This window comes from Ambystoma mexicanum, chromosome 2p (genome assembly GCF_040938575.1).
Source record: "Ambystoma mexicanum isolate Mex_15411 chromosome 2p, UKY_AmexF1_1, whole genome shotgun sequence".
In the NCBI taxonomy this organism is placed as follows: domain Eukaryota; kingdom Metazoa; phylum Chordata; class Amphibia; order Caudata; family Ambystomatidae; genus Ambystoma; species Ambystoma mexicanum.
The window spans coordinates 836,168,943-836,313,121 of NC_090923.1; the positions used below are offsets into that span (position 1 = coordinate 836,168,943).

Genomic DNA, 144,179 nt, shown 5'->3' on the forward strand with positions numbered 1-144,179 from the left:
TCAAATAAATCCTCCAGGGGGCTGGGCAGGCTGTAAGGAGGTCTTGATAATTACCATCTATGACCCTCCGGGTGAGCTTAATACAGAAGCCATTGGGGATAAATTGGACACTTTGATGACCGGCTGGTGCACTGGGGAAATAAGATGGCAGTCATACTTGGAGGCGATTTGAATGCAAAATGCTGTGACCTAGAGGGGAGTGGAAACTACCCTCATGTACAAAATATGTGTGATATGCCTCTGTTTAAAATTAATAACAAAGGGAGAATATGGTTAGACATATTGAAAGAGTGGAATTTGACAATCCTAAACGGTCGTGTAAGGGGGGATACACCAGGGAAAGTGTCCTGGTCGGTGTGGAATAAGTGCTCTGTCCTTGACTATATGGCTGTATCAGAATGTTTTCTCCCACATGTTAAGCACCTAAATATCAAGTTAAATGACTTTAGCGACCATGGAACCCTCACATTGTGTGTTGAAGGGGGGGAGATTATTAAGGTGGACTCTAGTAGAGAGCTGGTACCTAATCATGCGGGCAATAAGATCAGATGGACCCAAAGATACATTGAAAAAATGATTACTATCTCCTTTCCTATCCATAAGACCATTAAACAGCAAATGAGGGGAAAGAGCCCTGAAGAAATTGAAAATTGGATTATGCATCTAACACACTCCCTTTTTAAAAAAACTTCTTCCCCGGGGATAAGCTGGAAGAGTGGGGGTACTCTTGCATTTGACGCAAACATTAGAGACCAGAAACGCCTGATGCGACGAGCTTTAAGAGCCGTAAGAGCACATAGAACTACTAATGCTGTGGGAGACATGTGCAATCTTGAGTCTCTACAGATAAAATGTAAATATCGTAGTTGGTTAAAAAGGTATCGCCAGTCTCAAAAAATAACTCAATGGCAAAAGTTTGCGGAAGCCCTCTGTAGTAAAAATAGCCGTAGGATATGGCAAATACTGGCACTGGCGGGGGGAGAACAGAATTTAAAGGTGTTAAACCCTATCTCGGCCGAAAAATGGGTCGAATATATCACTAATAAGTTCCACAGAGAAAACATGTCTAACCCACAAAGTATTAAGGGGGTTACAAGTTGGCCTCTCCCTATGAGCTACAGGTTATTAAACAGACTATACTGAATTTGAAATCTTCAAAAGCACCAGGACCAAATGGTTTGGCCAACGTGGTATTGAAGCAGGATCCACATAACTGGGCGCAGATTTTACTTACTTTATTCTCTAGGATCTGCAGAACCTGCCAAATTCCCTCCTCTTGGATGATGTCCCTACTGATACCAGTATATAAAAAGGGGGAGCGAACACTACCCGCTAATTATCGCCAACTTTCTATGCTGGACGTGAGTAGTAAAATCTTTAACAGCTTGGTCCTCAAAGAGATTGAAAAGTGGGCCATAGAAAGACAGGTGTTACACTTTGCACAAACGGGCTTTAGGCCAGGGGCAGGCACAATCCATAACATCAGGGTCCAAGATCAGCTGATTAATAACACCATTAGCTGTAAGGAGGCTACACTTTATATGGTTTTTGTAGACTTTACCAGTGCCTTTGACTTGGTGGACCGGGATATATTGTGGCTCAAGTTAAAGAAAATGGAGTGCCCAAGTTGGATTGTAAACATACTGATAGCTCTGCACACTAATACTTCAACTAGGTCTGTCTAAATGACAGGGGGGAGGTATCAGAAAAGATCTGTATTAACACAGGAGTCAAGCAGGGATGCGTAACTGCTCCTATGCTCTATAATTTATATATAGCCGACCTGCTGTACCGTATGGCATTAAAATCAAATTGCCCACCTAAACTAAATGAAACTCCTATTACGGGAATGTTATATGCAGACGACCTGATCCTCTTCGTTCGTACACTAACGGGTATTAAGAACTTACTCAATGAATTGCAGGTCTATTCAGCACAATTAGGTCTAGTAGTAAACTTGGAAAAAACCAAAATAATGGCGATCGCAAGAAGAGGGCCGAGACGATCGGAAACTGCTACCAATTTAGGAACAATTGCGGTGGTGGGGCAATACCCATATTTGGGGCTGGATTTTAAAGCCCTATCAGATTACGAGGCCATTATTAGAACTAAAAAGAGGAGAGCTAAATTGCTCACGTATCAGGCCTGTAGATTTGCTAAGGGCACGGCAGGCTTTGGTATGGCTGGTATTATGAAACTGTATCTACAGTGCTTTGTACCTGCCGTGCTATATGGCCTGGAGGCTTTGGCAATGCAGGACCTCACGTGGTTAAACATCTTGGAGGGATTTTATTGGCGGAGTGTCTTGGGCCTGGGACCATCTTGTTCAGTTCAATATTTAAGATTGGAATTGGGCCTTATCTCGCTGAGAGGAATGGCACTGCGGGCACATGGTTCCTTCTATTTGAAAGCCTTAGCAAACCCTTGTTGTAAATTGCTCAGGCTGGCAGGACAAAGCTACCACCTAGAAAAACACCCTATAGGTGGTTCATACAAAGAGCTGAATGAGTTACTGTTTGTGGAGATTGATTGGCCATACGAAAAGTTAAAACATTTGCCTTATATTCACCAGAAAAGAGCGTTCCAAGATAAGTTTAATAAGTGGGCCTGGTGCATGAACACAGAACACTTAACTAAGCTTAAAGGATATGAGGCAGTCTCTCATGTTTCTCACAGATATTTAAGACCCCAGATCTACTTACTGCTATCCCCGGTGCCTGAATTAAGGCGTTTTTTGCTACAATTAAGAACGAACCAGCTCCCGGTCCTTTCTATAACTGGGCCAAGGTTGAAAATCCCTCGTGAGTCCAGGACTTGTAGAATATGTCAGGTGACAGGAATGCTGGAATCTGTGCGGCATGTGCTAACCTTGTGCCCAAAACTTTGCCCAACATATATGAATGCATATGGAAAATGGGTCCATAATTATGATTCGATAAAAGAAGAAGTGTTCTGGTATGGGTGCTTGAATCCAGTTTCCCTAAGTTTACAGCTAGCCCTTTTTAGGGTATGGACTCAAATAAAGCCCTTACTTATTTATCCCAGTGATAACAAACTCTTTATCTCAGAAATAAAATGATCCCTTATGGTATCTTAACATACTGCCGCTCTATGGGACTGTGAAATCCAAAGGCTAATGGTTGAATGAACGATTGAAATGACATCATCATATTGTCGATTGTTTAGCCTGTGCCTATATGGTAAATTATATGTATATGTATATGAAATGTATCTAGTGTGCTCCTGTCCTTATACTCTTCTTATACTGTTGTTATGTGAGATATTTTTATGCTTGACATTTGATGTTATATGCTGTTCATATGTGAGCTATCTTACATGTGATATGAGTTGTGTAAAATCCAATTTCTGGATTGTACCACAATAAAGTATTTATTATTATTATAACAGCTATTTTTCTTTCAGGTGATATCTGTTCATCTATATTATAAGAAGTGTAACATGCCAGATGCACATGTATTTACAATTTAAGTGCAAATGTTTCCTTCCCAATGCATCTTGGTTTATAATTCAAGTGCGAACGTTTTCTTCTTACAAGTAAGACGTTATGTTAAACCACACAGGTGGTGTGTAATGCACATACATTCATATTTTAAATGTAAGCATCCTGTTCCCTGAGAAAGTGAATTAATGAGCTTGGGGGTTGTTATGCGACCACCTATGTCGAGCTGTTCAGAGAGACGTGCTTTAAAGCTGTTCATGCGCTTAATCACAATTGCATCTTATTATGCCATTTACATGCAAATGTTCAATTCCGTTTTTTTTTATGCACGCATTTATTGAGAGTCAAAATGTATTGTAGGAGTGAATTGTAATCAACGTAACTGGCATAGTATGGAATACATTTGCAGAATATTGGCGCACACACTTATGACCTATTTTTAAGTGTAGATGTTTCACAAGGGAGATGTTCAGGTTTGGTTTTTTGTTGGGTGCCAATCGATCATCACTTTCTGTGGTGAAGCCTGCATGGGGTGTATAGAGATTGCATGGAATGCATAGAAATCCATGCACAAGTAAATAAATAATATGTTCAAGCAATACATTTAATGAATGCCCATGCAATAAATTTGTGGAATAAATTAATACATTAAATTACATATTATGTTATTCTAGGCTGCAAAAAAATCCATTTGGTGATATACAGTTGGAGCTGACTTCTCTATGCACCAAATGGGCCGATAAAGGCCTTATTGAGGATAAGTTAGCCAACTTTCTTGTTCCTGACAGCCATACCATCCCTACTATATACTTCCTGCCTAAGACATATAAGTCTCTGACTCATCCGCCAGGCAGGCTGATTGTCACTTTATGTGGTTCCCTTCTTGAACACATGGCCCAGTTCATTGATGAGACTCTGTTCCCGTTTGTTTCAGTGTTACCTTCCTATCTACGGGGTACTAGGGACTTTCTGAGTCACATTACTGATATACCTTGGGAGGAGGGTCTAATGTTGGCAACTCTTGATGTTGTTTCTTTGTATGCCTCCATTGATCACACGACTGGGTTGACAGCTTGCAAATATTTTTTGGACACTCGATCTCTGAATTTTCTAGGGCACAGCTGTATGATTTTGGATATGCTTCTGATTTGTTTAACTAACAATGTTTTTCTGTTTGAGGGCTTCTTTTATCATCAGGTTAGAGGTACTGCGATGGGCAGTACCTTTGCCCCATCATACGCTAATTTGACCATGGGGTGGTGGGAGGCTACTTTTCTGTCTGATTTACTTTCATCTAGTTTCCCTACACAAATTATTGGTTGGTGGCGTTACATTGACAATGTTTTTTTAATTTGGAAGGGAAATGAAAGCGAGTGGGCATCTTTTGTGGCCAGCATTAACAACAATGCTATGAATTTGAAATTCACTGAATGTCACAGTTCCACTGAGATTGCATATTTCGATGTCAATGTGAGGCTTGACAACCTTGGCATTCATACATCCCTTTACAAAAAACCCACTAACACAGGCCTCCCTCTGCATACCACAAGCTGTCATCCACCCTCCTGTAAGAATATCATTCCTTATGGTGAATTTATTCGCTTGCCGCGCAACTGTACAGATATCCTTGAATTTGACCGGTGTTGCCGTTTGGATGCCGTTGGTTTTTTACAACAGGGTTACCGAAAGAAGACTATAGAAATGGCCTTTGTCAAAGCACGTGCACTTTCGAGGGAAAAGCTATTGCATGGTCCTACCAATAAGAAGAAGAAGGACCATGATGATCCCCACCTTATTGTTACATTTAATAATGCTTCTTATGATGTCCGGAAGATTATTATGAGACATTGGCGTATCCTTATGCTTGACAAAGATCTTGGTCCAGTAATGCCGAAATGCCCTATACTTACCTACAAACAAGCACCTTCGCTGAAGGATAGACTGGTTTCTAGTTATTTATCTCCTGTTAAAAAAAACTGTACTATGACCAATTGGCTACCAAGTTTTCCAAAAGGGTTTACCAAGTGCCAAAAATGTAAGGCCTGTCCACACGCTACTGCCTGCAAATCCTTTATACATCCTATTACAGGCACTGAATTTAGGCTAAAACATTTTATCAACTGTGATACCCCTTTTGTAGTGTATGTTCTCGCATGTCCCTGCCGAAAATGGTACGTAGGGTCCACTACATGTATATTGAAGCTCAGAATTTTGCAGCACCTTAGAGCCATTAAGAATTTTGCCCCTACGTACCCCATGGCCAAACATTTCAGACAGGAACATGATAGTGATGTTCACCTTCTTACGTTTTTTGCTGTGGCACATGTCCCGACTCACTTGAGAGGAGGTGACCGAACCCTGAAACTTAGACAATTGGAAACCAGGTTAATTTTAGACTTTGATACTAAATACCCCAACGGTCACAATGTGGATGAGGAGTTGCATACTTTTATGGGAATCTGATACTTTGTTCCTTTCGCTCCAGTTTTTCTTGTTCTTGTCTGTCTGATTTTGGTTACCTAATATTGCTTCTCTTAGGTACTAATAAGACATATTGCTCTGGCCTGGAAATGCCTTGTTCATTTTAATTTTATTATCTGTGTTATTCAACCAGATTTATTTTCTTTTTGGTCTCACGGCTGTCTTGCCATTCTGATACATTAGGGGAACGTAACTTTATGATTATGATATAGGTTTATTTTAAATCTATCTTTTCTACGGATATTGCTTTTTTTCTTTCCATTTTTTGCCTTCTCTCCTTATCTGTTATTGTATAAGGCGAGTACTATGTAGATTTCTTGTTTTCATATATTTGCTTTTGACTGTGTGGGCACTTTATCAACAAACAAACCAACTACTTTTTAAAGAATTTAGGGTACATAGTGCTTTTATTTGAACCCTAGCTTGCAGCCATATGTATTTCGATATGGAATCTTATCGGAATATACTTGTACTTGCACCTCATGATAACCAAAAAGTTTGGTTGTTCGTTTACTGCTGCTGAGTCGGTATGTTTACATAGAAATGCACTTGCACTTTATGAGTATCAAAAAACTTTGGTTGTTTGTGCTAAATTAGTATGTTTACATATAAATGCACTTGCACTTTATGCTGTAGCTGTGGGCTGCCCCGCTCATCAGATCTTTCGCTATTGCACTTGCACTTTATGGCCCATTTTTAGAAACATGTTTTAATTCGATGGTTGCATTTTTCTGATAGTGATGCATTTATTTTTAACAAGCCACCAGTGGCCTCATATCTATATTGTTATTCTATATATGGATTTCTTTGACTCTATACTGCTGCTATGTGAATATGTTTACATAATATTGCACTTGCACTTTATGTGATTGCTATTGGCTGCACGTTTCGGAAAGTGATGTTTTCATTTTCAAAAAAAAGGTATCTTTATGTATGCATCCATATCCATAATCCTTAATTTTAAATTATGGGACTTATATTTCAGTATTATGCTTACCTCCTATTTTGTGACATTTTAAACATGTTTCTCGAATTATTTTACTGTGCAATGTATTATACTGTCATATCTAACTGTTTATATCATTGATATGTATTAGACTTTACTCACAGTCTAATATGGCCGCCCTGGTTTTTACGGCATAGTGGCTGACCTGTGGAGACAGACAAAATGGAAGAGGGACAACTGTACAATATGTATTGTGTTTTTCACATTGCTTCCCTAACGTGACCAAGCGCTCAGGGAAGCGCGAAACGCGTCGCTCAGGACCCATCTTTGGCGTCCTGCTTCGTTTGCTGTGTGTGTTTGCTTTTTTTTCTTACCATCATTAAAACTCGTGTCTTTACATTGATCCGAGTTTGTCATTTTTGAGACCAGCAGTACCTCATGTCTGGAGTGAGTTTTTTTTCCTCTGCCGTGCTTTTCAATATATATATATATATATCCCATGGATAAGGTGCATGGAATATATAAAATGCAACGCATGGGATGTCTTCCATGGACATGGTGTATGGAATAAATGAATAAATCTTTGGAATAAATTGTTATTCCGTTATCAAAATGTTATTTTGCTACCAATATCGGTAGGTGAAGGCCGTTGATATAAATGCTAACTCACGGATTGTGCATTTCGTAAATTGTTATTCCGCTATCAGTATCAGTGAGTATAATTGTTATTTTGCTACCAATATCGGTAAGTGAAGGCTGTTGATATAAATGCTAACTCACGGATAGTGCATTTGGTAAATTGTTATTCCGCTATCAGTATCAGTGAGTATAAATGTTATTTTGCTACCAATATCGGTAGGTGAAGGCCATTGATATAAATGCTAACTTACGGGTAGTGCATTTCGTAAATTATTGTTGTTCCGCTACCAGTATCAGTGAGTATAAATGTTATTTTGCTACCAATATCGGTAGGTGAAGGCCGTTGATATAAATGCTAACTCACGTGTAGTGCATTTCGTAAATTGTTTTTCCGCTACCAGTATCAATGAGTATAAATGTTATTTAGCTACCAATATCGGTAGGTGAAGGCCTTTGATATGAATGCTAACTCACGGGTAGTGCATTACGTTAATTGTTATTCCGCTACCAGTATCAGTGAGTATAAATGTTATTTTTGCTACCACTATCGGTAGGTGAAGGCCATTGATGTAAATGCTAACTCACGGGTAGTACATTTCGTAAATTGTTATCAGTGAATATAAATGTTATTTTGCTACCAATATCGGTAGGCGAAGGGCAGTATATAAGTGCAGATATCATGAATGCAATTCATAAATGCAACAATATAAATGAGGGCCTATAGTATAAATGCCAATGATGCTGTAGAAAATAATTCTGCCAGCAGCAATAAATAATAGAATGTGGGGGCCATTAGCAGCGCTTTCTGTGTCCATTGATGGATGAACATAAAGTACTGTATTCTATTTCCTTCGTTCCACAGGGACAGTCAACGTACAATTTATGGACATTGTCTGAGCAATGAAGTTTAAATCAGCAATGTTTCTTTAGCAATGTAAATGTGGGTTAATGAAATTCAGTTGAAGTAGAAGTATAATATATGTATTCCATTTTATCTCAGTAAGAAATATATCTAGTGAAGTGTTATGATTACATGATGCACACATATTTTGATGTGATGGATTTGTTCTGTTTAAGGTTCATGCATGATGCCACGTATTTCAGTATTGTAAGATATATGCACAATTTTGGCCTGGAAGAGAGAGGACATGTCAAAGGGATGGGTGGGAATTGAACAGGGGGTGACCACGATCCCACTGGGGGCCCTACACAGGTTGCGGGTGCGAGATAGGGAAGCAGAGGGGTGTCTGCTTGAAGCAACCAAGATCACACTCAAAGGCTGGGACCGAGCATTGAAAAAGCGGAACATCATCCCAGGGTTGGGTCCCTATACCCCAATGGCGCACAACCAAAACTTCACACCGGGTAAACGGCCCAGTTTCTGGAAGAACTGGGGACAGGAACAAACACTGTATTTGAAGGACTTCTTTCGGGAGGGAAGCCCATTACGGTTCGAAGAGTGAAAACAGAAATTTGAGGTAGGAGAAACAGACAGATACACCTACATTCAGATCCGGCACTGGATAACGCATAAGGGATTCAAGAAAGCAGCTACAAGGGAACCGGTGGGCCTGGAACTAACGTTACACGAAGGGGACGAAGCAGGAACTGTCTCCAAAATATACAAGTTGCTGGACAAAGTACAAAAGAGTGACACCTTCCCATATATGGACAACTGGGCAAAAGACATAGGCGACCCCATCACTGAGGAGGAGTGGACCCAAATCTGGAAAACAGCACAGAAATCCTCCACATGCACAGCTATTAGAGAAACCACACACAAGATTTGTTTTAGGTGGTACCTGCCCCCCCACAGACTGCACAAAATGAACTCCAATTACCCACCTACATGCTGGAGAAACTGCGGAGGCCATGGAGATCTATACCACATGTGGTGGTCCTGCCCTAAGGCGGCCATGTACTGGAAGGAAATCCTAGGCCAGATAAAGGAAATCACAGGGAAGCAACTGCCAGCAGCACTTAAAGTTATACTCCTGGGCACAACTGTGGAAGACACATATGCAGCAACTGGAAACAATGCAACACTTATCACCCATCTGTTAATGGCAGCAAAGATGACCCTGGCACAAGCGTGGAAAAATCCAAAAGGCCCAATAGCAGCATGTTGGTGGGTAAAACCTTGGAACGTAATGGCCATGGAGAAGTTAAGGGCCCTGAGGGATGGCAAGTTTCTGAAATTCCGAGCAATCTCGGGCCCCTTCTTCGACTACGTCAGAGACAGAGAAGCATACTTCTTCAGGCCAAACCTGTTGAGAGCAATTCACAATTGAGTACTGACAAACTAAGTACAGGAGCCTTGACTCTATGCAGAAGCCAACTAACCAGAGCACAACAATCTCATCCGACAGCAGAAGAAATGGTCCATGCCACTGGGGAACCGGGAGGGGGACATGGGAAGGGTCATTGAACGGGTGCAGTTAAAGTTAAGTTATTGTTCAAAGCTACACCAAAAATTGTAATGCCAAAGGTTGATATGTGGCCTTAACAAATGACATGTGTTAATTTAAATCTTTGGCCTATACAGTATCTGAATATGACGATGTTTGAATAAATAAAGTTGGTTAAAAAAAGAAAAGAAAAAAAAAGATATATGCTGGTTGAGGTACAACCATTATGAAAATGCTATATGTGCCATGGTTTTAATGTGGACATACTTTTTTCCCACACTTACATGGTTATTTTGGAGTTTATGTTTGGTATGTAAACTGAAAGATTTTGTTAATTTCCTAGGGAAAGGGGATGTGTGTAGTATTAGCATTGCATGACTAGGTCATGAGAGTCATAGAATACCACAGCTATCTGGAATAGTGCATTCATGAGAGTTCCAAGGATGTCTTTTAGTTACTTCAGGGTGGGAGATGCAAAGTGAAGGATGCTTGTTTAGTGGCTCTCCCCTTTATCTATAGCAATTCGAAGATGTAATTGTACTGTGCTTTTCCACTGCTACTTTTGTTTCTGTTCTCAAAAGTTATTACATGGTTCTTATCATGTGTTTCTTCAAAATGTTCATCCTTTATTTTGTTGTTATCTGTGTTTCTTTTATTTGTGTAAGGGAAGGGGGATGTGTAGTATTGAGCTGGCATAGGTTATACCAAGGATAGCTATAGAATGCTAGCTGCCAGGAACCCCATGTCATTCCAAGGTTCCAGGAGTGCCGGTTGGTGAACAGACAGGATGGAAGATTAAACACTGAAGGATGTATATGCTATCTCTCCTACCTCCCTTCTTATTCATACCCTCTAACTAAATTAAGATTATTTATATGTATACTTATCGGATCCCAGAATGTTTCCTGTTTACAGTTTATACGTGTGAACCCCAATACTACACAGACCAACCATAAACCTCCCACACAATATTCTGAAATGTCACAGTAAAGCGAAAGCATTATTTTCATAAATCCAATTTTATTGAAAATTATACAAAAGGCATGTACAAAACGTAATCAAAAATGTACACAAAAAATTCAAATATCTCCAGTTCACAACTGTACAACATATACAGGATTCTTCCCTATATCCACCATCTTTTGGACTAAGTAAACAGCTACCATAAGAGTGCAGGACCAGACTGAAATGTAGAATTCTCTTGTTCAAGGGAAACATTTCGCCCGTACAGTAATGCATTTAGGCCCTTGTGAGGCATTCAACATTATGAACCCCAAACTGGGTGTAGCAAGAAGTGGTTTCATCCATCCAAAGGCTGGGTAACGAGAAAACAAATCACGGCTTTGGGGATGGGGGATTTAGGAAGGTTAGGGGTACGAAACAGAAGTTTATGGACCACTTCGGATTAAACACATTGTCCCTCCCATTAAAGGGATTGACAGCACACATTCTCTTTAAAGTACCAATTAAAAGCTTGAGTTTCCAGTGAGGAACTAACTGCTACTTAATGCTACATATCTTGAGAATTATTCCTTTCAACAGGACATGAAACTGTGTTTTTGGTGGAAATAATGTGCTTCTAATATTTTAAGAACACCTACAACAGGGGACCTTGTCACCTACTTAATTAAGACAGTTGTGGAATGAGTATTCCCTTTCTGTACAACGAGATAACCAGTAATTGCCCAGACAAATTCTTTTGAGGAAAGAAATCCAGCAAATAACACCATTCCGAACAGAAGTAAACTTTAATCAAAAGGCATCAGTTTCTTGTGAAGGCTCATTGAGATGTCTCCAGTATAATCCCCAAGGGAACGCTTTGATGAATTTGGAACCCTTTAAAAGTGTATGCAGGTAGATCATATTCAAGGCCGCTTTGCCCTTTCTTCAATCATGGCAGGAAGTTTACTTGTGTAGAGTATGTCCCCAGACATGACTGATTTTAACGTTCTATGGCAAGAAAGAGCAGGCAGTTCTTTGTGACAGTCGGACATTTTCAGTCTAAGAGTCGGGTTTTAAGTCCACAGCTCCTCCCCAAGCCCTACCAATTTAAACCTCTCTGTGCTCGAGAGCTCCTGGCAAACATTTTCACTTTGGTATTAGGACATCACCAGGATGAACATTACACGCCAACCTTCCTTGCTCACTGCTGTTCCACATTTAGAAGGCAAAGATATAACCTGGAGACGGTCTGTCCCTCTGTTTATGAAAGCATTCTTGATGTCTGCTTTCAAAATTAAATCTACCCTTCAACAAAAACAAAGGACTCCAGAGGTAGAGGTTTCTGTCTGCATCTTGTGTGTTTTATTGTTTTTCCAAGGCATGCTTAATTTGGAAGATTTTTTTCTTTTTTTCTTTTTTGGAAATAAATAAATAAATAGCAGTGGAGTACATTAGTATGAATTTTTTTTGTTTTTTTGCTTTCAGTCTGGTATCTGGGAAGTCGCTCTCATTTGCTGTAGTATTAAGACTGGGTATTTGCCACGCAGAAACTTAAGGCACTTTTAGAAGTGACAATACATTGACGTTTCTTGGGGGAACCAGGAAAATGGATATCCCACTATTGCTCAGTTCATTACTGTCACGTGCCTTTATCTCTTAACAGAAAGATTTGTTTTACTTCTGAAATAATTTTGCAGTCTGGCCATAATTTTGTAACTTTACAAAAACAAGTAACCTGATCTATATAGGATGAGAAATGCGCCGAAATATAATGTCTCTGGCAGCAATCATAGGGAGAATATGTGTGCTATCAGATTTTCTGAGGATCAAGCCGTCATTTTTTCCAGATTCCAGATGAACTAATCTAGCTAATATAGGGGTACCCTCAATCATGACCGCAATAGTACAGTACGTTCACTTTTAGGAGGGTAGTAGGAATTTAACACTAAAAATTCTATTTCACAGTAGGAATTTAACCAAAATATCAAATGAAATAATGAATGAGCATTTGTTCCCCTTTAAGAATTATCAAGGCTGCATATGATATTAGATTGTCTACTTACGATTTGGAAAGAATTGATAGTGGGAATACCCAGTGCACTAGTGGAAGTTTTAACAGTACCTACACCATTCGTTTCTTTGTAAAGTAGTGGGTAAACTGTTTGATGCCACTCAATTGTGCTACTACCCAACTGATGGGTAGAATTATGCTACATACAAAATTCTGGACAAGATCAGCATACCATCACAAACCCGTGGGAAGACAGTGTCCTGCCGAAGTGTATTCACATTGTAATAACAATGGCATATGGCCAATGCCTCTAAGAGGAAATGTTCCCGAGCAATGTATTCCACTCTTGAAATGCGAGTGGAATACCAGATTTGTTTGCGAACCCATGGTCCTATTCGGCCAGGATTTCTCGTATAGGCAGGAAGGAGAAAACCTTGGTGGACATCAGACCATTTTAGTGCATTGGGTTCTTTCACAACGATGTGGAGTAAAACCTGTTGTTCAAGACCATCAGTGGACCCAACATTACAACTCCTGTTTGGAATGGGGGTCTAATTGTATTGGATTGGTGTCACATTTTGCATACAGTGAGTGCAGTGGAAAAGTGTGTACATCCTAATGAGTCAAGAGCCCTTTTTAATGATGGTCATTCACTCCAGTTTTACTACACATCTATTAAAATGCCTGGTCTTTGGAGGAATGTGGAGCACAACTTCTGGTCCTTTCCTTGTGTTTGCACACCTTTGTATTTGTAACTTATGGAAACTGTTTACCAGAGACACTGATTAACCGGCTCAGTGGATATGCAGCAACCATGGCTTTACATATACATATCAATCTTCAGTATGCTACATTTCGTCAAAAGAATAAACTCTTCTCTTTCTTTTCTTTCTGTAGTCCCCCGCTTCTGTCCTGCAGAAGTAAAGTGTTCTAAACCCGTTCTGTGATTGAAATTTTTAGCACCGTCCGGGATTCTAGTTTGGCTCTTGCTATGGCACCATGTCGCCCTGAGGGTTGAAGAAGACAGCAAAGACCTCTGTGATGAAGTGGTACAAGTGCCAAATGAGGGGTACCCGATGCACTTCTTGTTCCATTGCCTACAGGAATGAAGACAATGAGAAACAATTAGATCATACAACCACGGCTGGATATGGTTAACATGTATAGCACTTAATATTACAACAAGAGTCATATTAGCTGACACAAAACAAATTAAATTAACCAAATATTATCTGGAGTACTTAATAAGCTGTTCCCTGACAAACATAATCATTAATGAACATCACTAAGAAGATTCTCCTCAAGATTTGTCTTAATTGAACATCAGACCTTAAAAGGGAACGGTCGGAATGTGCACACTAGAAGAAACAAGCTTAGGAATGGTTCCCTTAATTTAGAGCTAAAATCAATTTTCTCTTGATATTTTCCAAGTCCTGGTTGCCGTTTGATTGCTGTATAATTTTAAAACTGCTAACTAAAGGGGCAGTTACTCTATCCAATGTGCTAACAGGAGCTGGTAGGGGGGCATATCTGCTGTAATTTGAGAGAAAAGAGTGCTGATTAGATGAAAAGGTGACATATAACAGAGAGTAAGAGGTGACCGTAAAGACCCAAAATGCTATCGCCCCATTGCCCTCCTAGACGCACCGGGAAAACTTTTTTCGCGGCTGGTGTTGAAGGAATTTAACCAATGGACTGCCCAAACAAATCAGCGCGATCCGGCGTAGACAGGCTTCGTGGCAGGACTGGGCACTTCGGTAAATTTAATAACTCTTCATGCCATTAAACATCAGGCACAGTCTGTTAAACAGCCCATGTATTTTGCGTTTGTTGACCTACACTCGGCATTTGATTCAGTTTCTAGACCCCGACTGATGGATAAATTGTTAGAGGCTGGGTGTCCGTCAACTTTAAGTGACATCATTTTCGCATTACACTCGAACACCTCCATCCGGGTAAGATTGAACTTTGAGGGGCTTCTATCATCGGACGTCCTTACCTACCGGGGGCTGAAGCAGGGGTGCATTCTCGCCTCGGCGTTGTTCAATTTTTTCATTAATGATGTTAGAAGTGCACTTGAAGAAGTACGTGCAGATGCACCAAAATTGAATAACATCGAGGTGAAAGCGTTATGGTACGCAGATGATTTAGTACTAATATCTAAAACTCCCATTGGCCTGCAAAATCTTTTAACAGCATTATGTCAATATTTTCGAGTTAATGAGCTGGTAGTGAATGACAAGAAAACCCAAATCGTAGTTTACACTCCGAAAGGCAAGCGCAGTCATCGCATGACCTGGAAAATAGAGCACATAAGTTTAGAGGTGGTTCCCAATTATACATACTTGGGTATCCTATTTGACGGATCGTCGAACGCTCATTCCCAGTTAATGATAATTGAAGTTAAAATTCTCGCAGCAATCCGCCAGACTCGTCTAATCATGCATAAATTTGGGAAATTCTCTATAAAACCTGCTCTGATCTTCTGGATTCAGAATGTCATCCCTACCATCTTATATGGTCTAGAGAAATACAGTGCAAGTGATCCAGTATTCCTACATGCTTTGGAAGCAAAATTTTGGTGTGCTATTCTAAATCTGCCACAATGCATTCCAGGCCCGATCATTCGATATGAAGTAGGTTTGACCTCACTTTTGGCAATGTATAACTGGCGCTTATGCAGCTTGTTTAGAAAATGTCTATTATCTGTTCTTGATAAATCAACTTTAGCCACAGTTGCCAGTTATCTGATGTCTTCCTCTGATCTGTTTCCGAAAACATGGTCTAAAAACATCCTTACCATACTACTAAATGCAGACATTTCTATTGAAACCCTTGTCACTGATCCTGATAGAGCTAAGAAAAAACTCTACATGATGGATTGGATTGACACTAGAGATCTGTGTTTGAAGTATAAAGATTTTGATCCAGCTGTTTTCTCAGCAAAGTGTTATAGAGACATGGCCTTCTATTTATGCAAATCTCCTTCTCCTGCTGTTAGGAATGCTTTGTTACGCATGCGTTTTAATTTATGTCCTACCCGTGAAATTCAAGCCCGTAGAAAAGAAATCCCGCGGGAATCTTCAGGATGTCGTTTTTGCAATAATGCAAAAACTATTGAAACTTTGGAGCATGTTATTGTGGACTGTCCTGAACTTATGAACTTAAGACAAAGTCACTTTAGTAAACATTTGCCTTACTTTAGCCAGATGAGACATGAGCATAGATGGCTTTCTATTTCCACTACCACCTGCATGAGCATAAGACTGGCCACAATTAACTTTCTGCGAGCCTTAAATCTACTAAAATAGTTTGATTCCTAAAGATATCTGCTATATGGAACAGTGATTGTCATACCTGTTCATTGCTTATCAATCGTTTAATAATGCAAAACCCAAATGTAACTATTAGCATTAGAAGTGATGGTGTGACATTTGGGGTGATTTGTAGGGTTTTATGATTGCATGTTTTATAATTCACTGTGTTTTATATGTAAACCTTTTGATAAATTGCTGTTTTAAATTGAAAAAAGTTGATTAAATTCAACTAAATTCATTAAATAAAATAAAAATGTAAAAAAAAGATAGAGTAAGAGTTATGTAATGGTAGAAATCATATAAAGTACAGACATATCGCAAGTGGATAGTGTTCAGAAACTCCAAGAGCAAACAGGCATGTCTCACTTCCTAAGGGACCCAGGTCATTTCCATGAACATTTCATTTCTTTTACAAGTAAACAGACTTTTGCGAACTTTCTTCAGAGCATTTTTTCTATTTTCTACCCTTGTGTTCTATTGTCTCATATATAGTGAGGGTTAAAACGGAAACATGTTGAGGAGGAGCAGCAAGCACCTTTTTGAATTTTCACAAATTATACCTTGGGCCAGAGTTAATCAGGCTCACTGAACGTACATAGTTTTACAAAAGATCCACATGTCTTCAACTCCTTTTTTAAAAGAAAGTTTTAGAATGGTTCAATGCAGTGTGCCACTCTAACTCCTGAAATGTGCAACAAAACTGAAACATCGCCTACCAATGAAGGCTTTATACTAAACTCGTTGTGACAAATTTAGGCCTCATTTTGAGTTTGGTGGTATATCTTGCAAGAATACCACAACATCTGGTTACTGTTACAGGGCTCGAAAATGGGATTTGCTGACCAGGAACAAAGGTCAGCTCCTGGGTATCCGGCATAAACAGTTTGGCAGGAGCTACCTCTGGGGAACCAGCAACTAGTACAGACTGTGCAGCAATCTAACTTTGCGCAAGATGCAAACTCTAACTTTTTGTCCATTTCATGATCTCCAATATGCTCTAAATGTCCCTTAAGTGTGTTCTTTGTTGTCCTTTATATACATCCGCAAACATACATAGTTAATATCACATAGCTAGGTTTGTATGGCACCACTTGTCCCAGAAGTCAAAAGTAGCTCATGGTAGCTGTTGGTTTCAAGCTAACCAGGCTCCCCTTGGCTATAACCAGGAGCTAAATGGCTCCCAGCTCCTGACAATTTCAAACTTTGCTGTTACTGAGACTCATTCTGGTAGTAAATCTGCCAGACTATAAGTGGGGTTAGCAGTGGAATGAGTCCCCATTTTTTTAGCTTATAGGATGTTCTAGGTATTTTGGAGGAATTACAGTGATCAGTAATTTTTCCAAATATTGACATTAAAGTACAGAATTTACCTCCAGCAGGAAGTAACTTCCCCACTTTAAGGCAAACTCAGAATTTGGCAGTGCGTTAAAACTAGAGGTAATTCTGTAACCAGCAAAAATGTACTGCAATACCGTGAGCAGGTTAATAATGTGGTAATGGTAATATACATCACTTCCAAAAACATGTAGGAAGATGGTAATGATGAAATAACACTCATTTTGGTACCACCAGAGAGTAGTCAATTCTAGTGCCATTTGTTACTCTGGATCGTCATAAAGAAAAGAATCCCGGGGTTACATTAATATATGTGCAGAAAACGGCATTTCAGGCAAAGACAAACATTGAGAATTATTCCATTTGGCATAAGTACATCAATGTTAACCATTGTATTGGTAAATTGTTTTACTCTAGTGGTCCATACCGAACTGTTGCTGTTACAGTAGTGATAAACAAGTTAATCCCCCTGGCATCTCCACTGGTTTCTCTGCAATTGCCCTCACATTCTGGTCAAAGATCTGATTCCTAAAAGCATGCCATAGTGGAGCTCTTAAACAGGATTGTCCACCGATGCATCATCTGAATGCCGAAGGAATGACGGTAATGAAGTATTGGAAGCGCCAGCATTCACCTTCCTGGAAGAAGGTAGGGAGATTTGTAAATTGTGCGCTCAACAGAGGCCTCTGGCCACGAACACTGAATAGGGGTGAGTGGGGTGAACCAGTGAGAGAAACCACAGTCTTCGTGATACAATGGAAGGCAAGGTCATGCTCGCCAAAATCTGGGGACTGTAAACAGATCAAATTTGCTGGAACGAAAACAATATCTGGGTGAGTGTTGTGGCAGCTGTGCGACCAGAAATGAGGATCCTAGGCCATAAAACTAGCTATGGACAATGCACACACATTTTAAAGTTGGTCCTTTGCCTAAAGGGAGCCAATGACAGTTGGTTGAAAGCGGGTTTGACGTAGGAGGCTCCATCAACCCTGTGGCATTTGCCTATCAAAGCCACCAGGACAAACTCCCTGCTCACCCGACTCCAGGGTGGATAGCTCGACTTGTTACTAGGGACTTCTTTCTCATTCATTCAAAAATCAACATTCAATTGATTGAAAGGGCAGTGTTTAAGAAAGTTAAAATGAAACCCAACAAACATGCCATTTACTGACCTATCACTGAACTGCACTTTGCAAGTACATTATTTGTTAAATAAAATATTAAGCAACTACACTACCAGTCCGTGAATTATGTTCACCAGGCTTCATTGCAAAGCCCCCAGACAGTACTACTGGTTGTGTAGCATGATAGCAGGGGCCTAGTGGATGATAGGAATGTGTCTTTGTCAGGCCTTTATGGACCTCTCTGTTACCCCTTATACCATGGACCATCCCATATTAATATATATTTGTAATAGGGAGCCTAGCTCGGGAAAAACGGAACACCGTAGAGGTGGTAGAGCAAATCTTTGGAAGTGATAATTTAACAAGCCATCAAGAAAACATAAAAAATAATTAACACAGTGCAATTAAAGGATGAGGCTGGAGTATAGGTTATCACAAGGTGTTATTGGAAGAGCCAGTTCTTTCCCAAATTGAAGGTGACCTGGAGCAGTCCAAATTGCCACTGCGATAGACTTCCAAAGGACTGGAGAGTACCATGAGAAGGACTGTTTGCTAGTTTTCTTATTGCAAGGCAGTCTAGTTTCCAGTCTGGTGATGGTCTTACTGCTAGTTGACTGTGTGCTACCTGATGTGTTTAGCTTGGCTGTCAGGTACGCTGGCATGTAGGTAAGGCATAAGGCTTTGAAACAGATCCTAGCCAGGATGAGGCGTCAGTGTAATTGATGCATGGTCAGGTGATGTGGGCAAATGTCATAGAGCCGGTAACGAGGGTCACAGTGTGGTTGGCTGCTTCAAGGCAAGCCAGGTGACGAGCCAGGAGCCATGTCCTCACTCCCATCAATAAGCAAGTTCACCTGGGGTCAGAAGAAATGCTTGATCTTATGGAGTATTACTTTGTCTATAGTCAAAGTTTGAAGTCTGGAGGATAGCCTTGAATTGGCTTTGCTCATTTATCATGGAGCGAATCCAGTCTATGAAATGAAGGTTGCATGTGATAATGTTGCAGTGAATAAGTCTCCAAGTAGGCAACGTTTTTTTTCCTCACCCCTACAATTCTTTCCCCAAATATTCCAGGAGGGGTATAATTATATATTATTACCTCCAATACTACAATATTTGGGTAAAGTGTTTGATTGTCTGGAAGGTGCATTTGTAGGGAAATGTCCCACCTTGTGGCCATTTTCACAGAGACATTATCACTGGATACGTGAAATGAATAGTGAACCTCTGAACTCATAGAAAGTGCCCCCAAAAAGCAAAGGTGTTTCCGGTTCTTATCAAGAAATATGTGATCCTACTGATCAGATGGGTTATTATTGTCCACCAAAGATGCCTGCATGCTATCTTCGGGACCACACAATGCAAAGCCCAAAAAAAATGTATGACTAGTGTTCACAATTTGCTGGGCAAGACAAGCGTACAGCTAACTCCGTTCTGGATGCTTTGGCTTTTCATTCATAGTGAAAGTCCTTCCTAGCTGTGCTTGCTGCAACTCTCTTATACATCTTCATTGCTCTTGGCTTTGCTGCCTGCATTAGCTTCTTGCCTATTTGCCCCTAGCTGTGCGGGCTGCATTGCGTTTGTAAATAAACTACCTTCCCGTGGGGTTGAACAGTGAGCTGGGCTCTGAATTGCCAACACTGCACACCTGTTGTACATCCACACACGCCTTGCTGCATACCTGGCAGCTCTCCAGACACCTGGGAACTTGGATGCTATTACACAGTCTCACGGAAGGTGGTTGCCAGAGGAGGTTGCCAGGACCTCAGGGGCAGGGTGAGTAATTTGTGCATAATGACAATACACACTGGAATTATGTGGTCCTTATCTACTAGCAATGCCTCTTTGGCAAGAAGAAATCCACAACCAAGCTGATAATTGGCACAAGTGATCTTACCCAGTTCAGCCAGTCAAGGTAAGGAAGCAAAAGCATGTGTCATTGTACAGTTAATGCATCCCTGGGTCAGACAGGTGGTTGCTACTGTCATCTCCCTTGAGATTGAAACCAGCACACTGCAGCTTTGCAAAGCTCGTCCACAGGTGTACCTTGGGTATGACGCAAGAACCCAACTGCTAACAGAAAACAGAGGTTTTCAGCCGTTTTCTGCCCTCCAGTAGCCTCCACACTAGACTTTTGTAGGCCTACTCTGTTCGCACCACGGACAGCTGTTAAAGAGCAGGCAGGCAATCTTACGTCTGTTTCTGTGTTAAATGAATTAAATATTCGTATATGGAGGCATTAATATCAGTCTAGTTGCATCATGAATTGTGATGAGTAGACTGTGCCAAAGATGACGATTGCAAGTTGCTGTTTGTCTGAAAAGTGCGTAAAGGGCTTAAATTGGGAGTTGTGGATATTGGCCACCTGACTGGTACCGGTCAGGCAGCGTGCTTCAACCATGCCGGAATGGGCCATGACACCTCCATACCCACAAAAGTGACAACACAGTGACTGAACATCAAGTAAAGAGCACAGACTACGAGGTTAGTATTTTCCCACCACGGATGATGCTCAACAGTGTCTGCGGTGATTGAAATAAGTAATATTGCAAGCACCCTTCTGCTCGCTCACAGAAACCACTGACATATGACAAAACAAGTCTGGAGTTTGATACTACTTTTGGTCACTCGGAGGGTGAGCTATGAGGGAGCAAAGGCGAGACAGCTCTTTATACACGGCTCTTTTTCCAGTAAACTGAAAGGGAATGGAAGGGAAGTTTACGAACAGCGGGCTACAGATTGGCCCTACGAATAGGGAATTTAGGTTCAATGCAAAGAAGGTGTAACAAAATGGCACTGCTCTTGGGAACCTTTTCCCCGGCCTTCAACATATTAAAAAAACGAATTACCTCTGACTGAATAGTGGATTCCTGGCCTGCAGTAGAAATCATGATTTCCTTGTGCTGTTTGCAATCAGTAAACATGGGCTTTGGCATGTTTAATGATTCTGCTGTGCTGTTTCCAATCAGCAAAATGGGCTTGTGAAACCTATTACAAAATCTCTACTGCAGATCTGTGCGCCGGAGGGGTGCACAGGTCACTTTTTCTTCTGAAAAACACAGATTCCCTGTTGAATGTGCTAAATAGTTTGTTAGATTTGGCTGATGGACTTCAATGTACTTGTATGCGCTCTGCTGCAGTTAATAATATGCTATATACTTTCTCCCCCAAGGGCGGGAAGAAAGAGGAAAAGATTGGAAATAGCACAATAATTTAAACACCATCTTAACGCACAGGCTAACACATAACCCAAAAAATGAAATGCATAGAGGAAAACAACACCAGTGGAGAAAAAGAGGGGCATATCAAAAATAATCCCTCCCAAGGAAAAAGAGAAGAGAGCACACTAAAGGTCAGGGGTGGGCGGGAGACTAGGGCAGACTGCCAGGGCCTAGCTGGTAGCCAGTGAAACAGATGTCGGAAATGAGCATGTATTTTTATTCCTATTATGGCAGATGGCACCTCTTATCCCTTACCACCTCAGACAGATGGTGCTGTCACTGGCAACCAAATTACTTCAACGAGCCGCATAACATGTATTGCAAAAACATACCAGCTAGTGTGTACAGTATGGCATATATGCTAATGTCGCCTGCAGGAAGCACACTTTCAGATACTGTCGTCCACGAGTCAGCAGACAATTTTACAACCTCCTACTGCAAACGTTACAGTAAACTAGTAGTCTGACTCATGTTCTGTAGGAGGCGCTGTGCTCACGGAAGATTGTAAATTCAGGACACAGTAAATGCGGCACTTCGAGGGTGGCTAGCACCACAGCCACTTGAACTTGTTTTCTACTGCCCACATACACAGTTTTGTAGCCGCTGCACGAACAAGCTGGGCAATCTTACTGCTGTTGTAGACTTAAAAGCGTACATGTTTTCTCAACCACTTTACTTGCTCCAAGCAACGTGCTACAAAAACAATGTAAACCGCGCTTCCTTTACAGTGTGCGCCCCGTCGCGGGCCCGTCCTGAAGAAACCTAGCGCGGACTGTGGGGAAGTGCTGCTGCTGGAGGGGGGGCAGAGGTCGCACACGCCAGAGGTCGCGTCACGGGGAGGCGCCGTGTTGTTTGCGCGCGGAGATTGTGGGCGGGGCCAAAGCCCGAGGCGGCTGGAGGAGACAGCACGCGAGCTGAGTCACCAGATAAAAATAGACGGTGATATATAAGGGCCTCGGTGCTCCCAGGCCAGGCTCATTATTCCCAGCGCAGGACTCTGCGTTCACACGACGGGCACGCTCTGCTCTCAGACCTACACTGCCTGTCCCTTTTACCTTTCCTGTTCAGCGCTGTACTGTCACGTTGGCTCTCCGAGAGGCCGGTGTGCTGCCTTGTGCCGCGTGTCTAATACATGAACATGTTGTCCTACTCAGGAGCAACTGGTAGGTCGCTTTATGATCAGGAATCGAGGCCTCAACTTGTATCCACAGGGGATCTCGTGGCTGGTAGTGGTGTGCCAGAGGCCGAAGGGTGTGCCAATGTTGCTCAAGATGTCTTTGTAGCACCTTCCCCCCTCCTGTGTACTCAGTGAGTCCCTACATGAAGTTAATAGACTACCCCGCGGATGCCTGTGATAGAGAGCGAGAGGAATACGTCCCCAGAATTTTGGTTATGAACGTGATACATCATTTAATGAGGTTGGAATTTATTCACCTGCTCCCTATATTGCCACCCGAATTCCAGTATATTTAGAAACATGTAATCTTTCCAGCAAGGTATACTTTTGCTGAATTGGCATACTTACCCGTCAGTGCGGTAACTTTGCTGAAAACGTTGGCGGGACATATCATTTAAAGGAAAGGGGCCCCTGCCAAATGAGGGGGACAAAGGGTGTGCAACGAAAGTTGGTAGGGCAAACACCATTGTCCCACTAAATGACGCCCATGATTACCATGCTTCCTTTCCATAACAACATAAACTTAGTTTCAATGCTCGCGACACACATAAAAAAATGCGATTTAGAAGTAACAGACATTTCTGGACAGTAATAAGTAATTGTTTTATTTTTGGGACCCTCCACAGTTGTCAAATAAACCCATATACGCGTAAATTACTCATGAAACCAGAATATTTGGAGCTTATGTTTGAATTCCTCGTAAATTATGCAGAGGGAACCTGTTTACACTTTTAAGTAAAGAGGCCCCTTTCTGGGTAAAGTCTCACATTTGCACAGTGTGGTACAATTGTACGACACCCCTTTTCACTACACTGTGCAAAATGAGTAAAAGCAGCCTGCCGTGTGTGCATAGCAGGCACTGTTTGCAATGGATTCCATGGGAATCCAGAGGATTTGGGCCAGCATGGAAATACATGCTGCTGCAAATGCTGGAGTATTTGTATGGCAGAGAGGAAGGGTGACACAGAAACATAACTTAGGATCCATGCCTCCTCTCCGCCATACACATGAATGAATATAAGCTGTGACGTAAATCGAATGCGTAAATGTCCTGCGCAAGACTTTTCTGCATTAAATTCACGTTACCGCTCATTGAAAATGAGCCCCGCTGTCGGCTGACCCCTGTAGCTTCTATTAAGAAGTCAGATATTTTACTCTTCGCTCTACCCATATTCAATGTGTGATCAAGGCAATCCACTAATTTCCGTCACAGCTGAGAAGCTGCCTTCGGCTGTCATGAGTTATTAGGTAAAGATAGCCACACATGGACACTCACTCCCCAGAGGACTTTTATTCGTCTGTTTTTAAAATCAGAATCTACTATGCCCTTACCTCAGTCCTAGCTACACCTACTCCCAAGCAAACAACACATCCGATGTAAATTATACCTTCTGGTACTATAGCAATGCCAACGTTTCAAAATAATCATTTTGTTTCTGATGTTACGTGTACTCGTAAGTGTCAGGCTATTATGTAAGTCTATACAAAAAGGACGAGCAATCTCGTCCTTGGCACTTACGAGGTTAATGTGGTGGCTATGAATCTGCCTCTGGGCCTAAAAAGCACGTAGGTGCAGTCAACAAAGCAGAGGAAACGTAGCTGGGTTACAGATTATTCAGCTAGCAGGAGGCACCGTGGCGACAGCACCCCCCACCTTAGCGGCTGCTGTCTTTACCCTGCTCAGAAAAGCAGCTGAACTGGCACCCTTACTTACACCTGCTGTAGACCTCTCTTGCTCCGTTTCCTCTGCTACAGAAAACCTATCATTTTAGTCATTTTTGCATTTTACACTGACATGGATATATATGTGTGCAATATTATGCCTTGAACTTCTTTAAAATATTTCTTGGAAGAACGATGGGATGGGGGTACATAGCACACACCATGCCCCTACAGGCAGTTGGGCAAAATAAACCCACTGAAATACAACCCATGTATAAGTCTTAAAGGCAGGCAACTAGTTAAATAGGCTCCTCCCGGGGGTTATTGCTTTGCATGCGATGGTGCAGTTTAACATGTATTCTCCAGGTTTACTGGGATATCACGATTCCTTTAATAATACACAGCAACACTAATCACCTGAAAGGCAAATAATGAACCGGTTTCATTGGGAGCTGGGATCTTATTCGGACCAGTGCCAATTCCATGGGGTTCCGCGAGGTTTCAAAACTATAAAATTCGATGCTGACCCAATCCTCGCAAAAATGATAGCATTGTAACTTTCTTTGTGGCTCTGTTTTCTGGAAGCAATTGATTCTTTGTCGCCCCTATTGCTGATCACTGAAATAATGGGGTCCACGCTGCTGCATAGTGGCACCAGAATACTAGGGCAATATTGTCTCCCTGTTTCCTGGTGCTTTTTAGGATTAATCCAGGGCCTTTTTTAGGAATGGGCCAATCCTGCCACCATAATGCCCACCCTCCTATTCCCTCTTGGCTCCACCATACTTTAGACTCCCTACTCAAATAATTGTTGACACATTTTACCACCCCAGAGGCTCTGGCATGCTAGGGCTGTATTGCCTTTTACTAATCTAGGGCCTTTCTTCTCAATGGGGGGCGAGCTGGGCTCCCCTAAAACCCCCACTATCTCTTCCACACACCACCACATCCACCTCTACCCATCCTTAAAACCTTTCCCAGTGGCCAGTCTCGGACTGGCCTATATAGGGCAATAGGACAATGCCCGAATTGTAGATCCAACATGCTTGTGTCTGCCGTTTTTTTGGGGGTCAAAATGGGCCACTTTTTGGCCCAAGTGGGACAGTTCGAGGAGTTGCGTCACTTTGTAGCTATTACATTTGACTTCTGTTACTGAACAAATATTCTTTAAAATCACATTTTTCAACACATTTTCCCGCCAAAAATCTCTCTTGGATACTACTCAAGTAGTCTGTCAGAAAAGGAATGAATTGCCATTTCGCCTGTGGGACACTTTTTTGCCCATCGGTGCAGGGGCCAATTTTATGTCCCAGTCCGACCAGTGGCTATTAACTGGGCATAATACTCCATATAGCATTTTGTGCCCGTACTTCTGTAAATACGGAAGCAGAAACATTGGCTCACAAGAGTCTGTCAGGGGAGGCGAGGCGGGACCCAGCATTGAACGCATTCCTATTCTAGACTGAACCCCGCCCCACTTTAATTCTGTGAACGATGAAACAGTATGATCTTTGTAATTTGCGCGAAGAAACCGGTGACACTTTTGTACGATCAAAGCACGACATTCATTCACTCTACCAACAAGGATCCACGTTAGGGATCTCCATGTGCTTTAACATGGAGATTTCTTAAAGAGAACCACAAATGGCTCATGCCAATGAAAAACGCAAACGCTTTCGGCTGAAAGGGAAAACGATGTGCTAATAATCCTGAATGAGATTACCACGCGCTTTCTGCTCCACTGTTGGTTTCAGATAGGCTTGCGCTGCCTTACCTGCGCCACACACACGCAGCCCAGTCACTCATTGACAGGCGTCAACCTTGAGCCTGAACGCCAACCAGTGAACGCAGCCAGACCGAAAAAAGTTCACCAAGATTGCTCGCCCCTCCCATTGCCTCGGCAGACATAGCTCTCTCCCCGGAGAACTGCCTTGTTTTACAGAAGCCGGGCCACTAATCGCGTATAATTGCAGACTGGGCGAGATTGCGAAATCATTTTAATTAGATAAGCAGCCAAGAAGTCAAGGCACGAGGCTCATGCCACGCCGCTTGAGGGCACTGACCCTGTTTTCCTGCCCAACAACATTGCGGGAGGCCCAGGGGCACAAGACTGATTAATTGGGCAAAGCAAATGGAAAGAACCGCCTTCGAGGTTCAAGGGAAAGTCGAAGTCTTTCAGGAAATTCAGGAGTTTTCTCTATGTTTATGATGAAATGTTTGTCATCTTTATTTGTGTGCTAATACCTCATGCTTTCCTTTGCCGCTCGTTTAGCCTTTTTTCCATAACTATCGCCACTTGTATGTCCCCACTGTTGATAGATAGCCTGTGTGAACCAGACCAGTATGGTCATTTATCACGTGCCCATTCACATGGGCCTGATTCACAGAACATTTCCCTATGGGATTGCACCATTATAAAACACTTCCATGGATCAGGCCATATAGTGTCTCTGCCAAACTCTACATACTCGTTCTTCCAAACCAGGGCTCCCCCCACCCTGATTGGTTTGATTTAATAGACATGCGAGGTCTCCCTGTCATCTAGTTTGTGCTTTTCATTTTGTGTTCTATAATCCTTATGAAATACATTTATTAAAGAAGTTTAAGAAAGCATGTCACGTCCCTGGAGTTTGACCACTACCAAGGTATCCGTATCCTAGACATTTACTGTAAAGTTGGCGCCCCACTCACCTTCGAAAGAGTCACTCACAACACGCCTGAGGGCTGGATCAGTAGCAGAGTTCCAAATTGGTTCCAAGGAGTTCTGCTTTTAATCAGCGACTCAGACTAACTGTGCAAGATTCTCATGGTTTTTTAAAACACATTTTAAGCCTAAGGTGACAGTTTTCGGGTATTCTCTTTGGGTGTTTGGGTATTGATCCAGTCATTCTGTGGAGGAAGGCTTGCTTAAACAGAGAAGGCAAGGCAAAACTACAGTGTGTACTCAGAGACTGAAAATAATACTGACAAAACCCTGTTTTAATATAGTGCTTGCTACCGCAGTCATGCCATTTTTCAGTGCTGGCAATAAGCGCTGTGGTGTTCATATTTCCTATTCCATGACTCATCTAAATTACCTGACAAGGATAAAAAGGTAGGTAGGGTCGGCAGGGCCGAGTGTTCAAACGTGCTGCATACAGGTTGCGCAAAGATCGCGTCAGAAAGCACTGAACTGTCTCGGTTTGAATCAGCCCGCCCAATTTGAGGCGCCTCAGAAGGCATGCAATCGCATTGTCAGAATTCAAGCCAGTTCACCTGCCACACAGGAAGCATGTAAAATGGATGCAGCTGCCCTGTGGCATACAACATCATTGTAAACTGTTAACAATGGATCCTGCATGAACTGTCAGTGCAAAAGGCTAGCTCCTCTAAAAGCAGTCTAACATGCTGCAGCACGTCTTATTACAGGTGCACAGAATTTGACCAAATCACTACTGCCTTAGGCACGCTACATTGGCTTCCTCTCCAGGCCAGGATAACGTTCAAGACGGCATGTATCATCTACAAAGCAGTCACGAGTAGCACACCAGCGTAACTGGCCGCTAAGATCCACATATCTGGTGGCACATGCTCACGCTTCAAATTGACCAACCGGCTTGAATCACAACTCGTCTGCAAAGAGAGGACATGCAAACAATCCTTCTGTTGTCACTTACCCACCCACTGGAACTTGGTCCTAGTATTGGCTTGGAATATGCCCACAATTCTCCATGTTTGCAAATCTCTTAAAACATTGCCACAAGCAACTCTCAGTACTGCGCTACTGTTAAAGATGCCAGCCTAAATGCTGGCTACCCACATCCTATACAGCGCTCCGTTGTTCTCGAACTAGGTCTGTGTTTTAAACAATATATTAAAAAAATGATATATAAAATAAACACTGTAGAGGTTACTACTGTACTGAGAGCACTGCTCTCAACCCTTACCTAGAGGGTGACTCATGCCAACTTTATATTACACTCAGAAGACAGGCGGGCGAACTTCCAAACTCGCTGCAGCTCCCTGTGCTTATTTTGTTAAACTAAAATGGAATACTCCTCGTGTTTGTGGCACTCGTCCATTGCCTTGGCAAAGGAATCTGTTTTCCTTTTATGTACTAAACAACTGGCGGGAATTACCAACAATGAAGCTTTAGAGAGAACACACTGCAACAACAAGCTTGCGTGAAGCACTGGCGGCGATCTTCGACTCCGATAAACCTTTCAGAAAGGTTTTCTGGCCCGTCACACTTAACTACTTCCCAGTGGCCAGACACAATGGGACAAACTTTGGATATGCCAGAGAGTAGGAAAAAAAGGATCACAGCCAAGGGAGATTTCGTAGCAGAGAGCCTTTTGTCTGCAGGGTCAGGGCCTTGGCTATTCTTCCTTGGGACATGATGCACTTCAGTGTCTACCCTGCCAAAAATGGGACAGCGGGACCAAGGCGCACAAAGAGACAATTCCTATTATGCTGTCCGGTTTAGAAAATACTGCATCTGGCGATTGGCCAACTGGAACTATCGTTGGAAAGATTCCAGCTGATGCAGCATTTTTTCCATATGTGATACTTTCTTTGCTCCATTTGCTTTTAAAAGACATCTATGCATACATCTATATCATACAGTTAGGCATAGCTGTGTAACAGTTACTTGGGCATCATGTAATTAAGGTTACGGAAACAAAAAAACATTTGTACGGTCCCCTTTGTTTGAAAATATGCAATTCACAAGATTGACCCAATTACTAGGTGTTAAACTTTACTCAAATATATTTTACACAAGTCATAAAAAAGAACATAGATAACATGTACCGGTACAAAAAAGCTATCTTGCTTCTGGTGACTGCCAGATCACTAGCGTTTTGCCTCGTCTTTCCTTATACTATTACCATAATACCTCAACAGCATTATAACAAATAAGGTGACCCACTACATGTGCAGTGTACACGAAGGGTAAGAAATGAGCATAGCTTTGAACCCTGTTGAACCATGCCTCTTTATGACTATGGAGTCAGTAAGGATGGACAGGCCATGGTGGCACGCGGAATGGAACTTCCTATTAGTGTTATATTGCATGGATTCCCGGTTTCACTCCGGGCCCCACACTGCCTCTTCACTGGTTCCAAACAAGTACCAGTCCCCAAGGGATTTGCTGTTTGCATAAAGCAGTGCTAGGGGCACATTGTTTCCACCACGTGGGCCCCCGCCGGGGGCTGATCCCACCAGAGGCCCACCTATGCTATGCACACCAGCAGTGTGACCACCTCTAGACACAGTACTGAAACCAAAAGGGTGATCAAATTGCCCCTTCCCATTTCACATTAAAATCTCTGCTTTTTGGGCTCTCTTTGTATTTTTCTGCTGCAGTGGGTGCAAGCAGATGCCCGTGGATTCGGCATCGGCGTGCTTTCACAGCAGATACATGCGTCCCATGAATGGCCAACAATTCCAGGGCTAACAGCGCTGGCCTCAGAGTCCAGCACACTACTCCATGGACTTGGCCTAAGGAGAGGGGGTTGGAGGGTCAGAGCGAGGGGCGCTTCTCTGCACTGGTGTATAGGGGTATGTGTAGTACAGTAAAAACAAATCGCTTAGAAGTGCTTTATAATGGCACAATTCCATTGAAAAATCCACAGTGAATCAGGCCCAAAGTGTTGATGCTAGGGAGTGGATGCGATGGGGTGGTGAATGGTGATGTGGATCTGGGGAGGCCAAGGCTTTCTTTCCAAGGAACGTCAGAGCAAGCCCCAGCAGCAGGCTGGGTGGCACGGGTTGGACCAATGGGGGAGGTCTGGGGGATGTGCTGGTGTAGAATTGCATGATGGCGCCATTATAGGGATCTGCCGCTGGGCGCAAGAAGTCCTGGGATCTCGGCGAGGTGGAACGGGTCCCATAAGAGGTGGAGCAAGGTGGTGTTGCGCCTCTTTTGTTTGGTGCCCAAGTTCCCTGCTCATCGTAGGGAATGTTCTGATGCTCGCTGCTTTTCCCAGCCCCCACGCCCCTTAGTTTGGCGTTATTTCCCTGTGGCCGGGCTGTAAGTTGGAGGCCCATTTCATGAAATGATAGACTTGTAAACTCGCCTCAAACAACGAGGTAGTAGAGATTTTCCTTCTAGCAGTGGGCCTAGGATTGGCACAGAACGGTGACATTGTGGGCATCACCGAACCGTGCTGATCCGGTAGGTGCACAGGAGTGAGGGGAACAGTACTGGGAGTCTACTCGGCTCACAGCGGTCACCTTATATCCCCCAAGACCGTTCCAGGAGCCGCAACCACTACCTCACACCCAGGTTAGGAATTTGAGTAACAATATGATGCATTCCGGATTCTATGATTCCTTTTATTAATTAAATGTTGCATTTTGTAAATAAATGCAGGCGAATGCCTTCCAAAAAGAGAACTAGTGTTGTGTTTCTCTACTTGGCACTGCCACTTACGTCGCCCCCTGAGGTTTGGTGTGCTTCAGGCGGTTGTTCAGTTCATTCTACATCACGTGTAACCAACCCCCTCCTACTTTGCTATCCTGGTTTGTTTGCTAACGTTGTGGCTCCACAGTATTTAAAATCACTGCCACATTGTCCAGCTCTTGGTGTTCATCATCCATTCTAAATAAAACGTGAGCTAGCTCAAAAATTCCAAGGGAGGTGTTTTCATCAGACAGAAATAGTCCTTTTCCCGCCCTAGTTTCTGTTCTGACAGTTTGGAAGCTAAGCAGGTTTGCAGTTGCTGCTTGTCCGGTGGTGAGCAGAGGGGATTCCAGCATGGCAGCATTCCATGGGACAGAGCTAATGCTGTAGCCATTTTGCTGTGGCGGAATACTGCAAACATATTTTTGAAAGAAGCATTGGGGAACTTTTTCCCCCAGTCAATGCACATGCATGCGTCACATCAGCAAGAAAGGAAAAAGGGGCTAGCCACGGATGGAGTTTCCAGGTGATGCAATACTGATGACTAATGTGTTATTTATGAGAGGCTGGTAACTAAGAGCATTTGCAAATGGTGGTGTACTTGTGTATTAGAATAGGTTCCAAAAACGAGCACAGAGGCATATGGATGGAGTCTTATCGAAAATGGTGTTGAAAATGTTTTATTACGAAATGGGAAAGAACAGAGGCTCTGAAGAAGCTTGTAGTAGGAAGTGTGAGTGTAACCTGTTTTGTGAAACACATGTTGGACGAATGGTGTTTAAATCATCAAGTTGATCAATGAAATAGAATGAAGCTATTATAGACGCACACCAGAGAATTCTGTTGGTCTTGTTGAAGAAATGATCATATGTGTCAATTGATTTAATTGACCTAATGGGTGTTTCATTGTGTTTCTCGATATTGGAACAATAGAATTGTAAGACTCAGGAAATTGTTTTTTCCTGGGCAGGACTTTAACAGTTGGATTAATATATATACATATACATTTTGATCGTGCTTTTGAGACTGTGAAAGGGTTGATAAATAAGCCCAAAGAGTAATCGGGCAAGTGTACCACGTTCATTTTGTATTTCGGCTACTAGACACAGGCAGATGAAGTATCTTGAAGTATGCATGGTTTACTTTGCAGCCATAACAAAACTGCCGAGTTCAAAATAAGATAGGTAGAAGTCTGCCAGTACTTAGCGCAACTCATTTCTTGCATTTGTCTGCACATGTTTTATATTATACTGATTATTCAGAAGCAAATTCTTACTTTTCGGACCAAGAAGAGAGTACACTGGGTACTCCTCATCCCTGGCACAAGGAGGTTTTCACTGCATTAGCGCCACTGTTGGCCACACCGCCAAACTCATAATGAAGCACACTGAGTTTACAGAGGTGTGGTGAAATTGTGGATTAACGTGTCTCTGCGTTTTGCAGGTGAAATGAGATGAAAATTCGGTTAAAAAAATAAGCGGCTGGAACCAAATTAACTGCTTCATGTGTAAATCCACCAATGCAATCCTTATATTTGGGCAATTTCAATATTGTAATCAGTTGGCAATACCCCTTACAGTTCGTCACCTCTCTACGGTGCCTTTGTTAAGGAATTAGAATTGTATGGAAATATGTTCCATGTAAAGCGCGAAAGCGCTATATCATTATCATTATATTTACCCACTTACACTTGATGCAGAGAATGGAGGGTGGGGATGGAATCTGAGTTCCGGGCCCAAAAGGGCAGTGGGTAACCCTATAACAGTTTGCCTACCGAGCAGTCCAAATCCCAGCAGAGGTTCTGTTCATGGCCCTGCGTGATATTAATTCAAGCATACATCCTTACCCTAAACACCCTCACAAGATGCTATCATGAGAACCATTGTTTTAGCATTCCCTTATTTACCAATGTAAATGGCAGTCGCATAGCCCTGTGGGATAAGCAAGCATATTCGCAATGACATGGCTTTGCGGCCTTCATTGCACATCTCTGTAAAGTCAAACAGAATGAACACTCATGTGGAGCATGAACATTGCTGCTATGTGCAAGACAGCGCTGCAAGAAGCCTGCGAAGGCCCCTGGCAGCATTGCCCAATGCCCTGCATTTAGGCTGTGACAGGGAGCACAGGCGCAGGAATGTACAAGTGCTTCTCTTTGTGAAGCAGGGAGGCCTAGTCCCCTCCCCACACAGCCCCCGTGCAGTTTGCGGGCACACTGCTGCATGTGTGCACGCTGATTGTAAATCAGAAGGCCGGCAAACTTCAGGACTTTTCTCCACTTGCGAGCTCCCTCCGCATACGCAAGTGCAACAAACAGTTAAGGGAATCGACCACAAAATCCCGAACCTAGCAAATGTCGGAACACAGGACTTCCTTCCAAAAACAGAGAATAAGGCACAGACTCCTGAACCCACCGTTGACCTATCTCCGGGCTCCTGCCCTTTCTGATGGGAAGAAAGACAGGCAGGTCGAAGCGCCTGGTAACAGTGAAGCTTAAAAATCAGTTTGCGTAAGAGAAAACCAATAGCCACCTGAGTAGTGTAGACTTGCAGAGGTAGTACTCTGCAGGGATCATCTGCTAACAACAGAGGTCACACAGTTTCTGCAAGATGAGCCATCAGTTTCCAACAAAGGACCCCCCAGCATTCCAGACCAACGCTCATTTGAATTGACATTATGGCAAGCGAGCCCCACTCAAAGCCCCTCATGCTACATGACACTCTTGCGACCTGCTATGTTCACGTCAAGGGGACACATTGTAGGGTAAGAAATACAACTGGGAAACTTACCCTCTGCAGGTAGATAGTGTTCATTTCATCTCCAATCATCCGAAGCCGGGCAGCGATTTGCCGCTCTATGTCCTGCCCCGGCTGCTCTCGATGGGCCACGCCATTTCCCATCATCATATCTTCATCTACTCGCCCACCCAGACCTGCCATGGCCACCTGCTCAGGGCGCGGATGCTCTCCCACTATTGACCGGCGATCTGAGTCAGAAAGAAAACAGAAAGCTTGACATTACACGTCTCGCACTGATGGTTACACAACGCGTTTCCCTTTTGTGGTGGTCACATTTAGAGCGTCATCCGCCTTTAAGTCCCAACAATCCCTTAATTTTCTAATTTTTTGGAATTTACCAGATCATAGCCCAAAAACCAACCCGTTAACATGTCCATATGGTGACTGGTGTCCTCCTGGTGGAGAGAAGGGGGGTGTCCAGATGACCCACTGTGCCGCAGTGGTGGTTCTACCTCTTCTTTAAATGTTTTTTTTTTTACTTACAATTTATAAAATGTACAAAACAGTTGCAGTAAACCACCCATTCCCACCCTCCCAACAATTTCAGGAATTTGTCCGCAGATGTCTGCAAATAACTTATTGTTTCTTCTGATGCCTGTAGATGAGGTGGTTCTGCTTCTTAACACATACTGCATTGCACAACCATGGGGCCTCTACCAGAGCGCGGACCACAGACAGGTGGTTCTAGGCAGCTGACAGTCTGCTATCACAGACTGGGCACTCGGACACGTTCCAGGGTTTCTATTCACTTATGTATTACTTGGTGTTTTGGAGGAAACATGCCCACATCCTTTCTACAGTCAGGCTCAGGACTTTCAATGATGCTGTGAGAAACAGACAGCAAAAACGAACTGACATTGTACACAGGGTATGGAGTGTTGAGTATGACCCGCTGTTGTTGCCTCTCCCCCACCAGCTAATCAGGGTAAATGGGGTTATTCTGAGTATGCCCTGCTCACTGGCATACTGACCACCACGCTAGCACCCATGATTAAGCATTCTTCATGCTGATGCCCGCCCCATTAAAGGCCTCAGCAAACAGATGACACAACTCCCTCTCTTATCAGACTTTACTGGCTTCCCCCAAATAAACGCATCACCCACAAAGCCACCGGCACAATATTCAAGGCTGCCCCCGTGCCCGCCCCTCCTATCTGGCAGAGAGTAGCCATCTATTGGTGGCGAGCACATGCCCAGCAGTCAGAAACTGGACCGGCTGGAGCAGCCGAAAGGCATGGAGGAAAGAGCCAGCAAACACACATTCTCGGCCTACGCCCCCGGGGGCAAGGGGACACCAGAGTGTGCTCCCACCAACATGCAATTTGAAAAGAATTCAAGTCACACCCATGATAAACACTTTGGCGACCTCCTGGGCCACTTCCCTACACCTTTCACGGCCGTCGCATAGCCCCACTACTGTACACGCTATGCCCATAAGAAATGCTACATTCTAACGACTGTTAGCGCCTGCATTGCGCCCCATAACGGTGTGTTTGTTTGTGTCACTGCACATTGGTGATAGACCTGCTGGCGCAGCGGGTAGCTTCTTGGATTACGCGAACAGCCGCCTGAGGATTCGCAGGGATGGCTGACGGGGCGTGTGAGGGTTGGGAGTGTGTCCTCTCTTCCTACCCTTTTCTGCCCTTAGAGGGGGGAGGGGTTTGTTAGGGACGTGTCCTGACCTGCTAGGGGAGGTATTCCCAGATCTATATTGCCCGGCGATATGATGCGTGGAGAGACAAGTCGGGCCCTGTTTCGGGCAGGCGGTCCCTATTCAGAATCCACACGAGGGCTGAGGGCCGAGTGCAGTGTAGTGCTGCTTGATAGAGCAACAGCTCCTGCGGACTCGCTCCTGCACGGACGCGGGATGGGCGTTAAGCTTGCCATCACGGCAGTACGCGTGCTGGGTTCACTCGCGGATTTTTGCACGGTAGGATGCCGGGCTGCCTATACATTTGTTGAACACGTAATCTGTTGCGCCTGACGTTAGTCTGATAGCAACACATGCCGGTGAGATTTGTATGGCAGGCCATACAACATACCACACACTGCAGGGGTCTGCAACCTGTGGCTGTCCCGACGTTTGGACCACAGGTCTCTGTTGATCCCTAGTTATTCTTTATGCTGGTCAGTGCTGATCTGAGTTGTAGTCAGAGACTACATTTTGGTGGGGCGGAGGGCTAACAGGTGAGGGGGGCACTCTATAAACTGGGTGTGGCAAACTTGGAGGCTCTGCCGCCTCTGTTCTACCCCAATGGTTATCTGACATGTAATGGGGCCCAAATATCAAATGGTAGCAGTCCAGCATTATACATAGGCAAACACACAATAACACATTCATTAACTTAAACATCCCATTCAGCTTACATCATACACACTCATTCACACACACTTACTCATTAAGACATATATTACATACACACTCTGTGCACATGCATACATTATGAGATAAAACACAACACCCTTTAACACTGCTAGTTTCAGAAAAGGCTTACCTCACGTCTCTGCCTAACACAAAGCAAGTGTGTAGATAGCCCCTTCCCCTCAGATGTGAAAGAACATATAACCTTGTTATATGTTCGCTCGCACCTGTGGGGAGGGGCTGGTGTGTGGATTTGATTTTTGTTAGCCAGAGAGGTGAGGGCAGCCTTTCTTGAAACTCGCAGCCTTTCTTGAAACTCGCAGCTTTAAAGTGTTGCTGTGTTTGTGCAAAGACGTGTACCTGCAGGGACATAGCAACACTTTAAAGCGGCCGGTTTCAGAAACCGCTTCTTTCCCCTCTCTTACTAACAACACACGATTCCGTGTAACACCATTGAGCTAAGCGGGCTTCAGCCCTTCCCTCGGCTCGGCTCAAATTTCAGAGGGGGCTGAAGCCCTCCAAAACATCTGAGCAGCCAAAGGTTGCAGACCCTTACCCTAGGAACTTAATTCAAATATGTTAATACAGATGCAAACGCTATGGTAGTCTTTTTATTGACCCCAGAAGCTGAAAAAATACTTAACGAGAGCTCTCTCCAAACGTCAAAAAACAAGTGCAGATTCTATGCTGACTTGTTGTGCTGTCTGTGCACGCATGCTCTAGGGCAGGGGTCTGCAACCTTTGGCTCTCCAGATGTTTTGGACTAGAACGCCCATCAGCCCTAGCCAGCATAGCCAATGGTGAGGGATCATGGGAGTGGTATTTCAAAACATCTGGAGTGCCAAAGGTTGCAGCCCCCTGCTCCAGGGAGTGCAAAGGGATTCAAGGAAAAGTGACTCAGTGGAAATCAAGAGAGATATTTCCCAAAAGTCCCTTTACTTGATGATCTCTGATTAGGGTTTAACCCCCTTGTGATAACATCAGTTCCCCCGCTTAGAGAGGAAATAGTAAGTCTTCTTAAGTAGACTCTGTTCAAACGTATACTACCCTGCCTTGCTATAGGGTAGCTGCTGGGAGCCTAGGCTCGTACAAGTAAAATGTAGGCTTAGAGTAGAGAAGAGGTTGGTTTTAGATCAGCTGCTCCAGGGTCGGATCGATTTACCATTGCCTGATGGGGGTGTGCCTGGGCTCTGTGTGTGGTGTTGGGGATTTGCTGGTGTTGGTCTTCAGCAAGCCAGAGCCCATCACCTACATGCCTGATCGCAAGTGGGTGATAAAGTTGCGATACACGATGAATGCTTGATTTGCATGATGAAAGGCAAGTGGAGGGTGCTACTTACAGTAGTATGTTACTTAAGGCAGGAGATTGACAGACCATGAAGAGATTCACACCTTTCACTACATTGCATTGCTCGATGCCATCACACCAATCACAAGCCTCGGGTCAGTGCTTACGCCCAGACCACAAAACCAGTTAATTGCAGCAAAGAGTTGGTTGCATCGTGCCATGGATCAGGCCTGCCATGATGAGGTCTGGCGTAAGGGTCCTTGGGAAATCTGGCACAGCAAGGCGCAGGGTTAGGCAGTGCAGAGTAGCAGACCTACATTCAAATACCTTGCATCACATTATGTTGTGCAGCAGTGGACTCTTATGCCAACGAGACACGGCACAACCGGTGGAGAAAGTCCAGTGTGGGCCATTGTTGCGTGTGGGGTATGGCAGTCTGCAGCACTCTGCTGCCCTCCGAGTGTGAGGTTGTGTGACACATTGCGGCATAATTTGACCATAGCAGGCGCAACACAGGATGAAAAGTAGCTTGAAATTGTGGCTTGATCTGTATTGGGGTGGAGGCATGTTATTAAGTGGGGTGCCAGAGGGTTCATGGCTGATCTTGTCCCATACTAGTGTGGGATGAAGTAGTGAATACAGCAAAAACATTCTGTGCGCCGGCTTCGTCGCATTGTACTACACACTAGCATATATAAACAATTTGTCACAACAACGGTCTGATGCCACATTTGGACGATTCTGTGTGTCTTTATATCGGGGTGAGTTGGATGTTCTACACAAAGGAGAGTTTTGAACAGCATGATTGTACTCCAGTAAACCAATGTGTTGCAGACACTTTAACCTGGTTTTGACAGGTGAGGCTCTGAGGACATTCAGGCTGAATATGTGATAGAAAGGGCTATCTCTGACGCTTACAGTGCAGTTTGACATTGAAGCTGGATGTGTCTGAATAGCTTTCATCATAACGTTTGGCCCTTATTTTGCACAGTGGCTTGTGTTTGGCCCTGTGCCCAGAGCTGGGGTGAAGCCGGGTGGGGTGAAGTAGATCAGAAGGACTTTCATCGCATCATCTTAGTGTTATTTTCCAAAATCACAAGTGGTTCGGAGCGTGACGCACTGAATGTTCAGGTCATGGGGGTGGGGCTGCCGTTTTGCCTGGGGCAGCCCGTGCCTTTATCAGGCTGTTCCACGTGTACGTTCCCCATGCGCTAGCCTTCTGGAAGGAATCATTAGATTTGCCCATGTCTGGAAAGGATGACACCCATTATGACTCCACTCCTGGATGACAAAAAGGCAAAGTGCCTTGATCTGAATAGCGAACCGGTTCTCTTGCAGCACTAGATGTGCAAGGAATAGAGGCTGGTATGCTTGGACCACATACACAATAGGGTCGGAGGGTCCATTGGGTCTGATTTGTGACCAGCATTATGGTTCTTGATGCGCTTCCCACGGGATCTGTAAGATGGTCCAGAGTTCCAACAAGGATGAGTATGGTCTGAGTGTGAGAAACACTGTGGCATGGATCCTTGCTACTGGCACCTCTCAGCAATATGAAGGTGGACGTGCCAACAATCAAAGAACACGTCTAGGGTAAAGGCATGGCGACGTGAGTGGAGTCAGCAGTGCCATGCAAGTGTTCATGGTTCTAATAATGTTCCTTGTAGTCAACCTCTATCTGTACAGTTAAGGTCACACCGAATGCATGTCTCTCTGCCCACTGAGCTTGCTTTATCTGGGCAGTAGAAGATCCGCCCGGGTCGCCCATGAGCAGTAGAAACCTTAGATTGTGAGCTTATTGACAAAGATGGCCTGCTTGCCTTTATCTCACTAAAGAACACTATATGGCACTGAAAGCCGGAGGGGTGCATCTCTACAGCACAAAGCACGGCAAGGAATGGGGCACACCCTGAAGCATGGTAAAGACAGCTGGGTGCCACTGAACAAGTGAGTGTCACCAAAGGACAGCACAAAGCACAGTAAGGAAAGGGGAAAACTTTCAAGCATAGTAAATACCACTGGGCACCGGTGAACAAATGAGGGTCACCAAAGGACAGCACAAAGAGCAGCAAAGAAAGTGCCCTCTGTGAGGCCCAGCAGATACCGCTGGGCTCCACCGAACATATGAGGGTCACCAATAAAGGGCAGTACAAAGCACATCAAAGAAAATCAAAGAAAGGGGCTCACCCAGAAACTTAGGGAAGACCGCTGGCCTCCACTGAACAAATGAGGGTCTCCAATGATGAGATAAATCTAAGATTCCAGGCTTCATAGCAGTCCTTCAGGGTTAGGGCTGCCGTCCCCATCAGGACTGAAAAGGGGGATCTTACTGTTACTGAATTTGGAGACCCAGGTCCAGTTTATTGGTTGGACAGGGCAATCACCGTCTGGGAGTAAAGTGGGACTACACGATGCTCCCTCGTAACCATATCAAGATATAAAGAATGGTTGTATCTAGCGATGAGTGATTTGTTGTCACATAGTAAGTTGTCCCTATTAAACTGTGGCCGAAAGGTTTTTCAAACATACTGGTGTTCCTTAGCTGACCCTTCCCTGGCCTATAGTGGCTTCAAACCTGAGGGCAGCACCAGAGGAGTAACTTTGCTGAAAATGTTGGGGGGACATGACAGCGGCGTCCCCTGCCAAATGAGTGGGACAAAATGGTGTGCCACTAAAGTTGGGGGCCTTGTCCCCCCTAAAATTACGGCCATGGGCAGCACCCTAAGAAGCACAGTGCTGGGCCAAAGAGGAAACACACTTCCCGCTCGGCTGAACATCATTGGGAAGCTTGGCTGGAAGCAGATCTGATCAGGTCAAGGTGCTTCCCCAGGGCGCCTTCAAACTGAGAAACACCCCTGCAATATCCTCTGTTGCGCGTCTCCTCACCTGTGCATCCCCTCCCCATTGACGTTCCTCATTGTTTTTCACCATCCAAACCGACGTTATGGCATGGCCACTCTATACTGTGCCAAAGCACTGCCATAGCAGTCGCGGATCTGCTGGCGTGTCCAGAAAAATGTGGCCTTTAGTGTCCTCACCCAGGGTGTCCAGACCGTGGTCTGTGGAAGGGAAAATATGGAGGGTGAAAAATGAGGGGTAGTTGATGGGGAATGCAGATATGGGAGGAGAGTGGTTGTGAGCGTCAGAATGCCTGTGGATCCTCGGGGTAGACCAGCTATCGGTTGTGATGAAGGAATAATATATATACTTAGGTTTAGGTGAAACTCAATGAGGCAGCAGAATATTTACATAATTTTCTAATGGTGTTTGGTTGTCTGATGGGCTCAAGGAATGCTCAAACCGACCCGCTGGACTGGTAGCGGCCTTTGACCTGGTTTGGTGGTAATGGTTCTAAATGATTACAGAGAATCCATAACAGCGCGTGCCTTTTCAGCGAAAACAATAACAGTGAAAAAATATCTATTTTTCAAAATGTTTCGAAGTTTTTTGCTCTGCTTTTGTTTCTCTGCTATAGCATTCTCTGTAATTGTATTCTCTATTATCACGGATACCGATGGTAATATTTACGATCACCGCTAGTCAGACCTGAAATGGTAATTCCAGGCGACCTTCCAGGCCTGGGCGAGGAGTGGCCCGGGAAAGAAGAGACCCTGTGTAAGTCGGAATGTGGTTGGCAAACACTACCTATGAGAAAAGTTAGATGTGTATGATAAGGATTGTGGGTGTTAGTCTGGGATGGTTGTATTCACGGTGGGAGGAGTGTCAGTAAGAGTGACTGAGTTGGATACAGTGGGGCAAGTCTGTGACAAGTGTATCTGAATGGCGAAGACCCAGGCCCAACCTCCCAGTGGGCGGTGGGATCACCCACACAAGGTCAGAGAAGATCCTCGCCATATTATTGGCTGGATGTAGCCATCCCTGTCTGGGTTGTAACCAGGACCGGCCTTAGGGGCAACAGCGCCCTGGGCGAATTGGTGCGTCCCACTTTCCCCCGCGCGCCCCTGGTCAACAGGAGGCGGGGCCAGGAAGTGCCACTTTTTTCTTTAAACCCCTTCTCTCCGGCCAGGTGGTAATGATATGTATAGGGTGCATCAGCATCCTGTTGCTGATGAATGCGCTCCGGCGCTGCAGGCGCATTTGGTAACAGTGAGGCGCTTGCCACACCTTCTGGCACTATGCCAGCTCGGGGGAGCCTTTGAAAGACTCCCCCCAAGATGGGGTGGTGGGGGGCTTATGACGCCTTTTTCTGTTGAAGGCGCCCACGACGGAGGGGCGCATTTGGTGACAATGGGGTGCTGAGCACCCTATTGTCATTGAATGCGCTCACCGCCGCGGGTGCATTTAATAGCAACAGCCTGCCTCCCGCGCATTCTCCCGCTACGCCAGCTCGGGTGAGTCCCTGAAAGACTCCCCCGAGCTGGCGTGGCGAGGGCTAATGGCGCCCTGGGCAGTCGCCAGGCTGGCCCCCCCTAAGGCCGGGTCTGGTGGTAAGCACAACCAATAAGTGGTTCACACAAGTTGTAAATGTTATTTATGCTGGGTGGGAACTCGGTCAAAAAACGCAAGCTCCCCTTTTGAAATATTATCTGGAGCTGTGCAGTGGTTATGCGCGACAGCGTTCTTTTGCTCACGAGTGGGGACGTACTGTAACACCAGTGGTTGGTAACAGCGACACAGCCGTACTCTTTATATCGACACGGCTACAGTAAACTGGGCTCTGCCAGGAGTCAAGCCTGTAACTTTCAGCTAAATTGCCAGCCTATTCCAGAACTTAATAGTTTTCAGACTGCAGCAAGAAAAGCCTACCCAAAGATTGAAAAACAACCTCCTGCCCACACGCAGCGCTGGTTGAGGGGCAGGAGGCTGGTAGAGTCTGAGTCTGCTGGGTGAAGCTGCCCTGCTAGCGCCGGCCCCGGGTACGGGACAGGATGCGCTGTGTGTCCGCCTGACTGGAAGCAAAACTTGTCAACAGGAAATCAAAGAACAATTCCCACAGATGTGCGGCCACGACAGCTACAGGCGGCCCGAGATGGAGTCGCCTAAAACAGCTAAGTCGGTTGAGTCAGCACGGCAGAGAGCACGTCTTTTTCTTTTCTCACCAAAGTCTCTAAACTCTGTAACCCTTTTGATGTCGCGCCGTGGAAATAAATAACAAGCGTTGGCAGTGAAAGTGAGCAGGGGCTGCGCGCGCGCGCGCGCACACACACACACACACACACACACACACACACACACCCCCCCCCCCTCTGCCCTCCACTTTACAGAGTAGGCATCAGGTAATATTATCAGCACAAATAATGTCGCCATATATATATGGTCACCGGGAAAGGCCATAGGCGACATTATTTGTGGGGATAATTTATAGGTTAAAAAGGAGCGGGGGTTGCAGGGTCCCTTTAAAAAGTATGGGGTTTGCAGGGGTGTCCCATGCAGGTGCCATGGGTTAATATTGCTGCAAAAGAACAAGAATGGCGATATTTTTGCAGGGATATTAACACATGGAACCACAGAGTCCTGCAACGTGCTCGCCTTGGAAATAAGACGACATGAAGCTACACAGGTTCGATCCCCGGGCCCGCGCTTAGAAACCTCTGGTTAATAAGTGCGTTATAAATACGAAAGTAAGACAAAAAACATTCCTGTAACAGCGCCTCGATGCCCCCGGGCTGTGTGAGCGCTTTAAACATGCAAAAAAAAAAAAAAAATGTAGGGCTATAGATTCACTGCGTTGGGATACGCATGCGCCCAGTTGAATCACAAGGTTTGGGTGACTCATTCAACGGCTCTGCTCCCACCTTACATGGCATTATTCAGACGGCCTTACACCACATGTCCCCCTTCACCCAAAACCTCAAATGGCGTGGACGGGACGGCCTTAGATCAGTCGGCTCTGTTTTGACATTGGCATGGATAGTACAGTAGCTGCGCCCCCTCGCCTTGCATGCCATCGTGAAAAGCCTGGGAGCACCTCTACACTGATTTACCCACTATGCACCCTTGAATGCCTGTGCAGAAAGGTAGAGTTTGGCGTGTGAAGATCGAGACTCTTTGCCAGCCTGCCACCCTCCTGAAGAGCCGGCGTCGTTACACACCATCAGGCTTGGTATCTCAGCCTGTCAATTTGCCCACCAACACTACATGACCTGCACAGCTGGGACCAAGAGTAGTATGCAGTCCCTTGACTTCAATTGAGGAATGACACATGGCTCCCAAAGTACAACAATCCGTAATAGACCAAGCACACTGTGCTATGTTGATTTATACCGCGCACCGGTGCCACCCAATGGCATTCTCCAGGGGCACAAGTATTCTGCACAGCACTGCTTGGTAGCTTTACGTCTGGATCTGCTTTAGAATAACTTTAGTACGTCTATGGAATTAATCCATAAATGTACAGCGAGTCGCACAATGAGCTAATGCGGGTCGATTTGCAGTAATGATGCTCATGGGGTGATTAATAGCAATCAACCTTAATGATGTATCAAAATGATAGAGAAAATCCCTCCACCTAAGTATGCTGTCGAACTGATACGTCCCCTATTTCAATCTACCCACCGCAGTTCCCAGACAACCAGGTCTACAGTCACCGAGGTTGGCAAATTACCTACTAGACTGCAGTGCCCCCTTCCATGCAAGAGGAAAAGCTGAGCCTCGTCCTCATTTTTCCCACTGCTTCCTAAATGGTCATTTTTGGTTTTGGCGCTTTCGTGGCATAAGCCACCTAATCGCTAAACCATTGGTACTGTAAATGTAAAAAAAGAGAAATGGGAGTTCAGCAAGTGTATGGTGTTGGCATGGCAACTTGCCCATGCTTGGTTATGTAATGGCCGAAGAACCATCCGGGCCCTCACCCTCTCGCTTACGTCTGTCGGCCGGCTGCTGTTGCCGGGGAGCTGTGCATGCTCTGAAGTAGGAGCAAATTGACTGCACTTAACTAGATGCCCGTTATATTTGGATTTTCTATGCACCAATCCTTTGTGTCAGTAGAACGCCTGTGGACGATTTTTAAAGTCTGGCACAAAGTGATATCTTTTCAAGATGAAGCTGCGGCACCATCGAACCTTGCAGAGTTGAAGTGGTTGGGCCCCGCAGGCCCTGCTTCTCCTTCCCCCATGGCTGCCCCCCCTGCTTTGCCCACAGCCTCAGGGGCCACACTTCACAACCGGGACCTCCTTCGCCCTGTGTGACCTTGCCTCCCCCACTTCACTAGGCTGCCCAACCCCCGCTGCCTCCACCCTCCTGTAGCCAGTTCAGGCCCTTCCATGGCCGTGCCCCGGGTGCCCACGCCACCCCCACCTGGCTGGTGAAGCCTCATCCCTGTGTCCCCCGCTTCTTTGTCCAGCCTTTGGTGCAGTACCTTTTCCATCATCTTAAGGTGTGTGCGCTGCATGCCCCTGCCGGATGTCCGCCGCGGGTGTCACGTCTTGCCCAGGTATTTCGCGCCTCCCCCCCTCCGCCACCATTCTTTGTGCCGGGATTTGCAGCTGGCAACCCCGATTACTAATCCCAATACCTAGCGAAGTAAAGTACAATTCCAATTTTAAGTGCAATTTGGGTAAAGCCAAGGGTAGCACTCCAGTTTGGCCACATCTGCGAAATGTGAAGGCATAACGAGCGGCACATTACGCTATTCATTAATTTATGTGCCGGCTTATTCGTTTTGTGTCTATCTACCTTTTTCAGTAATTTTCTGTGAGTGGGTATTAAGGAAAGATCCACAAAACGGAGAACCTGAAAACAAGATTTTGTGCCGCGCTTGCAGGTGATACTTAAATCAGCTGAGATTACAACCCAGTAGGCTTTACAGTTAATACTTGCTGCATCAAAGTAAATATTTTCTTTACAAGCAGCTGTTTCACTAAGGATATGCGCAGAGAGAGAGGAATCACATGAACCTTTCCCCTAATACGAAGTCCTCCACACTACAATCACACCCTTTGCACCACGCTTTCATAACACTAAATTTCATTAATAAGACGCCTAAGCCCACGCTACTGTTAAAGTGAGTCTTAAAACGGAGCAGTGCGAGTTGCACTTTAGTTTACAATGCGATGGGTTTCACTTGTTTTGGGATGCACTTCACTTGGGCTAAGCTTGCGCACAGAAGGTAGCATTCCCAGCGCTTGCAGAGAGTCCTGTCAAGTGCCCTACCCAGTGCTCCAGATGAGATTTGGAAGTGGGAGTATTTTACTCTCTACTTTTTAAAATTATTTTTTAGACAGTAAAAACGTAAATTCAATTCCCAATGGGAGTATTTTATAAGCAGGTAAAAATATGTTTTAACTGCAAACAGGAAATGTTTTTGTAATCATTATTTCTTTGCACCCAGGCGTTCATACACCTTTAAAGATACATGTTTACTTCTTCCAATCATTTAGTTATAACAGTAGCTTCTTCCTGTGGCACTACGTGCACTAATGGGCCAAACATATCCATGGAGCTGTCTGCAAGAGCAAAAGGTCCTACGTGTCTGTTTCCTATTTTTTACTGGGAGTATTTTTACTCCCCATTTTTTATTTTTGGGCACTATTTGCACATTTTTTGGCAGTAAAAGTGGCTGATACACCCCTTATCTGTAGGGCTGTGCCCTACCTACTCACTGGGGCACGCAATGTTCTCATAAATTGAGGAGCAATGTTTGCCGGTGGTGGTTTAAAGTGCTTGACCCAGGCCTTTTGAGTAATTAGGCATAGAATTGCGCCTGCTGATATGATATGATTGGTTATTTAACACGCTTAATACCCAGTCGTGCAAAATGCTCCAATGGGGGAATTGTTCACATCGGCTATTTCAGTGCAAATGATCAGTGTAAGGGCACAGGAAGAACGCGGATGTCAAATGGATCAGAAATTATATCCAGTGACACAATGGCAGATCAAGGTCATACCCCAGGAATGAGCAGGCAGCGCAAAGGAGGTCTTAGGGGGAGCAGGGACAGGGGAATAAGGCACGGGCCAGGATAATAGCGGTACTTACACAGAGGACAATGTAGGATAAAGTGGGCAAGTGCTAACGACAGAGCAGTACCCTGCCCGATAACAAATTGCATGGCCGAGCTCATCGAGGGCAGTGGAGGGTGTTACGTGGTACATTTCTGATTCTGCACTTTCTTTCGGTTCGAGATACATCACATCTGAAGCAGGAACACTGGCCTAATGATTTGACATAAGGACTGGCCTAAACATCTAACAGCCATGAAAGCAGATGTCGCAGAGAACCACCAGAGCACAACCAGCCCAGCTAGCTGTGGAATGCCGCAGGCCTCGCAGAGACGGGCATGAACAGCCCTCCCTTCGAGAATGTACACAGTTCGGATGCTGCTGGCTCAAGTCCCAAGGTTGATAAGAGCCTGACTTGCAAAGACAATCTGAAGTTACGAAATGTACTTGATTGCCTTTTCTTCGGCGAAATGAACTATTGTTATGAATACGTACGGCTAATGGGAGGAGATTAATATGTAGCTTTGTATTGTACATAAGTATGAGCCAGGCCTGGGAGGGGGCAGAGTCGATGCAGCCCTCCAGAGCCTGGTGTGTGTGTTAACATTACAGCACTTTTACAACCCCACTTCTGGCTTTGTGGGTTATTTGTGTCCGAGTGCCAAGTGCGTGGAATGCCTGAGACGGTGCGAGGGAGCTGGATTTGCACTAGTATCGGGGAGAGCAGGACGAACGTTTGTAACAGAGGGTTCTGGTCAAGCTGGCAGGGGCTGCGCAGGGAGCGCACGCTGAGCTATTATGGTAGGCAAAAAGGTAGAATAACTGTTTACTGTTGAGGCATTACCTGTAAGTTTGAGTTTGTCAGCTAAAAGCACTCAGGGTGCGCTCAGGAATCAGACGTTAAGGCTAGATTTTACACCAGTAATCTGTATAGAAGCTGGCAAACCCTGCGTCCTTCACGCTAGGAGAACTCCCGATTGCAGGCAATGCAGGAGGGATTGAATCATAACCAAGAAGCCCACACTTGGGTTGATTGAGCAGTTCATCCCCCGACCCCCAAAAAAGAGGGATTTCATTGGAATTGGGACTTTCCTTTTGGGTGTCAACTCAACGGATATCATAGCCGTAATCTAGGCTTTCGTAGGGTGTTCTGTTATTGCCTGACTTTGTTGTAAAATAACAGAAGGTGACTTTAGGGGCTGTCCGGGTGCAGCACAGAGGACAAGTGCAGTTATTGCATTTCACCTTATTCATGTAGTAGAGTACTCTTTCAGGCTTTGATGATAAGTGCAGGCACTCAAATGCTCAAGGGGGACTTGTAGGTACTGTGACCTCGGTACGAATCAGCCCAATTAAAGGGGGGGTCCTGAACAGGAGCAGGCAGCGCACGAACCCCCGCCCCCCCCCCCCCATGTGCTTGTAATACAGGTTGGGGAAACCGCTTTGTAACACCTGTGGAGAGGGGAGCTTCTCAGTAGTAGGGTGGGAACACTGTCACTGGTGGGCAATTGTTTCTGGGGCCCTGATCTTCCAGGGCTTCCTCCCTTGCTCTAGTCTCCTTCTCATTCTATTTCACACCTGCACCCTTTATCACATCCTCCTCCTTGCACCCTGGTGCCTATAAATGCAAAAGGCTAATAACCTCAGTAAACAGCAAAACTATTGGCATTGCCAATGCTTGTTTTCATTACCCTCGATCACAATCTGAAAAAGATCCGCTGTGGGAGAGCCAGGAAAGGCAAGGCTGCAGTGATCTGCCATGCTATTAAGATGGCAGGGTATTGTTCACTACTGTAGGGCAATGAACTTACATGTGGAGATCATAGAGATACTTTCGGAGGGCAAATATTTCACAAAACTGGACTTATTTGGGCAGTGCTTGCCTGTGGGTGTTGCGCTCTGTATACAAGTCATAGGCAGATAAATGTGGCTCTTGGGAGGTTCCAATTAAATCATTAGTCATTTAGGGCCTAATTCATTTAGAGAGGAGCAAAGTGACTTTGCACTGCCAAAAAACACGTGCCACCGGGCCTAATTCACAGAGCGGCACAAAGTGCATTTTTGCAAAGCTAAGTCACTTTGCACTGCAAAAGTACTCTTTGCACCGCGCTAAATGGGCCTAATTCACAAAAAAACCCTTTTTAGATGTTACTGTATAAGAAGACAAGCAGCAGACAGTACGCGCTTATCAGGGAAGCTTTTCTGTGGTTAAGATTTCAGAATAGTTTAATTGTGGTTAAGATTTCTGATAGCTTAACTGGTTTTTGTGTCACTGACTGCACGTAATTGTGGAGACAATGCTCAGAGGTAAGCCACAAACGGCCAAATTATGAGCAGATATACAATCATTCGCTGAGATTTGTAGATGACCAACATGACAACTGACGAGAAAGAAAAACAACAGTGGAATTCAGAAAGTGTAGGCCCTTGTAGCACCCATTCTCCTGGGTTGCATCTTTCATAGATTCACATGCTTTGAATGCGTCCTCTTGCTCCCCCTGGAAATCCTCGGTATCAGTAAACTCGATAGCAGTAACCCGCTACAGGTGCAAGGCTGAGTAGGCAACTCCGGCTTCTGATCTCCAGGTAAGACCTTGGCTAACAGGTGCCTACAATCGGATTTGTCATTAAACCCTAATTTCATCTCCTAAAAGTCTTTAACTCTCTAAGTAGAGCTTCACCCAGCGTGAAAACTGAGATTCTTAAACGGTACACTGTGAGCGCAGCCCAGGGATGTCCCACCAGCCCCCGTCATTGACATGTGGCGATGGCGCATGCATGGGTACCTTCATGTGTGTGCTTCATTCTTTGCCCCCCTGCTTCTGCCTTTCAACAGTCCTGCCACATACAGTCTTTCCCGTGGGTGCCGGGAAACCCTTACACCATAGTGTGTGCTGAACCTCTTGAGAGGGTTTGAGTCACGTTCAAAGTTACTCTGCCTTTAAGTTCTAGAATTCTTTTTAACTTTTGCATATAATCATTGATGCCAAAATGTTAGCAAGTGCAAACTCATACCGGTGTTTGGGTAAAATCCCTTGAGAAGAACAGCGGGGTGTGGTCACTGGTAATGACAACATTTGACTGTACATGACAGTGCATGTTTTTCTGAGCAGCTTAATGTTGTTGTTTGGTTAAAGAAGCGTGTTGCAAGAGCCACTTCACATCCCATATGGCAAGCCTGAAAGTTATGACTGATAATGGCCAACAGGGGGCAAGAGTAGCTAATCGTCTTCTTATTATTATTATTATTAGGTATTATTATCATTATCATATCTGAGGCTGCACCTAGCTCCGGGAAGCAACAGAGAGCGTTACAAGTCATAGGAGGAAGCACACTTTGAGGGAAGCAGAGATGCATGGGAGCAGGGAGCTAACACGGGGGAGGGAGTGCGATTTGGCAGCAAGGGATCTACAAGCAACCAGGGAAGGAAACAGGGGGGAGACGATCGCTCATTCTCCGGTTAGGTGAGGAGTGCAAGGTGTGTGGTCGTAGGTGTTAGGGCTAAATATAGAAGTAGCTGTTTCTTTTTCTTGTGTGCTTCTTTGGTTTTCGGTCTTTCAAGGGGCACACACAGTTGTCTTCATGAGGAGTACGCATATTTCAGGGTGAACTTCTTAGAAGGCATGAATAGATGATGTGTGCAACTGTTCAGTATCAGGTGACCTGTTTGTCTGCGCTTATTACCACACCAACCTGCCGTGGCTTTGCAGGCGTGTTGCAATCGATGTGTCTGAAGCATTTGAGAACAAACTGGAAAGGATCAGGTCTGTACATGACTATGAAGCTATTGGCGGAGTGATGAGAGGGAGGCTGTCAGCCAGCGGCGGCGCCCACTGATGGGTAGGTGCATGGGCTACTCGAGGGCACGATGCCAAAGGGCCCTTTTGCTGTCTGTGAGGAGGAAAACCAGCAATCACTACCTGGAGAGACTAACCAGGCATGGGCCGGCACACACATGGCCATACAAATCAAACTATCTTGCTAGTTGTAGGCTCATGTAGTGATTCACAGAGAGCGCACAGATGGGATATATGAATGTGTATATTGTCTTTTATTAAGTTCATTTCTGTCTTAAGTTTATGGCAAGAACAGCCAGCCCATGGTTTATTAGCTGCATATCACCCCAATTCTTCCATAGAAGAAAGAAAGTGCTCCAGAATTGGGAGCAGCGTCATTAGATGGGCAGGAGCACCCCCCGCCCCCTTCCCACTAAAGCTTTGAGCTTCGTGGGGGAATTTTTTTACAGCGCCAGCTCCAATCAGTGATGTTTTTTCTAGGAGTTGGCCAGTGCGGGAAGTAACTTTTCTGAACCTTTGTGCACCCCCTACTTCTAAAAAGAAAAAGCCTATGTGTTTCAGTACACAGTACTGGTGCTCGCCACATCAATTCATCTAACATTTACAATGATCATTTTTAGTTTTGGTTATGAGATGGCGCTAATTCGCCACTTATAAGCCAAAACTATTGCATTAGAGTACAACTAGGGAGAAATGGCATTTGTGAAAGTGCCTAGAAGAGAAGACGATTCGAAAGTAGAATCCATTTGTGGAAGTGCCTGCCAGTGTCTTTACAAAGCAGTTTTCTGAGAGTTAATGACTTAATTGGAGCCTTAAATGCGCTACAAGGGTAATTAAAATGTCAACCAGGTCTGCCTTCTGCCAAGCGGTTAATAAGCACAATGCGTGTCCTTCCGCATTTGCCAGGCACTGCTATTACATGCCCAGGTACCATTCTTGTCCAGTTTAATACCACTACGGCAGTGCCTGGCAAATGCCTTTCCCATGCCTACGCAAATGCCAAAACTATTGGTATTGCCCGTGATGGTTTTCTCTGCTAAAAAAAAAAAATACTCTCTTATCGTTGCCGAAATTTCGAGAATGCTCAGTTTACAATACAGTTAACCAAAGCAGATTTTAAAACGCCTTTAAAGACACAGATGTGTATGGGCTCTGCCCCAGACCAGCCCGCCTGCCACATGCACGGGCCTGTTGGGAAAATGAACACTGTGTCTGTAAGCCAGGCTGCGTGTTGACAGTAGGCCGATGGTTTGCATCACTTCAGAAACGCAAAGCTGCGGAAACGGGAAAACCGTGCCCGTGCCAGCCTGGCCCGCTGCAGGTGTGTCCGCGGGAGTGCAATTCTCCAATTACACGTTGCGCGTTCGCCGTGGTGTGTCGGCGCACCTCGACGCAGCGCGGGCAACGTGTGCCCATGTTTACGCGGGGGCGCAAACACATTCCCCCTTGCACAGCAAGAAACACGCAACGCTGCCAAAGCACTTACTGAGCGGCTGGCGGTAGACACCCGTTATTATTTCGCCTAAAATAGTGCTGACAGAGTGTCAATCGGGAAGCGGGCAGCACGCGTCTCCTGCACTGGAGTCTCTTTGGATTGCAAGTCGTTCTGCAGTGGGGTCCTATTCGTCCGGGTGCAAACACCGCATGAGCATGGACTGGAACCCAACGCCCTGCGATTATGGGAAATTCGGCACAAGGCCAAAGACACTGGAACACCAGACGCGCTCCCCGAAGGCCCATGATGCCCGCCAGTGCCCCATTCCAGATCTCTGCAAGAAAAAGTTCATTAGGCGTTGCTCCTTGTGAGAACTGCTGAAAATAAGCGCTATATGTCACATTGGAGTTGGTCAGCAAGAAAACTTGACTACCATACAGAAAGTAAACAGAATGAGACTGGTCTTAGTATGTGTGGGGTGAGGTCCGGGGTGGGCGAGGAAACTGCACTTTCCATATAAACTGACCGTTGGAGCTAGTACCTAGGAGGTGTGATGGGCGAGCTTGACTTGGGTACAGTGCCCCCTCCATCTGCCAGATATTAATGGGCTCACTTACTGTTGCGGTGATCCAAGCCCAGCCTGACCTTTGCCACACTTGCGATCGTGCCAACCCTGGAAATGCTCATTAGACATTAAATCAACCAGAGGGAGTCCTTGATATAATAAATAGCATAATACCAATTGTCTAGATTTATATAGTGTTCACTGTCACACGCTTATAGTTTTCAAATGGAGAAAATGCTGGGCCTTCGTAACCACAATTCAATGCTACTCATCACCCCCATGAACGGATTCAAATAAAACGAAGGGTCTACATTCTTGGAGTGTGCTCTACCAGCCATAAGGTCGATAGTGCCGGCCAAGCCAAGCTGACAAAAGCGTGAACAGTGAAACCAAAAGTGAGTCATCCCATTTACTGAATAAGTCACAGCAAGCTGCTTCTCCAAACCACTGGGTATGTGACGGCTCTCCAGCGCACTCGCTGCATGTATGCATGAAGGCAGGGTCACTACAACCCCCCCCACCACGCCCCCATCTCACAGTGGTATCCCACATCTGAATGGGAGCTACAGAACGGTTAAAAGGGCCGCCAGGTCCCCAAATGAATGAGAAAGGGAGCAGCAGAAGCCAGGGCATGCTTGGGCATGTTCTGCATTCAGCCACCACAACACAGCAGATTTTGTACAGTGCCAGAAAGCAGGGCCATGCTTTGCAGTCTGTACAAAGCACCTGCCAGGCATACTGTCTCGCGGTGCATCTGCACTCAGTGCTGCGTACCGACAACTATGGCAGGGCACGGGCCAAGACCGAACAGCAGGTCTTGTCTTGGCTCGTGTGGTCTAGAATCCCAATGATAAATGATCAGCCATTAATTGTGAGAAGTTCATTGTGAAGCATGCTGGGTGAAAAGCACTGAAGTGGTCTACTAACACTAGTGTAAAGGGAAGATTTGGATGGTCTATGCAATGGCCCTCATTATAAGTGAGCCGGTCTGGAAATAAAGGTGCCGTTAACAATGTTACCGGCACCTTTTTCGGACCGGCTCATTTCGAGTCTGCCGGTAGGGGCTGTGAACTACCGGCAGGCCAGACCTGATATTTCATTGAAGATCCGGCACCTTCAGAGATCCCGACTCCACGGGAAAAGGAACTTACCATTCCTCTGCCACCTGTGATATCCTGATAGCAAGCGGTGGAAACAGTAAGGCGAGACTGCCGGTCGAGGGGTTACCGGCAGACTCGTAATGAGGGCCAATGTGTTGCTCAACCATGATTCATATCTGAGAGCATTGCTACTACATGCGGTATTTATAGATATGGCAATATCTGACTCTTGTCGCAATAGGATACTAATCCTGATACATGAACAAGGATCCAGGTTATAGTGTCTAAATTATCGGTTAATATTCTTAACTGAAGTGCCACTCTAGGGGCCCCTAACAACAAGGGTACAAGAGAAAAACATTATATCCATTAATCAAACTGGTTTCCCTTAGGGTTGTCCATGTCTGTAAAAACGTTTGTACTACTGCAAGTGGCGCACATAGCATAGCAGGAGTGTGGGGACAGCCACCACTGTTTGTGGTAATTCGGCTATTCTGCTGCTTTCGATATGGTGGATCGTCAGCAACTGTGGTCAAAATTAGAAGTCAGGATCATCAATAGGGACTTTTTGACTAGGATTAGCACCCTGTAGCTTGCGCCTTGCATTAGGGTCAGACTGAATACAAGCGGGAACATCACACTGGCATTACTATCAGTCCAAGGCCTTAAATAAGACGGTGTGTTTGCCCTGCTATGTGACTTATTCATGGTGGATCTCCGTCAATCCCTGGTGCAACAGTGGGTCTTCCCACCCAAATTAGGCAACAATCAGATCAATGATTAGCCAACACAGACCAGCCTGGGTTCTCGCTCAATGCGCCAAGAGGTCTCCAGTGTTTACTTGATGCCACAAATTATCCTTCTAAAACGAATGGTTTAAAACTAAATGTCACAAAATCACAGTCTGCGTTTTTTAGAAAAGGAAACCCTAAAGTAGATCTTGAATGAAGTGCCACTTGATGTAGTGCACCGTGTCAAATATCTAGGTACGATAATGGCGTGAAACTGAAAGGGAACAACTTTGTTCTGTGTACGCCGATTGGCTCCGACTTAAAATATGCAAGATATATAGTACAACCGTACATACCCGTTTACCATGTAGGAATTCTTCCGGGCTCACTGTTTGGTGCGCAGACCTTTGGGTAGACAGGGATCTAAAATGGAAAACTTCTTTAGAAGTGGAACGCTGGAGGAAAGCTCCAAGCTTGCCCCAAGATACTTCCTTATATCTGCTGCTAAACGACCCAGGCCTGGTATCTGCTAGAAGAACAGCACAAATATGTTATTGGTCAATCCCAGTCAGTCGGTTAGCTGAGGGTGGACGCTACTGCTATTCTTACTCAAGGTGTTGTTTTAGCAATATCTCGCTGAGGTCAAATGCATGCATTCAAGTTGGCTAACCACTTGTTGGCTAATGTATAGGTTCAGGTGAATGTTATGGGTAATTTCAGAAGTCTGATGGGGTGTTGCTGAAAAGAGAAAAGTTTATTTTTCAGACGTCAAGCAGGTACGATTTCACTGAGGGGGCTGTGTATTGGTTTTTGAGGAAAGGCATAATTCCCACAATGATTTGATGTGCTCGCTTTCGCTTATTTAAGAAACTTGCTTTAACCACCTCCCCACTAGTGAGCTACTGGGGAGCTGGAATAAAGTCCCTTATTAGCAACACCAATGAAGATCACGTAAAGAGCCAGCAACAACTGAAACAAAGAAACATCTAATGATCAAATGCTCGTGAGTGAGGGTCGAAACTGAATGCAATTACCTGAAAGATACGCTAAATATCACTGGGTCACTTTCTGTTCAATCATCTTAGATTCTTATTTCAGGCATCTTGATTATTTTGCATTTATTGAACATACTGTGACAAACATTTTTTAGTGGTAGCGGGAACTGATAAATATTCCCAACCCTGCAGCATGTCAGAGTATTACGGCAATACTATTTGCTTGGAAGACTCATTTTAACATATGATTGTCAGATTTGTTGTCATTTTGCAGATTTAAGACCGGATTTACAAAAATATTTTCAATGGGACTTTCCATGTTAAAACATGTTTGTAAATCAGGCCCTTAGCATATTGACTTTTTATACAGGGTGTAACAGTGCAGTGTTATCCCTAACTGTGCATCAGGTTAGCTTATGCTGTTTAACATTAATTGTGTTAACTTGATTTGATGTGTGAAACGTTAATTGTAACTGTCAATTGTATATGCAAAACAAAGGGTGCAAATAAAAAAGGAATCAGTTGGCTGAGCGCAACCAGAGCGTGGCAAGCTGACACTGAAATCCAATTGTGCAGTGGTGGGTTGCGCTGGAGTGCTCTGCCCAGCCCAGCAGACATTTGCCACTCATGTCAAGCTCTGAAGCAAGGGTGTTTTGGTGGTCAGATCGCTAGTTAGGCCGAGAAGCAGGGGCTCGGCCACAAGTGGTGACTATTTACAGAACCAGTCCGAGCAGCCGCAGTGTGTGAAGGCCTCCGTCGCCATTATCGACTCTCTGAGTCGGCTGCTGTTAGCGATGCCAGATGTCACTTACAGCTTAGCAGCTACCCAGTGCGCACAGGTGATGCCAAGGCTGTGTTACATTTCTGTGGGTATCACACAGAGCAGCGCGTCCTATTAGGCCTGCCTGTTACAATCACGGTTCTCCCCTTTAAGACCTTGGCAGTCGCTGCTAGTTGCCGTGTCACAGCACTATTGAAAGTAACATGAACAGAACTGTAGGAGCAGCGGCGCCAGCTGTTCAATGCATGCAACTGGAAAAAAATGGGATTTCTGCCAGGCAAGGCTGGCTGGGGTTGTTTGTTCTGATAATGTGTGCCAAACAGTGCCCACATTTCAGGATAATGGTGCAACGTCTGTTATGTTCTGTTATTTTAATTTATAAAGCGCACAGAGATATCTTGGCGATAGAGCTGCGTCTGCCCATAGCTTGCCCAAAACGATGACTATGCTTTAGGCTAGGAAGAATATATTTACTTTTGCAAATGGTGCAGGTTCCCATCTACTTCACTTATCAGATATTATTAGCACATGCATTCCATTATAGACCTCCACTCAGCCAATCAGAATGCACAGAAAACAGTATATAAAGCAACATTGCAAGTTACTTGTGGTCTTATCCTCACCCCCCCACCCCCAAACTAAAAATGCTTTCCTTTTTTAGTTGCCCGACCTCATGTGCTTTAGACCTCGGGAAGAGCCATTCATGTTTGGCATAATACGCTGTTTCCAATGAATAGCCTTCGGCTTTGCCTCAGACAATATCTTGGGGGTGGGTCATTATCCTACGATAATGACCGCTCCCCGTGACCTGTGAGGCCTATGTATGCATTGAGTTGGACAACAAAGGCTTTTCCTACCTATAGCCAGTGGTGTTGCTCAGTCTGGAAAAGATCCGGGGCCACAATAATGTCGGGACTCGGGGCTAGTTATAGCCTTTTGCCTGTAGACCTTGAGCTTCTATCCAGGACTACAACCAAAAGACCCGGGGCTATAGCCCCCGCCCACAAGCTGTGTAAGGCTTTATGGTTTGCAAAAGGGGTGAATTCCAGGGGTACGCCTAACCAGCCACAGGGTTACACGTGCTTTATCGTGGTGCTGGGAGTCAGATAAATCTGTCTTTCAGCACCATGGAGAAGGCCCCAATGCACAGCTTTTTTCAGCTTTCTCAGACTACCATAAAGGAAGAGGGGCCAATAGTCTTGGCCTACCCAACCGGAGCCCCAGAGCACGTTGCTTCGTGTACTTCTCTGGGTCCATCCCGGATGGCAGATGTGGTGGTTTCCTCACAGGAAAAAAATAAAACTGAACCAATGTACAACCTAACTGGACTCACGGTGATGTTACGAAACAGCGAAAAACCTAACACCCGCGTTAATTAGTACACATCCCGTGGGTTTCACTCGGACACCATGGTGTGTCAAAGAGCCCAGCTGCCAAGCAATGGTCCTACTTCCAGTCTGCGGCTGGGAAAGGTGACTATTACCGGTGACATGTTATCGTTTAGATGACACTCAAGTCCCTGGTCCAAAGGTCATTTACAATGATCGCCAAATAAAGCGATGTAAAATGAAAATCTTTAACCATAGCGTACGTTTCCGTCACTCCCTAACGCGCCTGTCCATTGGTTCTTCGGCCAACATTAGCATCAAATCATTTAGAAAACTGCCCCGATCTTTACATAGCTAAGCACCAAAGAATTGGCAAATAACTGTGCTCGGCAGACGAGAGCGTCGTGCCACCCGGACATCCTGCCAATGGTGTGACAGCACGGGCTGCGACCCGCCTGGGCTATAGGGAACTATAGGGAAATTGTCACACATGTGTGCTCTCTGAAAGCCAAGAAGGCTAGTGGCAGGAGCCGTCACACACGCCCTTCCAGCACTCGCTCCTCTTCTACACCCCAATGTAAAGCACAAAGTGTCAGAATGGCCGTGTTTTACATTATTTATTTGTTTAATAGTGATTTGTAATGTGACAACTGTGAACAGGTCACAGTAGCACACCAAATGAAAATGGGGTGACGGCTGGGAAAAAACCTGATCTTCAAACCCTGGAGCATTCAGATCAGGTAAGTGCCAGGAAAGGCCTGGGAATAAGTGCTGACACTACATATCCAATCAGTGTAGAGCCAGTGTTGCGCTTTAGCCTTTGTCGAAATCAATAGGTCCATTTGTTGTGTAGTCTGCCCATTTAACACACACAGGAACCACTACATATACAGACATAGCAGTGCTGATGTGTGCACAGGCAATACACAAAGCGGCATGCATGCTGGTCCCCACCAGGTATGAGCCCAGAGGCAGTGTAGACATGCAAGGTTTACGATAATTACCTCATAAGCATGGTATTGATACACTTCCATTAGTCATTACAGGTAATACTGTCCCAATCAGGCAGCATAAACACTACCAGGATACCTAGTTGGGCAGCATTGTTTAGTCTCATTGGGAAGTTCTGTTAGTTCTGGCTGCTATTCTTAGCCCCCAGGCAGGGAGGCGGAGGAAGGCATCTCTGGTACAGGGGGCGGCAGGAAGCAGCAGCTGGCCCTAGAAGTTTCTACTGTAGCCGCCCATGCCTCAGTATTAATGCAAGTAACATATTTATACAGCAGCAGGGACAGGTGTTTTTTTCTATATTTGATGAGTTGGCACCTACAGCACTGGGATCAGGGCAGTATGGCTTACATGGAGAGTTCCAGGGCATAGCCTGTCTACTGCCGCCACCATCTAACCGTCGGGGGATTATATCGAGAGTACTGCTGCCACCATCTGACAGTCGGGGGCTTTTATCGAGAGTACTGCTGCCACCATCTGTAAATCGGGGATTATATGGAAAGCTCCAGAGCTGAACCCACCTACTGCTGCCACCATCTGACAGTCAGGGCTTCTATGGAGAGTTCCAGAACAGAACCTGTCTACTGCTGCCACTATCTGACAGTAGGGCACAGCAGTGATCTGTACATAATAGCAACAGTTCCCAACAATTAGATGACCACTGCGAGGAAACAGGATAGTTGTACATACCATACCAACGAAAAGAGCATATGTGAAATGTGACTAGTGCAATAGCTAAACTCCACACACCTTCCAAGCGCTAATTACAAAGCTGCAAAATGTCACCCCACAGCCTTATGTCAACAATATCTCAGCCCCCTATGTGGCTGCATAAGAGATCTGAAGAAGATATCCGGCTCGCTACCTGCGATTCAACTACAATATACCTTAATCGCGAGTATTTCCACATACTACCTGTTTCTATTGCCTGTCCGATAGTGGGCCTTGGACCATTTCTGCATACGGTATTCCATAGGAATAACGCGTGCGGTAATTATTGCTGTATTATTATGCCAAATAGCTCTCACCTCCAATTCTACCTTCCCCAAAGAGGTGGCATTAAACATCATAGATGGTCTCCTGGATTAAAGTGTTTTTCCTGTACTGAAGAGAAGGTGTGAGCAAGTGCTTCCCTTCACTGCAGCAAAAGATGTTTTAGCATGGGGTCAACAGAAGGGGATAAAAAGAGGACCCCACCATCTCAACACCCTCCCAATGTAAAGCACAAAAGGTCGAAGTGTCTGAATGGCCGTGTTGCACATTATTTATCTGTTTAATAGTGATTTGTAATGTGACAACTGTGAACAGGTCACAGTAGCACACCAAATAAAAATGGGGCGAGGGGTGGGAAAAAACCTGATCTTCAAACCCTGGAGCATTCAGATCAGGTAAGTGCCAGGAAAGGCCTGGGAATAAGTGCTGGCACTACATATCCAATCAGTAAGGGGATGCTCATGGTTAGACCAAGAAGCCTCGATTCCACAGCAGAAAAAATAACAACACACAAGTGCAAGACTACAAAGTAGTCCAAACCAGTTCTGGAACCAAATGGCAGCAGACCAAATGCCACCAGGGGATACAGGCAAGGAAGCTATTGGTCAATGGTTTTTAGTTTTTTAAAAGGAAGTCCTGGGGGTTTTCTAAAGCGAAGAAGTTCCTCTTTTGCCTGAGGCGGGTAGACTGCGTGTTAAATGGGCTAATCCCCAAGTTGTGCCACTGACCTTACACCTCCAGACAATCAAGGACCTACCTACAGGAAGTAGTTTGTAAGATCCTGGTGGGGAGGTACTTTGACATTTTCTTCAGAAGGTACAATGTGTACTGATGAATGAAGCAAAGTGTTTTGAAGGAGTTCCTGGCTTCAACTGAGAGCCAATTATGGGTTTTCCTGGGTGAGGTGTTTGTTAGGCTTCAGTCCGAGGATACGCCTAGCTGCCTTGCTTTGCAGGATCTGCAACTGGTGAAGAAAATTCTTTGGTGGGGTCGGGGGCAATGACAAGGTAACAGCTTATAGCATTAGTTGATCATCCAAACGACCGGAGGCCTTGTTACCTCAACCTTGTAAGTAACAATCAAAAAAGGGAGGGTTAATTTCAGCAGGTGAAGTTGGAAATAGGCTTTTTTGGTAAGCTTGAGGACCTGTGGGGTGAAGTAGAGAGCAAAGGAAAATTACCACTGGATTCCCTGCCTAAGGGGACAAGAAGTGAGGGTCTCAGCAGGAGGGGCCAGCCTAAAGCAGAGAGAGAGCTTGACAGCTGAGTCCATCTATGTAATTTAGTTTTTCCAGTGTTTTTTCACTGTTCTACAGTTGTGGGCAAATGACAGGCAGGATGCAATTAAACTGGATGCCAGATAGGGGTCCACACCCAACTTGAAGGAATTATTTTTGTCATCCATGTAGGTATAGAAGGTGAAGCAAAAAGGGGCAAACAAATTGATTCACGCTTGCATGCAAGTGTTGAAGAACCGAGGGGAGAGTATGGAGTCTTGGGCATCCCTTGCGTCTATGTGCTGAGAAAAAAGGGCCAGATCTAGTCTGGACCTCTCTATCTAGGAGGATGGGTGCAATACACCAAAGGGTACTGTTGTTATTACCGACAGTGTTCTTCCAGCCATCTAGCAGGGTGGCATGGTAACTGCAGATATAACCAGTGGAATGGGAACACCTGGGCAGTCACTATCTAGTGATCGAAGAGTTACCCCCTTGGGCAGAGGAGGACAGATTTAGTGCCTCTGGTTAGGTTAGATAGAAGACTGATCGATGGTGATAAAGGACATTGTTTGATTTGCAGATGTCCCGGAGTTAAATGATGACCATCTTTTCAAGGATCTTCAGCTTGCTGATGAATTAGGCTGATGGCAATACGCTGGTAGTTTGCTAGGATGGTTGAGTCATTCGGTTTCTTGAGCAGAGTGAGAATACAGGTCTTTTTCCATTCCCGGTGGAAGATGCAAGCTTGGAAAGAGCCGTTGCACAGGGCTGCTAATACAGGAACCAATGTGGTGATGTTGTCTTTAACCCTGACAGCGGGAAAATTGAATGCCCGCTCACATAGGCTCTCATCTGTTTAGTGTTTACAGTGGGGGAGCCCAGATTGAAAGTGAAGATGGTGAATGTAGGTGTGTTTAGAGGGGCAAGAGGAGGACTTGGATAAGACTCAGACTGGCTAGTAATGTTTGAATAAATCTAGTCAAAGAAGAAAGCTGGCAGGTTATCTGCCGGCGCCTGTGATCTGATGAGCCGAGAAGTGCATTAGTGGGCAACTTCATCTCCCAATACACCTTGAATACTTCTGCTGATTTGTTTGCAGCTTGGTTGCCTCTAACAGATCAGTAGAGGTATGACCCTTTACTGTACACAATCCCTTTGTACCCTCAACATAAGGGTCGAAATTGTAAAACAAATGGAAGTTAATGCACCACTACATTCACTACCAGCAACCCAATCAGATGTTCAATAATTATGTGGCTTTCCAAAAAGTCCCCATGCAGTACCATTATTTACCCCCATCGGGTATTTCCATTCAAATATCCACAAAACTTGTAATCATGTTCGACCTGGGTATTCAACAAGAGGCAATTAAAAACTATTCAGGAAAACTGAGTTTAACCACATGTGTCACCTCTTGTGGACCGTTCTCTACTCTGTCACCCTCTCTACTTGTGGTGTCGCCCAGGGATCTAACCTTTCCCCCTGGTTCTTCAATATCTACATGGCCCCCTTGGCCCACAGGATCTCTACCTTTACCTTTCAGTGTTATACGGATGACAAGCAGCTCTCTTTCAGGCTACCCTCAGCCTCCTCCTTGCTCATCCCTGACGGTTTAGCCGCAATTCAGTCCTTGTGTGATGATAACAATCTCTGCCTGAATGCCAGTAAGACAGAGACCATCCTCATTGGGACCCCTGCTCCCGCTTTCCCACTTTGACACGGGCCAGCCTCCCTTGGCCCTGTACCCTCACCTACCAATGAGGCAAAAAATCTTGAGTCATCTTCGACTCTACTCTCTCATCTCAGGCATCTCCAAAAAGTTCCACTACCAACTGCACCTCCTCAGAGGTATTCTACCTTTTCTCATTTTCCCCTCAGAGGCTCACCACCTTGTGAGCCCTGGTTCTCTCTAGGCTGGCCTACTGCAACAGATTCTTTCTCAATCTTCCTACTTCTACTCTCTGTCCTCTCCAACTCACCCAGAACAGTACCGTGATACTTATCCTTGGCTCAAGCCCAGGGACCGCATTTCTCCGGCGCTGAAATCCCTCCACTGGCTCCCTGTGGCTGCAAGGATCAAGTTCAAGACCCTCTGCATAATCCACAAGGCGTTCTGAGGCCGGGGCCTGCATTATCTACAATGCTCTATTCCTAAATACTCTATCTCTAGAGTCCTCCGCTCATCCTCCTCCAACTCTCTGCAGGTGAGCTGCTTTCACAAACAAAGATTTGGGGGTAGATCTTTATACTCTGCAGGTGCCTCCCTCTGGAGCACCTTAAATTCCGGAAATTCCTCAAGACCTTCCTCCTCCTCTCTCCCCTGCTAAACTCTGTTCTTTTTTCTCTTCACCCTCCTTCCTTGTTCTTCTCCCTAACTCTGTTCAGTTTTTCTGACTGGTTGCTTGTTCACCTCAGAGCCTTGCAAATCCCAAACCCCCCCACCAATCTTTGCACTTGCCCTCCGGGCCACTGCACTATGTTCAGCGTTACTGCACTTTCAGTTTACGCTCCACGAGTGAGGCAACCTCTCTGCACTTAACCCAAGGCCTTGTTAGACTGGACGCATTTATCCCCCCCACCCCCTCTTCCTCGAACCTCCGTCAGTATGCGTGCATTACCTAAATGTACTAGGACTAGTAATATTCGTCTGTCCTGTACCCCCCGCCCCCCAACTGTAACACTTTATGCATTTGCACTAGGAGAAATGCCGTCATGCATAGTATGCTCGTTTTCCTGTTTCAATTCATTCAGAAACTTCAAGGCCTAAGAATGATTACTTACTGTATTCCCTTGTTCCCCTCCCGCCTTGAAGCATTCCACCTGTGTATAAGCGCTGTATAAATAAACAATTATAAGATACCCTTCACTTGTACAGTAACAGCTGTTGGAATGAGGACATGTCAACACTGCTTGAGTGTAGAAAAGTGGAAATGCGCTAATTGCTTGTTTTACGAAAGAAGAGCTCAATAGATCTGGAGCAAATTGTTTTGCCAAGTCGGTGGAAAGTCTTACCGTAAACAGTGTGGCCTGAGCAGGCCATGGGGAAGCTGCAGAGAGTTCTGGGAGGGGCTGAGTACCCAGTCTGTGCTGTCTGGCATCCACTACAGTAGAGGTGTGGGTCCTGGGCGTGGAGGTCACAGTCTTCAGGGAAATAAGAGGCTTGTGCAATGGTCTCCGAAGGGCGTGGCCGCGTCCCATCATTCGGAAGGCTCTCTACCTGCTCTGGCGGGCTTCCATCTTGGAACGGTCTAGCCATGCTGCCCTTTGAACTCTGAGGAAAGGCAAAGGAGAGGAAATATATTAAAATGTTTCAGGAACAAAACCAAATCAGAACATGCCCCAGCTAGTTCCTGCACAACAGAGGGAAGTGCTGGTGGGAACCTCTGCACCCTCGCATTAGGGTGCCACTACACACAGACCGTGGCAGAGTACTATCCCAGTGGACGACCTTAACGAGGGTATAGGAGGACCACGTTTATTTGTGTCTGTTTTTTTTTACAAGGCCAGCGTGCCTAGACTGGTTCAATCAAAGATCACTGCCATCTGCTGAGTGGCTGGGAGGAAAGGTCCATTTACCAGTTGGCGGCTGCCACTTCACCAAGTGCACGATTCGTGCCCGCTGGTGCGGAGGCCTGCGTCAACGCTTCTCTTAATGAACCAGCACACTCTCAAATGTACAACTTCAATCCCCACCGCTATCAAAGGTTCAGCTTCATTTCCCACCGCTCTCAGGCAATTCAAGCATGTGCGATCAAACACGGTCTGTCCACCCTCTCTCACTTCAAGTATATCTAGCGCTGGGTGCGGACAGTAGTGGAAGCTGTACGATCGACACACACACACGCCGCACCAAGTGTGTGCCTGCGTTCCTTCTTATGGGGGCACTCGGCATGTGTATGGCCAAATCGTCCTGGAGAAAAGAAACGTGGCCCACAGTCATACGAGAAAGGGCCGCCTTCCTCCCCCGGATCCAAGGCGCACGCAAGGGTGCTGGGCTGGGCCACGCCCTGAAGCATACAGACATTAAACTTCAAGGATTAAGTGGAAATCTGCGACTGGGCATGCGTGCCCTGTGTGGATTCGGCAGGTTGCGCAACGTTTTCCGTAACAGATGCAGGCACGCACCCAAAACGAAAACCACACGGAGGAGAGTGTGCTTTGTGTTCTAAGGCTGGGTTCCAAGTGAAGTGCAGCGCACAATAAACAGCACACTACCCACCCTCTCCGCACTGCACTCCGGCCGCGTGCAGCCGGCGTGCATGCATCCTCTCTGCAAGTCGCTGATTGGACAAGTCACCCAAAGGTGCGCCCTGCTCTACCCTCCTTCCTGCACCGATTGATGAAGCCTGCGGGCGCCAGGGGCGCATCTCTTCGCATTGCACAACTATCTGTGCCCTAATAGCATCGGCTGCCCTGCCAACCACAGTGGCATGTTTAGTCAGAAGAAACACAACAAAGGATATTCGGGAGAATCAGTCACCTGCATTGTTTAGTAAACTACCAAGAGGAAGTGATCCTGGCGCAGGGCACAGCTGGCGTGTGGTTCATGCCCTACACCTTGGGCGCGGAACTCGGTGAATGAGTGGGTGGACAGCAGGCACTGAACTGGCAGCGTGAGGTTTGGGTGCGATGCACCTATTTTAGAGATGAGATTCCAAGGCAGTGAGTTCAAACATCGAGCAACAAAATAACGGTCAAGTGTTAGAATCTAGAAACCACTTTTGCTTCTCCTCAACTTGGATCTCAAGATCCTCGTGAGCATCGTGGAATACACAGTTTATGGAAAAAGAGAAAGCCGAGCAGGAGCCACAAGCCAAGTCCCCTTTCACAAGGCTGACCCGCTCCTTGGGATATGGCCACTGCCAGCGGCCTTACGCACCCTGAGCTCGGCAGAGTCGGAGAAGGCAATTGGGACAATGTACACTGATAGACATGTTTTGCTTTTCACAAGAATGTTCGAACTGAGGACCCCACGTCCTTGGTGGTATGTGGAGTATGAGACAACCAGACTTTATACTTGTTTTTATTTAAGTGGTGATTTTTTTTGAGTAAAGGCACAATGCGGGGGTTGGGGGGGCGGGGGTGTCTGTTTCACCCCTGCCCACGCCTCCCCCCTTGACAATGAAACAGTGATGAACAAAGAACCCAATTTGGCAATTTTAAAAAGATCCCATGAAGACCTTGTAAAAAGTAGCAAAGATCACACACCCCACTTGGAAAGACTAGTTTGCCCCCCTTTGCCTTAAAGATCACTTGGGCCTGCCCAATACAATTGTGGTCAATTGGAACACAGTGATGGCTAACCTCAACAAAACTATGAGTCAGTTCCACTGTGGATTCTTCAGTGATGCTTGGTCTAGCTGCCCAGGCTTGTGGGCGGCACAGGCAGCGTGGCCAGTGAGTGACACCAAACACAGATATTCTTTGGACGGCCTTAGGCCGCATTTAATTACATTACTTACAACACCCAAAAGCGACAAAACCATACATGAAGGATATCATAAGCACTGTTACATCATCAATATCATACTTGACGGGGGGGGGTGGACATGGCCATCGCCCCCACTCTCCGGGAACAGGTCTGAGGGAAACATGTGACCCAGTGAACCAACCAGACCCCTAGTCCTGTTCCCCTCCTTTCGCGGCCAGAGAGGAACGATCAATGAGCGCATGGCACCTCACCATTCCGCACCAAACCTTGGACCATCATGTAACTCATCAATAAATCCCCCTTCCAGTGACACAAATTGCTGAAGCCATAACTCAATTCAATGTGCCCTAACCTATCGGAACATACCCTCTCAACCCCCAGACTACAAGGATTAAAAATCACTTGGGCCTGCCCAATACAGGTGTAGTCAATTGGAACACAGCGATGGCTAACCTCAACTGGGACCGCAAACTATTTGTCAGTTCCACTGTGGATTCTTCAGTGATGCTGCCTCTAGCTGCCCATGCTTGTAACCTTTGCATTGCCAGTCCTCTGAGGAGCTGCAATAGACATGGATACCCAAGCCTGTTTGAACTTGACATGCCTATGCTTGGCTTGGGAGCCACCTCACACAGGATATACTTGGAGAGAAGGCAGCATTAAAAAGACACCTAGGTTGTACTTCTTCAAACCACCTCCCAACCTATAAACGGGGTAAAACGAGATGGAAAAACATACCAGTAGAGAATAATATCTTGGAAAATGTTCATTTTTTTGTGTGAAGCTCAACTGAAATTGAATTGCGCCTCGAGGTGGTGTGGTGATTTGCGGGGGTCATTGGGGCGAGGGGGTGAATTTGGCAAATGGTTTTCAAGAAAGGTGAAGGGTGTGCTGGGAGCACCAGGCTTCAGCTCGCCGTAGATGCAACAGTCTCTCTTACAGTCTGCCTGGACAGACGGTAGTTCAGATTCAGTACCCATTCAACCATTGGCTTCTCTGAAGAGACAGCCAACAAGGTTTCATACTCGATGTCAACTGGGATTTTTGGTATGTATGAAGAACAGGGAAGTAACTGGCAGTGCAGAGAGATACACATGTCCAGGTGGGGCTGCTGCAGGCCATGGGCATGAGATAAAATGAGACCTGCGCACAGGGGAGGGAAGCTCTCACCCTAATACTCTATCCGATCAGTCCTAGAGTATAGCCGTGAATTGCATATCAGGTATACAAGGCTGTAAAATAAGGCATGTAGGATGAAAGTGACCACCTGAACGTTTTTTTTTTAATGTGAGAAAAGGCCTACTCCAGACTCTCACGTGCGTATCTATGTGTTTGTTAGCAACGCTCCCAACATCACAAGTTTAAAATAAAGTTGCACCTCTATATTTTTCCAGACATTGGTCGCCTATTTCAAACTTCACGTGCTTTTAAAGCAATACTGCGTTTAGTCGAACTGTTTTGGAATCACAGGTAAAAAAGCGCGCCTGTGCACTTAGTCTGGTGATCTGTGAAGTGAGATTTGCACAATGGTGACGTGATAACCCATGGCGGCTTGGATTTGGACACGGTACGTGCATATCGAAATATCAATTACACATGAATGTTTCATGCAGCACGAAAACGCTGAGGTGTTTTATTTTCTCCCTTTGGTAGCGAAGGGGGTGGGATGGTATTGGGTGGGTGGAGGAAAACGGCCTGAGCGAACTTTATAAACGAGAAGTTATACTGGAAGTGAGAAATTACACCAAGTTATGGAACGAACGATGTGAACTTATACGGAAGTACAAATCTGGTTAAAACCCGCAGAGAAGTAAAAGAAGAAAACATACTCCACAACGCTGCAGTGGTGCAAGCCCAACAGACGAGTGGACCAAGAGCTGCAGTACCGAGAGCCGCCAACAGGTGGCGGGCCGGAGAGCGCTCAATGTTTGTAAACAAAGGCCGGGCGGCACCTGCTGCGGATGAGACCTGGAGTGACCCCGGACGGGGTCGAAGGGACGGGGCCTGGCAGGGCTCAGCCAAGGGGGCTTTTTCAAGGGGATTTCCCAAGTCAGAGCTGCAAGTGTTAGCACTTCAGGGCAGCTGGAAGGAAGAGCGACGCTGAACGGATAGCTCAGTGCAGTGCAGTGCAGTACACACCAAATACGAAGTAGACGAGATGGACCGGTGTTATTCTGGCGCCCCGAATGTATATATTTCGGGGCTTTCGATGGGGGTGTTGGAAAATAATGGAGGTTTGCGAAAACCCAGGAAACGTGATATTTGCACAACGGACAAAACAATACGAAATGTTCGTGGGTGGGTGGATTTAAACAGTATAACACAAGTGACAAAACGTTTCAGTTTTGACTTCTCCTCAATTCATTTCCCCCCTAGAATCCAGCGCCCACACACTCACACACACACATTTAAGCACCCCAAAAACCATAGTAAATAATACGCATGTCCCTTGGAGGGCAGAGCCTGTCTCTCGGCGACTCACTGGAACGTCACTGCCCTCAACGCGAAGGGAAACATCTGTTTTTTCGTAGTTTGCACGTTGCTGAAATGGATCTCTAGCGCCCTGGGCGTGTGTGGGGGAGGGTGGCATTGTTGTGTCCAGAGGGTGGGTCTCTCTCTCTCTACCCCTTCCTCCTCCCGGCGCAGCTGGGTCTACTAAACCCGGCCATGTGCAGCGGCTGCTGCTGTCAGGCGCTTAGTAAACACTGGCACATGGGCTGATCCCTCCCAGCAACAGGCAACGTGCCGTGCAGTGAATCTTCCATTCACTGCACAGCCTCGGCAGTCTGGCTCGTGCCTCATCAGAGCGCTGCCGGTCTCGCAGCGCCGTCTGGGCATACCCTCCGTGAACCAGGCAGACTTAGTGAGCGCCACGCTGCCACTGCACTTACTGTCACCAGATGTGTACATGAAGCAGCGCGACAAGGCAAGAAACATGTACCCCAACATGTCACCCCGTGTCCAGCATCATCACAGAATTCAGTGACAGCCCCTGCCAACAATCGCAGGATGCGAACTCCCACCCATCATCACCACAGAACACAGTGCAAAACATGACCCGAAATCGCATAATGCAGTGACACCTTCTGCCCACCCCTGCAGAATGTATCACAGAATTCTCCACCACTATCTCCCAACCACCCTCATACAAATAGAAATCCTGACGGGTCATCGCAAAAATGTGTCTGTTTAAAACCATCACTCAATGCAGAGTCAGCCGCTGCCCTGTACCACAGGATGTCTTGCCACTCTATCCCCTCCACCACCAGTCCGACCCCATAACCATCATTGTACGTACTACAAGCCCATATTCAGCACCACCTTAAAATGCAACGACAAGCCACATACCCTGCACCACAGAATACTTTGTAAGCCTCTGATAAGCACGACCATATAATGCAGGGCAAGCCCATGCCGACCACCCCTTAATGCAGCGCCATTCCCTACAAAATGCCACCAGGAAGGGGATTGGAAGTCAACAAACAACGCAATGTCATATTTTGTCTTGCACCCCCAGTGAATGAAGTGGCAGTCGCATGAAATATAATACCAGTACATCAGAAAATAAAGAACACTAAAACAAGATGATACGATACTCCTACAGTACAACAAAACGAATGCAATTCCGTGCAAAAATGCATTACACCCTATCTCACCTGACTTTGGCATGCACTGTCTCCGGCACTGCCTGCGCGCGATGCTTTCACACTTCTCAGACGAAGCCCTAAAAATCACACTTCTGTCCAAAATCCAAGTAATGCTGCGCCTTCAACTCTGGCAGATTGTGTCTCGCCGCTGTCTGGAGCTGGGCACGCGCCGTTGCCTGTGCTGACCGGTGGTGTGCGTGCAGACCATTCCTTCTGTCATCTGAAGAGCCTGCAGTCAGACGCTTGTTTTCCCTCTCTTGCCTGCCACGCGCTTCACGTGACGTCACTACTCGAGCGCGCGCGCGCGCCCTCTTTGACAAGTTCGGGCTTGTAAAAACGAAGTGTAGCCAGACGCTGCCGTTTGTTGTTACAGACGTGCGCGGGGAGAGGGTCGCGACTTATTTAATACCGGGGGAGGATGACATGAATTGACAGCCACTGGGCCGAGGGAGCTCTTATCCCGGCCTGGAGACAACTCGCATCCACACGTACCTTCTTGTCACCTTGAAGGCGGGACGGGGTTGCTAGTTCTGGCGGGAAACTTGTTTCCAACAAGCGTTCTAACCGTGAACCAAATCTGACGGAGTGTATTACTAGCGTCTGTCATAACAGAGTAAGGGGGCGGGTACAGGGAAGGGCTGCCGCCCCCAGGCCTCGTGACACGCCAAGACCTGCCCCTCACACACCACTACTGGCGCAGCCCCCTTCCAAGCAGCCACAGTGCTCAGCAGTGCCTTCATAGTCCAAACTGGTACTGTCCACAGCGCAGGCTCCGTAGAAGAAAAGGCGCCGACTCGGAGGAGATGTGCTTTTATCAGTGAATGTCTTGGGAAGTGGAGACTGTTAAAGACACGGCTCTGAATTGATCACAAAGAATAGTACTCTAGAACGGTTAATTACAGAGACGAGCACAGTACTTTCTCCTGGTTGGTGGTGTTAAAGGCGATATTATTCCAGAATGTATACCTACGGGTCTCCAAAAAGTATACATCATATTCATTGGGATATTTCAAGTCTCTGTTGCGTTCCAATGTGTAACGAGGAAATGAAAAAAGCGAATCATGTGGGGATTTCTCTTGTTTTAATGCGCAGTTTATGAGTCTTTGAAACGGGGAAAAGTTCGTGTGGAGGAGTGTCAGTGAAATGCTCCCGTTCCATGAATACGGCGAACCGATAAAACGACGTGCTCTCACCTTCGGTGCAGGGGGGCAGGGCACAAGGAGGCTGCAGGGAGAAATAGTTATTGCATACATGCCAACAATCTGGTGCACCTGGGAAGGAGAACTTGTCACGAAAAGAGGGAGAAAATGATTGGATTCTCCCACTGGAATACTTTGGGTTTACTTTATTTTAGGAGGAGAAAGTTAAAAATAGCAATATTTTCATTGAAAAAACAGGAGTCTTCCACCTAAATTGGGAGGGTTGGCATGTATGATATTGCAGTCTTCTGAACTTCTTACAGTGCCCGTATGAACTGTAATGGTTCTTTCTGCTGCTTTTATACATTTCAAGGTTTTCATTGATGGCGGTGGCATCTTCATAATTTGCGTAATGGTGTTCATTTACTTTCGTTCACAGGGCTGCCCTTTCCATGTCCCATCTTTCGCTATTATCTAATACTATGCAGTTTTCCTTTTCACTACTTTCTGCGGCTTACTGTATCTTGCTAGTGTATTCTTGTAGGTAATTTTACCTTGACTTCTTCTCTTGGGTGGATCTTGGTTGCTTTAACACCATACAGCTTTTAATTTTAGTTATTTTTTTATTGGCGTTTTCTAAGACATGAATCGCAAGCACATTCATTTTGTATCGCTAATGCTTCATTGCTTTTGCTTAAAGCAGATGTCTCTAATGTTTATGTTTTTGGTATATTTGGTAATAGACACTCAGAGTGTAAATAAATCGAATTTGGCCTATCTGCCGGTAATACGTGACAAAGGTTTTACTCGCACTGTGTCAGGTGGTGTCATCCTGTGAGATGCTTGTGACGAATCAACGTGCAGCGCTGCCAGTGGTCCAAGGATGAATATCAGTTTCTAAACCATCAATCAGCCCCACATCTCTAGTACAACAGAAGGGATCCGAACATATTGGGACACAAGTCATTTATAAACCTCCTTGTCCCATTTTGGTAACGTGGATGGAACGGCCAGCTTATCTCCGCAAGGGCGTGGTCGTTGGTTAGTTGCAACACAGCGAAAATACAATTATTACCCAATGATACAATGGACTGTCGAGTGAAGGTTGTATCAAAATATCTACTTTATTATTATAACAGACAGTTCTAGCACACTACAAAAACCAGCCCACTATGTAAAGCAACACAGAGGATGGTCAGTTTCACAAAGGAAAGGGATGTACTCTGGATACTGACAGGAGGGTAGTCTGTAAAGCAATCAGTGTTAACTGTTGAAGGTTATTCGGTTTCAGCATCAAGGGAGCAAGTCACTAAGAGTCTTCAGAGAAGGACCAGGGGGACACAACCACAATGTATCTGGTGCTTGAGATGTTCTTGATTCTCAACAGCGTTGAGTCAGTTCCAGGATGCTTTGCTGCTTCTGCGACAGAGTTCAAGATGGGAGACAGCTGCGGGTATGAGGCGGAAGGTAGTTCGGCAAGCGAGGCTGGACGGATGGCTGCAGGCTGGCCTACATAGTGGCTCGGGGTCAAGAATCGTCTCTGTGCTGGTTGGCGGATCTGGAACACTGGTCGAGGCATCTCGGTAGCTTTAGTGACTGCAGCGTAACAACAGTCAATGGTGCAGTCAGTAGTGGTTTGAAGCTCAACTACCTCGAAAATGTCCTTAAAAGATGGACACTGGTTGATGCTTGTGTGGCACCCCTCCTAGCTTCTTCGTAGGGCTCGTGGCGTCCTTTCAAGGCAGACGGTCTAAAGCTGAGGAGAGTGTTTGCAGGCAACAGCCTTCTCCTTTATTCAGAAACTCTCTGGCACTTCCCACCTAGGAAGTTTTCTGGCAGAAACTAGCAGGGCAAGCTGTGTGCTGGCTGGGTACCGGTTTTGGAACTGTTGGACGGGTCCTCTGAGTCAAGTATTTCCCTCTGTTTCCTGTGAGATGTTTAGGGGAGGAATCTTGCTTCTCTCTTGGAAATGCTGGCCTTCCTTCACTGGCGGAAGATGTAAGACAGACTGTACCTTCAGCCAGGGTCCGAACGAGTCCTTCTTCTTACTCCTTTCAAATTCGTCTGATGATCTAAGTGAGGGGCTCAGCCCTCTATTATAGCCAAATTGGCCCAGTGATTGGTGCAGGCTAAGCCTACCTTAAGGGACCAATCCGGGGTCCCCACCAACAATCTTCTGTTATGCCTGAGGTCAGGACCAGAATGCTTTGCAACAGGAAAGGTAAGAGGTGACAACATGTACTCCTAGATCCCACCCATCTTCCTGTCTGTTGTAGATCAAAGTGGCTCTCGGGTTAAATGAGCTCCCCTGTGGCTCTCGATCAAAGTGCAGGTCTCCCTTGAGGTTTGTGGTGAAAACAGACTTCTGTCTCCTTCAAATCACAAATTTTGTCCCTCTGAAAGGGGCCCGCTCTGCAGGGGCTGCCTACAGTAGTGGACCCAGACATGCCATTCCCTGTCCTTCATACAGAGGGTGGGAGCTAGCTTCAAGGTGACACATTGCATATCAAACAGGTGTTACTTTTCCTGCCCATTGTTAGGTTCTGTGACCAGGCCTATTCACAGGCTTGCTTCAATTAACTCCCAGCAGTATGCGCCGCCACCACACAGATCATAGACAATAGCACTGGGCATATCCATGGAGCCTTTGATATTTAATTAGGCTGGCCATGGGAGGAGGATGGTGTTGCCCTTCTCCTCTGGGTACTTTCGTGCACCCCTGGCTGTCACCTGTCAAATAAATGTGACAAGTAGGACTGCGCCTGTAGGATGTGTCGGATGTGTCCCCAGAGTACACTGGACTATGTGTTTGTTGTGCGGTGAGCATTAGAAAATGTGTGTGGATTAGCTCCACACAGTTTCGGAGATTGATCTCCCATCATTCAATTTCCTAAAAAATCATCAAAAAAAGGCCAGATGAGCGCACACTCCCTGTGAGGATGGTAGAATCCCTCACATGCCCCCCAGCCTCAACATGTGAACCACCACCCTACTGATGGCCTGGTTCGTCATCAAGGACGAAAGTACTGGCTGAGGCCATCTGCATTTCCATGCTGGGAGTCTGGCTTGTGCTGGATGTCTATATTTAAGCCCTGTAGGGATATGGCCCAACGCAAAAGCTTAGGGTTCTCTCCTTGCATGGCCATTAACCATCGCAGAGGCCTGTGATTTGTCTGGATCGTAAATTGAGACCCAAAGATGTGGGGTTTCAGCTTCTTTATGGCCCACATGTCTGCATACTCCTCTTTTTCTACGACAGTCCAGTTCCTTTCCCTTTTTGTCAACCACCTGCTAATGTAGGCAACAGGTTGTTCTACCCCTTCAGAGATCAGCTGCGCTAACACTGCTCCAATCCCAAAATCACAGGCGTCTGTCTGGATAATGAACTCCTGACCATAGTCTGGCACTTTCAGGACTGGGGCCCTGCAGAATCCATCCTTTAAATCCTGAAAGGAGGTTTGACAGGCAGGTGTCCAAGTTACCTTCTTCGGCATCTTTTTGGAAGTTACATCATTCAGGGGCATGGCAATGGTCCCGTACACTCTGATGAACAACCAGTAGTACCCGGTGAGACCTAGAAAGGCTCTCTTCAACGTCTGTGTGGTGGGGATGTCCCACTCCTTCACAGCCTGTACTTTCACTTTGAGAGGTTGTTTCTTACCTCCACCGACCAGGTCTTGTGGGGGATACATCAGAGAGACCATGCACAAGGTCACCACCAAGAGGTGACCTGGCCATGTCGAAGGCTGAGCCAAAGCCAAAGGGGAAACCTAAGGCTAAGGGAGTCAGAAAATCAAAAAGAGGGAAAGAAAATATTTCCCCAAACTCACCTGCCACTGAGGTGGAGGAAGTTGGTCAAGCATCTGCACCTGACGAGGAAGAGGTTCTGCCTGAAATACTCAACCCACCTGACCATTATGAATTCCAAAGTTTATTGGTTGAAGGTGGTCCTGATAGGGAAGAGTTCTGTGAGGGCCAACTTGAGTGCTCATCTTTGGAAGGCCTGAGGAGACAGGCCTGCTCCCAGCTTGACGGTGAACCTCCTGGGAAGCATAGGATTTATTGGGAAGGTGGGCCCCTGTATAGTGAGCCCACAGAGCCCACTGAAGGAGACCATAGGACAGTGGTCTTCAAACTTTTTTGGCTGGGGCCCCCCTGAGCAAAATTTGGGCAGGATGGGACCCCCCAGAAATGCCAAATGGACAGTATATATTGCGCGCCGTCACCTGCTCCCATCACAGTCGCTGGGCTCCCTCATCCCACTCCTACCCAGTCGCTGGTCTCTCCCCACCCCATCACACACCCTGGGCTCTCCCCACTCTGCTCCCACCACTATCCCATGGTTCCCGCCCATTGTGCTCCCACCATAGTCCCTGGGTTCCCCCCATCCCGTTCCCAACACAGTCTGAGGGCCAGTGGCAGCTGGTGATTTTTTTAAAGTGGAGGGGCATAACTATTTCCCCAAAAATGCCATAGTGACCGAGCATAGTGAGGGAGCCCGAACCAATAAAGGGGTGTTCGTGGGGGTTTTCCCCCTGTGAATTTTTTTAAAATAATGGATTAAAATGTTGCATTGTAGAGCATAATTTTAACAAAAACATGGCTAAATAGCCAAACAGTTTGCAATTGGTGCTGGGGGGCTCAGGGGGCAGGCATTGATATTGATATTTTATTTCTATAGCGCTCGTACACAAGTGTTTCAGAGTGCGACAAGGCAAGGGAGGAGAACAGAGGAGAATAAAACTGCAATCTTACTAGGCCCAGTGACATTGAGAACGCACAAGTGCATGGGAGAGGGGGAGGGTAAAAGTGCATGGAAGGGGGGAGAAGTGGAAAGTGGGAAGCAGAGGAGAAATAGATAAATAACAATAAATAAATAATAAAGGCAACAAACAGTGGTAGTGCAGCCAGCAATTTGCAATTTTTAAGGCAGCAGACAGGGTAGGTCTGATAAGTGCAGGAAGAAAAAGGGGGGGCGTTATGGGTACAGATACAGACCCCAGTGCAAGGGGTGGCCCGGAGGCAGTGCGGGAGGGTGGCGGGCTGAGCAGGTACCTGGGCACAGAGTGTGGCCAGGTGCATGGTGCCAAGAGAGAACAGATCAGCAGGGGAGAGGGGGAGCGAAGGCAGAAGAAAAGAGGAAGGTCTTGAGGTTCTTCCGGAACCGGAGATGGTTCTCCTCAAGTTTTAGAGTGGCAGGACGGCTGTTCCAGAGGGAGGCCCCAGCCGAAGACAGAGATCTACCCCCAGCTCGTTTCTTTGAAAAACGACTGACCCTGAGGGAGTTGGAGTTAGAGGAGCAAAGAGTTTGAGAGGGGAGGTATTTGCGGAGGGATAGCTGAAGGTATTTTGGACCAAGGCCCCAGAAAGCCTTGTGGACAATGCAGAGGGTTTTGAATGATAGATGTCCAGTAAAAATATACCATCCCTGTCCCCTGGGCCCCACTGGTCCTAACACAATCAACATGATTATGTGTGTATGCAAGGCGCTGGACATTAATACAGCAATCACTCTATCATTTACATGAGCATCCATCACCATACACTCACTCATAACATAAGCATACACGCATCCATACACATGTTTGAATAAAAACAATGAACATAAACGTACCTTCTGCATTGGCCTGCATGCAGGTGCTGAAACGTCCTGCTCCAGGCTGCTGTGTCCGTATGTGCGAGGAGGCGCAGGAGCTCCCCCTCAGACATACAGACATGCAGTGCCCCAGCCAGCATTTCCAATGAGCTATGCAATGCTGGCGAAGTAAAATGCCGCAGCACCTGCATGGCTCAGTGAGCATGTGCGGCTGGGGAACTAAACTGAACTGTCAAAGGGAAACAATGTTTCCCTTTGACAGTTCAGCAGCCCAGGATCACTCCATTAGCTGGAAAAAGCAGCTGAGGGAGTGCTCACTGTTTCACTGGGCTGGCTCCTTAGCTCCTCCATAATGGGTGAGGGGCCACTGGGTGGGCGCCCCCTCGCCATTATGGATGAGCCGCCAGGCTCAGACAGGACTATAGGGCAATGCCTGCACCAAAAATGTAAAATGCTGGTGTGGGCCAGTCAAAATGGGCCACCAATTTTGCCAATGTGGACCAGTTTGATGAGTTACTTAACTATGCAGTTAGCAATTTTGACCATTGTTGCTGAATATATCACAATTTACTTACATTTTAATGCAAAGCACCCCCTTTGGTACTATTGAAACAGTGGGCTTCATTACAACTCTGGCAGTAGCTGTGCCGGTAAAACCGGCACGGCTGCCGCCGGAGTTGCATCCGGGTCCGGACCCACGAATGGGCAATTACCAGGTCATACCAAGTTAGGCAGTCCTGATAATTGCCCTTTTGTGGGTGCCGGTACCAGTAGTTCCCAATTCCCATTTGAGCCCAGTAGGGCTCAATGGGAATGGGGAGCTCGGATGCACTGGCACCATTAATAATGATGCCGGTGCATCCGATGAACTGTGCTCGCGGGTGCCGCACGGCCTGCCAGGTCAGACCTGGCAGGCTGTCAGGCACCCGTGAGCACAACTCTTACTATGGCGGTACGGTAGCAACGGTGCCGGTAGCTTACCGGCACCGTTGTTACCATACCGCCATAGTTGTAATGAGGCCCAGTCTGTGACTAAAGGAATGAATATCCATTTACAACTGTGGGCCACTTTTTTATTGTTGCCTGAGACAGTTTCATGCTTCAGCCCGACCATGTGAGCCACCCCTGCCCATTTCTTCCAATCTAAAAAAAAGAAAAAAACTTTCTTTTTTAAAAAATATTTCATGCTGAGCTCTCAGGCCCGCCCCAGGGATGCACCCGCGGACCCCTATGGGGTCATGCCCCACAGTTTGAATACCGCTGCCATAGGAGGTGGGTGGTCCCCCTTCAAGTCAGACCCTTCCGCCTGCAACTAGTGTACAAAGTCCCCCTGCTGGTCACCTTGGGATCAAGAGAACCAAGCAAAGGTTATCCATGCACATCTACTGGTCCAAGATGGGGGTGCAAGTAGAAGGTCATTGCAGGAGTTGTGCAACATGCCAGATCTCTGGAAAATGTGGCTCAATGATCAAGGCTCCATTGGTGCTCCATTGGTGCCACTCCCTGTTGTGGGAGAGCTATTTGAGAGGGAAGGGATTGATATTGTTGGCCCCCTTGACCCTCAGACATCCTCTGGCAATAGGTTTGTCTTGGTGCTGGTCGACCATGCCACCAGATATCCTGAAGCCATCCCATTGAAGACAGTGACTGCTAAGTCAGTTGCTAAAGCTTTACTTGTCATATTTACTTGGATTGGCTTCCCTAAAGAAGTTGCGTCTGACAGAGGCAGCAACTTAATGTCAAAGTGTATGCTAGCCATGCGGAAGGATTGTGGGGTCACTTATACGTTTTCATCAGCTTATCATCCACAAACAAATGGCTTAGTTGAGAGGTTTAATAGAATGCTCAAAAGCATGACTGGTGCTCTGGAAAAACCTCAAACGAGAAAATGGATCTCATGTTGCCATGCTTGCTCTTTGCCTACAGATAGGTACCTCAAAAGGGGTTGGCTTTAGTCCCTTCAAGCTTCTTTTTGGTCACCCTGTGAGCGGACCACTGGCCATAGTCAAGGAAGGGTGTGAGCTCCCCACTCCTCCCGTCACTACCAACGTGGTGGACTATGTGTTGGGTTCAAGGAAAAGGATGGTCCTCCTGATGGCTTAGGCCAGTGACAAGGTGAAGGCTGGTCAGGCATTGGTCAAACATTGGTATGACCAGAAAGCTTAACTTTTTCAGTTTACCCCATGTCAAGAAGTCCTGATTATGAATCCCATAAGGCCTCGAGCCCTATAAGATTAATGGTCAGGCCCTTACACAGTTGTAGAGTAGCCGGGTTAGGTCAACTATTTGGTGGACCTAAGAAGGCCTGGACAGGCCCCAAAAGTGTTTCACATAAATAGACTGACGGCTTTCATCCCTAGGGTTGAAATAGCTGCACTGCTACTGGCATCAGATATGGAAGAGGAGGAATTGGGACCTCTACCTGACTTATTCCAGAATGGTCCTTCAGATGGCTCCATTGAGGACATCCATGTGGCCCCTCACCTGACTTCTGAGAAACAAGAGGAAGTAACTTTGCTGTTTCAGTTCTCCTTGTTCTCACTGACTGTAACGCTCACCTGATTCCCGCAGAGGCGCCGGTCTTGACTGGGTGAATGCCGTATCTTCAAAGGTGATGTGTAACACACGGTTGGCTCTTTGGGCTGGACCTCTGTGCACTGTATGTCTGACTCGAAGAGTAAGATGTCTACAGATAGAAAATATGGGATTAATGAACTGGGGTTATTGGGTGCCTCTCTCCTCTTCCCTTTCTCTTCTCCTGTAGAACCCCAAAGGTTAACACCCTCACCTTAGGTAAGTGAACGCCGAGCTCTCCATCTGCCTCGGGGCAGGGTGCCGTAACCAGTTTCTTCACTGGATAAGGGTGCAGGCCTCTTGACCTCAGAGGACTGCTGTCCGTCGTTAACTGCACGAACGGTAAGTTCTGGTCACTTCAAATGTCTTAAAAGTCTTTTGTAATGATATCTCTTGTTTTACAGGGTTCCGGCGATGGCGGATGGCGGGCTGATGAGAGTTGAGGATCGAACCCGCGTGAGGAATAGAAGCGCCTGGAAGCACGTAAGTAAGCGCTTGTAGCCTGCTTCACGATGCGCACTAACTGTCCCTTTTATCTTGCAGGTACAAGTTAGGAGCTTTAGAGAAGCTGAAGGGTGCTGGAATACCCACTGGATTCGGCGTGGGAAGGAGTAATGGCACGTGAGTAATAAAGTTGCCCAATGTCTTTAAACGCACCTTCTTTTGTCTTTCAGATGCGGGATGCAGCGCCGAAGGCCTCTGGAGCGTGCGAAGAGCTGGTAAGCTTTTGTCTTTCAGATGCCGGAATGCAGTGCGAAGACCTCCGGAGCATGCGAAGAATAGGTAAGCCTTTGTCTTTCAGATGCCGGAATGCAGCGCGAGGCGTTGGTGACAGCCGATGGACCAGGTAAGAGATGCGCTGCCACTGAAGACCGTAGTGCTAACCTGTTCTTTCTTTGTCTTTACAGGTGCTGCTGAAGACTGGATTCCAGGATGGTAAGCCTTTGTTCCCTTAGGCCCAGGATCAGAAGCAGAAGACACGATGAGCGTTCTGCTGCAGAGAATGCAGAATAACGCAAAGCAAGATTCATCCATCGGGTGTGGTTTAAATAGCCTCCTGTAGTGCTTAGGTGTCTCCTTCCACAGCCACGCCTAGGTAAGAAAAGAGTTCCTGCTTTCCAGAAGAGTTCCAGTGTTCTGAACCTAGGGAGTGGCTCCTGCCCCACCCAACAGGAAAAGTAGTCCCAAACAGAAGAGGATCAGGGGTTCAACTGGCAGGTAAGTAAGCAGCATGGTCTGCTGCAGGTAAGTCCACCCAAGCATTATGAGCCCGGCGCTTCCAGCGCTGGGACTGGGCATCTTTATGAGCCTGGTGCCACTGGCGCCAGGACAGGGTCCAAAAGGTCCCAATTGGGGCTGGCTGGCACTCGGAACCGGGGTTATGGGTCTGCTTCCAAGGGAGTCGGGCAAGTCCCGATCTTTTGGAAGCAGAGATCATGACACTGACTCCAGGTTTGACACCTTGGTGCAAACATGAGATTGACACTGGAGATAGTGTACCTACCAAAAGCAGGGGATGCAGAATGTCAGCCAAGTTAAGATCCCACATTAAGGCTGAGGTAAACAAGATGTTAGATCTAGGAGTGATTAATCCTCCAGTCCAGCCCTGTGGTTTTGGTGCCAAAAGCTGGTACCTCTAAACGTATGTTTTGTGTGGATTATAGGGCTCTGAATGCTGTCACCAAGACAGATGATCACCCACTACCTAGAACCGATGAGCTAGTGGAAACCTTGGGTGCCTCCAAGTACCTCAGCACATTTGACACTGCTGGCTAGTGGCAAAAAAGCCTTATCAGAGCATGCCAAGAAGAAGACCGCATTCTCAACTCCAGAAGGCCTTTACCAGTTCAGGGTAATGCCCTTTGGGTTGAAAAAGGCACCTGCCACTTTTCATAGGCTTGTTAACCATGTTCTAAATGGGATGGATGTTTTCTACTTAGCATATCTGGATGATTTATCTGTCTTTAGTGCCACCTGGGAAGAACATGTAGAGCACCTTAGAATTGTGTTACAGGCTCTTCAAAAAGCCCGCGTAACCATAAAGGCCAGCAAGTGCCAGATTGGTCAAGGATCAGTGGTCTACCTTGGACATAAAGTAGGTGGAGGGAGGATTCAGCCTATAACCAGTAAGGTACAAGCAGTCAAGACTGGCCTACCCCCACTACCCAAACCCAAGTAAGAGCCTTCTTAGGACTCACTGAGTACTACCGAAACCTTATGGCAGACTATGGCACCATAGCTTCCCCTCTGACTGCTCTCACCACTCCAAAGATGCCTAAGAAAGTCTCTTGGTCTGAGGAGTGTGAGAAGGCCTTCAATGGCTCAAAAGACTCCCTGTGCCAGGCCCATGTTCTCTGGGCCCCTGACAACAAACATGCTTTTATTGTGCAGACAGATTCCTTTGACAGATTCCTTTGATTCCTTTGAGTGTTGTACTATTACAGATAGATGAGAAAGGCAAGGAACACCCGATTGGATTAATTAGTCGCCAGTTTAAAGACAGAGAGCTCAGGTAGTCTACTGTGGAGAAAGAATGATTCTCTGTTGTGTGAGCCCTAAGGAAGCTGCGGCCCTACCTCTATGGGACCCACTTCAGTGTGCAAATTGACCAAAAGCCCTTAAAGTGGCTAATGAACAAGAACGGAGCGAATCCAAAGTTGCTCAGGTGGTCCATAAGCCTGCAAGGGTTTGACGTCACCATTGAGCTCTGAGGTGCATTTAAAGGCCCTAGGCATGTGGAAATAGAAAATTAATATGAGGCCGGGAAGCCCAGAAAGAAACACACCAACACAGGTTACAAAGAACATACAAGTGCTTTATTTAAAAGCTACAACAGTTACCAAAGTCAATTGACAAACGGATAGCTATTCGGCTCTCAGAGTAACATAACGAACTTCAACGAGGGTTCGATGCGTTAGTGAGAGAGACCGCACATTGGAATACTTGGGTCTTTTATACAGTTTGTCCAGCCCTTGGCCAACCCCCTTGCGGGTTAACTATTCTGTGAGCCGGGCCTATGGGTTCCTTGCCAGGTCAATCCTTTAATATATGCATTTTGATTAGTTTAACTGATATAGTTGTACATTTACATATAGGTCAACGGTAGGACAAGGTCTCAGTTCGCGACCCCGACAAGTGGCCTGCAGGCATATTAATTATTCATGTGTACCGAGGTCACAACGGCCAGAATCTTACTCAGAATGTCATTCGGCCTCCATTTTGATGTTCAGGAAGACTTCCATATAACAAGAGAACCTAAAATGGCGGCTTAATCCAAGATGGCGACTTACATTACTTTCTCTAAGGTCAGGACCTTGCCGTGGAGTTTGTTCACATATGATGTTTAGACAACTTGGCGTAGGCCAATACACATACAATTGTGGCGATAGGAGGCATAATATTGTTTCAATTCCGACAAACCCTCCTTTTGGCCTATGTCAAGTGCTAATATAATTTCTAATATCTCTGTTAATAACTCCAGGCATTGTCGTCCATACATCCTGAATCATTGTCCGTAATATCTATAGCCATTAGGTCGTTCATCAGAACCTCTTGTAACACAAACTATTTAGATGCTGTATCTGGGGCATACATTTTGCGCCCTATTGTGCTCACTGCCTGAGCACAACATCCCCTAGCATTACACATATACTAGGTAGACATTGGAAACAGCAACAAAGGAAGAGCAGAATTCCCAAAATAACCAGTATAACAGAAAGCACCTTCCAACCCCAGGATCGTAGAGAATCCCAGAACCAAGCGCTAATATTCCAACCTCCCACAGGAACATGCACTTCAGAACTAAGGATGTGCAAGTTCTGTATTGCTTTGAAAATTGTCGGTGAGGAATCTGGTACAAAAACACTGCAAGCGGACCCCACTAATTTGCATACTCCACCACGTTCTGCCAGGATGACATCTAATGCCATCCGATTTTGGAGTGCTACCAATCTTATTGATTTTTGTTCTAGTGTCATATTGTAGAGTATATCCGTGGTCCGATTGATGGTTCTCTCCAGTACCCTTGCTAGTCCCCTAATATTTTCAGAATTTGCTATCTGTCCCCAAAATGGCACAACTGATTTTGCTATATCTCCCAATACTTGCCCAGGGGTATCTCCGTTCTCGCCCGCCATGGGCGAGCCTTAGACACTTCCAATGTACTAGCTATAAATACCCCAGGTAACAGGATTCCCAAATAACAGGTTCCCTGCCAATCCTTGGGCAACCAGGGAAATGCTGTACTACCACAAACGAAATAGACAGGCCCCCCCACATATAGAGGCCTGTTCTCCCCGGTCAAATTTACAATGTTCACACAACCTTCAAAGTTTCCCATTGACCGAGTGCCATTTCTTTGTACACAAAAGGGGACTGAATCGGGGCTATGATTAATAGAGTAGGAAGGAGGCACAGCATCCTTATTGCCTATCGGAGCCATTTTAAAGGAAATTAGAGTTTGAAAAGGAAGAGATAGTTTATCAGATGGCCTAATAGAAGCAACATTAGGTTTACTTCTATTTGCAAAAAGCGAGCATCCCAGGGGAGTCAATTCACGTTTCTCAAAATCATTTAAATTAGTTCCATCAAAGTTCCCTGAGATGCTATCATTCCAACGGCCAAAGAATAGTGCTCTAAGAGAGGCATAGCAAGCAGTCGTTAAAGGTAAAGGGTGAATATACCATCCTAGCCCCTTGTTCCCATGTTGCGGTAAATGGGTGCAAATCCAGCAATTACTCTTATTAAAAATGGCATGCGTTGAATTCATTATTATCATTAAAGTGTTATTATGGTATTTTCGTCTATGCTGGGAGTCTCTAGGTGACAAAGTATGAAGGTGTACAGAGGGAGTCAAAGCAGTAGGTACAATCTCAATTGGCAGTAGAGGTTTAGAGGGTAAATTTCTTCGAAGTACCAAAGTCCCACAGCAGTAACTATACAAATTCCAATTATCATTAACACAACACAGCAATATGTTTTCGGGGCCCAGGCACATTGTTCGTTGTCCGAGTTGGTCACCCCCTTATTTACAAGTCCAATGCGAGCAGCAGCGGTGGAGGTGGCAGGCATCGTAGTTTCTCAATCGATGACCCCAATGTTCATTGCTGGCGATGCTACGGTCGCGCGACTTCTTAGTCCTTCCCCAACCCTAGCCAGCAGAATCCATTTTTCCCTTTTTTTAAAAAAAAACTTCCTTTGCAAGAGAAAAACTCTCAAATAACTTTTTCTTTCCAGATTCACAGGCAAGACCCGTGCCATAGTTCTATTTTCTTCGTCGAAGGTCGTACCTGGTGGTACCCAGTACTGTTTGATCCGGAAATAGGGTAACGTCACTTCCTGAGGGAAGCAACGTATCGGAGGCGACAGAAGTCGCAGAACTTGAAACAGTGTTTTTCGGAAGTGACCTTTTCAAAAGAGTGCAGAGACAAAATGGACTGTTCCCCAAGCTCCACGGGCTCAGAGAAATTCTCCGACCACTCACAGTGCTGTTTGCTACTCCAGGATCAGAGATTGTAGCATCAGCGAGGGGTTCTGCTTCTTCTGTAACGTGTGGCGTTGGCTGAGGAAGTTTCTTGACATGCGTCGCGTGGATCCAATGCTTCTTTCCAGCCACCCGCACTGCTGTCTGGGTGACCAACAGCACCTGATAGGGTCTCCGCCAGCGAGGCGCGAGACAGGAAGACCTTTCGTAGGCCTTCACTAGGACCCAACCTCCAGGCTGAATATCGTGTCCTGGGCCCGTATACCGTACAGGTAAAGCTGATTGGACCTGATGATAAATGAGATACAGATTTTTAGTCAACTGGTTACAGTAGTCTACAAGCAATACATTGTCGATCTCCCTCAAGGTTTTGGGCTTCGGAAGGCCCCAAATGTTAGCAGGTCTCCCCATCACTACCTCAAATGGAGAGAGCCCAGTCTTAGTTTGAGGTGTGGTACGCATGGCTAACAATACAATAGGTAAGGCATCCGGCCATTTCAGTTTGGTGCCGACACATGTTTTGGCAAGCTTATTCTTTAGGCTACCGTTATGTCTCTCTACCAACCCAGCACTTTGAGGATGTCTAGCCGAGTGAAATCGCTTTTCAAAGTGTAACGCTGTGCATATCTGCAAAATTACTGCTGCAACGAAATGGGGACCGTTGTCCGACCAAATTACCCTAGGTAGCCCAAATCGTGGAAAGAATTCCTTTACCATAGTCTTTGCAGTGGTCATGGCAGTAGCATCCTTAACGGGGAAAGCCTCAACCCATTTACTAAAGGCACAAATAATCACAACAACATGTTTTAGATTGTTACACCGTTCCATCTCAATAAAATCAAAGTGGATGACCTCGAAGGGAACAGAAGGGGGGCCCAAAGCTACCCCTTGGAGTTACTGTCCCCTTTCCCCACATTGTGCTGTAAGCAAATCATACAATTCTGAACATATCGCTGTGCAATCTTCAAAATTTTACCATTCACCCAGACTTGTTCTAACATTTTCGTGATCTGCTGAGCACACACATGCGTAGGACCGTGTGCCATCGTAACCATTGCCAGCACATATGAATCAGGGAGCAACCATTTCCCTTCAGATATATCCACCCACCACCCATCGTCATCCAGTTTCCCCATCCCTTCGGCCCACCTTTTAGATTCTTCTATTGTGGCATCAGTTTGGATATCTCACACAGACCCAATACCCTCATCCATTCCATAGGCATCTTTTGTTTCCCTTAGAGCATTCATGTCTGCGCTAAGGTCTGTGGTCGTTTGCCTGGCTATCTGGTCAGCAAAAGCGTTCCCTTTTCCCACATCATCTATGACCTTACGATGTGCTGCACATTTCATGATCGCTAACTGCCTAGGGAGTGAGAGTGCCGAGAGCAATTGCATGCTGAATCTTGGTCCCATGTGAGGTTAGGAACACTCTTTCCGACCAGAGCCTCCCAATGTTGTGAGCCACCCCAAAGGCGTACTGGCTATCAGTATATATGTTTACTGTATGCCCTTCGGAGAGTTCACAAGCTCGGGTCAACGCTATAATCTCTGCGGCCTGCGCGGAGTTATGCGGAATTCTCTTAGTTTCAACAACCGTACTCAACGTAGTAACTGCGTAGGCAGCTGTAGATGTACCATCTGGGAGTTTGAAGCAGGAGCCATCACAAAACAGCTCCCCTTCCGCATTGCCCAAAGGAGTATCTATAAGGTCTATACTGCCCTTCGTTTCCTGTTCAGTAGTATACAGGCAGTCATGTAATTCTTCGTCACCGCAAACAGTATTTTGCGGGAAAGGTAGGAGTTCAGCCGGATTAAGAACACAACACCTCTTAATTTGAATGTGAGGGGCAAACAGAATTAATTCATACCTTGTTAGCCGTGCAGAGGTGAGGTGTTGCGTTTGGGTTTTATTCAATAGGACATCTACAGAGTGAGGTACCATCAAAATTAAATCATGGCCTAGGACCATTCCCTCACTCTGTTTTACAGACGCGGCAGCAGCAGCGACAGCTCGCAAACATCTTGGCAAAGCGCATGCGACAGGATCAAGGGCGGAAGAGTAGTAGCCGCACGGCCTATTCTTCCCTCCGTGTTCCTGTGTTAACACAGCCAAAGCACATCCATCACATTCATTCACAAACAACACAAAGGCCTTGTCATAATTTGGAGTACCCAGAACCGGTGCAGAGCATAACGCAGTTTTGAGAAGCTCAAATGATCGTTGATGTTCCGATTTCCATGGCAGCGGCAAAGAAATGCCCTTCTTCGTCAAAGCCAACATCGGTTTTATCACTAGTGAAAGGTTCCGGATCCACAACCTACAGTAAGAAGCCATACCTATTAAGGCTCTGACTTCCTTCTGTGTATTTGGAACAGACATGCCAGAAATGTGTTTTATTCTTTCAGGTGTCAATCTTCTCCCCTCCTTTGACAGGAGGTAGCCTAAATAGGTGACCTCCTGACAACAATATTGAAATTTTTTGAGCAAAGCTTCATGACCGTTTTTAGCCAGATGAACAAGCAACAATACAGTGCCTTCTTTACAAGCACTTTCAGAATCTGCAGCCAAAAGCAAGTCATCGACATACTGAAGCAGTGTACAAGTAGGTGGCAATTCAAGGGTATCAAGCTGCTCTTTCAAAGCTCTACTATAAATGCTTGGACTTTCAGTATACCCTTGAGGTGCACGAGTAAATGTGAACGAACGTCCTCCCAAGGTGAACGCGAACAAATATCTACTCTCCTTGTGTATAGGAATACTAAAGAAAGCATTCTTTAGATCCACAACACTAAAGTGCGTAGCTGTAGCAGGGATCATTGTTAGTATCGTTGTTACATCAGGCACAATTGGAAATTGTGGGGCGACAACTTTGTTAATAGCACGTAGATCAATTATGAAACGGTATGGGATTGCATTGTCACCTTTCTTGTATACAGGCAAAATCGGGCTGTTACATAAACTACCTGCAATCTCTTCAATCACTCCTCGATGCACAAAATCGGAGACAATGCACTTCAAAGCACGCTCGCCCTCAACTGATATTTTATATTTCAGAATGCGTGGTAGTTTAACTCCATGTTTCAAAACTATTTTAACGGGCTCAATCTGTAGCACCCCGACATCATTGTCGTCAACCGCCCACAAACATTCCGGAACAACACTAAACTCAGGAGGCAATGGTCGAGTCAAAAACTGAGAATTGGGAAGTTGCTGTGGTGAAACCGTCAGTCGCACTCCGTCAGAGGAACAATGAATTAATGCATTCAGTTTCTTCAACTAATTTAGCCCCAGCAAATTCTCTCCACAGTTCGAAGTCAGGAGGAAGGGACAATGGTCCGTAAAGGGACCCAAAGAAACAGACACCGGCGAAGAAACCGGGCAAGCAATTGGTATGCCAGAAAACCCTACAGAAACATTTGTTTGCCCTGACAGTGGAATGTTTGGAACCCGGGAATGATCAATGGAGTACTTCTGTGCTCCAGTGTCTATCAAAAACTGATGTTTCCTATTCCCCACTAACAATTCAACGTAGGGACCTTTCTGATTAACGGGAATAGGTGAAGGTTCCAAACCCTGCTTCGGGGAGTCCTAACGAAATAAAATGTCGTCGGAAGGAAGCTCTTCAGAAAGGTAGGCAGCAGAAGGGTGATCAAATATGTTTCTCGTGTCCACACTCGAAGTCTGATTTTCCCGTGAAAAAGGTTGCTGAGGATCTTGCGAGAACTGACCTCTATCAGGGACCCCCGCTCCGGGGCGACCTCTAGGTCGTCTACCCATACTCCAAAATGCATTGTTTGACCTTTGTCGAAGGACGGGGCACTGTGCTCGCCAATGACCTTCCTGGCGGCAATAGGCACATTGATTAACATTCACAGGACCCAAAGGAGCGTTTCCTTTTGGGACATACTGACCTCTGGTCTGTGAAGTACCCCCTCTGGGATTTCTAACGATTTGTTGTAACAATACTTTAGTCTTCAAATCTCCTTTCCTCTTCTCTATTTTCTCTTTTTCATTATTAACACGGTTCTCATAATACTGAGCCATGTGCAAAACTTCAGATTGGGATTTCGCCTGCCAAGCGCTCTCAGAGGACATAATCTGTGAGTGGATGTCGGGCAACAATCCACGTACAAATTTGTCCACAAACAACCTTTTCCCAGACTCTGTGCCCAAGTCCTGTCCACTGAAGTCAGAGAATACCTGTTCGAATCTATTAAAGAACTCGGTGGCACCTTCAGTTTTTCCTTGAACACAGGCTGTAAGCTTGTCCCAAATAATTCTTTTCTCAGTAATTATGGTTTTCAATTTTGCGACAATTCTATCAGGCAAAGTAAGTATTACCTGAGGTGGTTTCTCACCAGCTGGTCTTTCCCCATCAAACCTAGTCATGTTAGCCCACGTATCTCCCAACCCTGGCACATCGTCTATTGTTCGAACCTGCTTCCATAAATCTACGGGCAGGAGTACAGGGAATAGCAAGTCAATATCACTTAAGGTGAACACAGAGGACTGCAAAACGGACTCTATCTCTTTGTAGAATCCTGTCGGGTTTTTCCTAATGTCGGGAATTGGTTGTCTAATAGTGTTCACTTCCTGTCGTGAAAACGGGACGTGAACAAATTGCGATACATAATGTGCAGGGATGTCCACAGCGGGTGCACCAGTCCCAGCGTTGGCGGGAATCTCAACCTTTGGGACAAATGTCGGAGGAACCTCTCTCATAGGCAACTGAGATATAGGTAACTCTGACCGCTTACTAAGCAACAGAGCCAGGTCGAGCGCTAAGGCAGCTGAAGAAGTGTTGGGCGAAAAAACCCTCTTACAAATACCCAATAACTCTATAGGACAACTAACCTTCTTCCTTACACATTCATCCTGCAGGTACTGTACCATTACCTGAATCACCTTCCTCTGCATTTCTACTGTATACTGACTATACGTGTCATATACTTCATCCGGCGGTATCGATGAATCCGAGATCCATTGAATCGCATCTTTGGTACAAATTCGTACTTCCTCAGATGCCGATCTACGACACGGAAGGAACCGTTTCTGCACATACATACTGTCATCTTCACCATCCTCATCCCGTAATTTCTAAAAGTCCCTCCTATACTCAAACAATCTCTCAACATGACCGTGTACTTTCTCCTCTGTGTCCCTCGAAAGCGCTAAAGTATTTAGATCCCTCTCCCCTTGTGGGAGATACGAATTATGTAATCTACCCCACATTACACATAAATGAGTCCCCAAACCTTCGATAAAACATTTTTCTCGGGAAAATTACCCATATTTGATAATGTGGAAAAAACGTTAGCTTGATCACCTCTCTCCATACAGTGCTTAGCCCATGCAAATAATTCCCGTTTCTTGTCTGCAGAAACAGTATTTCGAGTAACAATCTTTGACCCCGCACCCCGATCAACTTCAGTCAATACAGAACCACTCGGGAGCGGAGGTGTGGGCAAATTCAATGAGGGTGCAACTATCGGCGCAAGAGGAAGGGGTGGTAGGATAGGTGTAGGAACAACAACTGGAGAAATAGGAACAGTAGGTTGTACAGGGGGAACAGGAATAACAGCAGGAATGGGCAGAGCACCCGGTAGAGGATCATGCGGAGATGGCGCAGAGGCACCAGGCCTGCGTTCGTTTAACAATTTTTCAATAAATTCTTCAGAAGCATGAAAATCTTTAGAAGGATACATTTTCTGGATACCGAGTGAGAAAGCCCTATCCATATTTTTGGCTGACTCCGAATGTTTTTCCTTATCATATAACAACGCCTTTTCGGCATTTGTTTTATGACGGCGTGCATGTTTATCCCTACTTTTAAGCTGCTGCAACGCTTCTTTTTTCCAATTCTGCAAAACATCAAATGCTGCAGGTCTGGCCTTCTTTTTTAGCAAGACCGATTCTAGGTATTCAATACGGGGGATCTCGAAACTACCATTGATTGGCCACTGAAATTCGGAGGCATGTCTGTGCCAAATATCATTAAATACTATACTTCCAATGCCATACTTACAGTACATAGTACTTGCCGGCGACCCCTCCTGTGGTGCCGGGCAGCTAAATTCCAAAGATTGTCGATCGATGCGGAACAAAGCCCTAAAGCAGCTAGACAATTTCCCAGGCATTTCACAAAAAATTGGTGTTACCTGGTCAATAATTGTGTCTGCAGATACAATACGCCAAATTCAAATTGTCAGGGTTAAATTAAGAGTCGGGTCACGACTGCACCTGACCAAACCTAAGGAGGACCGTACGGTTTACCAAAGAACTTACCTAACGAATTTTACCTTGTGTTTGGTGGTTTCGACAAATCTGCCCGCCTCAAAAATGGACCCTCATCAAGATGCCGTGTCAGACCACACGACTATTGTCCAAGGATCGGATTGTGCAGTGCTGCCGAGGTATCGCGTCTCGTTCGTCGGGCCCGCAGTATCACACCGTCCGATCCCGGTTCGATAGTCTGCGTCAACCTTCAATGATCCGGCATCAATCTTGAGGGTCCCTGTTCGGGCGCCAACTGTGGAAATAGAAAAATAATATGAGGCCGGGAAGCCCAGAAAGAAACACACCAACACAGGTTACAAAGAACATACAAGTGCTTTATTTAAAAGCTACAACAGTTACCAAAGTCAATTGACAAACGGATAGCTATTCGGCTCTCAGAGTAACATAACAAACTTTAACGAGGGGTCGATGCGTTAGTGAGAGAGACCGCACATTGGAATACTTGGGTCTTTTATACAGTTTGTCCAGCCCTTGGCCAACCCTCTTGCGGGTTAACCATTCTGTGAGCCGGGCCTATGGTTTCCTTGCCAGGTCAATCCTTTAATATATGCATTTTGATTAGTTTCACTGATATAGTTGTACATTTACATATAGGTCAACGGTAGGACAAGGTCTCAGTTCGCGACCCCGACAAGTGGCCTGCAGGCATATTAATTATTCATGTGTACGGAGGTCACAACGGCCAGAATCTTACTCAGAATGTCATTCGGCCTCCATTTTGATGTTCAGGATGACTTCCATATAACAAGAGAACCTAAAATGGCGGCTTAATCCAAGATGGCGACTTACATTACTTTCTCTAAGGTCAGGACCTTGCCGTGGAGTTTGTTCGCATATGATGTTTAGACAACTTGGCGTAGGCCAATACACATACAATTGTGGCGATAGGAGGCATAATATTGTTTCAATTCCGACAGGCAGAAGCCCCTCTCACCCAAACAGCAGCATTTAAACACGGCCATGAAAAACGGCTTTGTTTTGCTCCTATTTCACATGAGTGGCAAGAATTCCTACACTGCAATCAAAAATGGCCCTGTTTTGCTCTTATTTCTCGAGTCGCAAGAAGTTCTACACTGCAACCAAAAACGGCCTTGTTTTACTTTAATTTCACCCGAATGACAAGAAGTTATACACTTCAACCAAAGACTGCCTTGTTTTACTTTTATGTCACATGAGGGGCAAGAATTTCAACACTACAACCAAAAACATCTTTTGCTCTCCCTTGCACATGAACAGCAGCTCTTTAAACACTGCAAACGAAAAATGGCATGGCTTTTTCTTTGTGTTCATGTCAAATTAAAGAACCATAGGGAAAGGGGGCCTGCCCATCATCGTCAATGGACCAACAGCAAATGTAAATCCACCCAAGAAGGAGAAATCAAGGAATCCTGTGACCTGCAAGACATGATTTTAAACATTAAAAGCATAAATGGCCTGCACATATGTGAAAATAAAAACAGCTTTAAAAAGCCACTGTGGAAAAAGATAGCACTGCTCACACAGAGAAATGTCAGGGAAATATGAATGTGGGGGTTTACCAAAGCGAATGCATATTAGGTTTCAACCTCTGTCCTTGTCCTTGTCCCTGAAAACCAATTTTCCTATTGTAAGCTAAATCCCTTCCATGAGCTGGTAATTGATTGAACTAAGTGGGTTCGATATGAATACTGCACGCTAGTGAACACTTTGAAATAAAGAATTGTTGCACGTTATTAGACCAGTAGCAATCACTCTATTCCCACAAACCCACTCACTTGGGTTTGAAAATTGTAGAAAAGGAATGTAAAAATCGGGAAAGGTGACTCGCGCTCAGGATATGATATTATTGAAAGATTGAGTAATAGTGCAAATCAAAATACAATTAACAATTAGTTCTATTTTAATGCTGGATTTATTCCATGTTGTGTACAGCCGACACGTGTTTCGACCACCTGGTCATTCTCAAGGCTGTCAGTCATCATCAGCAGAACATTTGATAAGAAGTCAATTCCAAAAGACATAATTGAGCACCTAATTAGTGAATTAGCACAATGAGAAATAATAAGATAGAACACAGTAGTTGAAAATAAAATTGAAACAAAACCAACATACCACATTCCAGGTCAAAGGGCGGGGAGTACATTGAATTGATCAAGATTGAAAAAATAAAAAATTAAGAAAAAAAGAGAAAAAATAAACACATTTCCTAAATCAGTAAAAACGAAGTTAACAGTTGTTCTATATTAATAATATGATTCATGACTCCATTGCATTGGTTAGATGAGAATTATTTGTGAAAAAGACAGGGGAAAATGTGAAACTAGATTGACTTTCCACCATTAGTTCCCACGACCAATGTTGTTCTGCGTCCATTATAACCATGCTCATATGGTGATCTGATTATTATGTGAAATCAATCACCGCAATGCGTGAACCAGTGATTGTTTTTGTGATAAATGTCTCCTAGTGTCCCCTTGGTGATGGTGGTCATTCCAAAGTCAGGATAGAAGAAAAACATTTTTACGTAGAAACAGTACCTTACCCTACTCTCAATGCATTTTGTTCATTGACCTACAGGGCAGTACAAAAGTATTTAGAGAACTGGAAAATCTTAAGGATTAAATACCTCACTTCCAAAAATAGAACGAATTGTTAATTGTATTTTGATTTGCACTATTACTCAATCTTTCAATAATATATCATGAGCGCAAGTCACCTTTCTCGATTTTTACATTCCTTACCTGAGCTGCCTGTCATTGTAAACCCCAGTATAAACAAATTTCCATTTGCCACCGTATTTTCCCTTTGCATTTGCTTTTTCTCAAAACCGATTTTCCCACTTCATTTCTATTTTTGCCCTGGTGTGCTGATTAGTATTCTCTAAACTTTCACTATCTCCTAAGTGCAAGCAATACGAATTTCCTTCTATTCTGTCCCCTAGCAGTTGTGAGTAAGAATCAAAATCCCATTCTGCCATTTTGCTCCAAAAACGGGTTTTCCCTTTCTTTGCTAACTTCCCATCTTGGGGTGGTGGGCTGTACCCCGAATCCGTTTTTTCTCTCTATTCCTACTCCTTGCCACTGCCTTCCATTCAAAGGAATCAAGTCTAATAAATGTTTGGGGGTGAGGGTTGCAGGGGGGAGTGCTAAACCGCTGGTGCCATCACTTGGTGGAAAATTGTTCTTTTTCTGTTTTGCCATTAAAGACCTGTGTGAACATTAATAGGATATCTTAACCTAATTGTTCTATGGGGATCATTGTATTTGTGTTGCCGCAGCATTGGTGGCTGTTGTGAAATTGTTTGATTTTTCCCTTTTGATTAAATAATAAATTAATACATTTCTTATTGATACACACCGGCCTGGTTCCTAGTCCATTGTGAAATGGGGTGTTTGTGGAGGTTGGGTACGAGATGGGTTGGAGGCCTACTCAAAAAAGAATCCGTAGTCTATTAAAAATAAAAAGTGTTTTATTGTAAGCCACATTCATTGTCAGGGAAGGAGTCCCTGGCTGGAGTGTGCCGTGTAATAAAACCGTGACAGAGCACAAGCCTGGTGTCCAACATAGCAATGCTGATGGGTTGTCCAGAATGTTTAACCAACCTGAACATGAGGCCTATCCAGGGGTGGATTAGTTCCCCCTGTCCTTAGTTTGGGAGGGGTGAGTGTTAGGAAAGATTTCATGTAAGTGCAATTTTCCCTCCATTTATGGACACCCAAACTTTTTGCTTTTGTTTGGCTATCCTAACCTGACTTTTTCCAGTGGAACCCAGACTTTAGTTGAACTCCCCTGGGCTTTTGCGCTCTTGTTATTGGGAAACTGACACGTCCTTCAGACTGTTAGTCCTGGGAAAATGTGTTTTGGATAGTCTTTCACTATGTTGCCATTTCTTGGTAACTTTTTAACAGTACACAATGTACCTCTCAGTACTGTGCGCTGGGGTCTCTTTTTGTTTTATGGCCCTAGACATCCTCAAAGGATTTTTTGATGATTGTACGAGTGTGCCTGAGACGAACTGGTAGAAGCAGTTACTTTTCATAATGTTTACTTCTTTTTACAGAGTTAAACCTTGTTAACCGCGTTTGGCTCAAAAATGTGCCCAGGTCCGAAAATGGACAATCCACAAAATGTTTAATTCAGTCCCAGGGCCATTTTGCCGGTTGCCTTCACCCAGGTTTTCCTTATTTGGGCATGCAGCCTCCCGCGAAAACCAATCTCTGCGGTGGGCTTCTGCCTGTCACCCATGTGTGCCCAGGAAGTGGACTGGGACTGTCTCGTCCCAATCCACACCACTAGTACCAGGATGTCAGGAGTTCCTGAATGACTGAGACCACCGTGGATCATGATTGGTCCACGTCTGGGATGCCTGCAAGAGAGCAGATCTTCTATTGGAAGTCCTTGATGTTTGGCGCAAAGCTAATCTTGGATAAGAGAAGGGGCTCTGCAGCCATTCTAGGTTGATCACCTGCGTTCTCACCAAACTACAGAAGGCACCTAGTCTACTACTTGAAGAAACGTACTCGTGAATCCACCAGAAATGTTTTGGAAGGTTTTGGCACCCTTCGCCCTTTGCTGTCCCATTGGACCCCTGCTTTCTTCTTCGATCAAGAAAGACTGCCAAGGCACTTCGCCCCCTTGGAGTAGTGGGAGCTACTCTCTGTGTCTCCTACTTACCCACCGAATGAGCCCTTTCGGAAGTTTTCCTGGGCCATCCAGCGAACTATCCAGCTCTACCACAGGGTAAACCGCAACACTGCCGCTGTCTCCAGAGAAGACCTGCTACTTGGGATATCGCTTGCTTGTGGTACCGTGCATTCTTCTGCTAAATTTTTCAGGCTTAGCTCCTCTGGGTCCCAAATTAGGAGAGTGTGTAACGCTGCATGCATCCACAATTCCTGCGTCACTACCTGGTGGCAATGGTCGCTATAGATCCTCTGCTGGTCTGTTCTCCAGTGCCCTGGAGCCAGCTGCACCAGAATTTTCTTCATACCTCCTTCAGAAGCTGATAAAAGGCAACTGTCTGTCATGGACTGTCGTTCGCCACCACAGCCACTGAGAGCCGGAGCACCGCAAAACTGCAGGACTCGAACCTACTAGTGACCTTGACTATATTGGAAAAGTTTGGTCTGGACTATGCCAAGGGTTGGTGAGTACTTGCATCACTTACCGGAGGCCCCCTGGCACTACCAATCAGTTTTACGCAGGAGTATCCCTTAAAAGTATTCGAACTTGGCTGGGTTAGCCTGTTCTCCCTAGCTATTCTCGCCATTTGAACACTGCTGTGCTGCCAAGGGCAGTGCCTACTCGGAATAGTGGGAACCAATTCTTCATTGCCTCAAGACCCTTCCTGACTTGCTACAGCCCTTCACCTGTGCGATCGTGCCTGTTTAGCACAAGGCTCCACTCTTCTCAGGGTTGAACTCGAAGGTTAGGGAACAAACTCTGAAGGAATGCCTAATGACATCTGTGTGTTAACTTAACCCTCTCTTCACAGGTTGTGGTTGTATCTTATCACTGAATTGCATTAGGAAATGTATATATCTTGCATAGTTTAAGGATTTGGGTGATAACGGTTTTCTCATTGCTAAAGTTACTAGTGTCTATTTGGTGCAGTCGAAAATAGATGTATAGCTATTTTTCATATATACTTGTCTAAGAGTAATTAGTGGTTTGTTGCTGTGTGTGCTCATTGTGGGCTTCCGATCACTCTTACCCCTCCCGAGACTTAGTTTTGACTGCCTGCTAGGCTACTTAGATTGGTCTGGCTTGTCCAGAAGGTTCCCCTGTTTCACTTAACTGAGGGTGGCCTCATAAACGTCTGCCCACCAGGTCAGAGTTTAGGAATCCATCTTAACCAAATAGATACCCAGATACTTCATTGCCCCCACTTCCCAGCGACAGTCCCAGGAACCCAAAACATTTTGTGGTAGACTAACGTCCAGAGGGAAGACCACTGTTTTCCCCCAATTTATCTTGTGGCGCGATAACAGACCTACCTTTAAGTTTTTCACATCCCTCCGCTGGATTAGTCAAAACAATAGTCATGTCATCAGCGTAGCACAAAACATTTACTTCACTATTGCCAAATCAAAAGCTATGAAGACTCTGTTCTTGTTTTCGGTACACAATGTGTGGTTCCAATGCCAGATTAAACAGGTATGATGACAATGGGCATCCCTGTCTAGTCCCCCAGAAAGCAAAAATTAAGAAGACATAAAACCGTTTACCCATACCTTTGCATTAATGTCGGAGTTCAATGTTCTAATAGTTTTTATGAATGTGTCTCCATATCCCATTCTCTTAAGAGCATGATACAGAAAAGACCAATAAACCCTATCAAAGGCCTTATCTGCATCCATACAAATTAATAAGGTATCCTGCGTTTTCGCCTTTGGTAGACCCATAATGTCAATCAGCTTCCTAATATAGTCATAACCATATCTACCTCTCATAAATCCAACTTGAGAACTACTAATTAGCTTACCAATACACATATCTAGTCTGTTAGTCAATATCCTTGTAAATAGAATGGCTGAGTTCAATATATCGAGAATATTGGAGATTATTAAAAGGGACATAGTAAAATGGGGCCAATTGAAGTTGGGTCTATGGGCTAAGGTTAACACCATAAAAATGGTACTCTTGCCGAAGATTCTATACATCATACAGTCCATCCCTCTGAAATTCACAAAAAAGGTAATTTGTTCTATTGATAAGGTTTTTCAGGAATTGTTTGGGGGAGAAGGTAATAGGCCAAAAGTGCCTAAATATATTTTGGCACGTCCTGTGAAGGATGGAGGATTTGGGTACCCAAACCTGATGAATTACTGCACTGGATTTGTCCTGAAAAAATCTACTTCTTACCTCTCTGAAGTTAACAATTATATTCCCAATTGGCATATTATTGAGAATGACCAATTTTCACCTTATGCTCTAAGGCAGGGGTGCACAACTGATTTTGACAGAGGGCCGAAAGTACCTTACATGATGGCTATAGTGGGCCGAAAAGTAAATGTGGGTGGGGCGGTAAGCATGGCGGGGCGTGACATGGCAGGAGGCTTTTTCAACCGCTAATTTTTATTAAACACATGGAAAAAGAATACGTTTTTGAGGTGTAATGATTTTTATTTGTATTTCAAAGTTACATTTTGTACTACACATTTTCCATAGTTATCATTTATTTCTATTTAGTTATTGCATATCGTCTGTTTAATTAAATTATATATATTTTATTGACCCTTGATTGGACATTCAGTTATTTTGGACTGCTATACTTTGCTGTTTGGGTTGCCCAAGATGAGTATTGCCTTCGTTGAGTCAGGTTTCCACAAAAAGCAAAAGATGTACATCTCCTAACTGTGCCTGTTTTAGCTTTACTATTGGGTTCACTCTTGGAGTGCGACACTATGCCCCATGGCCCCCACTCCCCAAATAAACACTATGCCCCATGGCCCCCACCCCTCAACCAAACACTGTGCCCCATGGCTCCCACCCCTTCAACCAAATCCTATGGCCCATGGCTCCTACCCCTCAACCAAAACACTATGCCCCATGACTCCCACTCCCCAACCAAACACCATGCCCCATGGCCCTCACCCATCAACCAAACACCATGCCCCATGATACCCACCCCTCAAGCAAACACTATGCCCTATGGTCCCCACCCCTCAACCAAACACCATGCCCCATGACTGCCACCCCTCAACCAAACACCATGCCCCATGGCCCCCACCCCCAACCAAACACCATGCCCCATTGCCCCCACCCTTCAACCAAACACCATGCCCCATGACACCCACCCCTCAACCAAACACTTTGCCTCATGGCCCCCACCCCCAACCAAACACTATGCCCCATGGCACCCACCCCCAACCAAACACTACGCCCCATGGCACCCACCCCTCAACCAAATGCTATGCCGCATGGCCCCCACCCCTCAACCAAACACTATGCCCCATGGCCCCCCACTGCCCAAGCAAACACTATGCCCCATGGCCCCCACCCCTCAACCATACACTATGCCCCATGACACCCACCCCTCAAGCAAACACTATGCCCCATGGCCTCCTCCCCTCAACCATACACTATGGGCCTCATTCCGAGTGGGGCGGTAAGGGATACCGGAGACCGGTAAGGAGACCGGTGCCGGTAATCCCTTACCGCCCTACTACGAGGTCCCTTAGCGGTTCCCTTCCTTAACGCCAGGTCTGACCTGGTGTTAAGGACGGGACCTGGAGCAAATAATGGGCTTGGCATACGCCAGCCCGTTATTTGCGCCCTCCCCATTCCCATTGAGCCCTATGGGGGCTCAAATGGGAATCGGGAATGGTTTGGTGAATGGGGACTTACTGGACCGGCCAAGGTCGGACTGGACCGGTAAGTCCCCATCTCACCAAACCGGACACGGTACCGTTATTGGTGGTAGTCATGGCGCAAATAGCACCAAGACTACCACCAACCTCGTAATGAGGGCCTATGCCCCATGACACCCACCCTCAAGCAAACACTATGCCCCATGGCCCCACCCCTCAATGAAACACTATGCCCAATGGCTCCCACCCCAGCCAAACACTATACCCCATGGCCCCCACCCCTCAACCAAACACTGTGCCCCATGGCTCCCACCCCTTCAACCAAATCCTATGGCCCATGGCTCCTACCCCTCAACCAAACACTATGCCCCATGGCTCCCACTCCCCAACCAAACACCATGCCCCATGGCCCTCACCCATCAACCAAACACCATGCCCCATGACACCCACCCCTCAAGCAAACACTATGCCCTATGGCCCCCACCCCTCAACCAAACACCATGTCCCATGACTGCCACTGCTCAACCAAACACCATGCCCCATGGCCCCCACCCCCAACCAAACACCATGCCACATTGCCCCCACCCTTCAACCAAACACCATGCCCCATGACACCCACCCCTCAACCAAACACTTTGCCTCATGGCCCCCACCCCCAACCAAACACTATGCGCCATGGCACCCACCCCCAACCAAACACTATGCCCCATGGCACCCACCCCTCAACCAAATGCTATGCCGCATGGCCACCACCCCTCAACCAAACACTATACCCCATGGCCCCCCACTGCCCAAGCAAACACTATGCCCCATGGCCCCCACCCCTCAACCATACACTATGCCCCATGACACCCACCCCTCAAGCAAACTGGCCCCATGGCCCCCCACTTCCCAACCAAACACTATGCCCCATGGCCCCCACCCCTCAACCATACACTATACCCCATGACACCCACCCCTCAAGTAAACACTATGCCCCATGGCCTCCTCCCCTCAACCATACACTATGGGCCTCATTCCGAGTGGGGCGGTAAGGGATACCGGGGACCGGTAAGGAGACCGGTGCCGGTAATCCCTTACCGCCCTACTACGAGGTCCCTTAGCGGTTCCCTTCCTTAACGCCTGGTCTGACCTGGTGTTAAGGACGGGACCCGTTAAGGGACCTGGCCGCAAATAACGGGCTTGGCATACGCCAGCCCGTTATTTGCGCCCTCCCCATTCCCATTGAGCCCTATGGGGGCTCAAATGGGAATCGGGAATGGTTTGGTGAATGGGTACTTACTGGACCGGCTAAGGTCGGACTGGACCGGTAAGTCCCCATCTCACCAAACCGACACGGTACCGTTATTGATGGTAGTCATGGCGCAAATAGCACCAAGACTACCACCAACCTCGTAATGAGGGCCTATGCCCCATGACACCCACCCTCAAGGAAACACTATGCCCCATGGCCCCACCCCTCAATGAAACACTATGCCCCATGGCTCCCACCCCAGCCAAACACTATACCCCATGGCCCCCACCCCTCAACCAAACACCATGCCCCATGGCCCCCACCCCCAACCAAACACCATGGCCCATGGCCCCCACCCCTCAGCCAAACAACATGCCCCATGACACCCACCCCTCAACCAAACACTATGCCTCATGGCTCCCACCCCAACCAAACACTATGCCCCATGGCACCCACCCCTCAACCAAACACTATGCCCCATGGCCCCCACCCCTCAACCAAACACTATGCCCCATGCCCCCCACTCCCCAACCAAACACTATGCCCCATGGCCCCCACTCCCCAACCAAACACTATGCCCCATGGCCCCCAACCCTCAACCAAACACTATGCCCCATGGCCCCCCACTGCCCAACCAAACATTATGCCCCATGGCCCCCACCGCTCAACCATACACTATGCCCCATGACACCCACCCCTCAAGCAAACACTATGCCCAATGGCTCCCACCCCTCAACCAAACACTATGCCCAATGACTCCCAGCCCTCAACCAAACCCTATTCCCCATGGCTCCCAACCCTCAACCAAACACTATGCATCATGCACCCACCCCTCAACCAAACACTATGCCCCATGGCCCCACCCCTCAACCAAACACTATGCCCCATGGCCCCCACTCCCCAACCAAACACTATGCCCCATGGCCCCCACTCCCCAACCAAACACTATGCCCCATGGCCCCCACCCCTCAACCAAACGCTATGCCCCACGGCCCCCTCTGCCCAACCAAACACTATTCCCCATGGACCCCACCCCTCAACCATACACTATGCCCCCTGACACCCATTCCTGAAGCAAACACTATACCCCATGGCCCCCACCCCTCAACGAAACACTATGCCCAATGGCTCTCACCCCTCAACCAAACACTATGCCCAATGGCTCCCACCCCTCAACCAAACCCTATGCCCCATGGCTCCTAAACCTCAACCAAACACTATGCCCCATGGCCCGCACCCTTCAACAAAACACTATGCCCAATGGCTCCCACCCCTCAACCAAACACTATGCCCAATGGCTCCCACCCCTTAACTAAACCCTATGCCCCATGGCCCCCACCCTAACCAAACACTATGCCTATGGCCTCCAAACCTCAACAAGACACTATGCCCCATGACACCCACCCCTCAAGCAAACACTATGCCCCAACTCAAAAGCATACACCATGCACCCATACAGACCCGAACCCCCACCACCTATCCCAGCACACAAACTCACAAGCATTCACCATGCTCCCATACAAACCCGAACCCCCACCCCAACTCAGCACACAAACTCACAAGCATACACCAATACACTATGCACCCATACAGACCCAAACCCCCACCCCCTCAACTTAGCACACAAACTCACAAGCATACACCATGCACCCATACAGACCCGAACCGCCCACCCGCAACTCAGCACACAAACTCACAGGCATACACCATTACACTATGCACCCATACAGACCGTAACCCCCCCAGTTGCCAACTCAGCATACAAACTCACAAGCATACTCTATGCACCCATACAGACCCCCACCCCCAACTCACCATACAAACTCACAAGCATACACTATGCACTCATACAGACCCAACCCCCATCCCCAAATCAGTATACAAACTCACAAGCATACACCATATACCTATACGGACCCCCACCCCCAACTCACCATACAAACTCACAAGCATGCACTATGCACCCATACAGACCCCATCCCATCATACAAACTCACAAGCATACACAATGTACCCATACAGACCCCCTCCCCCAACTCACCATACAAACTAACAAGCATACACTATGCTCCCATACAGACCCCATCCCACCATACAAACTCACAAGCATACACCATGCACCCATACAGACCCCCACCCCCAACTCACCATACAAACTCACAAGCATACACTATGCACCCATACAGATCCAAACCCCCTTGCTCAACTCACCATACAAACTCACAAGAATACACTATGCACCATACAGACCCAAACCCCCATCCCCAACTCAGCATACAAAACCACAAGCATACACCATGCACCCATACAAACCAGAACCCCCCAGCCCCCAACTCACTATACAAACTCACAAGCATACACCATGCACCCATACAGACCCCATCACAGCATACAAACTCACAAGCATACACCATGCACCAATACAGACCCGAGCCCCCCAAACTCCAAATCAGCATACAAACTCACAAGCATACACCAATACACTATGCACCCATACAGACCCGACACACCCCACACCCCGCATCTCAACATACACTACAGACATACAAATACAAACACCCATACAGATCCGACACCCCCCCACCCACATCTCAACATACACTGCAGATATACAAATACAAACACCCATACAGACCCGACACACCCCACCCCGCATCTCAACATACACTGCACAGACATACAAATACAAACACCCATACAGACCCCACACACCCCCACCCCCGCATCTCAACACACACTGCAGACATACAAATACAAACACCCATACAGACCCAACACCTCCCCACCCCACGTCTCAACATACACTGCAGACATACAAATGCAAACACCCATACAGACCCGACACACCCCATACCCCCGCATCTCAAAATACACTGCACAGACATACAAATACAAACACCCATACAGACACGACACACCCCCACCCCCGCATCTCAACATACACTGCAGACATACAAATACAAACACCCATACAGACCCGACACACCCCCTACCCCTGCATCTCAACATACACTGCAGACATACAAATACAAACACCTATACAGACCCGACAGCCCCAACCCCCGCATCTCAACATACACTGCACAGACATACAAATACAAAAACCCATACAGACCCGACACACCCCCCACCCCATCTCAACATACACTGCAGACATACAAATACAAACACCCATACAGACCCGACACTCCCCCACCCCCGCATCTCAACATACACTGCACAGACATACAAATACTAACACCCACACAGACTCGACATACCCCCACGCCCGCATCTCAACATACACTGCAGACATATAAATACAAACACCCATACAGACCCGACACACCCCATACCCCCGCATCTCAAAATACACTGCACAGACATACAAATACAAACACCCATACAGACACGACACACCCCCACCCCCGCATCTCAACATACACTGCAGACATACAAATACAAACACCCATACAGACCCAACACACCCCCCACCCCCGCATCTCAATATACACTGCAGACATACAAACACCCATACAGACCTGGCACCACCCCACCCCCGCATCTCAACATACACTGCAGACATACAAATACAAACTCCCATACAGACCCGACACACCCCCCACCCCCATCTCAACATACACTGCAGACATACAAATACAAACACCCATACAGACCCGACACTCCGCCACCCCCGCATCTCAACATACACTGCACAGACATACAAATACTAACACCCACACAGACTCGACATACCCCCACGCCCGCATCTCAACATACACTGCAGACATATAAATACAAACACCCATACAGACCCGACACCCCCTCCACCCCATCTCAACATGCACTGCAGACATATAAATACAAACACCCATACAGACCCGACACACTCCCACCTCTACATCTCAACATACACTGCACAGACATACAAATACAAACACCCATACAGACCCGACACACCCGCCACCCCTGCATCTCAACATACACTGCAGACCTACAAATACAAACACCCATACAGACCCGAAACCTCCCCACCCCCATCTCAACATACACTGCAGACATACAAATACAAACACCCATACAGACCCGACAACCCCCCACCCCCATCTCAACATACACTGCAGACATACAAATACAAACACACATACAGACCCGATACCCCCCACCCCCGCATGTCAACATACACTGCACAGACATACAAATACAAACACCCATACAGACCCGACACACCCCCACCCCCGCATCTCAACATACACTGCAGACATACGAATACAAACACCCATACAGACCCGACACACCCCCCACCCCCCATACACTGCACAGACATACAAATGCAAACACCCATACAGACCCGACACACCCCTCACCCTTGCATCTCAACATACACTGCAGACACACAAATACAAACACCCATACAGAACCGACACACCCCCACCCCCGCATCTCAACATAAATACAAAAACAAAAAACACAGTCAGTACAGACCGGAGACACACACACAAATATACAGAGGTGCCCCCCCACTTACCAGACGTGCTGGAATGCTGGGGAAGCTTCTGGCACTACGGCCGGCGTGGGCGTGGCAAATGCCTTCCGGCATCAAGCCTTACTGGCCACGCCAGCCGTAGTGCTGGCCCTCCATTGGTGCAGCACATCGTACTACGTGGCTTGTATGAGTGACGTGGTGCGTGTGCACTGAACCAATGAGGGCCAGTGTTTTGTCCGACTCGGAAGACAACAAAGACTTTCCTAATGGAGGACGGCCGATGCTGCTTGTGGGCCGCACTCCATTAGAAAATTATTTGTTCCTCGCAGGCTGGACAAAATGGCATGGCGGACCGCAACTGGCCTGCCGGCCGTAAATTATGCACCCGTGCTCTTAGGGATGTGTACTCTATTTCAAAAATGCCAAATTTGGAAAAGAAACTACCAACTATGTGCGCTACTAGGGAGGCATTACAGAGCTTTATGAAAAATAATGGGGACAATATCTGGATGCATTATGATGCATCTTTGTGGCATAATATGGGGCTATAAATGCCAAATAGAGCTTTATGCTGGAAAAGTTGGATCAGTAAGGGCATACTTAAAATTTGTGATGTGTGGCAAAAGGTGTGCAGGCATAAAGTCGAATCAATAAAGTCGAATGACAAAAATGTCGAAAATAAAATGTCGACATTTTTTTTTTAGAATTTCATTTTTTTAAATTTATATGAATAAAAAACATAGTAAAAAAGAAATTTGAAATTATTTTTTTTCGCCTTTTTTTTCGACTTTATGACTTTCGACTTTTTTACATTCGACTTTATGACTATAAACCGTGGCAAAATGATCACATGATTCCCTTTGACCAATTGAGATTATCTTTTGGTATTGGGGGTAGGGAATGGGAACGTTATAGGATTTTGAAAGCTCTTTTGATTGAAATGACAAGGATGTTGAATGATGTTATGAAAGAGAGGCCTTCAGTGTGTGAGATTATTTGCTCTACCTGTGTACTGTGCCAACCTACATGAAGTTAATGCCGATGGAAAAGTTGGAAGTGGAGGCTTGGGATAAGCTGCGCCAGGCTTGGATGGAAGATCTTGATACAGATATCACTGTGAAGGAATGGGACTATTTGCTTCACATAGGGGTGCAAGCAAAAATGGATTTGGCGCTGCGATACATTAGGCAAAGGATTCTTTACAGATTATATTGAACACCTTCTAAAATGGCAAGATTGGGGCTTTTGGGAACTGATTCTTGTTGGGGTTGTGGATGTGGTGGAGGAACTTTAATGCATATGCTGTGGGTATGCTCAAGAGTATCTGACCTTTGGTCTGATGTATTGGATAGATTGGACATTGTGGTGGAGTAGCAACTTCCACATACTTTCTATTCGACAATTTTATTATTCAACAGAAGAAGGGGGGATAAGGCCAGGGTTAAAACGGTCTGGATTAATAGGGTTTTGGTAGTGGCGACGAAACAAATATTACAAGTCTGGAAGTCAAGAAAGAAACCGAATGTGGATGAATGGTTATTGGATGTGCAAACCTTGGTGAACTATGAAAAAGTTATGTTATTAAGACAAGGAAGAGACGGTTATTATTCTCGAATTTGGAGACCATTTAAGTAATTATACAGTTAAAAGTCCAGTAACATGTATATGATTGTCTGTTACATTAGTTGGGGGGTAAGCTTAATGGATACATAGAGTTGTCTGTTGTGCATTTTGCTGTTGTTTTGTCTTGTTTGTTGTGCGTCAAAGATGTATTAAATGACTGTAAAATAGAGCTCTGTATTTGGTATAATTTTCTCTGTTTTCATGAATTTAATTATAGTACTGTATGATGCTTGGTAACGTTATGAATTTTGAATTCTGGATGTAATGTTATGATATTGAGATGGTGTTACTGTTCTGTTTTGTATGTTCATTCAAAACAACAAATAAAATGGTTAAAAAAAAAGAAATCCATCTTAACACGCACAAGGAAGATGAGAAACAGATAACAAAAAGAGAGATTGAGAGCGAAAAGCCAGAGAAGGGGCATAGAAGGACACAAGGGATGCAAGATATTTTGGCGCCAGGCCATGAATGATTTAAATACAATACAAAGAAAATTAAATTTAAGTCGTGAGTGTAAAGATAGCCATCCAAGAGAAGATAACGAGGTAGACATGGAATCACGATGGGAAAGCAAGAAAATAAAACACATTGAAGAGTTAAAGATAGACTTTAGGGGGCAAGACGAGAAACAGGAAGACCAAAAAGTAGTGTAGCACAGTAGAATAACCGGGAAAATAAGTCTAGATATGAACAGTTTAGTGGCACTACAGGAAGAAAGGGCCTGACGTTACAGATATGAAATAGATGAAATCAACAAGAACGGCAAGAAAAAAATCTATGGTGTGAAAAAGATAGAACAGCATTACGATGTAGACCCAGATTGCAGGCAATAAGGGAAATAGGGAGGTGAGAAGGGGAACAGGACACATGGGGAGGGGACGAAGAAGGAATAGTAGAGGCTGGAAAGTAGATAACTTCAGTTTTAGAATCATATAAGGACATGAAAATGATCAGACATCCAGGGTTGGATACCAGAAAGAGAAACAGAGATTCAAATTAATAGTAGAAGTAAAAGAAGAAAAAAACAAGAAAAGTTGGGTATCGTCAGCATAAAAGTGGTGAGACATCCCAAAGGAGGAAATAATAGACGTGAGAAAGGAAATATAATGAGAAAAAAGAAAAGGACAGAGGACAGAACCCTGTGGGACACCATGAGAAAGTGGAGAGACATCAGAACAGGTTCCAGCCCATGAAACCGAATAAGTACACTTAGAAAGATAAGATGGAAACCAAGATCATACAGAACCAGAAAATCCAAAAGAGGAAAGAGGCTGGAGAAGTAATGTATGGTCCACTGTGCCAATGGCAGCAGAGAGATCTAGAAGAATAAGGATAGACGAGGGTTTAGAGTAATGAGCTGAGAGCAGTGAATCACAGACCAACAGGAGAGTTGTTTCCATTGAGTGGTCCGATTCCAGATTGGAAGCGGATAAGAATGGAGTTCAGTGATACAAATGCAGAAACCTGCAAATAAACAAATTGCTCTAACAGTTTAGAAAGATAATGAATAAGAGAAATAGGATGAAAATTATAGAGTAAAGGAGGATTTTAGGAGGGCTTTTTCAATACAGGAATGATCATAGCATGTTTAAAGAGCAAAGGAAAAGTAGAAGTGACAAGAGAGATATTAAAGAGACTAGTGAGATAGGAATGAAGAGAAGGATATATTAACGTAATAAGAACTGAAGGAAGAGGGTCAGTAGGGGAAGAGGTAGGATGAGCCCACAAAAGAAGCATGGAAATATGTAGAAGCAGCCGAAAATGTATGTATAGTCCATGATTGAGGAAAAAGAAGGAGATAAAGAAGAAGAAGAAGAGGGAGTAACAGTAATGGTTGCACAAAGAGAATCTACTTTAGAAGTAAACTAGGTAGAAAAACTAGAAGCAGTCAGAGTCGACTGAAGGGAATGGTTAAGAGAAGGAGGAGAAAGAAAACGAGAAAGCGTTTGAAAAAGACATCGCGGATGAGAGGATTGAGCTTGCAGGAGATCAGAAAAGTATGAGCGCTTAGAAGAAAGAAGAGATTCATCATAGATAGTTTGGTAAGAAGAAAACAGTGCTCAATCAACATCAGTTTGAGACGTGCACCATCTCCTCTGAAGACTCAATTGTACTGCAATGTGTGTGGTGCTGAAGATAAGCTGTGCTTGTAGTGGTGCTTGCGGTGAGGTTTGTGTGCAGTATTGGTGTGGTGTGTGTGTGCACTCTGTTCTGGCCCAGTATCTGTGTAGTGCTGGAGCAGTGTGTGTGTATTGCTGGGGTTAATGGGTTTATCTGCAGTACAGTTAATTCCTGGTGACAATGGCCCTCATTCCGAGTTTGGAGGTAAGGGAAAAACGATGCCGGTAAAGGATTACTGGCATCGTCTACCGCTACGGGCTATTCTGACCAACCAGATCGCTATTAACAGCATCGTAAAGTACGATGCCGTAAATAGCGGTCTGGGCGCATGCACGCGACACACCATGCCAGCATTAGCGGCATGCCGTAAACCGGAGAAGATCACAAGTGACGCGGACATGCAAATAACGGCCTCATGAAGGCGGAAAAAGTGCATACCGGCATGGCGTAAATACTGGCATCGCCGACCAGGCGTAACAAGCCCAGAGCAGTCTTTCCAACTGCCACAGGTGCACACTATCAGCACAGGTGGATGCAATGGAGTCAGGGCCAATACAAAAGGAGCACACCCACACACCACACCCCCTCCCACACCAAGATGATACCAATAGTAGTACCATTACTGGAGCTGGAGGCCCTGCTTCCAATGCCTCAACATCAACAACAACAACAGCCGCCACCACAGAGGAGACGCAGGAGGAGAAGGAGGGTGAGACAGGCCCAGCATGCCCCACCAGTGCAGCCACTGTTACCACCCCGGCAGCCCACAATCCCTCGCATCAGAGCCAGTCCATTCAATCTAACCCCTGAGCAGATCCACACCCTGTACCGGCTTGACCGGGACACCATCACCACCATAGTGGACCTGATACATAATGACATAGTGAGCCTCATAGAAATACGCACCGCCACCCCCCCCTCTACTGAAGGTAGTGTCTGTGCTCCATTTCCTAGTCACAGGCTCCTACCAGCACACAGTGGGGCACATGCATGGCATATCACAACCCTTATTTTCACGGATTCTGAACCAAGTGCTGGATGCCCTCCTCAAGCACACAAGGGACTACATATCCCTACCACAGACTCCCCAAGAGATATTCGATACAAAAGTTGCCTTCCATGCACTGGCAGGCATGCCAAATTGTGTTGGTGCCCTGGACTGCACCCACGTGGAGATGGAGGTCCCTCATGCCATGGAGGTGGTGTATCGCAACCGCAAGCAATACCACCCCATCAATGTGCAGATGGTATGCAACGCCAGCAAGATCATCACACATTGCTGTGCCCGATATCATGACTCTATGGTCTTGCGGGATTCCACGCTACCACGCTTCATGGAGCGACATGCTGGACGACGTGCCTGGCTGCTTGGTGAGTTGCCTGACTGGGCCATGGCAGTGTATCGGGGTTGTGTGGTGGGTGGATGCATACTCCATCTGGGTGGGAAGGGGGGATGCATACTCCACCTGGGTGGGAAGGGGGGGATGCATACTCCACCTGGGTGGGAAGGGGGGATGCATACTCCACCTGGGTGGGAAGGGGGGGATGCATACTCCACCTGGGTGGGAAGGGGGGATGCATACTCCACCTGGGTGGGAAGGGGGGGATGCATACTCCACCTGGGTGGGAAGGGGGGATGCATACTCCACCTGGGTGGGAAGGGGGGATGCATACTCCACCTGGGTGGGAAGGGGGGGATGCATACTCCACCTGGGTGGGAATGTTGATGTCAGTGCACGATGTGCACATCACCGAACACTGTGCCCCAAAGCATCAGAAACGGTACATGACACCCAAATCCCGTAGTGATGAAGTAAGGCCGATACCTATCACTACATGACTAACAGGTAACCAGCCCACATCCCACAACACATGCACCACTCATCAGCGGCCCTCACCCACCGTAAGACCATCCTGCACCATGCAGTCCATATGCACTATGTTGCCGTCTCCATCATATTACCACACAGGACAATCATCCCTGGGAGGGCATTGAACTGAGCCAACCAGGGATTCAGCAGTGTTTCACTGGTTCGGCACACCCATAAGAGTGCTGCATGTCACCATGGGAATGATCAGTGCATAATGCCCAATATTTTACAGACTACAGCCAACGCTCCCTACTAGTAAATCTCACAGAACACAACACATCACTAATTTTACTCCAACACTGCTGTATGCATATATGATGCACGTGCAACAAGATGTCAGTGCACACCATGAATCATCTTGAAGATGCAACCCACACCATTAGTCCATTGCACAGGACACATAGCGGGACCTGAAATGGGCTCAAGGCATCCAGTGACATGTGCATGCGGTCCCCAATTACCTGCAGCCATGTGAGACTAGTACAGTTGTCCAACATGAATGTGCGAACATTCACCTTCATTCCCCTCTAATGCAGGTGATGGTGGCTATTCCTTGAAGCCGTGGCTCCTGACCCCTGTCCAAAACCCACAGAACAGGCACGAGGAGGACTACAATCGTTCCCATACCCGTACAAGTGTGGTAATTGAGCAGACCTTTGGCCTGTTGAAGGGATGATTTTGCTGCCTCAGCCGGTCGGGTGGGGCACTCCTCTACAGACATGAGAAGGTGGCCAAGATCACCATGGCATGTGTAATGCTGCACAATATGTGCATCCGCCGGAACGTGCCCCTGCCCCCTGACATGGAACACCTACCATCTGATGAAGAAGAAGGGGATGATGAAGATGTGGAAGGACCTCATCATGGTGGCGATGCACAGGAGGGACGTGCTGTGCGCCAGTCAGAGATTGCCCAATATTTCTGACTTACATGTCAGCAGAGGGTGACATGATGGTAGGACATAGGGCACTGGGTGTGGGGGTACATGTACACTATGCACTGTGCAAGATTAAATGACACATGCGCAATGATGAATGTCCACTCTGGTTCTTTTTTTTTAACACAACCGGTGTATTGAAAGAAATAATATTAATGTGAATACCAAACCCTCCACCACCCTCACCCCCTCAGCCACCCCCACAAATCCCCCACACAGGTAACACAAGCCCCTAGTTTGTTTTGTCAGTGATGGACTGCCCCAGTGCCCTCAAATCCGCGCGCTACTCCTCCCTGGCCTGCTGGTTGTCCTGCACAAATTCATGGATGAGCTGGTCAGCCCGCTTTGCCCCTGCTGCTGCACCAGTGACCCTGCCTGGGGATTGGGCTGGCATGTCCAGCCTGCTCATCATCCCCGGGACTGTATACAAACTGATATGTCCCTGTGTCTGTTCTTGCGGAGACTGCTCCGGTGTGTTGGTATCAACAGTATCACTCATGGATACCTGGGGGATGACAATTGTGCTGGGGTGTGGACAACATCCACTGAGTCGTCCTCAATGGTGCCCCAGATGTCATAGAGGCTGTCCTCGACTGTGAGGGGGGCCGTGGCTGCAACCTCCCCAGCCACACTGGACTCCTCTGAACATGGCGTTGGACAGGTGTCTGCAGGCAGTGCAGTGAGGGGTGGGGGTGGTGTGCCCTCCACGGGCCTTGCTGTTGCTGGTGGTAAATGTCCCTGTGGTGGCTTCCTTGCTGGGACACGGCGCCCCCTGCCTTGGCCCCTGGATGTGGATGGACGGTTGCTGTCCTGCTCCTCACTGTCATGCTCACTGCTTGTGGGGGTGAAAGAGAGGGACAGCATGAGTGATGTTTGGATAGGCAGCATACATGCATTGGTACGATTGCACATCCACACAATTGTGGGTAATAGGCATTAGTGTAGGGAACGGCACGTCATTCCATACATGGTTGGTAAATGCAGGCATATGTCGGTGTCACTCATGTTGGCCAGGTACTGTGCTGTCTGACATGCACACTATTTAGATCATGGACGCTGTGTTTCTCATGGAATTTGCTACTTTGTTTGGTATGTGTCATGGAGTTACGGCCTTGCACCATGCACCGGCTTGTGTCTCACTTGCTTTGGCATACTTTACAGGGAGTGTGTGTGTGGCCAACCATGGCGTCACTCTTTGGACAGACATTGGCATTGACTTTCATCAGATTTGGCTTAGCAGTTTTTACTTTGGACACTCACCTCCATCAGCAGATGACATGGCGCCACACTCCATCTCTCCGACGCCTTCTATGGATTCTGGCCCAATCACGCTCGCACATGTTTCCTCCCACGGTGTGAGCTTAATTGGAGAACTTGGTCCTCCTCCAGTCTCCAAGGCCTGGGCACAGTTTGCCGAAAGGATGTTCCACACCCTCAGCCGCAGGTCATCCCACCTTTTGCGGCAATCCTTGACCGTGCGGGGGTTGATGCCCACTGCACTGACCTTCTGGCATACTAGTGCCCATATCTCCTTTTTTCGCAACACGGCCTCCCTCCTCATGTTGCTGCTGAACACTGTCCCAGCATGCTAGTGCAGGGTGTCTATGAGCATCTGTAGTTCGTTCTGGCTGAAGCGCTCCTTTCAGAGGTGGGCAGATCCCTTCTTGGGTGCTTTAGGCATTCTTGGTTGGTTGGATGAACTTTCCGGTCGATCACCAGTGTCCCAGGGGTCCTGTGTGGTGAGCATGGCAATGGATTGTGTTTTTAAAGATGGCCGCCGTGCTCCTTCCCATTCCTCTGCGATGACGCTATTTCCGGTTCCACTATTTAACGGTGACCGTAAATAGCGTTGACCGCTAATTACTGTCACCACTATTTACGGTCACCGCTAATGCCGCTTTGGACTATGGCGGTAGTGTTATCTACGGTGTGCTGCATGCAGTTAAGGGTTTTTTGGGGCCCTTTTGTGGCATAGCGCAAGGTACATTACCGGCATGGAGCAAAGCTTGTGCCCGCGAGGTCGTAATAGTCCTCTATTAGCGGGCTGATGCCAGCTCAGACACGCTATTTGCGCCATGCCGGTAAGGGACGGTACTTACCCCCAAACTCGGAATGAGGGCCAATGTGTGCAGTGATTAATGTGTGCTGTGCATGCAGTTCATTACTGGGGGCAGTATGCAAGTATGCGTTCAGTGCAAGAGGCTGTGTGTATGTGTTTACACAGTGCAGTTTCAATGCAGTATTTGTGCAGTGTGTGATGCCGTATGTGCAAAGCCGTGTTTTCTTGCATGCATACAGTGCAGGGCTAGTATGAGTACCAGCTGGAAACAGTGTGGACAGAGCAGTTGCATCTACATACATTTGTGATTGTGGAGGTGGTGTGATTGAAGAAAAGCATTAAGGATGTGTGCACATGTGCAGTGTGGGGATGGTGTGAGTGCAGAGCAGTGTGAGGGGCTACGTGTATGTCTGCAGTACAAGGAGGCGGGATGAGTGCAGAGCAGTGGTATAGTGTCCATGTTCAGTTCTAGGCAGTGTGGGTGTGCATTGAAGTTGGGTGGTGTGTATGTGCAGTGTTGTGGGTTGCATTTGCAGTGCTGGGTGGTGTGGGTGTGCAGTGGGGTGGTTTATGGCCAGTGCTGGGATTGATGTGTGTTTGTGTGTGTGGAATCAAAAGGGGCTTGTGTTAGCTGAGACTGGTGCTTTTGTATGGGCAGTGCTGGGGGCTTGTGAGTATACACGCAGTGCTACCGCTCTCTGTGCAATTCTGGCATGTTTATTGCCAATGTTACTTGGGCAGATGTTGTGCCTGCTTCATGCTTGGTAATTAAAAGAGGTCTTTAATGTTGCGCACATCTTAGAACACATTTCCTTTCAATGTCACTAATAAGTGAAAAATAATTGCATTTAAGTGCCTTTCTTACAATTTTTAAAGTTCTGCTTTCACAACTTTCACCCAAAATTAAAAATCAAAATGTATAGGTGTAAAGACTGGAGGGGGGTATCTGTACTCCTGCTCTCTATATGGTAGAGTAGAAGCACAGAGCACCCCAGCCAAGATTCTCTATTGTTGGTAGCAATGGATGAGCAATCAAGGCTTAGCTCTCAGGAGGTAATGCAGGCTGGTTCTTAAGTACAGTGTAGTCCTCAAGCACCCACAAAGGAATGTCCACACACTATGTTAGTGATAACACAATTCTTTATATAAATAAGGTTCTCGTTATGTACACAATAACACACTTTGTGCTCGGGCAATTCCAACTGGTAAATATATACATTCTCAATGTGGTACCACAATTGCTCTTGATGCCATTAAAATGCACCAACTGCTGACAGTTTCACATGACATACAAATCAATATAGCAAAAGGTATCAGCAGTAGACTTAGAAGGAAAACAAGTTGGTTAGACAATTGGCAGAATACTGGGCCTCTACCGTCAGGCACAGTTCTGTGTGAGGATCCCCCCACCTGGGCAACCTGTAAATAAAGATATAAAACAAGCCCAGTCCACATACTGTCTATTAGAGTCTTATTTCCTTCTATAAATGTTCTACTACCCCAGTGTACGTGGTTTAGCAGGGTTCAACGTCGGATCATCGACGGATCCTTCTTGAGTGAACTCCCTTTAAGGCAGGAGCCACGGATCGTTGAGATTCCACAAAGAAAAGGGTGAACAGTGTTGTAGAGGTAGCAGCTTCGGGCCTTGCAGTGCTAGTCGACGATCGGTCATGAATGTCCTGTGAAGAAGAGGCGTGCGGTGGACCTTGATGACGATAGTTTATTGCCGCAAAGTGTCAATTAAGAACTTTGGCCCAGCAAGGGCGCTGGGTCATCGGCGGCTGGCGTCGCCGATCAGGACTCGACCACGGGTGGCTTCCGTATCTTCGTTGGCATCTTTGAGGACTTCAAGTGGCAGGAAACCTACCGGCAGATTCTCCTCAGTTCGTCGGCAACCTTGACTTTCTCCGGCAGGACAAAGCGGTCAAGCGTTGCGGCTCCAGTCATCAGCGGCACAGGAGAAAGCTATCTACGCTTTGGGACAACACTTGGCTTCGACAGGCCTCCAGCGGTTACGGCGATCCACCGAACCCTGGTCGACGACGGTGGATGGAATGTCCGGGCGCTTCTCTTCAGTTTCCTCTGCGGTCCCCGTCTCCGGTTGAAAGTCTTTCGAAGGCTGACTTCCAGGGAGCCTTGGTGAAGGTTAGCTGGTGCACGATGGTTCCTGATTGCTATGGAAGAGGTCTCCTAGCCAGATCCTCTCTTGAATTAGTTTCTTGAAGGCACAGCAGCTTTCAGATTGCGTCGAAGGGAAACAGCAGTTGACCTTCTTCTTTCATCTCGGCTTCGAGATCAAGCATCAAGTTGCGACTTCAGCTTCTGAATGATTTCTATCAGTGAGAGGTCCACAGATATATTGTTTGGTCTCTCATTCACTCTGCTAAGCCACACTCAGGCAACCAATCATTCAGAAGGCCATTCATGCAGGCAGGCTGGCAGACAGCCAGCCAATCAGGCTCACAGTGCATTCAGGCCATTCTTCTCCATCCTGAGACTCACAACAAGGAATGTGGATTGGTACAAGAACCCAGCCATTCAGCACTCCACACTGCATTCATACAAGTTACGGGCAGGGCTGTCTCAGTCTTTGTGTCACATACCATAAACCAGACACCCATAACATGAAGTGCATATTGGTCACACACTCTATTCACCCAGGTCCCACCTGTGGGTGCCATAAGGGTATCCCAAGGGTCTGTTCACCAAACCAAAATGAGGAAGAGCTGCACTGCCAGGAGTCCCACATGGACTCCTGTGCAGAAAATAACACAGAACACATATAATAAAAGGACTACAGGACAAGGACATGGAGGCCCTGTCCCTCCAATACATTTCCAGCCTCACAATAGGTTCCACAAATAAAGTTTGTAGTGCTTCCTGGCACACTCCTACAGGTTCTGAGCACTGTTGTAATTAATAAACATTTATAAGACACAGTGGCAGTCATTGTAGTACTTTTAGTATGATGAAAGTCTGAGCTGGCTTTGTTAAGATGCAGCTGGTGCATTAAGCAACCAAGCTATTTTACCACCCACATTATGTCAATGTAATCAACGAACAGCACAATTGTACAAGCATGCACATATTTATAAAATGTAATCAAATTTGTTGATGGAAAGAGCAGCAAAGTTAGGTTCTGTAATATTTGGTTAGTTTGGTAGGTGGCTCTGGGGTGAGCAGAACAGTCTGCAGGCTACATCTCTCCTCCAAGCAGGTCCAATAGGAAAGGGCACCAAGATATAGCGCCTCAAGGGTTGGAAAATGGGAAGCACACTCAGGTGTCAGTCCAAGTTGGGGAATAGCATCTCAGCTGAGGTAGGACGTCTCTTGTTCCAGTGGTGAGTGAGACAGTTTGCATCAAGCATCTGTTTTATCTGTTCTTTCCTTCTGTACCTGGTCTGAAGTTGTGCTGTGATTTGCAGTGGAAAGATTGCCCATTTAATCTAGTCATCCCCACTCCAAATGGTTTTCAAAAGTCACCCCTCTTCTTAACAATTAGTCTAGCAGTGGCAACTGTCACAATCTCTCTGTAGCAAACTGTGAAATGTCACTTTTGCTACAGATTTCCGGCCTCATGAACTGCTAACTTTGTTAAAGTGTAATGTTTTTGTATCCTTCTGCTACAAAAGCATAGGGCTCCTCTCCAACCCACCACATGCAGAAAATAATCAGTATGTGTTTAACTGGAGAGCAATTATCACCTTGCTGAGTCTTAGTACAGCTATTTAAAGGTCCTTGAGCAGGTCAATCTGAAAACCTTTGGAGCTCCAAATATGCCCCGTTCCGTGCCTTTTTCACAGATAACGTTGATTCAGCCAGGGGGCTAAAAGGCACACGATAATGCCACAGTCAAAGTTAATGTAAAAGCACACCATAAGAGATGCCCTTGTCAACAACTACCATGGTTTAGTCTGGCTTTTCAGCTCCCCTCGTTTCTCTCCCCTAGTCACCTCAACCACTCTTTCCATCTCTCCTCATCCTTTACTGCCCTTTCGAGTACAGAAATTGTTCTAAATCACCAGTTAATTTTTCCTCGCACTTTTTTATTATGCAGACAGTGTTGATTCTTTGAGTGTAGTGACTGTTTGCGGGTACTCTGCAATGTAGTATAGAAAAAATAGATGACATTACTTTTTGTGTTACGATAAACTGTGTTTGAATCCCTTTATATGAACAAATGTGCTTCAAAGCTGAATATGTGAACCCATTTTGTCCAATGTCCCTTATTCGCCTGCTTTGTCAGATTCTTATTCCTCTGACTCCTGGCTCACCTGTTTGGTCTTGGATGTCCTTTTCTTTGTAGTCACAGATTTCTCCTTCTTTCTGGACGTGCAGGTCTCATGAAGGAATGGGCGAGTCTCCCCTGATGCCACCCTGCTGGTTAGCACCAGGCAGGTAGCCCCCGGGGCTCCTACCCAGGGTCGAGACGTTCAATCCAGGAAGCAAGTGTGTATTCCAGGGAGGATTTCAGGAAGCAATGAGGACCAGGGCCGCCGGGAAGGGAGCACAGTAAGTCCAGGGGAAGTTCAAGGTAGCGGTTTGCACCGACAAGCATGAGCGGGTGAGATGAAAGGAGTAAGGTGGCGCGAGGCCGAAATCACAGAGGAAAGAAATACAGGATCGGAAAATGGGCTCGCAAGGCAAGCAAAACCGGGAAACCAGAACGGCTGAACAAAGGTAGAAAATCCAGGAAACAAGCACTACCTATGAGCTGAGCACGGACAAGCTGAACGTTGAAACGCACTGAGCCGCGGAGGCGTGGCGCTTTTCAAGGAAGTTGCAAGTAAGTCCTGGTGCTCGACTGCTGGTTCCCCTATGGCGTCCGCCATGTTGAGGGCGAAAATGGATGCCGTAATATGGCGCAGAAGCGACCAGACCGTCCAGAAGGGGCAATGTTGGAGATTCATGACATGCATGGTATCTCGTGGGACCCCTATGCGAAAAATGTCAAAGGCCACTTTCGCTTCCCAGTCCATTTACATGAATGAGAGAGAGATTTTGTTTTTGTGTTTCTGAACACAATTCTCTTTGAAGTACAGTATTTGTTAAATTCAATCTTATCAGCATATATCACATTTCCAGTGTATGGCCATGTTCGGAAAACTTTGCCACAACCTAACCTTTTCCCTTTTCGTGATTTAACATACTAGGTTCTAGTTATCAGAACTAGACAATGCTGTTGTTAATACTCAAGTAGCCAAAGATGGGTCCTTAAAAAATAAATAATCTCTAGATATACTGTCCCATCAATATTTCTCCTAGTTGGTGAAGGAAACCTTAATGGTTGTATTCTCTAGTAAACTAGACAGGAAAATGAAACTACATCATCATCTTTCTTAGAAGGTGACCTTTTGCTCGGCAAGATTTAATTACAAAGACTTTAATTTGCTTTTGTAATTACAACACGGCAGCAGACTTAATTGTTTATTAATACTTTTTCACTCTAAATCACACTAAGTAAACAATACTTAGTGACTTTGTGGGCCTAATGCTGAAATCGTTTCAGTATCTGAAGATAGTCTTTGAGTTCTCGGATTTGCCCTCCAGTCTGTAATGAGTACTTCAATAGAAGGAAAGCATTGTGTGTTTATATTTTGAGCACTTGAAACAAGAAGGCATGTGGCTCCAGATTGTGGGGGGTGGTGGGGATAAAACACATTGGGCCTCATTACGAGCTTTTAGCGGCATGGCTACCCCCATACCGGGTACCGGGTCTGGGTTCCAGGAATAGGGATTTACCGGGCCATGCCGAGTTTGGCGGGCCCGTTAATTCCCGTTCTCGGGACCCGGACCCGGTACATCCCCATTCCCATTTGAGCCTTCCCATTAGGCTCAATGGGATTGGGGAGGATGCTAACGAAGGGCCTGTTAATGACGGGCCCGTTGTTAGCATACTGGTCTGCTAGCGGGTCCCGCTAAGGACGCCTGGTCTGACCAGGCGTTCTAGAGCGGGACCCACTGAAGACCTCGGAATAGGGCGGCCCGGAATGAACGGTGCCGGTCCCTTACTGGCACCGTTCATTCCATGGCCGCCTTCCTCGTAATGAGGCCCATTGTATCCCCCTGGTTAAATTTGTGAGGAGGATTTATCACACCTGTCCCTCACCTTTCCTACATCCATGCAAGGTGTAGTATCCTATTCAAGCTCCTTCACAGTGCGTTGCACTGAGTGATGGCAAGTGTGCAGGGAGAGAAGGGACATGGGGAGTGAGAAAAGCGTTCGAGAGATTGAAAGATAAAATACAGTCCCAGAGCTCCTGAAGGTGGGTCCGCTCCCCCAGTGGAGGGGCCACAGGATGGGCAGGACGGGAGGAACTGAGGAGACTGGAGGGGAGTAGCGACTGAGGATAGACAAAACTGTCCGATGATGTGGCATCACGCCTTCGTCCGCAATAATGGGGACATCCACATGGGCTCCAGCAACGGTGGCAAATGGTGCTGTTAAAAGGGGTCGGCAGAGGATAGAGAGAGCAGCAGCCATCGTGACCCTGCCGGCGGACGCCTCGTGGAAATCGCCTGAAACCTCTGCTGTACCGGACGCCATTGACCGGGGAAGCTAAACAGCACTCATCTGCCAAGGTGCCATCCCATGCTCCCTTGTTGTAAAAGGAGTAGATCGGTAGGAGGGGGTGGCAAGCATAGCAGGACCATGTGGTCAGGGATTTGCCCCTTCCGGGGGGACCCTGAGGCCAGTAAGGTACAGTGGCGAGGGCACAGTCTGCCTCACTGAGATAACTTCGGCCCGGCAGGAGGGTCCAATGGATGGAGAAAGGGGGTGGGGGCAGGAGGCAGAAGCTGTCGGTCAAGAGAAGGGTGCCTCCTGGGATCACCCCCCAACATAGGGTATGGCAGGGAGGTCTGCGACGGCCTAGGGGGGACCTCACCGGTGTACAAAAGCCGAGAGGGGGCGGAGTGGCAGGTTCCACTGGGAACTGCCTGTCACAAGAAAACTAAATGTTGATATGAGTTATGAACTATGTTGAAATTTGCTGATTAAGTTTGGGAGTTTGGGTTAAACGATTTGGGTCGTCTTTATGATTGTTATGCAGTGATGATGTTTAGTAGTGTTAAAGGATTAAACATGGCCAGATATAATTACAAACAAAGTGGTTTGTGTCTTTTCTCCAGTCTTGTCGTCAATGCTTCCCTGCTGCGCTCCTTGTGTGCTGGCCTCGCAGCTGGTGCCATTGAATACATGGAGCTGTTAAATAAACAGCAGTGTGTTCAGTCTACAACCCTGGCTACTGACCTCCTCTGCATACTGTGCATGTGACTGCTGCACCTCCAGGCACATCACAGCATTATCTACAATTAACAAAGGGTGAACGTCGTAGGGATCCACCTGCCTCTGCCAGTGGAACCCTCCTGTGCGAGACTGGCTTGAATGCTGTGTGGGAAACTAAGTTAAAATCCTCCTTCAATTGAGTAAGTTCTACAACTGGCTGTAATTCACTACTAAATCAATTCCTGACTCATTTGGAGCGGTCACTGATCAAAGCAGCGGGATCAACTAGTAGTACATTGCTTTGATCCAAAGGTTCAGGAAGGGTAGTGGATGCACAGCATCTCCGGATAGAGAAAGCCAGCACTATTGCAAAGGCCATAGAACATTCAGTTCACTGAATGAAGAAATCCACCAAGCAAATTCCCACTGGTAAGGTGTTCACCGTGCAATGAAAATCTACAGACAAATCCCATGTCTAAAGAAATGACACAGGGTAAATCCATCCCACTGGAGACTCGCTGCAAATGCTTTTGGTCTGGCAGTCTCACACCCATAGCCGACCATGAATTTAGCCCAGCTTAAAAAAAGAATGGACCAACTGCAAATAAGGTGGCCATTGGACCACAGTTTGAAAGATGGTACACACACGCACAGTGGCTGTTGTTGAAGACCATTCCATGATAACTCCCACTTTAATGGCAAGAATATCTTGGTCATGTGTTTGTTCAATGAAAGGACTGTGCTATATATGTCTGCTGAACATATGTCCGAGCGCAGGGAGACATTCTACTGCACAGTAGTGGTCATTGATATGCCTGTAAGACATTTAGCTGATTCTGGCTCTAAATATACCATTATTCCAGTGAACATGTCTGCTCAGTGGTTTGGGGAGTGCATTCATAACTTATGACTTGCTTGATATCTTCACTGAACGTAAAGTGAGCACAATATGCATCTTCTGGGCTATCCTTCTTCCTTGTTTCTTTTCAAAAGCGAAAAGGCTTCAGAGAAACTGTACATATCAGCATCAGGACCTGCCATTCTAGGTCAGGCTGAACAAGGGCCGCTTTCCATTAAAATGGAGCCCTGCTCGGAGTAACAGTTTCTCTCATTGGTCTAATCGTTTTGCGTCAGTCTTTAGGTCATACATCAGGACTACTCAAACAATATCTGCACATGATCAAACTCGAACCAGGTGTGTTTCCCATCAAACGTAAAGCCCAGCCCAGTACCACTCGCAGCTCGCAAAGAGCTCTCTGGTCTTCTCTGCACACTCAGAGTAGAAAAAAAGAGAGGAAGAGGAGGAGAAACAAAAGATAAGGAGGGTACGCCGGCATGAAAATCATCAGCCAGATCAGTTGAAAAATGAAAAGGAAGGGAATGAGTCATCCCCAAGCTTTGCATTTCAATACCACTAAAACAGATCCCCAGCCACCAATGGCAGAGTAACTTTTAGAATACAATATTACTTCTTTCTAACACCTGGACCACTGCTATTGTTAACCTTTGATCATGCCACGAGATCAGATTGTCCCAAAACATATCCGGGACAAATCTCTCAGAGCCAACTCCACATTTCGCAAATAACACAGATCTTACAGGCCAAGTGCCCTCACAATCCATTAACAGATGTTTAAGAGATTGATCTTCCGTGTTTTTTATACACATTACAAAGAATGGTAGCTAAATCTCCCAAATTCCATATGCATAACATTTCTCCGGTGTGGACTACATTTAAGCGCACTCTGAGGACGTTTTTCCTGATTGTCCTGTCAGGCAACTTCACCAAGTAGTTTGCTAAAAACCCTTGCTTTTTATCAACCTTCAGAAAATGATTTTCTCAGGCCAGGGCATGCAATTTCTCTGTAGCTGTTATCCAGTCCATTTCATACTAGGACTTTTTTTTTACCTTCAAAGGGTTCTGGATTCAGGTTTAAGTATCTGTATCTGTGATGGTTAGCCCCTCTTTTACCCAAACTTCCAGGTTTGACAACATTTTGGAGCAGCTTTTCTCCAGGTGGGACCTGATGACTGCATACAGAGTCCCCTCATCTGCTGTAACAATAAGCCAATAAAGGGAGATCAGTTTCTAATCCGCTTGGGCTTAAGTCAGGCCAAGTTCGAACCTGAGACTTGATATCAGGAGGCTAATAGGAAGACTCAGAAATGTTTTCCAAATGAGACCTTCCCATCTCTGCCAAACTCCATTCCATTACAAAGGCTTCGCCTCCAGGCCGTATAGGACTACCGGAACTACCTTTGCCTTGTAGTATTTAATTAATGGAATGAGTGAAAAACTGCAATATTTAGCTAGGATTTTTTCATCTCGGGGGTGAGCTGTAGGATCTTATTACGCATATCCTACTCCACCTTGCATATAGCTGGGGAAGCATAGATTTTATAACCTAGATAAACCAGGTCTTCGAGTCTTGAGATGTTCTATCCTCCCATCTCCCAGTGTGGATATATGGCCCTTTTATTCTTGCTCCTGAAAACCAATATCCTAGATTTTTTAGGATTCAGTGTGAGTCCTTTTTCCTTCGCATAGCTGTCCAAATTTTCCTGAAGGCGCTGCAGCCTGACTGCTGTATTATCTAGCAAAACTAAATCGTTGGCATAGGCCAGCCAGTGAATTCTAGATCCATTAATCACTGGACTGGCCAACGCCGACGACTTAAGGAACTCCCCCACATCTGCTAGATACAGGTTAAAATGAAGGGGAGAAGCCAGACAGCCCTGCCGGACCGCTCTCTCCAACCTAATATGGTCAGAGAGGGGCCCTCTTGTTCTAGGCAAACTCTAACTGTGGTATCGCTGTGAATCCAACCAGCATCGCCAGGATACCTTCTGGTATACCCCAGGATCTTAACTTTGACTATAGGCGATTTGAATCCACTTGATCAAATGCTCTTGAAAAATCCACCCATGCCCCAAAGAGCTGAGTTTCACCCTGTGATGGGGCCCCAAAATCTAGGGTTTATTGCAAAGCAAATAGTCTCAGTTGGCCAACTGGGACCCACGCCCCGCGACGTGTGTCTACCAGACCTCGGGGGATGCAAGAGAGATGAGAATCGTACAACAGTTACATATATACAAAGCAAGCATCTTCTAATCAGTAGTGACACATCCAATACCGCCCCTAATACATTTCCTTTGAATTGGGTACGATGATGGACAATGGTGACGAGTAAGACATCTTCAAACATTCATTTAGCAACAGTTTGCAATTTCGCGAACCTACAGACATAAGTCTTTGTTTAAAGAACACAATGCTTCTGTTTCTACAAGCAAGCTGTGCGTAGGGGAGAGACACATTCCAGGCCTTGCTATCTCCTGGTTTCTATTTGTGTGCTGGCGGTCAACTTGCTCCCCAGAGCTCTACAGGGCTCAGGAAAGGAGGGCCGCAAAGAAGAGCAAAGAAGAGCATAATTCAAATCATTTAATGTTCGCTTCTACCATTTCTACTGTGTTTCCGAGACTAGTTGGCACCTGCTGTACTGATTAGAATGCCTTGCTGCTTACTTCCCAAGGATATGTGAGGGAGGAGACCGGGCATTTCTGTCTGGGTTACTGCGTTATGTTTCAACATGTCTCTCGCGGCCTTGCGTTATGCACCAGTGGAGCAGAATACTATTTCAGCGAAGCAGTTTTGACATGAAGCAAAAGGCAAACGTTAGAGAAAACAAAATGGCGATTTCAGTCACCTCAAAATGGCCGCACTTCAGTCAAGCTTATGCCTACATTTTTCTAATACTAAACACATGAGGTGGTTGGCCTTTGGCCAACAAAGTACATTGCCTTCTGATCGAGGGGTGTCTGTTTTTCTGGACTGACAAACCCTCCTTTTGGCCGTATGCCAAGCGCCTCATCAATACATTGCATCCTCCTCTGACCAAGTATCTGAATCAGATTCTGAATCTTGCACACTTCTAGTCTTTTCTTCATTGTCATCAATATCGATTGACATGAATTCTTTTACTGTTTTCGATTCATCATTACCTTGAGTGTTTGTTTTAGCAGTGTCTTTCCGTTCCATCATCTGTACACATCCCTCACTTATTTCAGTGTATATTTTATTTTATTTTTAAAAAAATGTTCTTGCTTGAGTTTAATTAAAAAGATTTTTTTCAATTTTTACAAGGGTCTTTTACTCTGAGGATCAGTTCAACCCCATGTGACTTATTCAACTTCGTGTTATCTAGTCTTTTGTTCACTGGCTCGCTCTTCAAGTGGCATATTGATGTCAGAGTTTGGTCCATTCTAGGATCTGCCTTTGAATGTGTCAGTCTCCCCCCTCTGGGGTTTTTGTTAGTTCCGCCACCTCTGTCGGTAAGTGGCTAATCATTTTAAAGGCTACTTCTATTAACTTCACCGTTGTTAGTGTCCATCTCGCTGTCTCTCCTGAAATCTAGTGTTACTGCCCCTTGCAAGCAGGATTGAAGATATTTATCTCTGTTTTGATGTATCTTTGGACATCTTAAGACTAGATGTTTCAGTGTTTCCACTTGCTCTTTGTCTTTACACAGGCGGCAACTGTCGTCCGTCGTCGGGGCCCGAATTGCCAGGATTTCGTGCGTCGTCAGCAAGTTTAGTCTAGCTTTCAAAAAAGTTCCTCGCATGTTTTTGTTTGGGAATTTCATGCAGTAGTTCAGGGGCGTTTTGACTTTATTGAAAGTCGGTGGGAGATGAAGCAGTAGCTTATTTGTGCTGGCTGTGTCAATCGTCTTGATCCAATCCATCAGTTCCATTTTTCTTTTTACTCGGTCTGGGTTGGTTTTCAGATCTTCTTCCGAGCACGATATTTCTCGGAGGGTTTCTTGCAGTGATAATGCCCACTTGTTGAGAGCCTTGCATGTGCCACTCTTAAGCTCTTCCACAATGATGGAGTAAATTGGCAGGGAGTCCGCCATCATGATTTTCCTGTATAGTCTCATCTTGCTCTGCTCTACTAAAGATGCCAGGGAGACTAGGCCCAGTTCTCGTCTGATCGCTGGCATGGATGTCGACTTCGGTAGGCCTAAAACCGATTTCCAAACATGGCCTTCCAGCTTCTGCCATATCACACTTTAACGAAGTTTCCATGCCACAGATGATAGACGGTATGACTTTAGCTTTATAAAAGTTGATCGCCGGCAGGAGGGAGAATTTCCCGAATTTTGTATCTACCAATCTTGTTTGAGCTGTTAGTCTATTCACCTTATCCCATAGCTGATCTTGCATCGCTTTATCTATGGACGACCCGTCAATGTTCACCCCTAAGTATTTAAACTGATCAATGACTTTGAGTTTGGTTTTCTCTAGAAACCATTTGGGATGCCTTGATGTCTTCTTCGTTGTTTTATCTAGGACCAGTACTTTTGTTTTTGCTATGTTAATTTCCAAATTATTTTCTTTCGTGTATCTTGCCAAGTTTGTTAGTTTACCTTGTAGACCAATTTGGGTTTGGTCAATGATAATGGCGTCGTCTGCATAAAGAAGTCGCAAAATGGTTGCCTTCCTAATTTTTGGTGGTAACGCTCTAATTTTTTCCTCATCGTTTTGATAGTCCCCAAGGAAGGCGATGAAGAGAGCTGGAGCTAAGGGGCACCATTGTTTGATGCCTCGCTTAACTGGAATCTCCTCGACAGTACTCCTTATTTGCTCAGTTTCACCCTGATCTTGGTATGGGCATGGAGGGCTTTTATAGGGCCCAAAATGGACACAGGACATTTCCAGTTGCATAGTTTTGACCACAATTACGCCCAATCTATTTTATCGAAAGCTTTCGATAAGTCTACAAATGCCAGATACACTCTTGGTGCTCCTTCTCTAACTTTGGCCTTCAAGATCTTTATCATAAAGATGTTTATTGCCATGCTTCTGTTTTTTTGGAAACCTGTTTGGAAGGTGTCTGAGCAGGGTGGGTTTTTTGCCCAAGTTCTGAAGTGGGCCAACAGCTGAGTAGCGAAGGTTTTTCCGACAATGTCTAAGAGCGCTATGGGCCTATAGCTTTCCGGGTCTTCTCTTCCACCTTTTTTATATACCGGAACAATTATGGCAATTAGCCATGTTTCTGGAACCATTTTTGTTTGACCACAGTGGGTGAAGATTTTACTGATTACCCCCGCCCATGCTTTCGGCGACTGTTTCAAATCAAGGTTGGTCAGGCCATCCAGGCCGGGGGCTCTCGATGTTTTAAGTTTATTGATGGCGATTTCAATGTCGACTGCATTTGATACGTCAATCCATGGTGAAATAATATCAGGTTTTTCTTCAGACGATTTTGGTTTTGGAAGGTCAAATTGGGCCGCTAAGTATGTTTCCCATTTTTCCTCTGAGACAGCGTTCATGATTTCTGTGGATCTTGGCGGATTAGCTGTTTGAATTAATGCCCAGAAGTCGCTTGATTTTTTTGTGCTTAGACTTCTCAACATCTTTTCGGCGTCTTGTTGGTACAAGAGTAGTCTATGATGTTTTAACCACTGGTTATACGCCTTTGCTTCCATTCGCCATTTGTCCCAGGCTTCTTCGGTGTTTATTCTTTTTGCTGTTCTCTTCCATTTCCGAACTACTTTCCTTTTTTCAACCACCAGTTTAGCATAAACGTGTTTCGGACCCACCTCCTTATTTGGCTGACTTGCAACGGGTCTTCTGTATGGAATTAGTAGAGGTAGATAGTTTGGTCGCTCTGCGAGTTCATGTGTGTGGGTAGCTTCAGGGAGCTCGCATTTCGCCGTTAGCATTAGGATATCATCTTCTGAGAGGCATAACCTTGATTGCTGGTTGTTTAGCTCGACGTTGAACTTATATGACTGTTTATGTGGGTGTTTACCGTGCCATGTGCAGGTAAAAAGGTTGTGATCGCTATGCATGGTTCTTTGGACTTTGTACTCTAGCATCTTAGGCAGTAGGCCGTTAGTCACGTAGATGTAATCCAAGGTGGCTTTAGAATTAAAATGTTCCCATGTCGGAATGTTAGTTTGTTTAGGGAACAATGCTGCAATGTTGTGCAGGTTCCTTGGTTTGGCAACCGCCCACTAGGCCTTACCTCGTTTGGCTGTAGCTCCATGTGACGCACAATCTTTATTGTCCTTGTTCGATTCGTTGCAGTTTGCGTTCAGGTCTCCACACACGATGACGTCAATATTATCGTACTATGCATAAATCCATTCTATTGTTTCCCCCATTTCAGTACAATATGCTTTTGTTGTCGTGCGTTGCGGGTTCCAATATGTGTTTATTATGACAAGTTGATTAGTGTGTAGCGTCTTCGGCGCAGCAGTTTGATTGGTCCATGATGTCAGAATGACCAGCATCTCGTACGATTCCTTTAACTTTGTTGGTGCTGTCAAGCCTGAGCCCATTTTTATTGCTGTCAGGAGACCCGACGATGGACGCCCCAAGAGGCCCTTACATGCCAGAGATATTTGAACTACATACCCGTCTAGGGTCGGTTTGTCTTGCAGCCATGTCTCTTGGAGACATATGATGTCAAATAAGCCTAGATCGACATCTCCCAATATGGTCAGGTGGACATGACCCCTCGTGTTCCACGATCCCAAGGTGTGTCTTTTAGTGCTTACTTCAGCCAGAAAGTTGGTAGGTCCTTTGCTCGTGGTTTTCGGGGTCGGTTGTAGTTGCTATTTCTCTGCTTTTGGGTTCAAAGTTGATTTCAGCCATTCCCATAGGTCTCGCACTGATGTCATGACTTTTGTTTTCTCTGAGTTTGCATTACAACTCCTCTCCTTGGATGCCTGCATGAGATTGACTTGGGACTGTGCCGGAGATGCCTGTGGGGATCCTCTGGACTTGACCGCGAAATATGTTTGTGTGGTGATTTCTCCTGTCTTTCGACCCTTGACTGTGAGTTGTTCCTTTTATTCTCATAGCTTGACCATTGATAACGAAGATTTTGATAGTCTCGACGGGCGTACCCACTCTCAGGGTCATATATCTTTTCACCCTGCCATTTACCTATCAGGTTGGCTCGGTAGCACTCTTCCGTTCTAGATGTAAAGCGATAATTCCGTTCTTCCATGCCTTTTGGGTGGCGCGCTTTGTTCTCCCTTGAAGTTTCGAGTTTTATTTCTGTCAATAAAAAGCCAAGTTGCTCCATTTCTCCCGCTGCGTTTGCGTCTATTTGCTTAATTCCGACCGCCTTGACATCTATGCATGCTTTTGCGATCTTTCCTCTATGATATGGTTCAACTAGCTTGATGTCTCCTGTTTTGATACTTTTCAATGAGTTTGTTTTGCTCGTTATTTTTAAAATTGTTTTCCTATTCAGAATCATGTAGCCTGCTATTTTTTTCATTTGTTCCACTTTGAATATGCGTTTCTTGTTTTCTGATTTTGTATTTATACTTTGGTGGCCGTGTGCTCTTTTTGGGTCACTTTTCCGCTGTGGCGTTACGTGCGAAATAGATTTTTGCTCGTCTTCTTTGGTGTCTAACTCACTCCTCTGTCTCTTCTTTTTTTGTTCGATGGGCGAGGTTATCTCTTGAATCTTCGTTACTGCCGGTGTTCCATTACTTTTTGGGTTTTTACAATTTCTTTAGTGCTTGTTCCCAGATCTTGTGGTTTCATTAGTTTTTTTTGTGGATCCATGATAAACACCTCTTGTTCTAGGTTATTGGGGGTGGTTTCCCAATGTTGCGAGATGTTCATCAAGTTCGTGTCTTTCATAAAATCTTCTACAGATCTTGGTGAGCTTCTCGTCTCTTCCACTTTTTTGGTTTGCGTCGTGGTTTCTTGTATTTCCTTGTCTTTATGTGATTTTTTTTTCGTTTGTCCTGTTTGGTTCGTGGTGACTTCCCTTCTCCCCTCGCTTTGGCATTGGTGCCGGATCCTTGTTTGTTAGTTTTAGTACCACTGGGGTTCTTATAGATGGTTGATTTGACAGTCCCGATTTAATTGGGTTCAGGTGGTTCTGTCTGATGAATCGCCAATCTTTTCCTTTATCTCTCGCCGTACCTCTGATTCTTCCACGATTTCGCTGTTCTGCCTCCGGACCTGATTAAGTTTAGCTGTTGACATTTGTTTTTCTTTCTCTGCTTGTAGACACTCTACCTGCTTTTTCAGGTCATCTAATTCTTTTAACCAGCCTTTTTACTGAAGGCTGTTTCTTTCTTCTAATGCAGTGATATAACCTTCTATATGGGTCATTTTTGTGGTCAAAGTTGCCAAAATCGAAGTGTTGTCTTGAACTCCGTCTTTTATTGCCTCGTACAGTTTGCAAAATGGGGCTAAAGCAATCATAAAGGATGACATGATGGTTAAAATATCAGGTTTTTTACTTGGTCAGTCTTTTTGGGTTGTTGTAGATATTTCACTTAACCGTCTATTTTTGGGTGATTGTATCGTAATCCTTGATTTTCCTGGCGTACAGGTTCCTTAGTGGAGTGCTGATCTCTTATTTTTGCCGGGGTGCATGTTTTGTGACCCTAGCTAAGGTGAATTTTTGTCCAGTCGTGGCTAGAATCGCTTAGTCGTGAATCGTTTGCTTGAACCAACTGTTTGTGTTTGTCACGACGCGTCTGTCCCGGAAGTTGTGGACTCGATGGAAGAAACGTTAACGGAACCATCTGCTGCGGTCTAGTGTCCGGACTGCCTTGCCACGCCCCCTGAGGCTCAACGTTATCTACGCACCGGACACCTACGCCGGTGCGTTGCAACCCTCTGTTTTCCGCTTTGGGTCTACACGCTGAGTTTCTTCCTTTGCGCTCTTCATGTGAGTTTTCTCTGCCCTCCTGCTGCTTCCCCGCTTGGTTCTGTCTTCTACTTCCCTCCGCTTTACCTCCTGCTTGCCGCCTGCTACCTTGGATTCTGCATTCCCCGCTCTGCGCAGCTCTTCTCTGGTTCCATTTACTACAATCTTCGTTCCCAATCCTCTTCGTGTGCGGATCCCGCTTCCACTCTGCTGCATTCCTCTCTCTTCTCGCTCCCGCCTTGTTGTGCCTGGATTTCGCTTTGTTTGGATTTTGGAAGAGACTTCTGGGAATCGTAGTCTACGCTCTCCTGCATTCCATCCTGCAGCAGTTAACCATCACGGCAGGGTTTTTTCCGGCCTACGCCTTTTTCCCTGGAATTAGGGGTGGACTCCCTGAGGGTCCCACTGCCGAGCAGTTTGCTAAACAGGCAAGGTGGCCTCCAGACGAGTCCGTCCCAAAAACCTGCAAAGAGAGACAAGAGGGAACTTGGAGGAGAAACAGAAGGACGATATCTACAGAGAGCTCCTCTGAGGAACAAGATACAGGTGAGGAGGAAGAAGGGGAGGATCCTGATATTTACCTTAACATAGAAACCACCATATCTGAGAGTTTGCAACGCCAAAGGATGGCCAGTTTGGAGCAATATCAGGAACTTGTCAATGTGATTCAGGGAATTACGGCTGAACTACAGGCAGTAAAGGCCGATAATAATACATTAAGGGCGGATAATGCTGCTCTACGCCTACAAGTTACACAAAGGGAGGAGGTACGAGATGACCTTCCTCCTATGCCCTTGCCATGTGGCAAGTACGAAGGAAATCCCAAAAGAATGAAAGAATTTCTTGACGCATGTAAGGTCTACTTTACCTTTCGCCCAAGGATGTTCATATCTGACAAAGCTAAAGTCGGTTTTCTTATCTCCAATCTAGGAGGTAATGCCCTAGCTTGGGCAACCCCGTTGGTGACTAATTCCGACCCTATTCTAGCTGATTATGGAGCCTTTGTTCAACAGTTCCACACAAGATCCGAAAGATCCGAAGTTCTATTCACCTCATATGAGAACCTTGTGGATACTAAACAGGGTTCTCAAGATGTACAGACGTACTTGTCAACCTTTCAAAGGATTGCAGCGGAAACGGGATGGCCGGATTCCGCCAAACAAACCCTCTTCAGACGGGGTTTACTTGATGAGATTAAAGACGAACTCTCGAGGGTAGCGAGACCAGAATCCTTCCAGGAACTGGTTACTCTGGCTCTTCAGATAGAATACCGCATGGCCGAGAGACGCACCGAAAGAAGAAGGTATAAGTCTGGAATACCACCCTCCTCACCCTTCTCCTTTATACCTACACCACCTGAAAGAACCGTGCAACAAACAGAAGAACCCATGCAAATCGGAACTGCACGCGGGCCCCTAACTGCAATCGAGAGAAAGAGACGACAAGACTTGAACTTATGTATGTATTGTGGTTCTGAGAAACACCTTCTGCGAGATTGTCCTAATGTACCTCCCAGGAGATCGGGAAACGCAAGACCCCGACCCTGAACAGGGACAAGGAAGGGGTTCAAACGGCAGGTCCCTGTATCACTAATACACCCCAAGTATCAGATGCCTCACATCAGTTGATGGTTTTACCGGTGGTTCTAGATTGGAAAGGAGGCCACTCTGTAGAATGTCTGGCCATGTTGGATTGTGGAGCGGCAGGAAACTTCATGGACGATCAATGGGCTTTAGATCATGCTATCCCCAGAAGAGCGAAACCTCTCCCAATCCCTGTAGAAGGGGTGGATGGTACCCCTTTGTCCTCGGGCCTTAACAGACAGGAGACTCAAGAACTGGGAGTCAAGATAAAATTTCATCAGGAAGTAATGGTGTTCGATCTCATCAGAGCAGCTCACTTTCCGATTATCCTAGGCATCCCATGGTTAAGAAGGCATAATCCTGGCATTGACTGGACAACCAATGTAGTGGAATTCCGCTCTGAACGATGTTTCCGGTCCTGCCTATCCAACAAGGAACAACTATGTCCTCAAGTGTCTACTCTCTCTGTAAGAAGTATCAACACCATACCAATACACTATCAAGGTTATGCAGATGTGTTTGCAGACGTTCAACCCAGACCTTTACTTCCAAGTCGCAATGAGGATTGTAAGATCGATCTGGTACCGGATGCTGTAGTTCCTTTTGGACGTATGTTTCCATTGTCTCTTCCTGAAAAGGAAACTCTAAGAGAATATTTGGACACCAATATTCAAAATGGTCTTATACAAGAATCCACCTCGTCAGCCGGAGCATCTTTATTTTTTATCCCCAAGAAAGCTACCCAGGAGCTCCGACCTTGTATTGATTATAGGGGTCTTAACAGCTTGACCATTCGGGATCGGTACCCCATGCCCTTGATTAAGGATATAATGGAAGCCGTGCAAGGAGCCAAGTGGTTTACTAAGTTAGACCTAAGAGGAGCATATCATCTCTTGAGAGTACGAAGAGGAGACGAATGGAAGACCACTTTCCGGACTCCCTTGGGTCATTACGAGTACAAAGTGATGCCTTTTGGGTTGGTCAATGCTCCAGCTCAATTCCAGAGATTTGTAGACAAGATTTTCTGTGATCTTTTGTTCAATTCAGTAGTGGTCTATCTGGATGACATTTTGGTATTTTCATCAACCCTTACACAACATCGTCAGCACGTATTAGAGGTACTCCGAAGGCTCAGTATTCATCATCTACTAGCCAAACCAGAAAAATGTATGTTTGAGGCTGTTACAGTCCCTTATCTGGGATTTATCCTGTCGGAAGGAAGGGTAGAAATGGATCCCAACAAGACCTCAGCCATCCAAAACTGGCCCACTCCGAACTCAGTAAAAGATATACAGAGGTTCCTAGGACTGACAAATTTTTACCGTAAATTTATCCCGGGATTTTCCAATATTGTCCTGCCCATCACAGCCTTACTGAAGAAAGGCACACAATTTTGCTGGAATAAAGAGGCCGATATGGCTTTCAAACATCTCAAGGAGGCTTTTGTTTCTGCACCTATCCTCAGGCAACCTGATCAAGCCATACCTTTCATTGTAGAGACAGATGCCTCACAAGGAGCTATTGGAGCTGCTCTCCTACAGAAAAAAGAAGATCGACTGGAGCATCCTGTTGCTTATTATTCTAGGACACTCTCCCCGAGTGAAAAGAATTACTCCGTAGTAGAAAAGGAACTGTTGGCCATCAGACAGGCCTGTGAAGAATGGAGGCACCTTTTACAAGGTGCTAACTTCCCGTTCCAGGTACGAACAGATCACCGTAATCTTAGTGTACTCAAGAGTATGGAATGCCGAAATTCTCGCCATGCCAGGTGGGCATACTTCTTTTCTCAATATGATTTCGAACTAACATACTTACCAGGAAAGGAGAATCACCTAGCGGACGCCCTCTCCCGGAGTTTTGGGGAAGAATCGGGTTCGTACTCCAATCACGAACAGTTACTTCAAGGGAAGAAATTCATAGGAACGGTCAACACCTTTTTACAACAAGTGTTAGAAGCCCAAGCAAGATCTACGGTCACACGTTTTCCATACTTAATCAAGAAGGGTGAATACTTGTTTAAAGACGACCTGCTGTTCTTACCGAATTCCGTACTACAGTCTCAAGCACTAGCCTGGTGTCACGATCTACCCACAGCAGGACACAAGGGTCGAGCAGCCACACTACATCTACTAAAGAGAAACTTTTGGTGGTCAACAATGGTCAAGGATGTTTATGCCTATGTATCCTCTTGTCCCACGTGTGCTCAAAGTAAGTACAGTACGGCCAAGCCGCTGGGCCTTCTCCAACAGGATTCGTTACCTGCGGGTCCCTGGCAACATATATCCATGGACTTTATTGTGGACTTACCTCTGTCAGAAGGATTCACAGCCATCATGGTAGTAGTAGACTCATTCAGTAAACTTGCTCATTTTTCCCCTCTCCAGGGAACTCCATCTGCCACCAAGACTGCAGAAGTATTTCTGAAAGACATAGTCAAACTACATGGTCTACCACATACAATAGTCTTGGATCGAGGGACTCAATTTACCTCAAAATTCTGGTCCTCGTTGTGTAAACAATTGCAAATCCAAAGGGCATTGTCTTCCGGATTCCATCCCGAGAGCAACGGACAGACCGAACGAACGAACGAACGAACGAACGAACGAACGAACGAACGAACGAACGAACGAACGAACGAACGAACGACTAAACGCTACATTGGAACAATACCTCAGATGTTACTGCAACCAGACACAGGATAACTGGAGCCAAGTTCTATCCATAGCCGAGTTCGCCTATAATAACACAGTACATACGGCGATTGGTATGAGCCCTTTCAAGTGTACTTATGGATACGAACCTCGACATATCCCACAGTCAGTGATTCCAACCACTAACATACCCTCTGTAGATCAACTGTTGAATGCCCTCAAACAAACCCACTTGAGAGCTCAGGAAACATTAACGACCAGCCGTCAATCCTATAAGAAATGGGCCGACAGAAAGCGACGAGCAAACCCTATCTGGAAGCCTGGAGATAAGGTTTGGTTATCCACAAAATACTTACCAAGGCGGATACGTCCAGGAAAATTCACTCCAAGGTATATTGGCCCATACATCATTGAACAGCAAATCAATCCAGTAGCTTTTCGACTTAAGCTTCCCTCTTCCTTGCGAAGGATCCATCCAATATTTCATGTGTCCCTTCTCAAGGATTACAAAAAAGATCCATACCAAAGACAAATCAAGAAATGCATCCCTAACTTAGAAGAAGATCCCGAATATGAAGTCTCTCGTATTTTGGACTCTCGTTACAGACACGGGGTTCTCCAGTACCTCATACTTTGGAAAGGATACCCTTGGACTGAAAGGTCCTGGGAACCTGCAAGAAACCTCAGTGCACCCAGACTACTACATCTCTTCCATAGAAACCATCCAGGGAAACCCGGAGGAGTCCAGAGGAGGAGAGGTTATACTGTCACGACGCGTCCGTCCTGGAAGTTGTGGACTCGATGGAAGAAACGCTAACGGAACCATCTGCTGCGGTCTAGTGTCCGGACTGCCTTGCCACGCCCCCTGAGGCTCAACGTTATCTACGCACCGGACACCTACGCCGGTGCGTTGCAACCCTCTGTTTTCCGCTTTGGGTCTACATGCTGAGTTTCTTCCTTCGTGCTCTTCATGTGAGTTTTCTCTGCCCTCCTGCTGCTTCCCCGCTTGGTTCTGTCTTCTACTTCCCTCCGCTTTACCTCCTGCTTGCCGCCTGCTACCTTGGATTCTGCATTCCCCGCTCTGCGCAGCTCTTCTCTGGTTCCATTTACTACAATCTTCGTTCCCGATCCTCTTCGTGTGCGGATCCTGCTTCCACTCTGCTGCATTCCTCTCTCTTCTCGCTCCCGCCTTGTTGTGCCTGGATTTCGCTTTGTTTGGATTTTGGAAGAGACTTCTGGGAATCGTAGTCTACGCTCTCCTGCATTCCATCCTGCAGCAGTTAACCATCACGCCAGGGTTTTTTCCGGCCTACGCCTTTTTCCCTGGAATTAGGGGTGGACTCCCTGAGGGTCCCACTGCCGAGCAGTTTGCTAAACAGGCAAGGTGGCCTCCAGACGAGTCCGTCCCAAAAACCTGCAAAGAGAGACAAGAGGGAACTTGGAGAAACAGAAGGACGATATCTACAGAGAGCTCCTCTGAGGAACAAGATACAGGTGAGGAGGAAGAAGGGGAGGATCCTGATATTTACCTTAACATAGACACCCCCATATCTGAGAGTGTTGTGCAATTCTGTCTTTTGGTATTTGATCTTGAGGGTTTAGTCCCTCGTCCCACAACTTTGGGAGTCCCTCTTCCTGGTTCTGCCCATGTATTTGTTGAACAACTTCATTCGTGGGTAGGCTCCCTGGCCCTTGTTTGGCCATGACTTGTTGATCCTTCATAGAAGTGCACATCAGATTTTTCTCTCTTTGCACTCAGATTGCATTTGCAGCGTTTCTTTTTGCCAATAAAATCTGTGGAAGACTAAAATCTGCGGGGCGTTGGTTTCCATCTTGATCCCATTCCATGTCAGTTTTCCAATGTTTGTTGACTGGGGTACTTTCCTGGACTGCTTCTAAGATTTCTGCATCAGAAAGTTTGTTATCAGAATCTAGTTTACGTTTCTGGTGGTTAATGAAGAATGCTTTTAAAGTGCCCGACATCAGGGGGGTTGGCATTTCGGCTGTGCCGCTCTTCTTTTCTGTGGTTTCTGATGCCTATTTGCTGCTACAGCTTTACCTTTTGCCAGTTTTGTGTCACCGTTTTCTTGTTTACTCTTATTTGTTTTCAAATTAATGATATTCTGTTGATTTTTCCTTTGAATTATGGGTTTATTGACATTTTTTCTTTTTTTTCATTTTAGCCGAGGACTCCCTTATCTCAGGGTTGAGTCTGAGTCTGAGTTTAAATTTTCTCTCTCCTTCCTTCCTTCTTCTTTCTCACTCTCCTCACTGTTTTAAATGGTGACGGTGCCGTCAATGGTATGGTTTTGATTATTGCTTATGGTGTTTTGTGCCTCCTGTGTGGTACTTTCTTTTGTACAGGGCACTGGCTTATCTGCCGGTCCGGGCCCCATATGTACTATTGCCGTAGTGCACGTTAACTTTCTATTCACTTGATCATCTATATAGTGAGATTGCAGCGTTCTATTTTTTGGGCTGATTTGCCCCTGCCCGCTTCTTCACTTTGTGGACCTAGTTTCAATCGCTCTGCAGCTTTAGCAGCATTAGCTGCTTTGTACAGTAGTTCGGGACTCCTCGGTATGTTCCGGCTGACATCGTGGACAGGCCCCTCCCCTCTCCGTGGCATACTCGTCCAATCCCGCACGGGTACAGGAAGACCGGTGGGGGACTCATTTGCCGGCTCTGTGGCGCCCCCATTTTCGGTTTCAGATGCCTCTTCGCTGCGACGCACCCGCTGAGAGTCCGTCTGAGGCCGCCCTTTGGCCGCCCCCGCCGGAGACCCGCTCGCCATACCGGCGGTTAGCGAGGCGCTGCACGCATCACGGTTGGGTGAGTGACTCTCCTCCCAGCTGGATTCAACTTGTGTGTCTTTTACTTGTGCTCCGTACAAATGTGCTAAAGATTCACAAGCTTCATCCATGTTCTCGGTGTCCGTGTCCTCAGGGCTGTGTGACATGAGACCTTGAGTCTCTACACGGGTTGCCTGGTATGTGTCGTCACTGTTAGTGTCCTTTGCAGCAGACCTCTTGAAAGGTGTGTTGTCGCTCCTTAGGCGGCGGCGGCTCTGGTCCGCGTCTGTTTCAAGAATTGCCTCTTCAGAACGCTCCTTTCTCGCGCCTTTCCGCTCAGGATGGGTTAGGAGCCGTGAAGGTTTCCTGATAGAATCCATGTCTCCCTCGGCTCCTGCGGACTCCTGCAGACTCAACTCTCCTCACCAACTCCACTCACCGCTCCGCTCTGGGGGGAGGTTTATGAGTCCTCCCAGACACTGGTTCTGGTAGTAGACAGGGGAGAGAGACTGCAACTCCTGCAGACTCAACTCTCCTCACCAACTCCACTCACCGCTCCGCTCTGGGGGGAGGTTTATGAGTCCTCCCACACACTGGTTCTGGTAGTAGACAGGGGAGAGAGACTGCGACTCCTGCAGACTCAACTCTCCTCACCAACTCCGCTATTGTAGGTAAGCAATGTATGCAGCAGCAACATGTCATAAATATTCCTAGCACCGCTACTAGGATTGCAAATAATTTCCATCCCCATGATCGTAATACTTCCCAGAACCAGGAACTTATGTTTAATTCCCAACTGCCTTCAGGAGGGTGGAGGTCAGAGCTTAAAACGTGCAACTTTTTTATCGCTTCGAAAATCGTAGGGGAAGAGTCGCTTACAAATACGCAGCACGCTGATCCTACAATTTTGCAAACACCACCACGATCAACCAGAATTACATCAAGAGCCATTCCATTTTGAAGTGACGTTAATCTTATTCCTTTTTCCTCCAATGTCATATTATACAATATATCTGTTGTTCCATTTATTGTTTCCTCTAATATTCTGGACAGTCGTCTTATATTATAAGAGTTTATTGCTTGACCCCAAAAAGGTATGAATGATTTTGCTATATCCTCTACGATCAAACCCCCTTCCTTATTTCGTCAGGGTCTTGCCCTGGCCAATTTGGCTATGTCTGCTGTTTTTGAGAGGAATACCCCAGGGAATAGGAATCCTAAGTAACAAGTACCTCCCCAGTTTCTAGGTAACCAGGGATACGCTTTTTCTCCACATATAAAATAAACAGGTTCTCCTACATAAATTTGCTCTACCTCCTTATCAAGGAATGCTATGTTCATGCATCTAGTAAATGTTCCCACCAAATAGAAACCCTTCTTTCGCAAACAAAAGGGGACAGAACGTGGACTATAATATTTACTGCATAAGAGGGGGGCAGTGCATCTTTATTTCCTCTGGGTTCATATGAAACGTGATCACAGATGATTTATAGGGCACAGACAATCTATCTTGTGGCATTATTACTAGTGTAATCAATCGTGCTTTGTGGAATATGGAGCAACCTACTGGTTTCATAATGATTTCTTCAAATTAATTCATATTTGTTTGGTCTAGTTGACCAGATTCGCTTTCGTTCCATTTCCCATAATATAATGCACTCAAAGAAGCGTAACATGCAGAATTCAATGGCAGGGGCTGCACATTCCATCCAATTCCTTTACAACCATGCTGCGGCAGGTGGGCACAGACCCAACAGTTATTTTTTCTTAATATCGAGTGTGTCATATTAATTATTAGCAGTAATGTGTTATTTCCATAAACTTCCCTGTCTCTTTCTTCCATTGGGGTCAAGGTGTAAGTGATCACATGAACGGGGCTTTCAGTAGTGGAAATGTTTCTAACAGGCAAAGCACTTCTAATGGGTGTATTTCTTCCAAGTACCATAATACTAATACTGTCATAATTGGGGCTAATATACTCATTATGCACATTATTATCGTTAAGATCAGCATACCATTTTTCTGACAATTTCCTTTTTGTAACTTTTCGTGCGCTTTGTTTAACTCGTTATCAGCAGTGGTGGAAGATGAGGCAAAAATTGGTTCCGGCATTCTTCTCTCTCGATTCTCCTTCTTCAGCAATATTCGTCGTGAGTATCTCTTCTCGCGGCACTAGTTCGAATGTCAATAAATTCGGTAATTGTCCTCAGTCTATTCAGCCAGTTCTTAGCAGCCTGGATTGCTTATACGTTGGGCAAGATCTCTGTGTACTTGCACATTGCTCAAAGAATTCGAGAGCAGTTATCAATTGCCTTCGTACCATGTGCGCCCCGTACGTTCGCACGGGTTCAGCACACATGGATTTTATGTTACCACCGAGGAGCCTCGTTCTTGGGATGTCCGATTTGCACAACCCTCATGCCGCTCTCCTCTAGGCCTCCGGTTCCTATTTCATCCGTGATAGGAAACATAGGCAACGAAGATCAAAAGAAATGAAGATTTGATCACTCCTTCTTCCGGTTCCGCAGATTATACCGCCTTGCTCCTGGTATAATGTGATCGATGAATAGTGCAGATGTACTTCCAGACTCCAGCTCGGAGTCAGCTTGTGGCGCAATGACAGATGATGGCGGGCGCCCAAGTGATGATGCAAATTTCGTTTCAGGCTGTGACGCAACAATAGATAGTGGGTGCCAAAGCGGTACACGTTTTGTGTCAGTCAGCTGTGATGCAAATTCTGTTGGACAATGTTGGGGCATTCTTTGCCCTTCCTCTTTTACAGCAATCTTTTCAGGCTTTGTTTCAGGATCAGGCAAATTTTGTGGCAAAGAACTGGCAACTGTCTCTTTCGTTTCTGGGACCACTGTCTCTTTCTGGTTGTCTCGATCAGGCAGTTTTTCAGATGGTGACGGGACCTTCTTAGCGTGCGTCGCGTGAATCCACAGTTTCCTCCCATCCACACAAATTGCCGTTTGCCTTGTTAGGAGGATCAAATAGGGTCCACGCCACCTGGGTGCAAGCGATGTTTTCCTCTCAAAGTTTTTGATGAGAACCCAATCCCCGGGTTCCAGTGCATGTCCCGGACCAGTGTATCTTATTGGTAATGCCTCCTGCACCTGCTGATGAATCAAACGCAATTTTTGTATTAACAGATTACAATAAATGTTCCCTCAACCGTTTCGGCTGCGGTGCACACCAAACATTCGCCGGTCTCCCCATCACGATTTCATAAGGGGAGAGCCCAGTTCTTGCCTGCACAGATGTATGCATGCACAGTAACGCTATTGCTAATGCGTCTACCCAGCTTAACCTGTTTCCTGCGCATATTTTGCTTATTTTGGACTTCAAGATGCCTTTGTGGCGTTCAATAAGACCGGCACTCATGGGGTGTCTAGAACAATGAAATCGCTTCTCAATCTGGAGACCTGCACAAATCTGTAATATTACTGCGCCCACAAAATGCGGACCGTTGTCTGACCATATGACACGGGGCAGACCAAAACGGGAGAAGTACTCCTTCAACATTACTTTTGCAGTGCTCATGGCGGTACAGTCTTTTAGTGGATATGCTTCCACTCATTTACTGAATGCACATATAACTACTAGGACATACTTCAAGTTTTGGCATCTCTCCATCTCTATGAAATCAAAATGGATTACCTCAAAAGGCTTAGAGGGAGGGCCAAAACTGCCTGTTGGAGTCACCGTTCCCTTCCCCACATTGTGTTGTAGGCACGTGATACAGTTCTGAACCACCGTTTCGGCATTCTTTTTTATGTGAGTGTTCTCCCATACAGTGGCTAGATGCTGGACTATCTTTTTGGCACAGATATGAGTAGGGCTGTGGGCCATCGTGACCATTGCAGTTACATCCAGTTTCTACTCTTCTTGTCTACCCAACAACCCTCTAGATCTAATTCAGCAGAGCCCTCAGCCCACCCTTGTATTTCATCGGCAGTGGCTTCTGCCCGCATTTCTTTGACAGTAGCAATTCCATTTTCTATCATGTAGGGCACTTCCTCTGACTGTACTGTTAAAATTTTGGTATTCAAGTCAGTGGCCGTTTGCTTCGCAATTCTGTCTGCAAATGCATTTCCCTCTCCCACTTTACATGTTACTTTTTTATGCGCCTTGCATTTCACTATTGCTAGGTGCTTCAGACACGTAAGTGCAGACAGCAATCGTACAATCAAAGGGCCATATTGGATCCTGGCCCCATGTGATGTCAGGAACCCTCTCTCAGCCCAGAGTCGGCCAAAGTTATGAACCACACCAAAGGCTTATTGGCTGTCAGTATATATGTTTACACTCAGATTCTCAGAAATCTCACAGGCTCTGGTCAAGGCTATTATCTCCGCCGCTTGTGCAGAATTGTGGGGGATTCTTTTACTCTCTACAATGCTCTTTAATGTGGTGATAGCATAGGCAGCAGTTGATGTGCCATCAGGTACTTTAAAACAGGAGCTGTCACAAAACAATTCTCCGTCGGGCTCTTTTTGTGGGGTATCTCTTAAATCAATTATCCCCTTCGTTTCTTCCTCAGTAACCATTAAGCAATCATGGGAAAGTGTATCATTCTCACTGAGTTCTTTCGTGGGAAGTGGCATTAATTCTGCAGGATTCAAAGTGCTACACCTCATAATTTGGATGTGTGGTGCAAAGAGGATAATTTCATATCTAGTCAATCTAGCAGAGGTGAGGTGTTGCGTCTCCGTTCTATTTAGTAGAACGTCTATGGCATGTGGCACCATCAAAATTAAGGTGTGCCCCGATACCGTTCCTTCCGTTTGTTTCACTGACGCAGCAGCCGCTGCAACAGCTCGCAAACATCTTGGTAGTGCACGCGCTACAGGGTCCAGCGCGGAAGAAAAATAGCTGCATGGCCTATTTCTTCCACCTTGTTCCTGTGTCAAAACGGACAACGCACAACCTTCACTCTCATGAACAAACAATCTGAAAATGTTTTCATAATTTGTTGTGCCCAAAACTGGAGCAGAACACAATGCAGTTTTGAGCAGATCAAATGCTCTCTGACATTCTTCATTCCACTGCAAAGGCACGACAACATCCTTCTTTGTCAACTCCACCATTGGCTTTACAATCAATGCAAAGTTTACAATACACTGCCGACAATAAGAAGCCATGCCTATTATGACTCTGACTCCTTTCTGTGTCTTTGGAATAGGCATACCAGAAATGCTCTCTATTCTTTCTGGCGTCAGTCTTCTCCCTTCTCTCAAAAGTAGGTAACCCAAATAAGTCACCTCCTTTCGACAATATTGGAATTTCTTTAAGCTTGCTTTATGGCCATGTGCTGCTAAATGGATCAATAACAACTCTGTACTCTTTTTACAAATCTCCTCTGTGTCTGCTGCGATCAATAAATCATCTATATACTGTACCAATACGCAACCTGTCGGTAATTCTAGCATATCTAGTTGTTCTTTCAATGCTCTGCTGTAAATACTCAGACTCTCTGTGTAGCCTTGTGGAATGCGTGTGAATGTGAATGATCGTCCTTCTAGTGTGAAGGCAAACAAATATCTACTTTCCTTGTGTACTGGAATGCTGAAGAACACATTCTTCAAGTCAATAACACTAAAGTACTCAGCCGAGGCAGGTATCATTGCCAACATTGTGGTAACATCTGGAAACAATGGGAACTGAGGATCTACCACCTTGTTCAGTGCACGCAGATCAATTATGAAACAATACGGTACCTCATTACCTCCTTTCTTATACACCGGAAGAATGGGACTGTTACAAGTACTGCCTGTAATCTCTTCAATCACTCCCAATCTTACCAAATCAGAAACAATACTTTTCAATCCTTTCTCTCCTTCTGCTGAGATTTTGTACTGTGGTATACGCGGTAACGTTACTCCTTCTTTCAAAGCAATTTTCACTGGTTCTATCTTCAAACATCCCACATCATTGTCATTCATTGCCCATATACAAGTTGGCATCTCACTCAATTCTCCTGGCAAAGGTTTGGACACAAATTCAGATACCGGGACATTTTGTGGTGATATAGTCAAAAATACTCCATCTGGTGTACAGTGGATAACTGCACTCAGTTTTTTCAATAGATTTAACCCCAAAAGGTTCTCCCCACAATTCTCTGTTAAAAGAAATGGACAATATTCAGTGAATGGGCCTAATGTGACTGCTACTGGTTGGGACACAGGATTTATCACTGGGGTGCCTGCAAACCCTACTGAAATGTTTCTTTGCCCTGACAGTGGTATTTCTGGAACCAAGTGATGATCTATTGAGCACTTTTGTGCCCCTGTATCTACGAGAAAGCTATGCTCTCCATTCCCGACTTTCATTTCTACGTAGGGTCCTTTCTGATTCACGGGAATAGACACTGGTTCCGACCCCTGTCCTGGGCTTTCCTATTGGGGAAACAACACATCATCTGATGTGTAATCGCTACTATTACTATAGTACGCACCCGATCGGGTATCAAAAATGTTCCCGCCCCTACCTCTATTTCCATTTTGCATGTTTTGATGGCTCTGATTCGGAGTAGAAGTTTGATTCTGTGCTAGGTTCTGATTTTGGGTACCATTCCCTTGACCATTCTGGTGCTGCTGTGCGCTATTTCTATTTTGCCCATTAGTTCCTGGATGCCCCCTATGCTGTCTTCTTTGGCCATACCCATTTCTATTCTGCAGATGTGGACATTGCGCTCGCCAGTGACCTTCCTCTCTGCAGTATGCACACTGATTCAATCCCAGAGGCACTCCATGCATGTTTAAATTACTTCTGCCTTGTGCACTTCCTCTTCCTCTATTGTGTCTCGCCACTTGTTGGAGTAGCACTCCAACCATTGTTCGTAGTGCTTCTATTCTCATTGGCAAGGGGTACTCCTCAAACATTTCATGTATTTCCATTATGGGGATGCTAGGATCTGAAATCCATTTTAACGCCTCTCTTACACATACTTTTAGTTTATAGCCTGTCTGTCTTGTCGACGGCAAATATCGCCGCTGTATATAGGGCTCTACCGCTTCCATCCTATCTCTCCTAATATCTTTACTCCTATACCATGG

General features: G+C 46.0%; 1 protein-coding gene across 3 annotated transcripts; it reads right to left on the reverse strand.

Moving 5' to 3' along the window:
* Nucleotides 1-10,934: 10,934 nt before the first annotated feature.
* On the reverse strand, nt 10,935-70,109 carry BBC3 (BCL2 binding component 3). Of its 3 annotated transcripts, none has more exons than XM_069644541.1 (4): nt 69,977-70,109; nt 63,419-63,677; nt 33,898-34,094; nt 10,935-13,984 (listed from the first exon to the last, which is right to left on the reverse strand). In XM_069644541.1, exons 2-4 carry the CDS (start codon nt 63,660-63,662, stop codon nt 13,877-13,879), a joined length of 549 nt encoding a protein of 182 aa, XP_069500642.1. In that variant the 5' UTR covers nt 63,663-63,677; nt 69,977-70,109; the 3' UTR covers nt 10,935-13,876. The 3 variants fall into 3 exon arrangements, with proteins under 3 accessions (XP_069500642.1, XP_069500640.1, XP_069500639.1); XM_069644539.1 differs by having other exon boundaries at nt 69,494-70,054; XM_069644538.1 differs by lacking the exon at nt 69,977-70,109 and adding an exon at nt 68,320-68,442.
* Nucleotides 70,110-144,179: the final 74,070 nt, after the last annotated feature.

What these genes read in the sequence shown, in the direction of transcription:
- BBC3 (XM_069644538.1), bottom strand. Translation starts at nt 68,427, where the DNA reads ATGCCACCCTCCCCCACACACGCCCAGGGCGCTAGAGATCCATTTCAG. An exon ending in TTGAGGGCAGTGACGTTCCA is followed by an intron (nt 63,678 to 68,319) that starts GTGAGTCGCCGA and finishes GCCTTTCCTCAG; the next exon opens with AGTTCAAAGGGCAGCATGGC. An exon ending in CTCAGGCCACACTGTTTACG is followed by an intron (nt 34,095 to 63,418) that starts GTAAGACTTTCC and finishes TTTCTGACTCAG; the next exon opens with ATCGCCGGTCAATAGTGGGA.